This window comes from Chanodichthys erythropterus, chromosome 8 (assembly GCF_024489055.1).
Source record: "Chanodichthys erythropterus isolate Z2021 chromosome 8, ASM2448905v1, whole genome shotgun sequence".
NCBI lineage: Eukaryota > Metazoa > Chordata > Actinopteri > Cypriniformes > Xenocyprididae > Chanodichthys > Chanodichthys erythropterus.
Window position 1 is genome coordinate 10,383,209 of NC_090228.1, and position 121,896 is coordinate 10,505,104.

Sequence of the window (121,896 nt, forward strand, 5' to 3'; positions counted from 1 at the left end):
ATTGGTTGTGCTCTAGTTATAAGATGGAAAAAAAAACATTTAATTCTTTCAATACAATCCTGACAGTGTGAGGCTAGAGAGAGAGAGAGAGAGAGAGAATCTGTATTTCAAGGAGGAAACATTAATCTAGCTTTCATAAGAAAGTCCGGGCATCACGCCAGCCATGGACTGCAGTATAATTCATTGTCCACTGGCACATAATGCGCATGCTAAATCAACGTTTCCTTAATGTTATGTTATGAGAGGGCAAAGTCCTTCATTGTGGACCTTATCCAATGAGACATGAAATATGAGTAAAACCATAACAAACACTGGCAAATTTTGGTATTATTTACAGACTGAATTTTTTTACACACAAAATAAAAAAAAGAAAAATGCACTGGCTGTTTCCAAGATTCAGTTGTAATTGTATTTCTAGCTCTAAAAAGAGTCTGAGATTATGTCATTGTTTGATATGGCCATTAATAAAACTGTTTGAACAAACCAAACCCATTCTTGACCCCACTACCTACTGACCTCCACAGATTTAAGACATAAAATCCACACTAGAAAATGTGCTAGGCACAATCCAAACAAGTGGTCAAAACCAAAGTGATTCATTTTATGGTGTCTCACTCAGTAGCCACCCATATTGAAATCTCATTGATCCAAATTATTTCTCCACACAACCATTAATAAACATCAAATTTAACATTGGCTGTGAAAGTTTCGCATTGCACAGTATTTTCTCTTTAGGTATGGATGGTAAATACATAGAAATAAATATAATATGTAAAAAATATATATAAAAATCAGTTTCACCAAGATCATGCACATTCCCTCAAACATACAGACAAGTAAAGTACAGATACATTGTAGATGCACTGTTCCTAAGTCAGCCTTTTCAGAGGGATTGCCTGGCATACAAAGCCAAAGCCTGGAGTCATACTATACCAGAAACACTTGATAAAACCACACGCACACACTCATGTGTTTGCTCAGCCCCGCCATTGGCCACTAAAGCAGTGATGTAATTTTGTCTTGTCACTTTCTCACAGCTCAAGTAGGAGAGGTCAATTAAGTTCCTTCAAAATTACTCAACTCCACATCGCAAAACATGTTTTCTCAAATCTTCCCGGGGGCATGATTTGTCTGCACAGCGGAGCGCACACACATTCACCGCTGTTTGCCCAGGAGCACATGGAAGACAAGGCGTGACACTCTGGCACTTACGTCAGAGATATGGCTTCATCTTTTTCGTTGACACTTTATTTTTTCTCTCTTTTTTTTTAGTTTTATTCACCTTCATGTTAGGCCTGGCTTGCTGTTAAACTTCCACTGTTCCTGCTGTCACACACAAAAGTGTACAGCAAGAACAGGTATTCTCTCTACGTCAATGCACTGAAGACGTGGCACTGCAGCGGAATGGCTCACAGCTGCCCAGATTGAGTTACCTTCCTTTTGACGTACTTTCAGCTCTCAGTTTCTGTTTGTGTGTCTCTCTCACAAGCATACACACATTTTGTGGTTCTTATGTCCAACACCTAATAGTTCCAGAACCTACTGAGCTGCCTAGTAAAACAAATTTTTTATCATAGAGTCATGCTCAAAACCCAACTCGTGGAAAATTAAAGACAGCATCACTAGTCTACTTTGAAAATAAGGAAATCCCAGAATGCAATTCAGCATTCTATCAAAAAAAAAAAAAAAAAATCCCAAGATGGCAGGATAAGTAAAATATTGCTTCATTCAATAACAAAACAGTTCAACCTAATTTAAAACAGACTGTTTGTCTGTATTTTTATGTGCTGTTAGCTTAGCAACATGCTAACGTCAAACTCGCATGCTTATATGCTTCACATGAAAAGTGCTATTATGGCTAGTTGAGTTGATGCAAAGGTTTTCATTCAATTAGGATGCTGTCTTGGAAATCATCTGCGTAAGTAGCTCACTATGTTTTGGGACAGAGCTCTTGACATTTCTCCCACACTCACACAAACTCAATTGTTGCTACATCCACAAATACACGTCATGGTTTCTAGCAGCAATACCTGTCATTTTAGGATTACATCTTACCTTAAATCGGATGATATGCTCTAGGCAGCGCTCATTTGCGACGGTGGCCACTTTCACTGGTCTTTCTGCATTTAACGACATACAGGCGTCCTTCCAAAGCTCCGACTGCCCCTTGATCCATAAAGCACCTGCCATGGGACCACCAATACAGTTGCACTGGACAAGAGGGAGAGAGAAATCACATGAAGATCGGTCTCTATAACAGAGGGTGTGTCCCTGTAAACCCTCCCAATCACACACAGATGCGCACACACACACAGACACACAAAAATGAAAAAGGAAGCACACACCCTTGAGAAAGAAAATTTGAAACCTGGCAATCCAAAAAAGGGAGAGAAACTCTAGCTCTCGTCCACTTGCTAGCACTGGTGGTGGTTTCTTCAAAACACAAGCCATCATGTAAAATCCAAGAGTTCATGAGGTCAACATTACTATGAAACATGCAGCTAAGATTCAGGCTGTGGTTTCTGTGGTAATTGTGGGATACTGGCTATACATATGGGCAAGTGAAACTCACACTGCTCATAATTGTCACATTAGCTATGACAAAACGCATATTTTAGATGCCAAAAAGTAAAAGAAAAATCTCTTAAATAACTTATATTTAAGATAACTTATACATATAGAGCAGAAACTTAATGGCTAAAAGGGATTCCGTTGGACATTCTATTTTGAACGTTAAAGGGTTCTAAATCATCAGTGGACATTTCATTGTATGGACAAAATCCCTGAGACATTCATCATCTTATCTTTGTGAAAACTATCACTTTAAATCGGATTTTTTTCTAAAGTCTGAATTATCAGAGCTGTTCTATCCACAATCATTTTATAGCATTATAATTGTAATGTATGGCAACAATTCATTCATTTGTGTCTATTTTTATCTCTCTAAGTAATTTAAGGAGCAAAATGACTTTAAACAAAACAGACTTTGAGTCTCCTGAGCAACAAAAGAGCAATCTCCGAACAATAAAATTGTTCTTTGGATTCATCCAATGCACACACATTCACAAATATTTTTTCATCCGCCTCTTTACTCATTCTCATTCAGCTTTGAATGTTAAGAAACATGGCAGAGTTTAAATGTCGACCCGGTCACACACTCCACTGACGCTCAAGCACTGAGTAACTGTAGCAGTGGCACTCAAGCCTGTTACCGTGGAGACTGGGGAGGAGAGGGAGTCTGCTTCACTCCTGAATCCCTTGTGACCCTTTTTGTTTCAACTGCGCACGACACATCCATCCATATCCAACTCCTTTTTAAACACTCATACAATTCGTAGAATGGAAAAACCACTGACCCGCAACGTTTTTTTCATCCTGATCTTGCAACATTAAAACTATCATTGATTAAACTTGGGCCTGACCTAGAATATTTCAGGGGCTGTGACATCACCTGTCTGCGTCAGCACAAGTCTCATTGGAGTCTGCGGTGATTAAGGCGCCTAGTAGCGCTGAAATATGAGTTAACGTGGCACTAATAAGTGTGAACTTTTCAAATGCTCCTACCATGAATCAGCACAGCTGACAGAATAAGGCCTTCAAGAATGCAAACGCGGACAAAGCTACTGTATGCAAATATCCAAATACTCTTGCAACAATACAGTGTGATAAACACACTTCCAATGAACAGCACTGTACTGTGACATATGTTTAGTTGTGGAGCAACCTAGTCAACCTAGTGTACACAGACATAAAATACTCTACCAGTCAAAAGTTTGAACACACTTGACTAAATTTCCTTCCCATAACTTTAAAGGGACAGTTCACACAAAAATGAAACCCACATGTTGTTCCTAACCTGTAGGACTTTATTTCTTTTCTTCTGTGTGACACAAAAGAAAATATTCAGAAAAATTACTTTGAACCTCACAGACTTCCATTGTATGGGCATCCTTCAAAATATATATTTTGTGTTCCACATAAGAAAGAAGGTACAGGTTTGGAATGACACAAGGTTGAGTAAATAATGACGCAAATAAAATTTTTTGGGATAATTTTCCCTTTAAAGCCATTATGGCTAAATGGCAAAAGGGCTGAACTACCATTTTGTAGACAAATGTGTTAATTACTTTACAAAAAGTTCTTCATTGCTTTTTTAAAATGTATAAAGCATCCTGGAATGCACCTCATCGATTTTAAAGAAGTTGAATATAAGATGATTTTTATTTGGCTAGCATTTTTGGTCACAACATAATTCTATTTCAGTTTTAAGGACTTATCATTTTAAAGCGTTATTGGTACCATGAAGGAATGAGCAGGTGTTCAAACTATTGACAGGTAGTGTCTACGTGGGTGGTGATAAAGAAGGTAATAAAGCTGATAACAATTTTAGGTGGGCAGGTGGACGTCATGGTTCAAGGTGCGTCTTGGCCACACCTACAGCTGCATTCACTAACAGCCATTGATGAACCAAAGCGTGGGCAGATGCCACAAGATGAACCAATATAATGAATAAAAGCCATTTATGTCCATGACAGAAAAGGAAATCGACAAAAACCTGATAGTGATTCAAAGTCTTAGTGGAATCATTCCAAGCAGGAAACTGTTTTAAAATACCATACATTGTTTGAAACTGAGAATGTACATTCACATTTCTTAAAATAGACTTTGATTGAGGTTTAAAGCTGAATTCCCCATAGAATAAAATAACATTTAAATTGAAAATGTTTAGTAAGTTCACATTCTGTAGAACATATGTACATTCTTGTTTCAGTTTCTGTTAGTGTAATGCGACTGATGCAAGCAATGCTAAAATCATGAGTCGGATACTCATACTTATATACAAAGTGACTCACAAAGGTTTATCTTTATAATATTAGCATCTACTAAATGAAACTGGTTAGAAATGTTCTGCTTATCTAGTAGTTAAACGCCAGCAAGCTACTTACTTACTCGAATGCCAGTACACCTGTACGCTGAAGCCTTTGGGTCCAAGAAACACACTGCGCTGACACCAGCCAGGGAGACACAAGCACACTCAACATATCTCAGTAAAAGCTTTAACATCACCGATTAATGATTTACAGATTTTGAAAGTAACACTCACTGTCACGCAGACATCTCCTGACTGCGTTCACCATCCCACAAACTCCTGAGACAGAATCCAATAAGTTCCTGCGAAGGAACCTTGCTGCTCTACTTTCCACAACAGAGTGATCTAAAGCAGCCTCTCCTGTTACTTTCACTCACTGCGTCTGTGTGTGTGCGTGTTTTGCACAGTCATATACAACACATCCAGTCAAAGCGATTCCTGCCAAGTGAGTCCGCAGGCAAGCCAATCTCACTTTCTCTCACTTCCTCCTCCCTCCCATTTTCTCTCTCAGCCTCTCTCTCAGTAAATGCTTCATGTGTCATCTATCAAGCACTAATTCATTTGTAGCTGCAATACTTATGTGGCCACTGAGGTGTGCTGTTTCACAAGGTTCCTTCAAAAACAAGTTGCCTCTGGAGCGGTGGTTACGCAGGAACGTTGTTTTGAGGTTGAGGACACATCGCTTTGAGGTTGTTGAGAGGAAAAGGGAGGGCTGATGGAAATGGATAAGCTCAATCAAAAACAACTTGTCACCGCAACAGATGTTTTGAAGAAAAATGTCTCTCTTTCCAACGTTTGCAGCTTGTAATCATCTGGAAAGCTTGAGGGAATTTTTTTGCCCAAACTAGTTGTAGAATAAACACTACTGCTTCAGTAAAAACTAATGAGCTGTAGTTTAGAAGGTACCACAAAAATAGTTTGGGATACACAATTCGCTTACAATTACACGTCAAGCATAACACTCATAACACGCGAACTAACCTAGATAATTTGTCCACGCCGAATGTGAAAATCATACATGACACTGCACAATCGCAGCCAATCAGAACATTGTTTGATATACACTTACGTGGAGCACAATTTTGGACCAGTGACATTTGACAGTGGGTGGAGCTACCTAATTCGAACCCAAATGATCGACAAAACATCCTGTTGCTTCATGCATTTGCGGCTACTTTTGTTGCGTAACTGCTGGTTTGGAGTTAGTGTATCATTTAGGCCACAAAATTGCAGAGAAACTGCAAAAACGCAACTTAAAATATGCTTTATTAGTTAACTAAAAATGAAAGGCAGATGATTGAACACAAATGTCCCAGCAGAGCAAATTCTGAGAGTGAAAATGAAAGTTTAATAACTGTAAAGGGCAATAAAGTCCATCCCGCTCTCTTTCTGTCTGACTCTTTTGTTACTCAGGGGGAATTCCACAAGTGCACATGCTCATCGCCACCACAGAACGGATCCTGTAACAGGAGATTGTCCACTGCTGCAGGTGCCTCTTCCACTCACGGCATAGGAATCCGGTGGCAGACCTCACACAAGGGCGGACGGAGTCTACAGTGGCGCCGCACTGCGACGAGATCACAGGCTTGGTCAATCGACTCATACTACGGTCATTTCCCTCAACTCACAAGAATGTGAGAATAAGAGTGTATGTGTGTGTGTCATGTACACTCTTCTACTTTTGCTTCTCTGACCCTTCACCCAGTCCTGCATCCCATCCGCCTTCACAAACGAGTGAGTCACTTAATCCTTCACTCTCACTCACCCTAATTTGTCAATCACTACCCACAACCCTCTAGCAACTCTCTCTGTAGGAATCTGCTAAAATTGGCCACTTCCACCTTGTCCTCCTGCTGCTTAACAAACCCTCATCCATTGACACTCTGTTATCCCAGACCCTCCAACATCACAACAAGACCTCCCACGGGAATTCACCATCAGTTTTAGTGTAATTATCACTCCTATCTGGACATTAAAAGGACATTTCCTCCATATACCTCTAAAATAACTCTTAAAAATATGAAATATTTGAATAAGATTTTATTTTGACAAGAAAACAGGTGTAATGTAATGCAAGGGAACTGTTTGTATTTAAATTGCATAGTCAAAATTTCACCAAATCTCATTGACTCATAATAAATTATTCGCGGTGTCTTTGTCGTGGCAGATAGTGATCAGTGTGAAAGTCTCGTCAGAGTTCTGTTCCCTGAAATTTTGATTGGTGGAGAGGGTCATGTGTTATAGTTTGAATACTTATCTCGGCATCAGCTACCATAAGCACATAAAAAGTTTTGAGATCAGTTTGCCTCTCCTTTTTACCCACTTCAGCCATCAACTGCTGCTTTTCAAAAGTAAAGGTGTGGTATGGGATCAGGCCAGAATGCCATTACGGCCAGGTTTCACAACGTGTACCATCACGCACACACTCGCCTACACATCCACAAACACACACACACACACACACACACACACATTCCTGGCGTTCCCCAGGCCAGGTAAACAAAGGAGCCATTACACACACACACACACACACACACATGTAATAGGGGGCATTTATCATTCCTGTTGGCAGAGGCAAACTACATAGTGACCCCTAAAACCATAGCTTGCACTGAGATCAACCATGACACACCACTCAAGTTTGCTAAGACTAGTACCACTACACTGCAATGTCCTGGCAACCGGCCAAACATGCTTTCCTTATCCAACTAACCTTGACCAGACATAGCAAAATTATGATACACACACATGAATCTCCACAAATACCATTTTCACAGTGCAAAAACTCTCTCATTTGAAAGTCAATAATTATATATTTTCCTGTGTGAGAGATCAAGAACATCTATTATCTAGCACATTATGTAACTTTGTCAGATAACAGACCTTCTAGCTCTTCATTTGTTGAATAATTGAGGCCCCGGGATGTTTAATCATCTGTAACCATAGAGATAAAGACATTCAATTATACATTATTTAAAATGACACAAGTATGAGATATACAGTGGGTACGGAAAGTATTCAGACCCCCTTACATTTTTCACTCTTTGTTATATTGCAGCCATTTGCTAAAATCATTTAAGTTCATTTTTTTCCTCATTAATGTACACACAGCACCCCATGTTGACGGAAAAAAAAACAGAATTGTTGACATTTTTGCAGATTTATTAAAAAAGAAAAACTGAAATATTTGCATGGTCCTAAGTATTCAGACCCTTTGCGCAGTATTTAGTAGAAGCACCCTTTTGATCTAATACAGCCATGAGTCTTTTTGGGAAAGATGCAACAAGTTTTTCACACCTGGATTTGGGGATCCTCTGCCATTCCTCCTTGCAGATCCTCTCCAGTCCTGTCAGGTTGGATGGTAAACGTTGGTGGACAGCCATTTTTAGGTCTCTCCAGAGATGCTCAATTGGGTTCAAGTCAGGGCTCTGGCTGGGCCATTCAAGAACAGTCAAGGAGTTGTTGTGAAGCCACTCCTTTGTTATTTTAGCTGTGTGCTTATGGTCATTGTCTTGTTGGAAGGTAAACCTTCAGCCCAGTCTGAGGTCCTGAGCACTCTGGAGAAGGTTTTCGTCCAGGATATCCCTGTACTTGGCCACATTCATCTTTCCCTCGATTGCAACCAGTCGTCCTGTCCCTGCAGCTGAAAAACACCCCCACAGCATGATGCTGCCACCACCATGCTTCACTGTTGGGACTGTATTGGACAGGTGATGAACAGTGCCTGGTTTTCTCCACACATACCGCTTAGAATTAAGGCCAAAAAGTTCTATCATGGTCTCATCAGACCAGAGGATCTTATTTCTCACCATCTTGGAGTCCTTCAGGTGTTTTTTAGCAAACTCCATGCAGGCTTTCATGTGTCTTGCACTGAGGAGAGGCTTCCGTCGGGCCACTCTACCATAAAGCCCTGACTGGTGGAGGGCTGCAGTGATGGTTGACTTTCTACAACTTTCTCCCATCTCCCGACTGCATCTCTGGAGCACAGCCACAGTGATCTTTGGGTTCTTCTCTCACCAAGGCTCTTCTCCCTCGATAGCTCAGTTTGGCCGGACAGCCAGCTCTAGGAAGGGTTCTGGTCATCCCAAATGTCTTCCATTTAAGGATTATGGAGGCCACTGTGCTCTTAGGAACCTTAAGTGCAGCAGAATTTTTTTTGTTACCTTGGCCAGATCTGTGCCTTCTGTGCCTTACAAATCTGTCTCTGAGCTCTTCGGGCAGTTCTTTTGACCTCATGATTCTCATTTGCTCTGACATGCACTGTGAGCTGTAAGGTCTTATATAGACAGGTGTGTGGCTTTCCTAATCAAGTCCAATCAGTATAATCAAACACAGCTGGACTCAAATGAAGGTGTAGAACCATCTCAAGGATGATCAAAAGAAATGGACAGCACCCGAGTTAAATATATGAGTGTCAAAGCAAAGGGTCTGAATACTTAGGACCATGTGATATTTCAGTTTTGCAAAAATGTCAACAATTCTGTGTTTTTCTGTCAATATGGGGTGCTGTGTGTACATTGAGGAAAAAATGAACTTAAATGATTTTAGCAAATGGCTGCAATATAACAAAGAGTGAAAAATTTAAGGGGGTCTGAATACTTTTCGTACCCACTGTATATCTGAGTCATAATTCCTAATATTTAGGCTTAAGTAAATACAATAGCAAAAAAATCTTCATGTAGCAATGGAGCAGTCACCTGTCCTTTATGATATTCACGTTTTTAAATGGTGTGTCCCAATGGAAAACTTGCTGCCATGAAGCTAGAGTGTTGAAGGTGGTTGCTAGGGTGTTGCTAGGGTGTTCTGGGTGGTTGCTAGGAGATTGATTACTTGCCCAAGTCAAAAGTGTCCTATGATATTCTGGTCCATCCTTAAAGATAAATCTATGGGATTTTTCGCTTGTTTGGATTTTGTTATGCTGAAATTGTTAGTTACTATTCACAGTTTAATACTTGGGATGTTCAAACCTTTAAGCCTAAGTGTGAAAAATAGCAATAGCTATGCTTGTCTTAGCAAGCAAAACTGCAATTATGTTTTGTGAAAGAACATACAAACACATAATATACCCCTCTTTCAAGAAAGCAGTCACTGTCTAAGGTGTGTAATTTTATCCCTCCGCCGACATTTATAAGCATCCATGCTGCATAATCAGAGAGGATATTAAAATGTCAGTCATACTTTCATTAAAAACAACACACCTTACAGATCCTTTAGCATCCACACAAGTGAAATGAAAAACACAGACATATTCATGCACTTGACATAATCTGAAGTGCTATTCTCCTATGAGATCAAGTCTTTCCGTAACGCTCTGAGTCCCATAAAACTGATGAGTCAGTCTCTCATCACCACGGTGATCTGTCACCATTTAAGAGCGTTAACATAATGGCAATCCCACGGTGCACGGCTCTCCCTTCACATCATCATCTTTCAGTATCGCTCACTCGGAAGTCACCACTGGGCCACTCAGTCAAGACATTGCTTTCTGAGGACACTAAGTCAATACTAGAATAGAGGATATGACTAAATATGGATCGACTGAAGTGAACAGTATTCATCTCTGTAAATGTGAAACTCCCAGAGACTCATAATAACGTCACAATATTAATGAGTTAAAGGCATAAGGTGAAATTTATGAGATTTTCTATATATTTATGAACAATCACCACTCAAGACCGATCCACATGGTAACACTTTACAATAAGGTCTCAGGTCTCATTTAAGTACTAAGTTCTAACTATGAACTAAGAAATATATATGAGAAATATATTTATTTTTCCACATTTAATAAACTTTGTCAATGTTTAAATTGTTTATGTTAGTGCATAATGTATTAACTCTGGTGTTTAAAAAAAGTATTAATGATGAAATTAACATTAAAGGCACAATGTGCAATTATTCACCACTAGAGGTCGCTTATTCAAAACAAAGGCGTAGCTTGATGACGACTTGATTTTGCAGAATCAAGGGAGGTGTTGTCTTCATGTCTGTAGCTGTAGAATCCGGTGGGGCTTGGACAGAAATCATATTCATAGATGAGCTAATGTATTAATTTATTAACATTATTAACATTCTAGTGTGTTTTTTTTCTCTTATATAATCTTTCATATTCTGCCTTTAACTAAGACTAATAAATGTTGTATATTTATTCATTGTTCATTCTCAGGTTAACTAATGTTAACAACTGAAACCTTACTGTAATGTTTTACTTCTAACACTTCATATGAAATTGCACTAGTTTGAAAGCTGTATTAATACAGCTGAAGCCTATGTTCCTACATGCCACTGTAGGCGGTAGATGACTTTCACGGACTGATTGGTTTCTTGAAAGGAGCGGTACAGTATAAACCTCTATTCAGTGAGCTGAACACAGAACGTTCTCTTGGACTGTGGAAGCTCTGAAAGCTCAGAGGAATTCAAGAGAAGTGCCATGCAACATAAATGCTGAAGAGCTTATATATTTCTGATAAGCCAATAAAACCCAGCAAGGCCAAACACACATTAAGCGAACAAAGATATGCACTTTGATTTTGCTGACGGACAGCCCAAGAGCAGTTAACTGAATGGTCCAGCCCAAGCCTGATGATTGTAAAACAACATTTTTGGCGTACCGAGCAATTACCACACCAGCCACAGGAGAACGCCCATCCTGTTTCTGTGTGTACACGTATGCTGACGAGATGCCAGTTAGCACCAAACCAACCTATCCTCGCCAGCCCCGTGTGTCTGCCGAAAGTAGCCTCTCCCCAGGGTGTGCTGTGTCCGCTGTGCCACTAATGATGCCTGGTCTTTGCAGTTCTCTTAATAGGCTCATTAAAAGACCTGTCACTGCTGAGCGGTCCCTCAGCTATGGCTAATGACACTGCGGCAGTGGATCTCACACGCACACATGCACACCTTCATGTTTTCGTCATAATAGAGTGTGCTCTAATTCTCATTTTAGTCTTTTAGAAAGTGTCTGAACTTTCAGTTATGGACATTGCAAATGATAACAGGATTAAGATAACTGGGATAGAGTGGCCTGTGGGACCTAAATCAATGATAGTGACTCACCAGAATTTGTTTAAAGAGCATTACAGCACAGCGTTAAGTGATTCCTTTTAGGAAACAAGGTTGACAGAGTGTTGACACTACCATCTTGTGGTCAGTAAAAAAACTGCCTGACAGATTAAAATTAGGGCTTGGTTTCACATACAGGGTTTAGATTAAGCCAGGATTAGGCCTTAGTTAAATTAGGACATTTAAGTAGTAAAATTTTTTAAGAAAAAGTAAACATTACTGATGTGCAACTTGAGACAAAACAATGGCACAGACATATTTGAAGATATATTTTATTAAGTTGCTTTCAGTTATAACAGTTAAAACACATGCATTTTAGTCCTAAGCCTTGTCTGTGAAACCGGGGGTAGGTGTTTACATTTACTGAAAAACATATGACAGGTGCTTGCAAGTGAAAAACCACCATGATGGTTGTCATAGTTCGTTGGCAGGGTGTCGCTATGCGGTTGCTAAGGTGATCTGAGTGTTGCTATGCGACTATTTTCTCATCCGCAAGGCAAAAACCTTAAGAAATGACCCAAGCCAGCTTCACTTTTTACTATTTTTAATACAATTTATAACACTTTAATTTACAACACTTCAAAAATCATATTATCATATAGTCATATTATATAAATCATATATGTGTGTGTGTATGTATATTGAAGATTGATACTGTAGATTAGGGGAAAAAATCACGCTGGTCAGCCTAGGAATCAGTACAGGCTTATATTGCATGACAGTCCACGGCCTGATAATTGTTGTTATAAAGCAAAAACAGAATAAATCAGGCACAAAATAATAGGGTGGAACAGGAAATTGATTTGGCTTTTGTTTAAACAGAGAAATAGTTTTGTTCACTTTTTTTCTTTTTTTTTTTCTTTCAGGGGACCACTGTGACATTTTCTGGACACACGTGATTCTTGTTTATCATTGCGGTGCCTCTTGGCAAACAGAGAGCTGAACATTGTGTTCTTGAGTGTCTTTTTACAACAACCATCAGCCGGCCAAAGAATGTTCTTTTTTGGCGTCACCTTCGCCCCTGCCTCAACAGGACTCCAGGTTTCTTTGCTTCTCCTCACTTTCTTATCTTTTATCCTTTCTCTATTTCTGTTATTTTCTGCTGCTTTTCCATTACAAACATCAAAACTATCTTTTTACATGTTCTTAAAGTGACAGTTCACCCAAAAATGAAAATTCAGAGCTTTAATGATGACAGAATTTTCATTTTTGAGTGAACTGTCCCTTTAAGAAAAATGTTGCGCTCTCATTGGTGTAATGCTTTGAAACGCGTATATAGGCCTACTGTATGATTTGTGGTATCACTCATGTCTGTAACACAACTTCATATCCATATTCCCTCTCCACATTGTCTTCACCTTGTTTGCATACATATTTCTGTGCACCTCTTCTTTGCAACTGCTTTGCAGGAGTGTTCATTTAACTTTCAAAACTCAATTCAAAACCTTCAGTCGAGTGATAAAACATCACTCTCTGACTAAACGTGTCACAAACTTTGATCTGGCTTTGAACACGGGACGTTTTCAGATTCAAAAGAGTTTCTTTCGCACAAATGTAGTGAGGCCTCAGTGCCCCGGAAACCCCAGACAGCACATTGCTTTCCTAAGAAAGCGGTAAAATCCCCGCAGGAGGTCTGGCATTCAGCCAGGGACGCACCATCCAACCACAAACAAAATATGTTGACAGACACATCATTCAGCCAATCACATCGCTCAGTCATCCTGGAGCCGACCTATTGTGACAGATTAATTTCAGTAATGTTCGTCACAGCCCTTCCTCTGCCGTTCTGACTGTGCGTGTTATCCTAACCACACACTCGCATCGTGGTGAACTTATTGACTCCACTACAAACTTTTTGTAGTGCTCTTTCATAGTTTGAGAAACTATTGAATTATGCTTTATTTAAATATCAACGTTGTCTCAGATGTTTCTCCTAATAAATTTAGGAAAAAAATGAGGCATTTGTTGACTGCAAGAGTATTGTGCAATAAAATAAATAATTTGGTATTGGAATAAACAGATGAGAAATGTTTGAGTTCATACTGAACTTTGAAGACTGAGCACAGTTGTTTAGATCTCTTCTGAAACTCTGAAATAGACACATGTGAGATTACTAGGGTCTCTTTCTCTTAAATCTTAATCTTCATTTTAATGCTGCGTACACTCTTAAGAATAAAGGTTCTTTATTGGCATTGATGGTTCTATGAAGTCCATGGAACCTTTCCAAAAAAGGTTCTTTAGAATGTTCTTTAACTGAAAGGTTCTTTGGGGAACCCAGAATGGCTCTTCTATGGCATTGCTGCGAAAACCCTCTTTTGAAACCTTTTTTTTTGTAGGAGAAACAATTGAGATATTAAGAGTTGTCATTTTGTAGAAAACTTTGACGTAAGACATAACTAGGAATACAATGGCCATATTGTCTTTCACAAACTCAGAAGTCCAGGGAAATTTTGTTTTAGTACAATTTAATCCCCTTTTACATAATGCGAAAATATTAGCAAAACTAAACATGTCGCAAACCTCACAGGTTTTCTTTTTTTTTTTTTTAATTCCAAAATATCTTGAGCAGTTTGTATTTGCAAATCTATTGAAGTACTACAATTCAGTTTATGTCAAAGGATAAATTCCCTAAAGGAAGTCAGGAGTGTCAGCCCATGTGAGTGTGAATGTTCCAGACATATAAACACTCCAGTGCAAGCCAACAGTGGAGGGAAAAAAGAAAAAACAGACCAAAACAATGTGTGCGGACGATGTGTACTCACCTCCGGCTCTCTCTCCTCTCTGTCTGCCTGTCTCTCTCTTTCTCCCTCAATCCATCCGGCCACGTTGACGATCAGGTGCTAGAAAGAGAAAAAACAGAACAGACAAGTGTTCACTGCTATTTCCCTTCTTCAAATGAGCGCTCTCATCACCCTCTGTCGTCTTTTCATTCTCTGTTTCAGTTGTGCTGCATCTATTCCTCTCGGTAATGAAACTTTTGACACGCGCGCGCACACACACACACCCCCACATTGTCACAGGTACAGCTGTGCAACCTCTCCTGTGGTCTCCAAAGTCCAGTGTCTTGTATAATGCTCCTTTGAATAACTATTTTTATGACCTGTTGCCCAATGATTCATACTGGTTGCACAACCAGGCAAAGCGCACACATCTGGATATATACACACATACACACACAACGGTGAGCATGGCCAGTAATCAGCAAACTCCCACACAGAGAAAAGGAGAGATGGAGCCGATAATATACAGCTCAGGCTTAAGTTTACCTGCTATCGACTTGATCTAGTCTGTATGTTGAGACTTGTACACGTGTGTGCCATGAGAGAATCGGTTGCGATGCATGTGAGTTTAGGGAGTAATTTGATTCTCATTCATATTGGCCAATTTGAATTGCGCTGATGCAATTCAATGTCATGTTTAAACAACAACAACAACAACCATCACCACCACAGGGAGAAAACAAGTTTTGAGACTGGTAGGTCACTGAACTGTGCTCTAAGAAAGGTTTTGAGAAGCATTATTATCTTGACAATGGAGTGGTTTCAAGTTAGAATAACGATTTACTTTCTCCAAAGTGTTGAAGGAATAAACAATTACAACAATACAATGTAAAGCTCTATTAACAACATAACACAGAAAACTGATCACAGTCTCATCCCTCAAACACTAATGCACTTACAGTGGAAGTCTATAAGGCAAGACATTGCTAAAAATAAATGTTTTGAACATTACATCTGTTAACATGAAATAAAATTGCTGCCAAAACCATATACATCCGCTAATCAAAGCTACTTTCATGTGATGTGCACAAGAATAACAAAAAGCTGATTTTACAAAAATATAGTCTTTACAAGTATACTTTAAACCAGTGGTTTTTAAACATGTCCTGGATGCACCCCAGCCCTGCACATTTTGTATGTTTCCCTTATCAGACACACCCAATTTAGTTCTTACAGTCTTTACTAACAAGCTGATGAGATGAATCAGGTGTGATAAATGAGGGAGACACACAAAATGTGCAGGGCTGGGGTGCCTCCAGGACAGCAATGCTTTAAACCCTTAAAGTGTATGCCCTTTATTGCTCACATGGTCAGTTGATTACTTTAAACCTTTTTTTTTTTTCTATTACTAAGCGATAAGTGAAATTTTACTTTGTGATAATCAACAGCATGACACAAAGGATGACAGAGATATGAGTAACGTTCCTTTAAGAAATATGATGATTCAGATTTGCCTTCAAGGTACTAAGATACTATCAAATGTAAAAAATCCAAATACTTAATCTCATATACAATATATAAATCACCACAAGAGTTTCATGAGTATTTTTTTTTTTTATATATATATATATATATATATATATATATATATATATATATATATATATATATATAACAGTTTATTACAGAACTTTATTTTAAATTTTTTATTTTACAGTATGTGCACTTATTTATTTATTTAAGAAAAGGGGGAACAATGCATATTAATGAACATTAAGACAAATGTAAATATGCCAAATTACAGCCTTAGGCTAATTTCCATCTGCAGACCCCCTGGCAGGTAGATGTTACACATAAAAAGAAAGAAAGAAAGAAAAAACTATATACAACACAATTAGACAAAGACAAACGCGCTAATACAACAGTCGATATTAAAATATACAATAGAACAGCGACAAGTTAATAATAGGAAGAGAAAAAAAAATATATATAATTTACAGTCTAAAGAGAGAAAGAAAAGTAATAATAAAATATGGATATTGCACAGGCCCATCTTACAAACTTGACTAATTAGAAAGCAGTTCACATATGATTGCATATTTGGGTCTCTCTCAACCACCGTTTCAATTGTGTTTTAAAAGTAAGAAGTTGTACATTCCTTCACTGAATGTGGGATACTGCTCCAAAACCTTGAAATGATAGAACATTTTGAGAAAAGGATGGGGGCTCACACAGTCACCTCTAATGGTGGCTCGCGTTACTCATAAACCAGAGCCACTAAGAGATTTCTGTTTATGTGTACTTACAGTAGGGTGACCAGATTTCTCATGGTGGAATACGGGACGAGTGCGCAATATGACCATGATATAAGAAATTTTATTTCACTATATATATATATATATATATATATATATATATATATATATATATATATATATATATATATAATATATATATATATATATATATATATATATATATATACACTGCCCTCCAAGAGTTTGAAAACACCCCTGGAAAAGTCTGGTTTTGGACGATATCAGCATAAATCCTTTTTTGGTGCAAATACATTACAGTAACTTGACATTATCCAGCAATAATAATTTTCATGTGTTCATTTCATTTCATTACATAATAATGGCAGTATATACATGTCAAAGTCAGACATGCCCCTTTGCCAGCTGTGATGCCTGGTTCCTGGTTTAAACTTGGCCCAGGTTTGTAAAAGATTTTTGGGTCAGCACACCTTAATAGCTTCAACAATTGATTGCCAATTAAGTTTAGAATACAATGAAATAATTAGAACCCAGTTTAGGTCAGATAGCTGCTAATGCTGGATATTTTGATGAATCAAAAATTTAAGTTTTTTTCTATGTATAAACTATTTATGTAATAAAATGTGTTTTTATAATTTGTGTTGTCCCTTACCAGTGCAAAATTATCACAAATTAAAAAGGATTCATGCCAATATTGTCCAAAACCCCACTTTTCTAGGGCGTTTCCAAACTTTTGGAGGGCAGTGTAGATATAAATATTTGTTATATATTGTTATATAAAAAGAAATTTACAAACAAGTTACAAACAATACAACAAATACGACAGAGATTAAACTTGTTTTTTCACATTTGAATATACTGACAAATATTTAATTAGGCTACTGTCCCTTTAAGAACGAATCCATGGATCTAATATAGGCTACTGACACATTTCCTGTTTTTACCCACCTGTTTACGTCCACTTAACCGACTATATTTACGTGAGATACTCCACACGATGGACATATTGAAAAACTATGTGTGCATTTGACCATTCAGGCGCGAGGAGAACTGATCGCGCGAAAGAGAGAGAGAGAGTGCGTGAGAGAGAGGCTTCTGGTCTGTGTTATTCAGCGTGATTCCGCCTATCCCGCCTTCACTAATCGATAACGAATTGTGATTGAATGGTAACTTTGCTCTATGACGAATTGATTAGGCTGTTCTTGTGTGACAGAACTCCATCACCCAGTTGAAAGATGAAATACGGGACAAAACATTATTTTTTTCTTAATAAGTCGGGACACTAAAAATAGAGCTGAAATACGGGACTGTCCCGGAAAAAACGGGACGTCTGGTCACCCTAACTTACAGGGTCCTAACTGGGTAATTTATGGTAACTACTAAATTATTTTCATGATTTGTTATCACAGCATTTATTCTTTTGTCAAATCTACTTAGATAATTAATGTGGTTCAGATAACATAATATTTAGAGTTTCTGTTGATTAAACCAATCACCTTCATTGTATTAACTCAAATTTTTTTATTTAAATGAACTCAAATTTTTAAGGCAACCAGGTAACTTAGTTTTTTAAGTTACTGTAAACCAACAATTATTTTTTACAGTACACATGGTGTTACAGATCCCTTGTTTCCCTGGACTCCATTTCCCAGAATCCTCCTGTTCTCCACACCTGCACTCACTTCCCTCGTCAGTTCCTCATCATCACTCATCACCTGCACCTGGACTCTATTGTTAGCACTCCCTTTATATTGCACTCACTCCCTTCACTCCTCGTCCGTTCTCTGTTTTGTTAAGGTGTCTGTCTGTTGTTCATTGCCATTGTTTGAAGTAAAGTCTCTATTATCGTGGAAATCCGTATCTGCCTCATCTCTCTACCAGCCACCCGTAACAGAAGAACGGACCCAAACCGACCGGATTTTCCACGAAAAAAAAAGAATGGAAACTTTCCCCAGCTCCCTGGATCCAGCTCCTCCATCGCCTCTCACCCTAACAGCCAGCGAACGCATTATCGGGCTCCTGCAGGTAGGACGTTCGCTGGAGAGGTATGTGGAGGAGTTCGTTGAGCTTGCTTACTTGTCTAACTGGCCCGACGCTCAGTTGATCTCCCTGTTTTTGGATGGGTTGGATGACGACACTATCCGTTTTGATGAACCTGTTTTTTGTTTCTCCTTAAGCGACACTATCAATTTAATTTTGTGGTTGAATGGCTCCAAATTCTTAGTGAAAGAGGTTCAGGATCAGTGTTGTCGTCCGGTCCATCCAGAAACACGGTTGGCCGGGCCAGTTAGTCAACCTCCGGCTTCCTCCGCACACCGCTCCAGCGAACTCCCTGCCTGCCCCAGGCTGGACCCATATTCCGCTACTGGGCCCAGTAAGCGGAGGAGGAGGAAAGAAAGCGGCCCCAATGTCCCCAGAGCCCGCTCCAGTATCTCCAGAGCCCGCTCCAGTATCTCCAGAGCCCGCTCCAGTATCTCCAGAGCCCGCTCCAGTATCTCCAGAGCCCGCTCCAGTATCTCCAGAGCCCGCTCCAGTATCTCCAGAGCCCGCTCCAGTATCTCCAGAGCCCGCTCCAGTATCTCCAGAGCCCGCTCCAGTGTCTCCAGAGCCCGCTCCAGTGTCTCCAGAGCCCGCTCCAGTGTCTCCAGAGCCCGCTCCAGTGTCTCCAGAGCCCGCTCCAGTGTCTCCAGAGCCCGCTCCAGTGTCTCCAGAGCCCGCTCCAGTGTCTCCAGAGCCCGCTCCAGTGTCTCCAGAGCCCGCTCCAGTATCTCCAGAGCCCGCTCCAGTATCTCCAGAGCCCGCTCCAGTATCTCCAGAGCCAGCTCCAGTATCTCCAGAGCCAGCTCCAGTCCCCACAGAGCCAGCTCCAGTGCCTGTGGGGATTTTAATTGTATTTGAGGGGATGAAATGGCCCTCAACCCCAGTCTCCGCCGAGCCAAGTTCTCCAGTCTCCTCCGAGCCAAGTTCTCCAGTCTCCTCCGAGCCAAGTTCTCCAGTCTCCTCCGAGCCAAGTTCTCCAGTCTCCGCCGCCGAGCCAAGTTCTCCAGTCTCCGCCGCCGAGCAAAGTTCTCCAGTCTCCGCCGCCGAGCAAAGTTCTCCAGTCTCCGCCGCCGAGCAAAGTTCTCCAGTCTCCGCCGCCGAGCAAAGTTCTCCAGTCTCCGCCGCCGAGCAAAGTTCTCCAGTCTCCGCCGCCGAGCAAAGTTCTCCAGTCTCCGCCGCCCGAGCAAAGTTCTCCAGTCTCCGCCGCCGAGCAAAGTTCTCCAGTCTCCGCCGCCGAGCAAAGTTCTCCAGTCTCCGCCGCCGAGCAAAGTTCTCCAGTCTCCGCCGCCGAGCAAAGTTCTCCAGTCTCCGCCGCCGAGCAAAGTTCTCCAGTCTCCGCCGCCGAGCAAAGTTCTCCAGTCTCCGCCGCCGAGCAAAGTTCTCCAGTCTCCGCCGCCGAGCAAAGATCTCCACTCTCCGCCGCCGAGCACAGTTCACCAGTCTCCGCCGCCCGAGCAAAGTTCTCCAGTCTCCGCCGCCCGAGCAAAGTTCTCCAGTCTCCGCCGCCGAGCAAAGTTCTCCAGTCTCCGCCGCCGAGCAAACATCTCCAGTCTCCGCCGCCGAGCAAAGTTCTCCAGTCTCCGCCGCCGAGCAAAGTTCTCCAGTCTCCGCCGCCGAGCAAAGTTCTCCAGTCTCCGACGCCTACGAGCCCTCAGCTCCAGCCGCCGCCGCCGAGCCCTCAGCTCCAGCCGCCGCCGCCGAGCCTGCCGCTCCTAGTATGGTCTCTGTGATTGAACTCTCCAGCCCAAGGACTGTTTTCCCTCCCTGCCTCCCTCTCCCGCCTCCTCCAAGTCATGTCTATACTGCACCTCCACCTCAAGCCCCCTCGCCCAGATCTCCACCTCGGACCTCTGGGCGATTACCTTCACCCCGGCTCCAACCTCCCTCTGCTCCACCGTTGCCCATCAGTCCTCCAGCTTCACCAGTCTCCATCCTGCCTCCACTCACACCTTGGTCATTCATCAGCCTGCCCTCCCCTCTGGACTTCACTCCTCCGTCTCCGCTCCGTCACTCCGTCCCTCGGATTCAGTTGGCCTCCTCACTCCCCCCGGTGTTCGTTTTGTTGGCTGTCCTTCTGCTTGCACTGCGGCCTTCTGGAGCCCCGGCTGCGCTTCGGTCGGCGGAGCCTTCGGTTCCGCCATCACCCGCCAGTCCTTCAGCGACGCCTGGGCTCAACGCCTCGAAGGCTTCGGCTCCTGACCCGCCATGGCTGCCCGCTGCACCTGACCCGCCATGGCTGCCCGCTGCACCTGACCCGCCATGTATGCCCGCTGCATGTCTGCCCGCTGCACCTGACCCGCCATGGCTGCCCGCTGCACCTGACCCGCCATGGCTGCCTTCGGCTCCTGACCCGCCATGGCTGCCCACGGCTCCTGACCCGCCATGGCTGCCCACGGCTCCTGACCCGCCAAGGCTGCCTTCAACCCCTGACCCGCCATGGCTGCCCACGGCTCCTGACCCGCCATGGTTTTTGGACCTGCCCTGGAGACCTCCACTCCAGTTTACTCCTTCCCCCTGCTCCGGTTTGAGGTCTCCAGGGCGCCCGCCCCCTCCCGGTTGTTACATCTACGGCGCGAGGACGCGCCTACCGGGAGGGGGAGGTACTGTTACAGATCCCTTGTTTCCCTGGACTCCATTTCCCAGAATCCTCCTGTTCTCCACACCTGCACTCACTTCCCTCGTCAGTTCCTCATCATCACTCATCACCTGCACCTGGACTCTATTGTTAGCACTCCCTTTATATTGCACTCACTCCCTTCACTCCTCGTCCGTTCTCTGTTTTGTTAAGGTGTCTGTCTGTTGTTCATTGCCATTGTTTGAAGTAAAGTCTCTATTATCGTGGAAATCCGTATCTGCCTCATCTCTCTACCAGCCACCCGTAACACATGGGTTAAGGTTAGTTTTAGGGGTAGGTTCAGGGTTAGTACCAGTTACTACCCAGTAATTGTACAGGAACTGTATTGTGGAACAGGACTGTAAAATAAAGTGCTAATGTAAAAACAGTAATATTGTGAAATATTATTACAATTGAAAATAACTGTTTTCTATTTTTATATATTTCAGAATGTAATTTATTCCTCTGATGGTAAAGCTGAAATTTCAGCATCATTACTCCAGTCTTTAGTGTCACATGATCCTTCAGAATTCATTCTAATTTGCTGATTTGGTGCTCAAGGAACTTTTCTTGTCAAAAAATGATATTTGTGGAAACCAAAATTTTTTTTTTTTCAAGATTCTTTGATGAGAACAATTTATTTGAAATGTGTTTCTTTTGATCAATTTATATTTGTACATTTGTCATCATTTGTTACTTTTGATCAATTTAAAGTGCAGTAAGTAGATTTTGATGTCAGGCTGTCATATGTATTTTGTATCAGTATTAATGGGGCGTAGCTATAACGGTCGAGGAGACAGAAAGAGCAAGAGGGAGAAAAGCTTTCCAAAGCTTTCCAGCTAAGTGGGAAGGCCTGAAAACAGATGCGGGGGCTGCTTTGATTCAGCTTCAAATGTGAGTAACACTGGGTTTTGATTGTCTGGAGTTGCTGTGCTGTTTGCTAACAACGGAAACATTGTATTTACTCTTGTGTACTGTGAGTTCATTTTTTGTGACGTTCATTCATCATCTGTGCTTTATTATTCGTGACGCATTTTGTTGCGCGTCAGCTGTGATAAACAGACATCCACTTTCACATTGCGTGTGTAATAGTGGCCAGCTAGTAGGAGTTGTGCAGGTAAACCACTGCGCACTGACGATCACTAGAGAATGCCGTGTTTAGCGTCACTGATAGTGCGCTCGACTCGCATGCCAGCAGCGATCGGGCCGGGGTTTAAGACCAACTCAGTGAAGAGAGGGGTGGGTTTGTTTGGGTTCATTTCAAATATCAACAATGTCCAACAGCGTTTTTCAAAATCAACCTTCCGCACCTTTAATGCATCCTTGCTGAATAAAAGTACTAATTTCTTTGTGCCATTAAAGGTGCCCTAGAACTTTTTTTTTAAAAGATGTAATATAAGTCTAATGTGTCCCCATAGATTTTTTTTTTATTAATTTTTTTAACTGCCTATTTTGGGGCATAATTACAAATGAGACGATTCAGGGTGTGTGGCCCTTTAAATCTCGTGCTCCACGCCCCAAGAGCTCGCGCTTGCTTTAAACAACATAAAAAAAGTTAATATACAGCTAATATAACCCTCAAAATGGATCTTTACAAAGTGTTCATCATGCAGCATGTCTAATCACTGAGCACAGTGTTTATTTTGATGTTTACATTGATTCTGAATGAGTATGAGGCTGTGCTCCGTGGCTAACGGCTAATGCTACACTGTTGGAGAGATTTATAAAGAATGAAGTTGTGTTTATGAATTATACAGACTGCAAGTGTTTAAAAATTAAAATATCGACGGCTCTTGTCTCTGTGAATACAGTAAGAAACGATGGTAACTTTAACCACATTTAACAGTACATTAGCTAACGAAACATTTAGAAAGACAATTTACAAATATCACTAAAAATATCACGTTATCATGAATCATGTCAGTTATTATTGCTCCATCTGACATTTTTCCCTATTGTCCTTGCTTGCTTACCTAGTCTGATGATTCAGCTGTGCACAGATCCAGACGTTACTGGCTGCCCTTGTCTAATGCCTTTCATAATGTTGGGAACATGGGCTGGCATATGCAAATATTGGGGGCGTACACCCCGACTGTTACGTAACAGTCTGTGTTATGTTGAGATTCGCCTGTTCTTCGGAGGTCTTTTAAACAAATGAGATTTATATAAGGAGGAGGAAACAATGGAGTTTGAGACTCACTGTATGTCTTTTCCATGTACTGAACTCTTGTTATTTAACTATGCTGAGGTAAATTCAATTTTTGAATCTAGGGCACCTTTAATATCTAATAAGATAAATGTATTATTTTAATAATATTTTTTTTTTCTCATCTTCATCTCTTTATATCTCTCTTCCTCTGTCTTTATCTCTATGCAACACTACTCTGTACCACATCTAATGTTCAAATAAACACAGATTTTGTACATCCCACTGGGCATAAGTTAACACACCATGTACAAATACTTCCCCCACAACTTTATCAGTTACACACTTCTAAACATGAGCAACCACTTTTACACTTGAGATATGACTGGCTTTGTAAAAACCCTGAACATTCAATTCTTACAGTCCACACTGCAAACTTCACACACATTAATTAACACTAAACCAGCTAAACCGGGTTCTGGATATGAGTAGGTGACGTTCCTATTCAGTCATACTGTTAGGTGAATCGAGGTCTGTTTTTGGTCACGTGTGTGTCAATTTGTTATTTCTTCCTTACTTCTACTCTGCTCAAAATAAAAAGTACATTTTCTAAAAAAAATATGTGAGCCTATACAAAAACCTGCCGAGAGTTAGCATGCTGTGGGTGGTTGCTAGGGTGTTGCTATGTGGTTTCTAAGGTATTTTGTGGCATTGCTTTGCGGTTGCTATAGCTAGGTGGTTTCTTTAGGGTGATTACTAATGTATTCAAAATAAAAAAAGCCCACCCACGATATATGATATCTGGTCTCAAGATCTGACTTTTGTCCCTCTTTCGGAGTAAGTCTCTGGGGTTTTTTCACTAGTTTTGTCTTTCGCAAGGATACAAACGTAAATCTGATTGCTTTTGAAATGTAACAGCAAACATTTCCTCAAAAAAAAAAAAACACATGATTTCAGGTATCATTCAGGTCTGTAGGATTTATTCTAAACCCTAAGTGTGAACCTTAGTAAGCATTAATAAATCTTGTCAAACTCTTTAAATGGCAAAAATGGGTCAGCAGTCACATGCTGAGAAATAAAAAAATTTTTTTTATGTAACCAGAAAAAACGTCTCAAAGCCACATTGATACGACAGTTGATGTCTTGGTTTGAATCTGATGACTGGACCAGTTTCTGATTGAGTCTTTCTACAAAATGTTTGGCGGTTAACGGCAGACTGCATTTATTCAATAGTGTCAGCAGGGTATTCCTCTAAAATTATATCCACTTTACCTTTTATGGTGCATTATCTGACGGTGTAAACACACACACACACACACACACACACACACACACCAATGCCGATCACTGCATCTTTACATATTCACTTCATCTCCATGGCGACCCATTCTCACAGTGTTTATCAGAGATATAGCCTATTATGGAGAAAGAAAACAAACAGAAAAATGGAGGAAGAACAAAAAGCAGTGCCTATTTAGATCATGCAAACGAGCACAGACCACCTTGATCAAACTCCGGAAACGGTTACGGCTTTTAAAATAGAAACGGCCTCTAAACTGAAAAACTATAGCACGCTCCAGAAGTGTGTCTGCTATCATCCACGACACAAAATTAATGAGCTCTGCTGTACAGTGTTTAGAGGCTGAGTTAATGATTTGTAATCGAATCTTGCTGTAGGAAATCCCCCAGTCGGTTAATTAAACAATCAAGTTGTTTTTATTCCAAGAAGGACAATGACTCTTAGTTAAATATAATAACATAAAGATAAAGAGAGAACGAGAAAAGTACCAGAAGGTGATAGAATAACTGTACTATATATATATATATATATATATATATATATATATATATATATATATATATATATATATATATATATATATATATGTACTGTGGTAAATGGGTGTTGACCAATTGTGAGTCACATTACACGGTCACTTCCCTCATCCGCTGTCACGACTCATTTTCATACGCAGCTAATGTACAGCAGTGTTTGGAGGATTCTGGAGAAACAGTGAAGCATCGCTGCATCTTCAGAAGCCAGAAGGCATTGTCATGAAAAACAGCTGAGCAAATTATGTTATCCATTGCAAAACGAGCTAAGAGACGTGTCATTGCTGATAGCTGCGCATTATACATGAAACGAGACACGTTCTGATCTCTGTGGGAAAGCTAGAATTGCTCATCTGTGGTCTAGCATAGGATTACTTAAAGAAGACATGCATGCTTTTTCAATATTGTGCAGCTTTTCCAGAAACAAGCTAAGTTTAAAAAAAAAATGTACACAGCCTCACAAACAGAGCAAGTGATCAAACACTCTTCTGGAATGTTCCTCTAGTGTTGAGAGGCCATTTCAGTGGTTCGATTTAGTTTAGATGGTTTGTTTTAGCAAATTTGTTCTGACAATGAACTGCTTAAAAAATAGATTCGCAGATTCATATGAGTCAAATAGTGTTTCACTCACAAAATCCCCTGCACATCATTTACTTTTTCTTTTTTTTAATCAAAATAAATATTAAGATTAGTTTTCTAAAGGTTATTTATGAACGTATTAGTTGTAATTAGTGCTGTGTTAGTTTAAAATTATTTACAGACTTTTATTGATATTTCAACATTTTTACATTTTCAATTTTCATATTAATTTTAGTTTAAATTTTTGTAATTTTATGTGCATGTCATGTACATTAGTTTTTTTCTATTTAGCTTTATTTTTTAATAATTTTATTACTTCAACCCTATACAAGAACTGAAATAAGTTTTTCATTTAATATTTGTTTTAATTTTATTTCAGATTTATTTCAATTACCAAAATTATTTTTAATAATTTTAGTTTTAGTTAAAGGGTTAGTTCACCCAAAAATGAAAATTCTGTCATTATTTACTCACCCTCATGTCTTTCTAAACCCGCTAAGACTTTCGTTCGTCTGAGAGCTTTCTGTCCCTCCATAGACAACTACACAACTTACACTTTGATGCTTCAAAGGGTTCATAAAGAGCTCGTAAAACTAATTCATATGAATTGAGCGGTTTAGTCCAAATTTTCTGAAGAGACTCGATTGCTTTATATGATGAACAGATTGAATTTAAGCTTTTATTCACATATAAACGTTGATCAGCGAACATAAACAAAAGCTCAAACAAAACTGCTTGACGTTCAAGAACAAACCCCTTGCAGAAGCTCAAACGTGCTGTGTAACACACAAGAATGAATCTCATTGGTTCTCGCACGTCAGGTAAACATGCTTGAGCTTCCGTTTACCACAACTGATGTTTGAGTTGACGAATGTTTATATGTGAATAAAAGCCTAAATTCAGCCTGTTCATCATATAAAGCGATCAAGTTTCTTCAAAAAATTTGGAATAAACCACTCAGTTCATATGGATTAGTTTTACAATCTCTTTATGAACTATTTGAAGCATCAAAGTGGTAGTTGCGTAGACTGTCAATGAAGGGGCAGAAATCTTTCAGATTTCATCAAAAAGATCTTCATTTGTTTTCTAAAGATGAACAAAAGTACAGGTTTGGAACAACACGAAGGTGAGTGAGTAATGACAGAATTTTCATTTTTGGGTGAACTAACCCTTTAACCATAAACAACACTAATTTTGTGTATGATTTCACCCTAACTGAGATCCTCATTGGTTTTCAGAAAAAAGACATTGCCTCCTTAAGTAGTTTCTAAGGAGCCCCAGACATGACATGCAGGAAAAAATAGCAGGTTAAATCGTGCGCACGATTTACTGATTCGTTCCCTCAATTTATAAATCATGCGCATTGCTTCAATGGGGTTCTATATACAGGGTTCTTGACTCAATTTTAAAGAACCCTTTATGCCTAAAAGGTTCTATATTTGGAGAAATGTCTTAAATCATCGCATAAAATGGGTTATTAAAATATTTTTTAAGGGTAAAGTATGTTTACGAGCTGCTCAATTCATAAAATTTAATTAAAATTAAAAATGAATTAAAACAAAATGAGTTAAAACTAAATCCATTAAATGATCCCATGATAGAGCCCCTAAAAGGTTCTATATATGAAGCGCCTGCATGGAACCCTTTAAGCTTCTATATACAACCTTTTTTTTTCTAAGAGTTTTGTACTCTGAGCTGTTCAGGTGCTTGGATTCAGAAATGATTTGTTTCTAACGTGTAACTATGATATACATTCTGACATGATGCACCAAAAGTTTCAAAGTAGCTTATCCAACACAGTTGTCTTCTGACAGCTTTGTATTTTTATCATCTATGTTTCCTCAAGATATGAAAAAGGATTTAAAGTTAACTCTAAAGGTAACTACATGTATTAAAAAATTATTCTTTTGGTTTTTACTTTAGAATCAGTCATTGTCTTCCACTTATTCCCCTCTCCCTTTCCATTACTAACCATGTTTACAATTGCTTAGTGGTTACAAGAATATACAATAAAGGATGTTTTATTAAAAATGACTCATGCATGCCTTCCCAGAGTCTGACCTCCATGGGGTTGCTATGGAGATGCTACACTATGGAGATGGCCTCATTCAGACTAACTCAAATGACCCCCAGCACTCCTGATCAGCCAATCAGAGGTGACTTGATACATCACACAATTTCAGCCAATCACAAAGAACTCCAGTTATTGAGGCAAAGACTGCATCCACTGACTCAACTGATTAGAATGGAGCCACACAAATATGATCCTTTTAGCAAATCATGTCAAAATGACATCAAGTTTGGCAAATCACAAAACAGCATTCAAATTCCATTTAAAGCTTCCCTAAGGATACATTGTCTGTCTGATGAAACACACAGAACAGGGCTGAGCAACTTGTAATAGTCACCATGACTAAGGACTTTCACAATGACATAGCTTTTTTTTCTTTTCTTCAAAGTTAACTAGTGGTATAGACGAGATTTTTCAAGGAAGTAGGAAATGTGTGAGTGTATCTGACAGAAGTGGTATCAGAATGATGATCAGAACTGTGTATATGCGTGAGCATTTTATTGGCAGAGAATCCAAGTGAGTCATTGTGATAAGGGAAGAATTGTATAAACCAGAACAGTGCCAGGGCAGAGAGGTTGGGAATGAATATTGCAACCAAAAGAAACAATATTCAGTTCCTTACACACCCACATGGTTGTCTATTGATAATGAACCCAATTAAATACTCTTTCTTGGATGAAAATTGTTCAGATAAATAAAAAATGTGAGAAAACTGATGCTGGATGATTGCTGATGACTAACAGGCTTATAAAACAATCGGGTCAAATATGCTAGCGCAAATGTACAGTCCATCACTATGCAACGTCTACAATAATTACTACAAAGTTATCTTGCTATAGCTCAAGCCTCAACTGGTACAGCATGGCACTAGCAACGGCAAGGTCATCAGTTCATTTGCAGAGAAAATACATATTAATAAAATATTGTACCTTGAATGCTCTATGAATCGCTTCGGGTGAAACTGAATCCTAAATGCATAATTGTACATAAATTTGGTTCAAAATGAATTCGAGTCAGAGTCAGTGGTGCTTATGCAGTACAGTGTACATGTTCTGACATGTTAAGTGGGTGACAAGTTCAAGTCTGCCTTTCAAGTTCAAGTCTAATATTTAAAAAGAACACATTTAAGCAAGGATTGTCAATTTAATTCATTTAACATATATATATATATATATATATATATATATATATATATATATATATATATATATATATATATATATATATATATATATATATATATATATATATATATATATATATATAAAAAATATATATATATATATATATTAGTTAAATTCAGCATAAATTGGGAAAACTTACCATTGGTGGTTGTGTTTGTGCACATGATAATGTGAGCTGGAGCTATGTCATTAGCAGCAGAGTCGCATATCTCCTCCTGCTGGTAAGTCACATCATTAATTGCTCCTTCTTAAAAACTAAGTTTGGATTGTTTTCAAGCCCAAGTTTGAACTTGTGTTCTCTCTCTCCTTATTTAATTTATACAAAATATGTAAAATGATGGTAACTTGAGGTTATAGTTTCTCTGTATTAATGTGAATTGATAAGAAATGAGAACTGAGAAAGTGTATATTTTTTTAATGTATGTTTTATTTAAATTTTTTCCCACTATTTATTCATGATCCCTTTGTAAAAATGTGTAAGCAGCAGAGTCGCATATCTTGTCCTGCTGACATTGATGCACTATATACTAATCAGCCTTTTGGTCGTGTTTGTCACAGTTTTGTCTGACAGACCCTGATCTCAGGGCAAATATATATATATATATATATATATATATAATGTAATTGCACATTGCAATTATCATTCCCTAATTTAAAGGCACTGTATGTAGTTTTTGGGCGCTAGAGGTCGCCTATTCAAAGACGTAGCTTGATGACTCTGAGATTGAGCGCGGAATCACGGGAGATGTCATCTTCACCTCACAGCCAGGGGAAAAGAATCCAACGGGACTCGGGCAGAAATCATGTTCATGGATGCTATTATTAACGTTACTATAGTATGAAGCAGAGCAGGACTGAGTGTTGTGGGAGTGGAACAAGGCCGCTGGAGCGATTGCTAATGAGAGACGAGCGTGACACGTCTCAAGAGCAGCGAAACCTTTATTATGCCACAGTCGCCGCTTCTGCTTCTTCCGGTCAAGCATATGTCAACGCAGTGCTGTTTTATCATATTAGATACATTTAAGTGTGTTCGCTTGGCGGCTGCTGTGAGACACTTGCACACTGCAGTAAGCTAGATTGATTTTAGAATATCATATTAATATAATCAAGAAAGCGAGATTCAGACAATAAGACTAAACGTGTTGAGTTATATAACAATTAGTTTTCTGTCTATAAATGTATCCAAACAGTTATTCCCTTGTCTAATAAAACATATAATATATTAAAGCATCTTTGGTGCTTCCATTGTTTCTACAAAATAAAACCGGAAAATCGAGGGTAACGCAGATATGTCATTGATAGGCGACGCATGGTCCGTGTCTTGGTTAAAATTGCTTATTTCTCTGGATTTAAACATTCTTGGAAACATCTGGGAAAATACAAATACACAAGTCAACAAAATATATAACACTGTTCTAGTGGTTTTTGGATATTTTAATCCAAAAATCTTATATATTGTGCCTTTAAGCTTAGCCAAATTAAGAAACCGAGACCCACCCTTTTAGCGTGGTCCAGGTTAACACTGCTAGAGTGGGAAATTTGCCTGTAATTATGTGTATAAGTGTGTGTATTGCTCCACTTACTGCAATATTCACAATGCAGTTGGGAACAAGACATGTGCTTCCTGAAAGACCTCGAACCGTTGGAGACATTGACGTGCGCATTTGTCAATACTTGATCAAAGAGCATATACGGACTTTCACGCATGTGGGAGGGTGTGTGGTGGGACTACATGCAATGAAAATGACTAATAGGTCATTCAGTGTGAGGTTGCCAATGGTCATTGGAGCGGGGAGGGGGTGGGAGCCTGGGAAATGGGGCACAAATTAATGTGTTGTGGTGTGTTGTATGCCATGTGCCAGATTTGTGTGCTGTGTGCCAAGGTGTCCGTGTACTTGCAAGTGTCACTGCCTTGTATATTACAGTGTCTGCACACACTGTCATCTTTTCAGCGAATGAGTGATTGTGAGTGCTTTTTTGTGAGTGTTGTGTTGGTGTGTGTGTGTAAGTGAAATTCACACAACGACTGTGTATGTGTGAATACACCAATAAAAGCATAATGAAGGCTGTGTGTTTGGCTCAAGCACATCTCAAAACAATTACTGTATCTTGAACAAGGCTCGTTTGTGTTTGTTTATTATTAGATGTGGTTTTAAAAGTGGTGTATATGTGTGTGTTTGTGTCAAGAGCTAATTTTAGTAAATGATATAACAATGTGGGGTCACATGGTCAGACCACAATCCTAGCAGCCAATAAACAGCTGACACTGATAAACAACATTCTACACATTCTCCAGCAATTGTGACACACACCTCCCCTCTAACAGCCATTACTATATCATGCTTCAGTGCACTACGGCCCTCTAGTGGAAGCAAAGTACACTACATGATAAAACCAAACATTGAGGTTACATTACGCACATATTTCAGCAACATTCCTGCGCAATCTGATTTACATTTTTATTCTGAAAACTCACTTTAACCGGAGTGATTGGAGTCCCTGAACTGCACTGCCTTCGGAAAAACAACCTCCATAGTGTGTGATGCTAAAGCTATGAGACGGATGGTTATGTAACGCACATATAGCCTACACACCCGCATGTCCAGCAGAACAGAGACAGAAGAGCCTATAGGCTGAGACGTTTGCTCATCATTAGCACCTCATTAGATGGACAATATCATATGATCTCTCCTTACCAATCCGTTCATATTATCAAAACCAATCTATCCCAGTTCAATGGTTTCTTCCTCCATGTTTCATTATCCATCACTCCCTTTGTATGTTTGCCTGAGGCGGCAGCTGGAAAGAGTGCGAAAGAGCCACCGGACCGTGTCAACACCAGAACACACTCACAAATAACTTTCTTCATCTGAACAGTGAACACACACACATAAACCACAACATAGGGTATTAACTGCAATAGATGAAAAGAACAGAATAACGGAAAAAAAAGGCTCTGAAGAAACAGGCTGCCACAATGAGTTGCTATGCAGTGGCTAACATGTTCTGATCGTTTTAGCGAGTTATGTCATTTCTAGGGTGTTCTGGGCAGTTGCCATGGTGTTGCTAATATATTCTAATTGGTTGTTAAAAAGTTTTGTTGCTAGGGTGTTGCTAATATGTTCTGGGCTGCATTCCCAAAAGCATAGTTGGCATATACAGATTGTAGAGACCATTTGTGCCTTTTCAGAAACGCATCCCTGATTTGTTGTTTGCAAGTTGCTATGCTGTTGTTATGGGTGGTTGGTACAGAATTGGTCCAATTCAAAAGAGCTCTGACATTCCAGTCAGACTTTAGATATTACCAAAGATTTTATATACAGAAAGATGGTCCACTCTTATTACTATGAAAGGGAGAAAGTGCAACACGCAATATGGCGGAATAAGTCCCGACTTTTAAATAAAGGAGCCAATCGCCGATTGGTAAAGCCATCGCATCATTGCAGCAGTCGTTTGAAGCTACGCTTACAATAGACCCCTTAATTGCCTACGTCACAGTGACGTCACCGCTCTAGCTGGAGGCAAAACATAAGGAAGAACTCATAGCAGGCGCACTAAAATTTTGAGGTTTTGACTTTAAAATGTTGTCTTGTTGTGTTTTTTGCTGCCAGAATAGAAGGAACAGCACTTTTGGTTCAAAACTAAAGTTTTACCGGGATCCCGGCAGACATTCCTTACAGAAATCAAGAAGACAATTGTGGTTGAATGCAATACGGCGTACAGACTGGACGGAGACGATCATAAATAATGCTCGTGTTTGCAGTGCACACTTCATATCAGGTAAAACAATAATAATAATAATAAAAATAATAATAAAATAATCTATGCATATGTACTTGTGTGTTTGTTTTATATAGTACAAATCAGCAAGTTTCTGTTTATTGGTGAAAAGCCGCCAACCTTCAGCGCACTAGCTAGCTTAATTGTTAAACAAACATACAGCGATAGATGTGTGTGCCATCCTTTGAATGTTCTCTTAAAATAATCCACATTGCTAATCATAGTTAGCCCAGCGAAGGTTACATTAGACAATAAGCTGTATAAGATCTGTACGTAAATTGTTGTATTGTAATGTCTGAACGTGACCATTAATAACATAGTTGTAGGCATCCAGGGATTTATATACCCGTAGCTTTTCTCGGCTATAAACACTTGGTGACTCGATGAGGTAAGTGTAGATGTCCGGTCACTCCACCCTTGGCAGCCCCGTCAAGTCTTCATGCCACTCCCGTGGCCGTATGGCATACGGGTCAGGCAGCCTGCTTCCATCCGCGAGAGTTAATTTACAAAAATAGCTGTCACGGTCCCGCAGAGTCATTGACTGTACATATTCAGACAGTTCCGAACCTTCCTCTGCATCCATGTTTAAAAAATCCCTCCTAAAACGTGCTAGCTTACGCTTGTCAACAATGCGTCCAGCGCCTCTTTTTGCCTCCAGCTAAGCCCCGCCCACCAGGAAAAGTTGCAATGTTTACAAACTTGTAAGGGGTCTATAGAAACAGTCAGTGTTCTGAGATGCGCGATTAGGACTGCGCGTGCGCGTTAGCTTGGTCCAGCATTAAAAATGCAGTTTTTATTTATGACACCGTTATTGACAGATTTCATTGGTGATTTCAAGTATAAAATTTAATCGTAAACTTAGCAAACAGTTTTGGAGAATTTCATGTTTTCCCATTTAAAGAGATAGGAGCTGCACTTGTATGCCCAAGAGGCATTTCAAAGATGGCCGGCAAGTGAAATGGCTTGTCTTAAAGGGACTTTGATATTACTCAGCTTTTTTTCCAACCCATTTTAATGTATGCTAGACAAAAATCATGAGTCTAAAGGCCTGTTCACACCAAGAACGAGAACTATAAAGATAACAATATTCACTTCCACACTAGTGGATGTTATAGTTCTGTTTATTCTAAGCGCGTTCTTGTCTGTCACTTTAAATGCTCAAGCTCGTTACAGCAGGATGGATTCTGATTGGCTGTCAATGTTTTATCATTCATCATCTGGATAAAATCATTGTGGAAAAAAAAGAAACAAAAAAAAATCGTTGTGAAAGTGATTCCAACGATATAGTTTCTTTATGCCGTTATCGTTGACTCTGCTATTCTTTAATATTGAGAACGATTTTTAGAACTATATCTTTATCGTTATCTTTATAGTTATAGTCCTTGGTGTGAACTGGTTGAAACTGTTGTTGCTAGGGTGTTCTGGGTGGTTGCTATGGGGTTGCTAACATGTTCTGGGATGAGCTTCCCAAAAGCAGTCTAAGTAGATGATAATTACCATTGGTGCCAGTGGTTTCTATGATCTTGGTTTACAATGCTTTTTTGAAAACACACCCCTGATTGTTTGTTAGCAAGTTGCTATGCCATTGCTAGGGTGTTATGTGTGGTTGCTATGGTGTTGCTTACTGGTTCAAGTCAAAATAGCTATATGATATTTCAGTTGAACCTTAGATATTGCTCGGGTGCAATAGTAGCACACTAAAACAAATAATTTTAACAATAATTCAGTGAGAATAGGGAAGTCCACAGCATAGCTAAATATAATCACTTTCAGAATGCTTGCTTTTTTCCAGCTGATGAATGATAAAAACATTGACAATGAATCAGCAATTAAAGCAGCAGACGACACTGCAGGCACACCCTTATAATAAACAGAATGCTATTGTCCATTGGTGTGGACATTAATATACTCAATATTACAGTTATATAGAGAAGCAGTAGTAACATTGATGTTTGCCAAGCACTGCTAATATTAATAATGAAAAAAAAAGATTCAAATGAGAAACACATACAGTTATAAGGAAAAGTTAGACCACATTATAGTGGCTTCACTGTGTAGCCATATTTGTGAGCAGTCTGCATGTGGGTGTTTGTCTTCTTTTGCTTGGTCGGTGCGTGGGCGCTTGTGTGTACGCTCTCGCTGTTTGTGGAGGGAAATGTTTGCATTTGTTATGTGTTTGCGTGGGAGTATGTTTGACACACTGTGCATGTATGTATTTGCAGGTGTACTGTATGTGTATGTAAAGTGACGTGGCACTGGCATATTGAGCACTTCCTGGCATGTGTGCCAAGCATCTGCCTACGTGTCTGGTGAGGTGTCTAAGGCCTTCTACCCACTCTAAAGAAAGATCTGGAAGCCTAGCAGTTTGACGGGAGGCCACGGCCTCTTCGTTGGCCCTGATTCAACTTCCTTTATGCTTATGAGAACTGATCCCTGACCAGAATTCTTTCTGCTTATCCTTATCTAAGAATGTAAAGCCTGATCTAGGGTCAGTGGTCACAATTATGTGATTTAGAATGCATTGAAAAGTAGCCACTAGGTGGAGGCAGCTGTAATGGAGTAATAGAGCCTGTGCTGATACTGCTTGGTCATGATGAACTACCCTTTGGCCGATGATGCCCTGAGATTTCTTTCTTTTAGCTGATGTTACAGCACCAGATGGATAGATACTAGATGATCTGGACTGTGGTTACAATTTCAAGCTGAAATGGTGAAAACGTCAGAGAACCGCAGAACAGCAGATAACAATCAGAGATGCATAAGGTTTGTTTGACAAAAGCAAGCCAAAGCAATGCTAATGAAAAAGAGGAAATTTATACTGGGAAAAAAATTGTGATAACATCTTTGAGAGCAGAGTAACTGTTTATAGTTTGCTGCTTTATTGACCTCACAAGATTACAGCTGTTATTTTCCTGTAAGATTAGCTCAGACTATCAATACATCCTACATTTTCTGGCTATTAACAGAAAAACTGCATTTGGCCGACCTCAGTTCTCCTTTCTGTTTTTCTTCAGCAATTCATAAGGGGAAATCAGTGATCTGGCTAAATATGGCAGCCATGCTAAGTCCATTTTTATCGCATATAGGCCATTCAAGCGCACAAGAAAAGAAAGAAAGAGGAACAGAATTGAACACACGGACCCAGAGGTCAGCAATCATTCAGATGAAATTGATGATTGTGCATAAGGTGAATCTCATGAAACATTTGAAGAACTGATACTGTACAGCCTTTAATCATTTTTACAATAATAAGAATCTTCACTGAGAAATAATAAACAGATGCAAAAGTAAAACACTTTGTTACACAGGAATGTGAGAGCAAAATGTTTGTCACAACACCAAAATACTATTCATCAAAAAAGTTTGTGCGAAATACAATTCAATGTATAACTTTTTAATTGATTTTGAGGTGAAATGTGACCTGAAACTATAGCACTCTACCTTTTGCATCCATCCACTCCTTTTAAAAACAAGCCATCGACAGAACCACAGTCTTCATGTGTAATATTTAATTATGCAAGCACTTAACACATAAAAAAATCACACTTTACCAAATGTTGCATAAGCATTCAACAACAGATGTACTGACAAAGCTGAGTTGTTTTCATTTGTTTTAGATACCCAGATTTGGAATTAAAGACACATAATCTTTGCAAACAATATAATGTTATACTGTATATGCACATAAATTTAATTTACTCAATGTATCAAACTATTAGCCCTATAAATAAAAACCAACAGACCGAATATACAGGTTTGTAATCCTAAAAAGTTAAAATTATGTGACTGCCTAGCAAACATTTGGACGTTTAATGAAAAAGTTGAAAAGCGTCCCGTCATGGTTGAAAATAGTTCCAAAATGAAATTTGAACATACATCTTTGATGTTATCTTATTAATTAATAAATAAATTTATTATTTATTTTTAGGAAATGTTCTGTGTTACATATTTTTACCGATTTATGCCGTCCAACCGCTCCTTTTTTTTGGCTAGGGACGCGATTTTGCGGTCGGCAATGTACGCTAGGTGACTCCATCCAATCACATTTGCTATATCTTAATATAAACTCTCACAGCCACAAAATAAATTGAGTGATTAAATATATATATATTATATTTTATATATATATATAAAATGAGCTATTATATATATATATATATATATATATATATATATATATATATATATATAATATTATATAAACTAGCTGAGCTGCTCATTAGTACATTTCCTTTCCCAACAGGCTCAAGCAGCACTCAGCAAACCTGCTCAGAAATGCAACTGCCTAAAAATTCTGTTAGCTTATGGCATGAGTCAGCAGTTTATGCTATTTAGCCTGACTGAAAGCATTTTTACTGGTTACAGAAAGACATCCCAATGAAAGAAATGCAAGCGCTAACGGTAATGAGAAGGAAAAACTCTAGCTTTTTTAAAATGAGCTCTGCTAGAGGGGAAAAAATAATAGCTATGGACAACAAGCTTAATTGATTTGTTTGTATGGTTTCACTCCTTTGGCTTGTTTACTTTGCATCGGAGCATACAGATGACAAAAAGAGGAGGAAGAAAGAGAGAGAGGATGGTTTTTAAATGTGGGATGAGGATAGCTTTCCTCTGGCTGGATTGACCCAGTGGAATTGACCTGATTTTCACTGAAGGCCCCAAAAGGCCTTGGTTCTAACTAGACAAACACCCTGTCTGAGTCCTTTTATTAGTCGGAAATCAAGTCAATACTGTACCGCCAAGGAAGTTTCTACAACAATAATCTCCACTCACCACTGGACTGTATGTAACAAGGGACAAGGGACTGTATGTAACAGAACAATTATTTTCAGAATTTACCGGAATCATTTCAGTTCTGTCCAAAAGAAACAGTACAGTGAAAATGACTCATTATTATGCATTACAAGTCTCAATAAAAATGTTGGCTAAATGGTTAAAGGAAGTCATTTGACTTGAAATCACTCGCTCACATTGTTTCTTTCATTGACGAAATGGCTAAATCAAGAAAATAAGCTGTCCTCGGTGGACTGTGGTGTGGGTTTTTTTTATGCAAATATGCTTAAAATTGCGCTAATGTGGCAGTTTGGCCTTCTTGCCTGTAGCGTTTTACATTTCCTGTGAAAGTTTAATGCGTTACGTTCACCGAACCACTTCCTCTGCTAAGGGATCCGCATAAGGAACGCGTTGTGCTCTCCGGTGCGGCAGAATCAAAGCGTTTTTGCCGACCACTGCCAAGTCGAGCTTGTGTCATTACTCTGTGAAAATGTATCCTCTTTATGCTGGTCACTTTGAAAGCCAAGCCACAGTAGCTCTCCAACTCTCTTGCACACAAACACACTCAGACCTCACTCTTGATAGATGAGGTTTAGAGTAGGGTGGAACACAGTGCCCGTGGAGAGTTGCTCTTTGTCAATGGCATCCCGAGTGAGATATGAGGCAGCAGAGGGCTCGGGCAGGGGCCGTGCCAGCTTTGCTTGCCCGGCCGCATTCCTCTCCCATTCAGCACTTTGGGAACCGGGAACTTGGGACACAAATATCGGCCATCGCCGCACTCTCCCTGCCAACCTGAGAAGCCCTGGGAAGAGAGGAAGGATCTCTCACAAAGCCAAGGTTTGAATAAAGGCTTTTAAACCATAAGTACCAGAGTTTTTCTTGAACACAAAGGGGTATTTAGTGCTTTGAATTTCATAAATGGCTGTGGGTTACAAGGAAGGCTTTGCTTGTTTGAAACCAGCCAGGAAAGATGAAAGAGAATGATTTGTTGGCTACTAGGTGATCAAGTTTGAGAGATACAAACTAGAGATGAACTTCAAAGTCAACATGAAACGGCCTTCAAAACATGCTTTATTTTCACTGTGTCATGTATTTTCCAAGTAAAACAGCTTAAAAATGTTTTGATATTCCTTGGAAATGATTGGATCCATTGAGTTTAGCTCCAATCCTAATTAAACATACTTGACCCAGATAATCAAGAGGTGCATTCCATTTGACCAAAAGTGCCCTGCGAAGTGGCTTCATAGGGTATTCTGTCATCTTAAGTAAGATTCCAGAGTGAGCAGATTTCTGTCCCTCTATTGACATTCCATGCAAATACCACTTTAGTTGCTTCAAAAAGGTCATAAAGAGATTGTAAAACTAATCCATATGAATCAAGCAGTTTTGTCCAAATTTTCTGAAGAGACTGGATTGCTTTAGCTATGTGATGAACAGATTGAATTCAGGCTTTTCCCATATAAACATTGATCAGTGAACATAAACAGAAGTTCAACCGTACTTGAGCAAACCTCATTGGTTCTTCGGGGAAGCTCAAACGTGCTGCGTAACAAACAAGAATGAACCTCATTGGGTCTCACACATCAAGCATGCTTGATCTTCCCTATAACTTGTGTGTTGATATGTAAAAATATGCCTAAATTAAATCTGTTCATCATATAAAGTGATAGTGTTGCTTTGGAAAACTTAAACTCAATTCATATGGATTAGTTTTACTATCTCCTTAAGAACTTTATGAAGCATCAAATTGGTAGTTGTGTGGACTGTCAATGAAGAGAAAGAAATCTCTCAGATTTTATTAAAATATCTTTATTAGTGTTTAAAGATGAAAGAAAGTCTTAAAGCCAAAGTATACTTCACTTTTTACGCTCACACGAGGGTCAGCGTACAGTGCGTGACGCAAATTTCATTATCAGAATAGTGCGTGTGTACTGAACACTCACCACCAAATTTTTGTAACCAGAAAAAAAAATTGCACCAAATTTTTCACACATGCACATTTGAATTTTTTTGCTGTAAATACTTTATCCACAAGGTGGCAACTGTGCCCTGGGGGCATTTATTCACAAGGTAGTTGAAGAAAAACTGCATAAAAAGAACAGATCGGAAAGCATACAAGCTACAGCAACAATAGAGGCCTACACAGATGAGAGATTGCGCGAAGTACCCTCATTTGTACAACTCTAGCATGAAAGAATACAAAGATGTTTATATGGGTTGTAACTCGTAGAGGTATTGCAATTTGTCGCAATGTGCATGTGTATGAGTCAAGTGAAGTATACTTTGCAAGGCTGTGCACTGGACTGTGCAAAAAAAAAAAAAAACGAATATACTTTCTGCTTTATGGGTTTGGAACGACATGAGGGTGAGTAAATTACGAATACATGTATAAACATATATATTACACAAACATATGGTAATTTATATTATATTTATTTATAGAAGTACATTGGGTCACCCTCCTCTAATATGCATGACACGTGTCGTCTGTGTTTGATTACATTCCAGGGTGTTCTGAATGAACACATTTTGTCAAGTGAAGTGCACTTCAACAGATATCCCGTGCCCAGAGAATAGGGAGCACTGAGTAGGGACCCTGTAAATCAGAATGCAGCATCTTCAGGATTAGTAAAAACTTCCAGGCAAGTGTGTTGGGGCAGTTTGGAACTAAACTCTGCAGAACGTTGGATCTCCAGGAGGAGGATTGGCTAATCCTGTCTAATGGTAACTCTTCATTTTACGGGTCAGTACAATTAAATTTAGATTTCAGGTTTGTTTTACCCTTCCCTCTATTTTCTCTGTTGTCCCATATTTTTCACCTCTCTTGCTTCCTCTACAACTCTACTACCATATATCCTCTCTGAAGTCTTGTCTCTTTTTCTTCACACAATCTATCCTTTTTTTTTTGCTCAGGGAAATGGCGGCAGCCTCTGCTTCTGTACTGCTGCTCCTGCGTCATCGCTCACTTCCCCTCCCGTCCATCGTCGGATGTAAACACACGCAGTCACATGGGAGCAGTACATCATGACCACACACACACACACACCCCACAGCGGAAACACAGGTTTCACAGCTGAGCATGAATCACACACACACTCATACGCACCGAACAAACCCCTAATCACGCACTCGCGCACCTTTGAACATCATCACAACGTGCTAATTTAAAATTTAACGTCCTGATGTAAGCAGATGCCTCAAATAAAACACACATTAACACTTGGAAAAAACACACCGCAAACACGCATTTAAATAGTACCATTTTCATCAGGAAATGAAACACACATGCTGTTGTTTCTGAGCTGTTCTCTAGAAGAGTACATTTAATCTTGGGTTTCCAGTAAAATGTTTGCATTAGCTGGTGTGCCGTAGTTGACTCATCAAAAGAGGAAGCTGTTAAACGTCAGGCTGTCTGGGCATAAAAATGATTTTATCTGAGCTGAAACCACATGATCATGTTGCTTGGAAGTTTCGCCAACACATTTTGGATGAGGGATGTAAGGTAAGAGACCAAATGTAATTCTAGATAAGTCCAGAAAAGCTTTTTTTCATTTCTGGAGCTCTTGTGGTCTGCATTTCTATCAATAAGCCTGATACGTCGTGGCTGATGACGCACTTCATGATGTGTGTTTGTTTACACCGAGCGGGAACACACATTAATGTGAACACACAAACATCCACACCAACCCTCTCCCATGCGTCAGCAGCTCCTGGTTCGATTTACATGCAATGTTAATCTTATTGTTTTCCTCCATGCAGTGGTGAGTAAATGTGCCTCGTTAATTCACCCCAGAGTGGAAATAACTCCTTACAGCACACTGATCCACTTAACTCTCCCCAGAACAACATGACCTCGAGTCGGTTTTTTCCCATTCACAAAGACCAGCCACTCTCATAAATGCCGTCCTTTTCTGGGAATGTTTACAAGGTACAAAATAATCAGGAAAGCCCTAAAAATTCTGTCACTCATTGCTCAAGTGACTTGCAATTCAAGGGACATCAAGTCAAGTGACTTGACACACAGCCAGCAAGTTTCCAAGCCAACAAAAGTTAGAACGGAAGCCAGCCATTTGGCTTACTCTGCTATTTAAAGGACACGCAAGGCACAGATGGAGTTTCGGTAAAAAAGTAAATATGTTCACATTTCAGCTGTTACACTCACTGATTTATGTATCCCCAACTGGATGACACTGCAGAAAAGGAAAGCTGTTTCATTGCCACTGCAAAATGATTTGCCAATGCTTTCATACAAGAACATCTTTCAGTTTGAAATGCATGGTTGCCATAACAATATCTCCTCACACCTGCTGCTGATCACTGCCATCCTCTCTGTACAAGCACATTATCAAGTTAGAAAATGGCCAAACAAACATGCATTTTCAACAAGCTGAAAGAATACTATACAGTAGTTCACACAACACGTAAAAAAGTAAGGTGTTTTGCCGTCACTATATGTTCATTGTACGCTGCCCACAGAGGATTGTTCCAGCACTCGTTATTATGTGGAGTCACATTTGATGGTTTTGGGTTCCAATGTTGTGGTTATTTTAATTCACATATAAAGGTCAAAAATCTCTCTCTCTCTCTCTCTCTCTCTCTCTCTCTCTATATATATATATATATATATATATATATATATAATATAATTTGCAATTGTTTATGTGGCAATTTTTGGGAAAATAAATAAAATAGGAGAAAAGTTCACTGACAGCAGTTAAAAAATGTGTGTATTCTAGGGGGGCGGGGAAGGGCGGGTCTTTTGCATATTTAAATAGCAAATATTTAATTCAAGTAAAGCAGACATTTCACCAGTGATTCCTTTTTTGGGGTCTCTTTGGATGGTCACAGCTCACTGTAGTTAAAGGTTTGGGACTAAGCATGTGCATTGTGGTGCCAATCAGCCAATAAGAATTGTCATTACATCATTTTCCTCAGAAGTCATTAGTTGCATTGCCTTTTCAGCTCAGGTTATTGACATCAGAATGAGTGTTCATAACCAAAAATGGCATATTCTATACGGTGCCAGCTGAGTATGTGCCATTGAGATAAACAGTTCTAGAGGTATTCTATATATGAACCTCTTTGGATGACACACATACACACACTATCCACAACCTAAAAACATAGGATGTATCAACATGTTCTCTAGTAAACATCCACCCCTCCCTCTATGTGTCCTGGTTGGAGGCTTAAAAAAATCTAGCCATCCTTCTTAAATCGCCAAAGTTCATAAATAAGCCTTACATAACCCAAACAAGCTATGACCAAAAATAGAATACTTTAAAAGTAGCCTATTATTTATAGTACATTACCACTCTATGAGTTATAAATTGAGATGAGTAATCGTAATTTGCGGAACCGTCAATGTCAACGTCAATCCTCGCCCTTTACCTGCGTGGTTGCTTAGCGACCTACTTTATGACAACCCGTTTACGTCACTAACAATAAATCAAAACCATTGCTGAGTTCGAAACCGCATACTAGCTATTAGCCAACTATTTCTGCCATAGAAAGATATGATAAAGGTAGGCTACTAGTATGCGGTTCCGAATTCAGTGCATATTTCATGCACGTTCCCGGTCTCTGGTTTGCAGGCGCTTCTCTGTCCGACGCACGCCACCGGCTCAACCTACATGTTGCGCGTTCTCGTTTTGGCAGCGCGCACGCTCAGGTTGTTGTCAGGTGCTCGGGTTGTTTTTCGTTCCTACACGACAACAAGGTAGTGGCGTCGCACGTTATCGCGGATAAATAGCTTATCTGAGGAAGTCTAATTGTTTCAAACATGGATCCACACAGCTGTCGTCTGTTTATATTCGCGCGTCATGATCAGAAATCGCTCTACGTATCTAGAAAATAAGTGCGAGCTTTTGGACCTGCGCACTGCCCGAACTCTCCTTAATTGGTTCACCACTTCGCTCACTTATAGTTTTTAAACATCAAACAAACTAGTTTCATAGCCATGCCTACTTATTTTTGCGCTATATGTCAGAAGCACAACAAAACTTAATGTGTGTTTATTCCTTTACATATGTAGGCTACGCGGCAAACCCATGTTGTTACCAAAGCAAGATATTATCAGTAAATACCTATAGGCCTATATAAGAAATACATACGTAAACATATTAAATAACATTCCAATGAATTAAAAATCCCCAAAGTCTTACGTGTTTATGAGAAGCATCGAGCCGGCTCTTGTTTTCTGCGAAGTTTTCCTTCATATCGCCTGTTCCGCTTCTTGTGTAATGATGATGATGACGATGGTACTGAAATAACAGCGCAACTTCTGAAAGTGCGGGAGCCTTGACTCATTTGGATCCCTCTCGCGTTTCTGGAAGCTTAACACCTCAATATATTCAGTTAATTGTCAATATTAAAGGCTGAAGTCGGCTGTATGCGCAGATATATTCGGTTGCTGACATCCTGCGTCAACTGCGCACTTACAGGGGGCGTGATGTTGTTCTTTAACAGAAGTGCTCAGCTTAGAGGTTTTAGATAAGACACCATCCCCATACATACTAAAATGTAAATTTCCCCATGTTCGCCCACAACTTTGGATTTTAATCTGCGCAACAGAGACCGGAATGCGGACGTTGGCAAGAGATGGTAGAGTGAAAGAGCATTACATGTGGCACATCATCAAAATATCTCCTCTTAACAACGGGAGACCCGTTGCTTTTTCCTGAGCATGCACATACATTTCCATTAGCCAAAGGAATTAAATACACACTTACTTTATGAGCTGTTGTTCATAACAATCCACACATATCAGCAGTTGTCATCTGCGCGCGAGGAGTTTGCGGTAACTGTGGCATTCATCATATGAAGAAGCCGCAAATAACTTCGTGCGAACGCGAGGACTCTCGTGCCTCCTCTAGCAGCATTTCTATAAAGTGCGTATTTTGCGTGGCGGCAGGTGCAGTCCGGTCCGCACTACGAAACCATCACTGGGTGATGTTTGAAATACTGCAGCTCCAGTTGCTCCAACTCTGGAAATGGGGCGTTTACTGGACGACTGCGTTGCTTTACATTCTTATTTTGTAGTCATGGACACACACACACACTTAGCTTTTCTGTTCGCTGTTTCATTATATCATGTCCATCATGTGACATAGTGCGGCCTCCCTCAATGGAAACTTAAAGGGACCTCCTACCGGACTGATGCTGGATCGTATTCGCAGCCCGTCCCGACTGGGACACTCTCTCTTGGTAATTTAACTCAGTTTGTTTGGGACAAGCTGTTTGTTAATGTTTGTTGACAGGGTGACAGGTACTTTAAATATTTATCAAGTAGGCCATATAACAGATTCACAATTTTATGAAAATTAATTATACTTAGCCTACACTCTAAAAATGCTGGGTTAAAAAACAACCCCAGTTGGGTTGAAAATGGACAAACCCAGCGGTTGGGTTAAATGTTTTATTTAACCCAACTATTTGGTTAGTTTAAAATTTGCTGTATGGCTGGCTTAAAATGGAGATTAAAAATCATAGAAATAATTACTAGAGGCAACAGTAATAATCAAAAGGTGATTATTTATTAAGCAATTTAATAAATGTTAATTGTTTAATTATTATTCATTAAACTTATTAATAAATGTTCATTTATTAAACATTAATAAATGTTAATTTCCAACATACTTTGGGTTCATTTTAAGCAAGCAATACAGCAAGTTTTAAACAATAGTTAAATAAAAACATTTAACCCAACCACTGGGTTAAAACATCCAATTCGCTGGGTTAAAACAACCCAATCGCAGGGTTAAAACACCCAACTACTGAGTTAAAACAATCCAGTCACTGGGTTAAGACAACCCAGTCGCTGAGTTTAAACAACCCAACTGCTGGGTTAAAACAATCCATTCTCTGGGTATAACACAACCCAATCGCGGGGTTAAAACAACCCATTCGCTGGGTTAAAACAACCCAATTTGGGGGTTAAAAACGACCCAATCGCTGGGTTAAAACAACCCAATCGTGGGGTTAAAACATCCCATTCGCTGGGTTAAAACAACCCAATCGTGGGGTTAAAACAACCCATTCGCTGGGTTAAAACAACCTAATCGCGGGGTTAAAACAACCCATTCGCAGTTAAAACAACCCAATCGCAGGGTTAAAACAACCCATTCGCTGGGTTAAAACAACCCAATTTGGGGGTTAAAAACGACCCAATCGCTGGGTTAAAACAACCCAATCGTGGGGTTAAAACATCCCATTCGCTGGGTTAAAACAACCCAATCGTGGGGTTAAAACAACCCATTCGCTGGGTTAAAACAACCTAATCGTGGGGTTAAAACAACCCATTCGCAGTTAAAACAACCCAATCGTGCGATTAAAACGACCCATTCGCTAAGTTAAAACAACCAATTCGCTGGGTTAAAACAACCCAATCACGGGGTTAAAACAACCCATTCGCTGAGATAAAACAACCCAATCGTGGGGTTAAAACAACCCATTCGCTGGGTTAAAACAACCCAATCGTGGGATTAAAACAACCCATTCGCTGAGTTAAAACAAACCCAATCGCGGGGTTTAAAACAACCCAGTCGCAGGGTTAAAACAACCCATTCGCTGAGTTAAAACAACCCATTCGCTGGGTTAAAACAACCCAATCGTGGGGTTAAAACAACCCATTCGCTGAGTTAAAACAACCCATTCGCTGGGTTAAAACAATCCATTCGCTGGGTTTGTCCATTTTCAACCCAACTTGGGTTGTTTTTAAACCAGCATTTAAATGATTTAAATGATTTAAATCATTTTGAGTGTATAATAATCCTTTAATTTCTTTTTAAATATTAAAATAATAAAATAATTTAGTATTTGCAAGAATTATTTAATAAATATCATAAAGGAAATGTATTTCCATATAATATTTATTCTACATTTGAATATATTGAAAATATATTAGGCTAATATATTAAATAATTGATAATATACATTTCGATGCCTGATTCATCCACAACTTTAAAGTTATTTTATGATTTAAATTTCATGGTCTTTTTCATTATTATTTTAATCTGTAATGATTTTAGGCTACTCATGGTGAAGAGGTTTGTCCCGTGAATAATATTAGTATTTGTAATGATTAATTATAAAAGCTAAAAGACTCTGGAGAACTGATTACTTTGGAAGATGTAAAATAGCTGTATCCCTTCCCATCATCCTTCTAAAAATGTCCAACAATTGTACCTTTGTATAACAGCAATACCCCCAATGGGACACCTTTTTTTTTGCACATTTTTACTGATAGTGGTTTTGTTGTTGTTTTTTTGTCTTTACCTAATTGTGCACAGGTATAAATAATTGCAACACACAAACGGTGACCATCCATTGAACGGATGGTAAATTAAACAAGCTCTTGCCAAGTTCTGTCCGTGCACTTAGCTGAAATGACATTATCTCCCATTCCTTACATCAGCTTGTTTCCGGTAAAGGACAGCATCAGCGTGCTATGATAAACTGAAGGCAGAATGCATTTATCTTGAAGGTCATTGTGTTCTTCAGTAATCTTGAATAATTAGCCTCACCGATAAGACATTTTGACAGGCACATACACACTGATACATCATTTGAATAGTCTTTTAGGCTATTTGTATTGTACAGAATGCTTTGTTAAAAACACTAATTTAAAGTTTACATTTATCTATCTAGCTATACTTTCCAACTTAAAGATCAAGTAAGTATAACTGTATTTCCTCTTTGTCATCCATATCAGATTATACAGCCGATAAAAGACCCTCAATGCATGGATTACAGTTCACTCAAACAATAGAGTGCCTCCTCCTCCTCATCCCTTGCTTTGCTCCTTGGCTATGATATGAGGATGGGATCGCCCCCAGGGCAATCAGGCTGCATAGCCCGTTTTCTTGGAGAGTAGCCATTAGTTCATTTGCTTGTGTCAAGAATAGCCTACTTTCAGGCTTAGCTGCAGTAAATTTGCTCTGAGCCTTGTTGTAATGATTTATAATAGTTCAGCCACTGCTGGATGATTCATTTAAAGTATTAGTGTAATCTAGGTCCTATGAAAATGTTTAGGTAAAGAAGAAGAGGGAAAAGTTTTCTTTTAGCTTACAACATGTTTTTGAAGTCACCATAAAATATTTCAATATTTATAATAAATTATTTATCTGTGCACATCATTATTTTTTAAATAAATTTCATGTGTCTTCTTAATGTTTAATCAAAATAACTTTCCCTCCCTCTTGCATTGACATCTGATACTTTCACTCACATGAGGTTGCAGCAATAGCAAACGACAATGATTCCAACGAGACAATCAATTGCCGATGAACAAAACCAAGTCCCATCCTTCATTTGTTCTTGTTGAGAAACCATTTCTCTCAGATTTACATCACAATAAGGAAGAAATGACTATTATTGCAACTGTTTCATGCAGACTTTAAGCCCTTTAGGATTCCTTCACAGTTTTACAAACGTAAAATAATTCTTATTTACTAATTTTCTTAATATTCACGCACAATAGCTCTACTTTGTCACTGTAGCCCTCATTAAATTTGGAAATGCACAATTTCACATCAGTTGAGTTAGCAGAGATATTTGACATGGTTTCACAACATAACCAAAATACATTGCTTAAGTTTTAATACTAAAAACTATTATCAGATGAAAATGAATAAATTCCCTTATCGTCCTTCACATAATGTTTACTGTTCCACTTTAAGACTGCGTGCCTCCTCCCTCTGTGTGTGTGTGTGTGTGTGTGTGTGTTAGTGTGAATATGTATGTGGGTCAATATATAATTGAGGGAGTTTTCATGTCCATGAGATTTATCTCGCAAACATGATTATTAAAATAAAATTTTAAAAGTCTTCAGTGTTCTTCATGATCTTGTCTTTACAAATTTCATAGTTAATTATTATGGAAATAATCATATATTTATAAAAATTTACTAGATATCCCTAAAATGTCAACTAAATAACCGTCCGAAATGAATTACAACCACAATCTCATTACCTAAAAAAACATTTAAAAAAACATTTAAAAACAGTTTTAATTATATTATTTACATTAAGTTGAAGTAATTGTGAACAATGTGTCTTTTTGGGCAATATGTCACATTTTCAATAGAAATTGACAAATTGAATATATGTCCGAGAAGTCGCTGTCATCTAAGTTACCCATAGCAAATACACCCCTCAAGGAAGAGTGTGTTTTCCAAATCACATGACCTGCTCCACATGATGTCATTTCCTCCTGAAAAGAAAACTAGCAAGACTCCAAGGTATGTTCTCCCTCCACATTTTCAGTTATTTCACCTAAAGTAGTGCTTAGGGCAAATGTGTACTTATCATATGTCAACAATGTTACTACAATGAATTCATAAATAACTTTGAATTTCAATTCAACTCAGTTGTACATATACTATTTAGAAGAACCTCTCCGTAAAATGCCATGTGGTGTCTGGTGCTAGGCAACCATTTTGATTTTATCCCTAAAAACAACAAAAATGTCAACTAGGTTACCAGTCACCTATGTTACTCTGCAAAGGTAACTTAGTTGACCAAGAGTAACATAGTTGACATTCATGACATGTTCTTATAGTTTTCAGGAGTTCATTTAATATTCTAATTGTACAGTAACTATAAAATACTTTGCAATAAATATTATAAAAGTAAACTTGTTTTCAGGCAAATGCCACGATTATCTGCTGCAGAAAAGATGTGCTCAGGTTGATTCCTGCCCCACAGCACGTGACAGCATGTCATGTTGAAATAAAAAGAGATGTGTGGGAAGATATTGCCAAATCATATCTTACAGTTTTTCTCCATTGGTTTGGCTCATTTCTTGAAACAGAAATTACATTCTCAAAACTACATGGACAAACCTCTAAACCACTTGGCAATTGTTCACAACAGAATTGAATTTCTCATTCATTTTGCAAATTGCAAATGTCTAAGTACATGTCTCAATGTCTCACTACATCTTTGCAAATGATTAAGTACAGGTAGCCTACATTTAGCACAATTTCCAAGTGAATAGATCTTGTTGATCTAAACTGATTGTCGATTCTCAGTCTAATGGTTGTTTGCTCCAAAACGTGTCAGCGTCATTTCATTGTATAAGTCATCACACGCACAATAGTTTGTTCAATTGTCAAAATTAGTCAAGAACATAATACCATGAATACCATATATGAATCCTTGGAACATTTGATAAATTATTACAGCAATTGACAGTCAGGTGAAACTAGAACTTGACTAAAATGTAACATGTAAGTCAGTTACTGGTTGTCCATCATTATAACTTTTTTACAATTAAGCAGTTGTTCCCAAACTTGTTTGGCTTCAGTACCCACTTTACCTCACTTGTGTATCCAGGTAATCCAGGTATGAAAGTATTTGACTTATCTGACTTCAACATTTTGCCTAAAAACTGCAGCTTACTGTATGATGCAATTATCATTATAATCCTTATTTTGAAGAATATAACATACAATAAGAAAAAGGGTCAAAGAGCTGCAATTAGTGCCTCCCATGTAAATGTAATACTGTGGGTTTTACTGTAACATTTCAGTAAGTCTAGTCATTGATGATTTTCCCCCTCCCCTTTCTGTCAAATACCCCCTGTAGTACCTCTGCATAGGGCTACATGTACCCCAGGTTTGGAACCACTGGAGTAGTGGCCAGTAGTATAATGAAGTTGTGGAGAACATAGAACATTCCTATGTAATTGTCTGTAATGTAGTGTATGACTCTTCTGTATGACTGATTTGATGTTTTCTTTTTTTACGCTATTGTAGAGAATAATGGCATTGGAAGGAAACGAGCGACCAGTGAAGAACTGTTAGTTGTGAAACTCCAGCTTTATTTACAGCACTATAGGCTGCATATAATTTTCATTATTTTTTGTTTGTGTGTTTATATTACAGTATATTATGCTGTATACATTTTCCTTTTACTCTGATGTATGGAAGTTACTTTATGTGTGTGAATGATAATGGTTACAATTTCCTTGGCAGTATGAGTGCAATATATGATGTCAAACCTTGGAGGCTACTCTTACCCTAAAATCCTGTCTTTTTTCAGTTTTACACACAATTGTATTCCGTTAGCTAGACAAAAACTGTACAGTAACCATTGTCAGTGAAGGACTGGACTAAGACTGAAAGGTGGACATGAGGGATATTTGCCATAGTGACAAAACATCTAAACATTTTGACTTGCAGTGCTTACACAATGCCAAAGGAACTAAGCATTTTGGGGGCACTGACTGTTTAAATGAGAAGGAAATTTAGTTTTGACACAAACAGTTTAAACTGATGTGCGTCTGTATTTCTCCTTTATGTCATGAAATATTCAACAGGTCTTGATTAAATGCAATAAAAGATTAGCTAACATATAATAATTGATATAGTTTAGGATTGTGTTTGTTAAATACATCATCCTACTTTGTCATGTCCAGTCAACTATGTTACTTTTGTCAACTATGATACTGGGCTGTCAATTAAGTTACCATTATGTTTTTTAAAAAAATATATGTATTTCAATGGTTCCCTAATCTCCAAGTAAATATTTAGAAACTGAGTAGCTGTCAAATATATACCTCAGCATAATTTAATCAAGAAAATTATCATGAATCAAGCAGTTTGGAAACAAAATATACAGACTGGTTACTTCAGTACTTGAAATTTGGGGTTTCAATTGAACAAAATGTGTATTTTCTTAATTAATTGGGTATTTTAATTGAAAAGGTAGGTAAATAGACACATATTCTTCCAAGAGTAATGATTTTTTTAAATGTCTGCCATTTACATAAAGTTAAAACTTATAGGTTTTGTCCGTAACATAGTTGACCAAATAATGAGTAAACTTCTTGTTTTTAAAACTAAATATCTGAAATCAATTATGCCTGAGCTTGGCAATTACTAAAAACAAAATATTTCAGGGATAATTTATCAGGGAAGATAATAATATTTTGTAAATAAATATATTTTTTCCCAGAATTATTCAAACTCAAAATCTCCCACAATTATATATTGACCCATGTATATGCGCGTGTGTGTATGTGTGTGTCGTTCGTGCATCAAGATGGCGGTGGCTCCTGACAGCAGAGTGCTCTCCTACAGTGTTTATAAATGGAGCTCGTACTCCTCTACATATTTACCCGAGTGAGTAACGCACATTAAATACTCACGTTGACACTCTATATATGCTCTTAAATATACAAACACAGTTCATAACTCTGTAATTTTAACCAAATTCATTGCTTAATCTAACAAACGGGCCGGGCTCCAGCAGACGGGTAACGTTACATATACATAAAACAGCAGCAAATGTATAAACTGCAAACAACACAACAAACGAATTCTCTAAATGTACATATTAATGTGCATTTAGTTGTGCACAAGTGCGGAAACGGCTCTAAATGTATAGAAATGTGCAGATTTGACAGTCATGTTAGCATGCTAGGCTAGGCTAGTATGAAGCAGCTCAAATGATACAAAAAAAAACGCCTTAAAGACACCTAATGTGTTTTATTGTACATGTCTTTATACAGGTTGTGATGCTCTTTTAAGAACCTGACAGGTGTCTTACTGCATAGTATTTGTGATTTATCTTTAAAATATTATCAGAACTGCACTATGTAGCTGGTTAGCTACATGGCTAGTTTACTAGTGTAACGTTTTATAGAAGTAAACAAACTGCAAATCGCTGGAAGCAGTTTTAATTGTCTCTTTTTTGTATTTAAAAATATCAGGTCGAAATGAAATTCTGCTTAATTAGAATGTATAAAGATGCTTTGGTGGTTAATGCTAAATTGTGGGAATATGACACTGAGAGTCACAGACTATTTTTATCCCCTCTTTTAATCTTCTTCTGTTACTCTTAATCAACAAATTATGTAACAATACTTAAAAGGCAAACTATATTTAATAGAGGGGCATTTGTACTGAATATGCTGTTGTTTCTTGTTATCTATAAAGTGGCAGAGTTTCGAAACCAATAAAGCTGCCAATCTAGACAAGTCTATGAAACGCGGTCTTGCGTTTTGAATCAGCCAATGAGTTTGTTGTTTATTGCGGTCTAAGACATAATATGCATGCAATTTGTGTTATGTGGATCAAATATTACTAAGTTACATCTCTTCTTTGTTATCTTTGTGTTAGACATGATAGCTAGAGGCAAATGTGCTGTAGACTGGCATAAACTTGCATTCATGCATTAGTCAGTGGCGAAGCATATCTTGTTAAGATACCTGTGAACCCTTAACAGTTTGGTTTGCTTTATGAATTTTATCCAGCAAGCAGAAATGTGTTGGACTTGCAGTGTCTAAAGTGGTCTTTTTGGTGGTGTCAGACATACACAGTCATCCATCCACACGCAAAGTGCAAAAAAAACCCATTTCTAATATTAACTAGTCTCATCTTGTTTATTCGTGAAATAAAAAATAATCAGGACAGGTCATAAAACATATGTGTTTTTTTTTTTATTTTAAATTTTATATTTAAAAATCTGTCAATTTAAATGTAAAAGACACAAAGTGACTGATTTGAACCACATAGTAACACATTACATAGAAAAAGTGGCAGGTCTATTATTTTTCATTTACACTCCAAGACTTAATGTGTTGCTTTCCAATGTTTGCTTGCAGGAATATTTTAGTGGACAAACCTAACGATCAGTCTTCCAGGTGGTCATCTGAGAGCAACTACCCTCCACAGGTAAATTCTGCTCATCTTTTTTTAGTGTTAACCTGAGCTGGATAATAGTTCTTCTGTTCACTTTCAGGTTCTGTGAAATGCTCTGCAGATATTAATGAGTATTGGTATTTGGCTTCAGAGGCGTGTGTTTTTGGAAAGAGGAAGCCTCCTCATTTTGCTGGCCTTGTGGCACAGACCATGCAGTGCAGACAGACTTGTGGTTAAGCAATAAGGAAATCGAAAGTGCGTGTTGGCGGTACAGTAGCACGCGCCCTCAACTTTTAACCTCAAAGTCTTGTTTTCTTTGTGTCCCTCCACTCTCGTCCTTTCACTTAAGTACAGTCACCCTTCGCAGAGTTCAGAACTTTGAAATCACAGTTCCTGTCATTATCCTTCTTTTTTTGTTTCAGAAATAACGCTGCACTTGACCACTCTACATGTTGTATATCATTGCAGACAATTCAATCAATGTTTCCTCTGTGGGTTAAATGGTCTGAATGTTGTAAAACCATTTTTTGCCAAGCTCTTAGTGCAGTCGGCCATCAGTGGTGGTGGATGGAATATCTCAGTCAATCTGTGTGAAATATATGTCTCGCCGTTCCCATCTTCAATGACAGTAGCCCATTAATTTTTAGGGTCTCTATGCAAGGTGTGTTTGTTCTGAGCAATACTTTACAAGCCATGTTTGCGGGCCATTCTGTCAAGTATGTCTACATTTTATTGAATTGTTTACTTGAGGGCAACATGAATAATGGAGCCCCTCTTGTCCACCTGCATCTGAAGAGCGTGTTGTCAATCGCAGTCCTTGGCCATTAAGTGTCTTTGTATAAGCAACAAGAACAGAACTTCATGTTCTGTAATCTCTTCAGATACCATAATGTATTAAAGTTGTTATAAAAGGAAAGTTGGGATAGTCTTTTCTTCCCTATTATGACGTATATGTGAGTGAAACAGCTGCTCAAACAAGAAAAAATGCAGGGTGGAATTTGATTTTGTTCATTGGGAATTGATTAGATTGGTTAAATTGTTGTGGTTTGCTATTGCTGTGATCTCATGTGAGTGACAGGAGTTCCCACCCTCACGGTGAGAAACACATCATCAGAAATGAGACGCTGCAAGAGGTAGAGCTAGATATTTTGATTAAAGATTGTGAGGGCACGGATAAATAATTTTATAATAAGTACAGCAATATTCCATAAGACAACAAGAATTGTCGACATTGTTAAGAACATGAGGTAAACATCTGCAAGGTATTAGTAGTTAGTTATTTCTTCTGTGGAACACAAAGAAGATGTTTTGAAGAATGTCCTGAAGAATAGAATAGAATGTTTGAGCTTGACAGTATATATGACTTTCCCTTTTGGGTGAAAAAAATTCCATTACATAGAAACCAACTGAGAAGTCTGGTTTCTATGTAATGGATTTTTTTTTTCACCCAAAAGGTAAAGTCATATATACTGTCAAGCTCAAACATTCTATTCTATTCTTCAGGACATTCTTCAAAACATCTTCTTTGTGTTCCATTCTATTGTATTCTATTCTATTCTAAACAGAAATATTTTGTAATGTTATAAATGTGTTATTTACTTTCACTTTTGATTGAGTCTTTGCTGAATACATTTATTTATTTATTTATTTATTTATTTAAAAAATTTTGTATTGACCCCATACGTTTGAATGGTAATGTTATGATAGTTTTGAGGGGCAGCTGACTAGAATTTGAGTTATTATTCCCTAAAAATTTTCACCCTGTGATCGCATTGTGTTTGCTTTCATTACAAAACATCCTTGATGTCAAATCTGGTGCAACTGTTAGAACATGGACAAGTGTGAATGATACTAGAAATAGGTCTAGATTTGCTGTTGTTAAAGGTAACGTTTTTAAATAATTATGTATACAGTTCTTGATGTTACAAATGACTGTTTCTGAGGTGTTTTAGCTTTGGTTTGGAATTGCTATTGGTATAACAATTTATTTTTCTGCTACTCAGTACTTGATCTTGAAACTGGAGAGACCAGCTATTGTTCTGAGCATCACCTATGGCAAATATGAGAAAACCCACGTGTGCAACCTGAAGAAATTCAAGGTGTTTGGAGGTATGAGTGAAGAAAACATGACGGAACTCTTGTCTAGGTGAGTCCAGTTGGAAAATGTTAGTTTGTGATTACAATCTACTTATTGTCTTTGTCAGATAAGCTTTACAGACTCATAGATATTAGACCATCTTTAGAGTGGGTGACCAGAAACACAAACATTTCATAAAATGGCCTATAGTGTCTTTTGAGATGCAAGTAATGTTTGGGAAAATAGCTTCTTGTAATCTGATGAGATCATTCACTGTCTTTCTCGTCTAATCCTAGTGGCCTTAAGAATGACTTCAACAAGGAGACATTCACGCTAAAGCACAAGATCGATGAGCAGATGTTTCCCTGCAGGTTTATTAAAATAGGTGAGTGTTTACAGCAAAAGCAAGCTCAAGACCCGGTGAACTCATTGCTGACACATTTAGGGGAAAGATTAGTCATCACATGATTTCAGAGGAAGACAATGAGTTGAATGAGGGATTGAATGACTCTGCAAGTCTTTGACTGAACAAACAAGTGCTTGTATGAACTCTTTAGACAAGAATTTTTGTCTCTTGTAATGTCGCATGGTGTCTGTTTCAAACGTTGAAATCTCGAAGATTTGTTTGAGAATAATGAAATTTGAAATCTAGGACCCCCCCCCCCTCCTTTTTTTTTTTTTGAAGCAATGTACCTGCTGTAAACCTGCAGTTTGTCAGCATGTCTGAATGTCCTCTCTTCCGTATGTTTTTATCTCTGTATGTGTTTGGTTGCGTACAGTGCCTCTGATGTCATGGGGGCCCAGCTTTAACTTCAGCATCTGGTATATTGAGTTACACGGCATTGAGGATCCAGACGTTGTCCAACCCTGCCTTAACTGGTACAGTAAGGTGAGTTGTGTCCAAACATCCACCTGAACCACAACTGCTCTGTCAGGGTGCATCTCACAAAGAAATGTTAGGGTCATATTTCACCACAAAAAACTACAATACTGCTTTGAAGTATAAATGCATGGCAGATACCTTAATTTCTTTTTGATGTTATCTTTATTTTTTAGGGTAATGAAATTGGGCGAGGTACAACATTTCGCTTAGTGAAAAAGAGGTGTCAATTTTTATTCAATAAATGTAATTTTTTTTTCTAATGATTGGGTGGAAATATGATTCAGGTTTTCTTGACAGGGTTCATGAGATGACCATTGAATTACAAAAATATGTGCCGTTATTAACGACCTAACGGTTAAACGTGCCCCATATAATTTTTTTTGGTTCAAAATTAACATAATTTAAATAATGAGTCAGTACATCATCAATTCTTCTTCCAGAACGTGATTTTGTCTTACCATGGTTCACTATAGTAAGCCTATTTTAAGTGTTTATAATTTAGACTGGGTGGGATGGTTTTTGCGGGAATATACATGCAAGAAAGGTCGACATGAGCAGCTAAATCTCAAACCTACGGGGAATCGCCAGTAAAAAAAGAACAGAGGACAATCTTCTGGCAAAAAGAGAACGTGGCAGAGCTCGTAAGTCGTAATAAAATGAGAATTAACACCGGCTTGGCTTTTCGGAGATGGCGAGAACTGAGGAATTTAAAATGTTGTAAAAGCGATGCAGATATGGTGTTTTTATGACTCAACAGGTGAGTAAGGTATTTTATTGAACAGATAAAATGCCATATGTGGCTCTATAACAGAGTTCATTATCTAGGGTCATTTCATTATTGTGTTGTAGCTCTGTGCTGGAATTTTTTTAAGGAAGTACCATGTCTATTAATGGGTATAGCTATAGTAACGTCATCAGCTTGAGATCCTTTCTATCTAAAGTGGTTATATATCTTAAGCCTAGTAGTGAATGTTTTATGAGCAGTAGGATAACCATATTCATCCACATATTCATTCTGCACATTGCTGAAGCACAACCAAAACCGTGTTCTTCTGCAAAATGCATGCAGTTTTGTTTTATAACATCTAGAGGTTTAACCATTAAAAATTACATAATGTACCTTTAAAGATAATCACATGCAAGTCTCAAAGCATGTGAATTGAAGTATTAAATGTTTAATAGTTAATTGTTAAATAGTTTTTTTTAAGCTTTATTTCATTAAACTGCATCATTGTCTTTTTATGCCATAATCCTTAATGTTTTTTAAATTGCCAAGCTGTTCCAGTAAGGAAGACAATCATGGTTTTTATAACTCTTTCACATCATTTGCATATTTTCACGCAATATTAAACATGGATTGAAGGCATGTTACATTTTTTTTTTTTTTTTTTTTTTTTTTTTTTTCTCTCGTACAGTACCGTGAACAGGAGGCCATCCGCCTGTGCCTGAAACACTTCCGGCAACACAACTACACAGAAGCCTTTGAGTCTCTGCAGAAGAAAACACGGATCGCTCTGGAGCACCCCATGCTCACGCACCTTCATGAGCGGCTGGTCCTCAGAGGAGACTTTGATGCCTGTGAGGAGCTCATAGACAAAGCTGTGAGAGGTACCTCACCCAGTGTTTCATCATATGGATAGGTGCCACTTTCATTAAGTAGGGAATGTGGGCATGTTGGTTCACTGTAGGGAACAGAATGGTTCTGGATTATAATCGTGTTACATGGCAAGCCAAATGTTTTACATCAGAAAAGATGATCTGCACTCAAAGAGTCTGTTATAAGTTATATTTCTAATATGCCATGCTCTCAATTTTAGAGACGTTATGATGTTGAAAAAAATTTAAGAAATTAATTTTAACTGTCTCAAAGCTTTACTTCCTTGTACTCTCACTATTTGAATAACGTATTGTTTTTCACATGCTCCCACTTAAACAAATATTTGCCTGTTGTATTGACTGAAGGGTGCAGTAATTAGCTAGATGTTTTAACATTTCTATACAGTTTAAATTACATTTCTTTAGCTCAAACAGTAGAGCATGACACTCAATCATGGGTTTGATTTCCAGGAAATAATGATAAAATGTATAACTTAAATGCAGTGTAAGTCGTTTTGGATAAAAGCATCTGCCAAATGCATACATGTAAATGTACAAAACACAATGAGTCATAATGACCAACTTTCTGCTTTTTGACAGAAACCTGTGGGTGGTTTTCACACAAACATAGTTGAGAGCTGTAGTTCCCATAACAGTGGTGGTCATATGACAGTAATGTGCAACTTAAATGTTCACCTGGCTGGCTATGATATGATTTGAAGAATGTGTGTCTGCAGAAAACCTTTCATGCAAGCATTTAGCAAGATATCTGAATATATGTTGTTTAAATTTAAGGTAACATTTGAATATTTTGCCTGATGTGTGGTACTCGTTGACAGTGATCTAAATGGTTCACTGGTATTATATTGAATGTGATAAAGTGCAACACTCTACATGGCCACTTTAGCAAAGGAAGTGCCACCTTCTAAAAAGGCCATCATGACTTCTCTATCATCATGACTTATGATATCATCAGCCCTGAAAGGGGACCTATTATGCAAAATTCACTTTTATAAGGTGTTTGAACACAGATGTTTGTCCACAGTGTGTGTGTGAAAAACCATTCTATAATGGTAAAAATCCACCCACTCCTTTTTTTATAATCCCCATAAATCATAAACAGTCTCTCCAAATGTGCTGTTCCAGATTTTCCCAACTCTTACGTAAGAGTAGGGAGAAGCCCCGTCCCTGTTTGCATAGATATCGCCCTGAGTGAACCACAGCAGTCCACTCGCATTAGCAGCTGGAGATTTACAATGTCTGCACCAAAAACATTACAAATGTTGTTATTGGATGTACTAACGAACATAAGATTCTCCATTGACTCTCTGCAGAGTCACTATGGACAATGTAGTTAAATTTCATTTATGAAGGAAATTTGCCAAAGAAAGTGTTATACATGTTATATAGTATTATATCATTTTACGCTGAACTGCTTCTCAAACAAGGGTCAGTTCAACGCTGGATTTGCACAAAAGATTAACATGACGGCACATGCTAGTCGATGAGTTGAATCAACTCCACAGCAACTACATAAATTTATCCAATAACCATTCAGAAACATCCATTTGCATTCTAAAACTTCTTCCTGAGTGTCTTGTCAGTGTCCGACTTTGTACATTGTAAGACTGAACACCACTACTGACAATCCTCATTTTGGCTGCGTGAGATTCTCCAGCTTTGTTGTTGTTGAGTATCCGAAGCGCGAGCCGTTAAAGCTCCACCCTTTTCTGGAAAAGGGGTCGGGAGCAGCAGCTCATTTGCTGCTCGCACCCAAATAGGGGCAAATTTGACAAGCTATAATAAATGATCTGTGGGGTGTTTTGAGCTGAAACTTGACACATTCTGGGGACACCAGAGACTTACATTACATCTTGTGTAAAGGGGCATAGTAGGTCCCCTTTAATGACTGTTCTTTTTACGTTTTTCCTTTGCGCAGTAGGGTTAGGGTTATTTTTATTTTATTTTTTGAAAAATTTGAGCTTAAAGGGATAGTTCACCCAAAAATGAAAATTTTATTTTTATCTGCTTACCCCCAGTGCATCCAAGATGTAGGTGACTTTTTTTCTTCAGTTGAACGCAAATTATGATTTTTAACTGCAACCGCTGCCCTCTGTCAGTCAAATAATAGCAGTGGATGGGAACTTCAACTATAACAGTAAATAAAACTTGCTTAGACAAATCAAAATTAAAACCTGCGGCTCGTGACGACACATTAATGTCCTACGAAACGATTGGTTTGTGCGAGAAACCGAACATTATTTATATAATTTTTACCTCTAATACACCACTATGTCCAACTTCGTTCAGCTTCCTGTTAGTGAGGTCAAAAAACGTGTTCTGGTGACGGAAGTGATGTCTCACCCATATACTTCAATGAGCGCGAGACATCACTTCCGTTGTCAGAGCGCGATCAGACCTCACTAGCCGGAAGCTGAACGAAGTTGGACATAGTGGTGTATTAGAGGTAAAAAATTATATAAATACTGTTCGGTTTCTCGCACAAACCGATCGTTTCGTGTCTTAGGACATCAATGTGCCGTCACGAGCCGCAGGGTTTAATTTGGATTTGTCTATGGAAGTTTTTTCGACTCTTATTGTTCAAGTTCCCAATCACTGCTATTATTTGACTGACAGACGGCAGCGGTTGCAGTTAAAAATCATAATTTGCATTCGACTGAAGAAAAAAAGTAATCTACATCTTGGATGCCCTGGGGGTAAGCAGATAAACATAAAATTTTCATTTTTGGGTGAACTATCCCTTTAAGAATCAAGGTTCATGACTGTTACTGTCAGGTTTAATTGTTGGTCTAAACAATTCTTGTATGACTGAAATCGCCACCGAGTAAACTGACTTATTACCGACTTGAAGTCGGCATAAAGTTGCTTTGCTGCAAATCATTGCGAACACCCGGTGACATGTTACGAATGTTTAAATCCACTCTACAAACCCTCCTCAAGTTTGAGTCATTGGTTGATCCAATGTTGCTGTGCGTGTGTGTTTTTTTTTTTTAAATTGCACAATTATAAATTTTTTTTTTTTTTTTTGAGGAATCAACATATTAGGATGGGATAGGATAAAATATTTCACACACGTCACCTTTAAAGTTGTTCACAATAGCGTTTTGTGTTATTACACATTCTTTTTGGAGGTCACAATATAAATTGGAGTAATTAGAATCTAATGTACGCTTGTTTCCTTCTCAGGGAGCATACATTAGCAAATTAAAGTGCGCTTTATCTGTTCTTTTCCAGATGGTTTGTTTAATCAGTACATCAGCCAGCAGGATTATAAGCCCCGCTGGAGTCAGATCATCCCCAAATGTAACAAAGGTATGACAGCAGGCTACTGAACACACAAGTGGCGGCCTCTTGCTCCGAATCTGAACGCTGGACTCCAGGGAATCCATGTCTGCTGTATTAAATGACTTAAGGGGTGTATTGATATTCAATATATCTTTCATGTTCTTGATCTTTTCCTGTGTCCTGTTCCTGACACGCACCTCTCCATTCACATTCATTCGTTCTTGTTCTCTCTGATTAGGTGATGGTGATGATAACAGGCCAGGCATGAGAGGAGGTCATCAGATGGTCATTGATGTTCAGACAGGTACATCTTACGTCACTTGGTTGATTTGCAAAGTTTCCATTTTGGGTGGTTATTGCAGTGCTATTTAGCTTGTTCTGTCTTGCTTGTAATGGAATGCTTGCTAAGACTGCTTTTGTTCCTGTAGTTGCGAGTTAAGGGCTGTTTTTATATGTGCGTGAATCTGTGAGCTTGTTGTTAGAGGAACAATCGATCCCACAGCCCTCATGTGGCCCCGTACGTTCAGACTGCCCTCGAGTAACCCGCTCTACAGCTCGGCTGATGCTCAATAGCTCAAACAACTGTCTCTGCTTATCACCATGGCGACATCAGCCTTTCAACCTCAGCTCACAGCTGCTTCTCAAGAATATTATGATTTATAACAGCTTAAAAAATACCTTAATAGTTTTATCCTTCAGGTTCATATTGAATTTCTTACAAAGGTGTAAAAGCATCACCCACTCACCGATGCTTTGTTTTTAATTTGTATTCGCCTCTTTGTCTGACAGAAACAGTGTATCTGTTTGGTGGCTGGGATGGAACGCAGGACTTGGCTGATTTCTGGGCATACAGTGTGAAGGAGAACCAATGGGCCTGCATATCCAGGGATACAGAGAAAGAGGTAAGAAAGAAAGTGAAAGAGGATTTTTTTATTTTTTATTATGACTGCTGAATGGCACAAAAATCCCCTAGAATTTTTCATCATGTCATTTAAGTTTCACATACTTTCTTTTTCTGTGCAATGTGCATTGATGGATGCGTACTCTTTCATCTGTAGGTTACTTAGATGGGGATTTTTGACTCATAGTTGGAATAGTTTGTGGATGAGACAGAGAATTAAATGATTGTAATGAAAAATATGTATAGCGATGGCCGCAATGCTGATAGAGGTTATAATGGAGTAGGGCTGGACGATTAATCGAAAAGTAAGTGAAACCGAAATTCAGAACCTCTAACCGAGGTAATTTTCCCATGTCGGTTATTTTGTTTTTTTAATCCTCTTAAATTCTCCCTTAAAAACACACTACTGCGTGTGACGCCACGTGACTCTGCCCCGTCGGAAGGCGGAGGTGAACGCTGAGTCAACACACAGAGATGGTGCACGAGCGGTGAGCTTCACAAAACTTTGTAAGTTGTACGTGTTTCACGGTTTGGACATTCAAGCGATTAGACGATCAGATGTGTATTATTATATCGAGCTACCATGCTCACGCAGCTGCATTATGGCATGAACACACATACAAACAGAAGCTGCACAAAATGTGAAACTCAGAAGTTATTATAGAATATATTTTTCTACTTTTGAAGTAACTATTTACAACCCACAGCTTCACAATTAATAGAGAGACGGTGTGGCTAATTCACACACGCAATCGCTCTCATTAGGTACTGTGCTAATTTATCTTTATCTGATTTACAACGAGCAGAAATCTGTAAGAAATGTTAGGAACCATAGATACAATAACTGCTTAAAGTGAGCTGTTATGTCAGATCACTCTTTCAAAAGGAAAAAATATCCCACCTTTTAATAATAATGCATATTTACAGTACAAACCTTGTAAGTGAACAATGAGGGCAAAAACAAAACAAAATAATCACTCAAAATGTTCAATTAATCAAGGTTTTGATTTTAGGTCATAATCGTCCAGCCCTATAATGTAGATGGTCTCTTTGACTATATGCATATGCTATAAGTCTAGAATGCTCTCCCACTTATGACCAAGAACCACCCGTTAGCACAGGAAGGGTCTTCCTGTCCAGTATGTGACACAGCCAGCTGCAGATTGCCTTCAGGGGTGGGTACACCTAAAATAAATGATCTCACAAAAGTATATGACAATGAGAAATACCAAAGAAATTTTTGGACATGTGTGTAGATTTTTCATCAGAATTTACATCCATCCAAAAACAGTCTGTTTTATTTTATTTTATTTTTCACGTAACTACAATCCTAGAATTTAATGTAGAATTTAGTTGGTATCTAGTTGACGTGCTATTAAGGACCCAAAGATTTGATTACTTGGACCTTGCACATTTCAGATAATCCAGTGACTAGATATTTCTCAGAAACTGCCATTATTGTATACTGGTACCTTTATAAAAACAACTATGTTCCCTGATAAGGGGCTTTTGCACCGGGTAATTATAGGAACTAAGTTATAAGAACTAGCCACCAAGGCAGTCCCCTGAGAACTAAATGTTCCTGGTTGCATTCGCACTGCCAGTTGGAACTTTGAAGTGACGTAAGCTGCCACTTGCGTCCTGCCACTCTGGTTGTTGTGCAGGACTTTGTTATATTGATGGTGCTAAGAACACAGTGCTCCCATTCTCTGTTTTCATTAGTTTATAATTTGTTTAACAGTCCTATACATTATTAGATACAGTAAACAAAGTAAATGGTTTACGTAAAAATATTATAGCGTTTGCTGTGTGTGGTTGATGCCCAATGTTGCTATCTGAGCAGAAATACATTATCATGTTTCGCTTGGTCCCTTCAAAGTCTTGTTGGATTTCCTCCTTAGTGTTAATGGTTGAGAAGAGCCTGGACTTCGGTGTTGGTCCATCTATCACTGTTTTCCATGTTCGTGGAGTAAGTATATAGGCGTTAAACTGTGTGTTTTTAAAAAAAAAAATGCCGGATGCCAGTGTTTCGCATGCGTTCGGCCAAACAGCGTACACTTACGTCACTGGTAGTTCTAGTTGTGCTGGGTTAGACCCTACTCTGAAGTAGGAGCTAATTTAGTTCCCCCAAATTCCCAGTTCCTGTGGTGCAAACATGCCAAAAAGCGTCTACTTCCGCCATTAATTATAGGAACAATGAAAAGGTTTCTCCAGTGCTATCTGGCTTAAGCCTAGTCCCAGACTAAAAAGCATGTTTGAGCTGTTTTAACTGAAAGCAACTTGCACTGACATATCTTAAAATATGGCATTGTTTTGTCTCAAGATGCACACCAGTAATGTTTTTTTTTCTAAGGCACATTTATAAAAGGCACTTAAATGCCCTAATACAACTAAGGCCTAATGTCTGTCTGTGAAACCGGGCCGAAATAGTGTAACAAACAGATTGCGATTTTGAAAGAACTCCATTTTTGTGTGGAGTATGCACCATGGTCTATAGTGTGTGGCGTAAGAGGTGAAAACTATAAAGTTGTGATGTATTTTTTTAGAACGGTCCCAGTGCACGCTCGTGCCACAAGATGTGCATTGACTCTCAACGGAGACAGATCTATACGCTGGGCCGTTATCTGGACTCCTCCGTCAGAAACAGCAAGTCCCTGAAAAGTGATTTCTACTGCTATGACATTGATGCCAACACGTGGACCCTCCTCAGCGAGGACACGTCCGCTGACGGAGGACCCAAACTTGTGTTTGACCACCAGGTACCGAATTTTAAATTACACAAAATGATTCAGGATTTATGCCCATATACCACCAGGAGTCTCCCTTTTACAGATTTATGATGAATAGTTCAGTGTCTCTCAGAAAGTTGAACAAAGTTGTCTTTCTCTCTCTCTCAGATGTGCATGGACTCGGAGAAGCACATGATCTACACTTTTGGTGGTCGGATTCTGACGTGTAATGGCAGCGTGGATGACGGCAGGACGTCAGAACCTCAGTTCAGCGGACTTTATGCTTATCACTGTCAAGCTGGCAGCTGGAGTCTACTCAGAGAAGACTCGTGTAATGCAGGGCCAGAGGACATCCAGTCCCGCATTGGACACTGCATGCTCTTCCACACGGTTCGTCTCCTTAGTAACGACCCATAAATTTCTCTGAGCTGCAACTCCAATATTTTACACGTTGACCTCAAAATTTTTGATTGATGCATTTGTGGATTGGGTAACAAAATATATAATATAAAAAGTAAAACTGTGTTTTTTATATATATATATATGTATGTGTGTGTTGAAGATTTTTAAGTTTTTTTTTTTTTTTTTTTTATGTATTTGTTTAAATTACCAAAAAAAAAAAAAAAAAAAAAAAAAAAAAAAAGGTGGTTTTGACAACAAATTTAATGTGACATTTTGTTTCTCTCTCCCGCAGAGAAATCGTTGCCTGTACGTTTTTGGAGGTCAGAGGTCCAAAACTTACTTGAATGATTTCTTCAGTTACGACGTTGATGGTGATCATGTGGAGATCATCTCAGATGGCACAAAGAAGGACTCAGGCATGGGTATGATGTTATCAGCAAACTGTAAATTAAAAAAAAATAAAAAACTGGCCGGGATTTATAAATCTTAGTTACACAATTTATTTTTTGGTCGTATTGTAAGATTGACTCAAAGAAACTCCTTAAAAGGACAGTGTAGGAATCTTGAGCATGAAGGTGACATCATGTTCAGAAATAGAGTTGAATCAGGTGGGGATTATGTCACTGCAGCGGCCTGTTACGCGCAGCTGAAGCTAGCATGTGATCTATTGCGGTCCTATTGTTCAACAGCTAAATCAACTTGACATCATCTGTCTTCCTGATACTGATAGACACAGATCTGCAGGTCTACATGATGGTGATGAATGTTTCTCTTGAGGACTGTCATGATTATTGTTGAATATTGCAGCAAATTCTTAAGCAGAGAGACGAGGTTTTTGAGGTTACAACATGCTGCTCTACAAAGAACACATGTTCTGCCACGTATCAAGATATTCACCTCTGAAGACTGCATAAAATACACATTTTAATATTTAAAGCCTTCTTTAGTAGACTAGATATTTGAGGCCCTAGATGACTCTAGTTACATAAGAAAAAAATCTGTGGTTTTGGCCATGCCAATCTTGCACACACAATCCTAGGGTTTTGAAGGTTGTTAACTAGTGTGTTTCTAGGTGGTTACTACAGTAATTTGGGTAGTTGTTAGGTGGTTAATTACCTAGCCAAATCTCTATGATATTCTGGTCCCTGTATAGGGCACAGATTCCTCCCTTCTTGAATATAAGAACTTTTCTGCATGTTTAAGTAATGTCTTAAAGGGTTAGTTAACCCAAAAATGAAAATTCTGTCAGTAATTACTCACCCTCATATCGTTCCAAACCCGTAAGACTTTCGTTCATCCTTGGGACATCCTTATTAATGTAATCTGAGCGCTTTCTGTCCCTCCATTGACAGTCTGAATTTGGGGTATCTTATGGGTGTTTTTGCAAAAACACAGAATTGTTGTTATTGTTAACTGAAACTAAAACTACAAAAATTCTTTGTGATTTTTAAATAAAACTGAGATAGAATAAATATTAGATGGAAAAACAAATGATAAATGTTGCCTTGGCAATTAATTGAAATGTTTAGGTTAAAGTACTAGAATGATTAAAACTAAAAAAAAAAAAATTAAAGCCTAATAGAAACAAAAACCCCTAATAAAAATGACAAAAGCATATAACAAAATGACTAAAAAAATAAAATGAAATGAAAACTGAAAATATTAAAATAAAAGCTTATTTAAAAATATTAAATACTATAATAGTATCTAAATAATACTAAAATATCTGAAACATATGTGAAAGCAGGTCTTCTCAGCATCCGCCCTCTGTCGGCACAAATCAATATTTAGCAATATCAATTTGATGTTCTCAGAACTTCGATTGACTTCTGGAGAACTGAGTTCTTAGAAAATTCTTCAAGCCTACGCACTTGCGGTGATTAACTCACCTCACACACACTAACGTCAGCTACACAGACATACAAATGGTGCTTGCAGACACAATCAAGTCTTCTAACAAAGCAGACATTGTAAAACATCTCTGATCATCACAGAGAAGAATTTGATGAAATGACGGGTCATAAAGTCTGCACACCCACATAATGTCCCCCAAATTTTCTTCACTTTCTCTATAATCAGTAATTATTGCATGATATTGTGTCAAGCTCAGAGGGAAATACCAAATCGAACAGCCAGTTCATAGAGAAGAGAGACACAGAAGGTGGAAGAGTGTGAGAGCTCTGTGAAGCCTGAGAGAGATTGTGCAGACACAGGCCTGTGACACACTTCCTGTTCCCATAAACAGATTGTGTAAAATCTCAATGGGCGACTTGACGCAGTGAGAGAGTATAAAAAGACCTCTGTGTTCTCTCTGTTATCGCGTTAGAGAGAGAGAGAGATGTGTGTGCGACGAGGACAGGGGGTGACAGAAAGAGAACAAGAGCTAGAAGGCAGCAGAGACAGACAAAAATAAGACTGAACAGAGCAGTTTACCAGGAAGGAAACAGTGAGCCCAAATAGTATGCTAACAACCACACCTTAAAATAATAGTTAACTCAAAAAAATAATTTATCATGTAGTTCCAAACAGGGGTGATGTTTTCTTATGAGCATAAAAAAGTGAATAAATTAGAATCGCATGCCATTTCAGAGATTCAAAAGGTCTAAAGCTTTGCTGTGACATTATCCTGCGTATTTCACAACTTCTTGTGAATAAGTAAGTAAATAAATAATGGGCACGACATTGATTTGGTTTGAATTATAAGAAAAATGTAAGAGAATAGAGACTGTGTGTTGATACAAGATATGTGAAACTAACTTTGATGAAAATCAGTTCATTTGGCATCTGTGAATTATACAGTTTAACAATCATTACACAAAAATATTTGCCAGAATGGCATGATTGGCCAATCAGAATTAAGTATTGTAGAGAGCTGTGTAATATTTTCATTTAATATAATTTGTTAACAATATAAATTTTATTTCCCAAGTTTTATAAAATTAATATAATTTTATATATTATTTATTTATTTGTATTAACTTTAAACTATTATGCTTAAAAATATTTCATAAATATAATATTAATATTAAAATGAATGTAATAGAGAAATAATGCAAAATATAACTTCATTGTTGTTTTTAAAAACAATATAAATATAAAACATTGGCAAATTTGGTCATTTCAACTCGCAAATGCAATATTATTTATAGAAATATAAAATTATAAATATTTTCCTTAATACTTTCATATTAATATAATGTTTTTAAACATTAATGCTTAAATATTTTATTAATATTATATTGATAAGAATGTCATAAGTAATACAAAACGTAACTTCATGGCTGATTTACAATAAATAAACAAAGAAAATAAAATACAACATAAAAAATACATATAAAAAAAGCATTAAATTAAAATAAAAGTTTTGTTAATTTGCTCACCATTGCCTGGTGGGACAATGAAGTTAATTTTGTACTCTTAATAGATTATTTATCAAGTTTGGCTGAAACCGTAGAGAAAAAAACATGATTTACAAGTGATTTACAAACGATTACACCAAGCTGTGTAGACACTTTATACCATCTCTTAATGGTCTAAGTTTAAGTCCATCTGTGCATGTGTTTGTGTTGCAGTACCAATGACGGGATTCACTCAGCGTGCCACCATCGACCCGGAGCTCAATGAGATCCACGTTCTATCAGGACTCAGCAAAGACAAAGACAAACGTGAGGAGAATGTGCGCAACTCCTTCTGGATCTACGACATCGCACGCAACAACTGGTGCGTGAGTTCTCGGACACGCTCTTCATCTGTACAGCATCGCACATTGAATGTTAACGAGTATACTAGACCTGTGTTTGTACAATGTTGCCCAGTGGACTGCATGCATCGGTAATCCACAGCGTGCCTTCAGGCGCTTCATTCCTGAGGTTTTAGATTGCCATACACTGCTGGAAAGGAAGAAAATCTTCAGTTATGATGAGAAAACATGTTCTCTTCTTCCTGAATTCTTTTCTTTTTAGTGTATTGAACAGGCAGCAGTGAATGATGAGCATATAATGCCTGTAAATGTATCATACAAATACCCCTTATATAAATGGTTCTCCGCTTGTACGTGCATTCACTTATATTGAATAAAGCCAGAGCGAAAGTATAATTTCAAAGGCCCAGCTGACCTTCAGAAAGGGAGTTGGTGACCATCAAACAGGAACAGAATGTTCTCTGCTTGTGTGGGGCTGGCCGCTTGCGCGCGCGCGTGTGTGTGTGTGTGTGTGTGTGTGTTTGTGTATTAAATGTACTTTGCACTTAAACGGGGGAGAAAAACCCTTTGTTCTGTACACTAATTGAAACAGTTGGCTTACGACTTGTGAAAAATTAGTCTGTCAGTGTTAGTCCAGCACACCAGATCCTTTGGCTGGTTTCTGTCGTTTTGTTTATTTGACTTGATTTGGGTGGGTGTGTGTCTGTACACTTTGCAAGGACAGTATGCACAGTTTAGTATGAAAGACTAACTCTGTGTGTTTGTGTGCAGGTCGTGTGTTTATAAGAATGACCAGGCGGTGAAAGAAAACCCCACTAAGGCCCTACAGGAAGAAGAACCTTGTCCTCGTTTTGCTCATCAGCTAGTCTATGACGAGTTGCATAAGGTAACGTAGATCATTTCCCTTCCACACCCAGGGTAAATATGAAATTAACATTTATAAACCGTGTGGTGGTGTGGTTTAGGATTGGCTGGTTAAAGATCTGACCTGATTATAACCCAAAGTTTATAGGTTTCAACCTCAGCTAGCCTGAAGGAAGTCAGCATTGCAAACACTGTTTGTTTTATGTAAATTCAATTCCAGGTTTCTTCAGTAAAAATGTTTATATATAATATAATATAATATAATATAATATAATATAATATAATATAATATAATATAATATAATATAATTTAATATAATATAATATAATATAATATAATATAATATAATATAATATAATATAATATAATATAATATAATATAATATAATATAATATAATATAATATAAAATATAATATCTATTATATAACATTTTTATTTCATTTTGTAATATAATTTAACAATATATATTATCATTTTTATAGTAATATATTTATATTAGTGTTACATTAGTGCTTTAGTATTATATTAATGTAATATTAAAGGTTGTTGAACGCTTATTAATAAAATATTAATAACAGACTCATAATGATTTATTATTGCAGTACCAAGGACATGTGTATGTTTGTGTGATTTTTTTTTTTTTTATATAATATAATATAATATAATATAAAAATACAGTGCTCAGTGTAAATGAGTACTCCCCCCTTTGAAAAAGTAACATTTTAAACAATATCTCAATGAACACAAAAACAATTTCCAAAATGTTGACAAGACTAAGTTTAATATAACATCTGTTTAACTTATAACATGAAAGTAAGGTTAATAATATAACTTAGATTACATATATTTCAGTTTTACTCAAATTTGCTATCCCAATAGTTTCGGGATTCTGCCTTTTATACTTTCTTTTAAATTAATAATTTTATTATAATTAATAATTAATCATTAAATAATTATTAATTTAATATATTTAGAAAAATGAATATTAACACACATTAACTAATATATACACACACTATTTACTACTACTGATAAAATACTGATTTCCTTAATTGCTGTACTGATTAATCAACACAGGTGCATTACCTTTTTGGTGGAAACCCGGGGAAGTCCAGCTCTCCTAAAATGCGATTGGATGATTTCTGGTCCTTAAAGCTGTGCCGCCCTTCCAAAGAATATCTGCTTCGACACTGCAAATACCTCATTCGCAAATACAGGTACTAACATACTTTTATCTGAGTTCAAGAGTGTGTTTCAGCTGTTAAAAACTGCTTCTCACTGGCTCTTAAGAGATATTCATTATTCTGACCTCACAGTTCTTGATTAGAAATTGTGCTTAAGAATAATATTTACTGAATTAGGTAGTCTGGTCTCTCTGTTTATAGTCAAAGAAAACTGTCAGATACACTTAGTTTCCAAATGGCTCTAGGAAAGTGTTTGGATATCTGTTCCATGTTAAATAGTTTGTGTCGAATGTTAATATGCAGTACATGCACTTGCTCTGATCCTGCTGTGATCTGTCTGATCTGAATGTAAACCATTAGGACCAAGCTGTATTATGTAATAGCAGTGTCATGCAGCACTGCAGTTAGTGATTAAGTTACAGTAGTATTTTTCCATCGGTGCATGTGTTTTCTGCTCTCTTAGTGCCCTCTTGTGGTTAGTTAATGGAATAATAACATACTTTATCACATTTGAGGTTGCAGAATTCTTAAGGCATTTTTAAAACACGTTATGCTTACATTCTGCTTGTGTGTTTGCAGGTTTGAGGAGAAGGCTCAGACCGAGCCCTTGAATGCACTTAAATATCTACAGAATGATTTGTCTCTTACCGTGGACCACACTGATCCCGATGAGACAAAAGAGGTCAGGACCACTGTAAAAATGATTATATTTAGTGCTTGAACACCAGTTCACACCAAGAACGCTAATCATATTAGCATCCACACCAGTGGAAGATATCGTTCTGTTTATTATAAGAGCAGTTTTGTCGTCTGCTCGAGCTCTGAAAGCAAGATGATTCTGATTGGCTCTCAATGTTTTTATCGTTCACCAGCTGGAAAAAAATTATTCTGAAAGTGATCGTTATTGTTATAGTTGTGGTGTGAACTCTGCTATTCTTTTATATTTTAAAACTATATCGTCCTTTTAGTGTCAACTGGCCTTTATCGTTTAATTAACAAACAATAAACTTCTGCTATTGATTCAACATGCATTTTAAAAGTTGATTTCAGTTACACTAAATGAAAGTATCATGTAAAAGTCTGATTAAAATTGTACCGGGACAATGAGTACGTATCATAAATAATGTGCTTTTTGTGTGTTTGTTTCCTGTAGTTCCAACTCTTGCCCTCTGCTCTGTTCAAATCCAGCTCAGACTTCATTCCTCTAGGTGAGCGCTTTTAGATTCATCTCATGATCACGATTGTCCTCCACTCATGTTTTTTTTTTTTTTTACTACAACTGTGCAAATCAGTTCACAAGTTGCTCAAATATATTTATTAATCTTAATCTTTTTTCTTTTCTTCGTCACAGGCTTTTCAGATGTGGATCAGACGTACGCCCAGCGCACGCAGCTGTTCGACACGCTTGTCAATTTCTTCCCTGACAATATGACCCCACCCAAGGGTAACCTTGTCGACCTCATCACCCTGTAGCCACGCCCCACACATTAGGCCACACCCTCTATAGACCTCTCAGACTCCTCCCACCAAAAACAGAAGTTATTTTTCTACATTTTCCACCCGAGGTGTGCCATGCCCACCGACTGTGTTTCCTCTTACAGATGTAATGCCACTTAAACGTCACTGAGACTTATTTAAAATGCAGAAATATAATTTTCTACTCTGGAGTGCCAGGGTTGGGTTGTTTTTGTTTTTTAATTTTTGATTTTAAAAAGGTGTCAGAATTAGGTTCAAATTTGCATATCTGCCAAATCGTGAACGGATTTGATTTTTTTTTGTTTTATTTAAACAAACTTCTGCTTGGTCCATTTCAGTTTTATCATCTAAATATTCTCATACAGCTTGAAAAAATAGGTGAGTTAAAAATTCAAGCAGTTTACATCATAAAAGGGTGGATTTGATTTATGAACTGTGTGATCATCATGGGTTCCTTTCTGCCTTGCTATTTTAATTCACATTTTTATGGACAAACGCGATGAGCCAGTGAAGCCCGGAGGCAAAGATCAGAGCGCCCTCTAGAGTCGGTTCTGATTTCATTACACCTTCAGATGAATTCTGAACACTTAATACTGGATTTGAATACTATCTTCCATCTAAACCTACTGCTGCTGCTGCTGCTATTAGATGCTGCCATTACATTAGTGCTTTCTTTGAGTCTTTAATAGATTCCATAACTATAAATTGTCATCCACAATGCTTTGAGGTGTAATGCACACATTTAGATACACATGAAATGTTTCCCAATCTGTGTGTGTGTAGGAACGCAAATATTAGTAGCACATTCATTTATGGTAACAACTTGTACTTTATAACAAGTCGTTACACTTGTATCCGTTAGCAAATGGATTTGCGAAACACTTTGCTGCAATTAGACAAACCGAAGACATGGATGAATTTTTGAAGTGTAGATTGCTGTTTACTTAAGGTTGTGGCTGCTTTTGTCCAAACTCAATGTAGTCCAGTTCATACTGGTGTGTTACATAGACTGTTCAGCGGACTGGTACCAACACAAAGGAGCCTTATCGGGACCACTGAAGACAGAAGAGCCCCCCTCACTATTTATTATTATTATTTCTTGATGAACTTGAGCCCTGAATGTCATGTCTTATGTTCTGTCTCTATATTATGTCCATAGAGATGTTTGTATGTGCCCTTCATTCCGTATGAGCTTCCGGATTGTTTAAAATCCTGGACAGATGAAAGTGCGTTGGATGATAGTCTTCCAGTGAGTGTGTCCATCCGTACATCTGGATAACTTGGTCTCCATTTGTGCAGTGTTAGTTTAACAGCAGTTGTTTTTAGGATTGTTTGTTTCCCTGTGCACGAGTAGGAAGTGTTTGCCCTGCAAAAAAAATTCCTGTAATTGGATCACTCTTAAATTTGCTGTACTTTTGGCTTCACCCACGCAGAAACCAAAGGCTCAAAGAACCATGGGACAGCACGTTATGCTTCACCCTGCTGATTGTGTCCTCCCAAGTGTCATCTCAATTCCCTGAACTCAGTATTAGCTGTAGTTTGGCCCCTCGGAAGTGAGGCATGCGTCTTTTGGAGATTGGAAGTGTGTGGAAGTTTGACTTCTCTGTGATTGGCCCATTTGTGAAATTTTTTTTTTTTTTTTCCCTTGTTTCTTTTCCGGTGTGAAAGCAATTTGGTTTATGATTTATGATTTGTAATCCAGGGCTTTCTTTGCCTTTTGTAGCTAGCATTGTCTTTGTGCCAGGAAGAAAGTAAAAAAGAAAAAAAAAAAAAGAAAAAATGAAATCATGGATACACGAGAGGATCGACACTTACAACCGGAGACTTTTTTGTCGCACTCAATGCCAAATACATTTTCTTGCTTTTGGTGTACATTTCTGCAGTGTCAGAGATGAAATGACTATTTTCTTTTTCTCTCTCCTGGAAATCCTCATCTCGAAGAGCCTCCCTCTGCTCTTGAGCGAGGGCGCTTTGAGATGTCAGCACTACACTGTGGCTCTCATGAATGTGTAGAACCTATTAAAGAACTGCATTGTATGTAATGTACATAAAGAATAAAGATTGTATTTTGTTCAAGTTTTCTTAAAAATCGTCTTGGTCGTCCTTTAACATAGACCTATACATGTTTAAAGCGTTGACTCATGATTTGAGGTTTTTATTTTATTAGTTTTTATTATTTGTAAAGCTTTTTTTAAAAAAAAATGTTTTATTTGTGAATGTATATTTACATTACTGTTCAAAAGTTTAGGGTCAGTAAGTTATTTTAAGGTCTTTTCAGAAAGAAATGAACTTTTATTCAGTAAGGATGCATTAAATGCTTCAAATGCTGTTATTTTGAAATTTCTATTCATCAAAGAATCCTGAAAAAAATTCAGTTTCCACAAAAAAACATAAATTTTTAACATTGATAACAACAAATATTTCTTGAGCTGCAAATCAGCATATTGGAATGATTTCTAATCATGTGACACTGAAGACTGGAGAAATGATGCTGAAAATTATACTTGGTCACCACATGATTACAACAGATAACTTATTTTGAATTGTAATAATATTTTACAATATTACTGTTTTACTTTTATTACCCTTATTTTTGTTCAAATAAATGAACCTCTGTTGAACATAAAAGACTTATTTAAAAAATAAAAAATAAATTATATATATATATAATTATAAAAATCTTACTGACCCCAAACATTTGAGCAGTACTGTATAAATGTTGTTATTGTTTAAGATGAAGTAACTGCCCTATTGCACTTTTCAAGAGAAAATTTGAATTTTTTTTATTTATTTTTTATTAGAAATCATGGCTGTCCCTGTCCAATCTGACAGAGATGCAGCTTCCAGTGTATCAGACCCCTGTCGTTCGCACAGCAGCAAACTGACTTCAAATACATAATACAGCAATAAATTCAACCTTAATACTTTGGTGGAAGTAGATCGGCTAAACTGAGGCAGCAGTGAATCTCTTAATAAAAATCGGTGTAGTACATGCAAATACAACAAAAAAATTGTAAAAATGTTTTGGTGAAATCAACATCAAAACAATTAAATAAAACATCGCCAAACAAAAAGGTGATCAATTTACTAAACTGAAAATTCTAATTAAAGTAGTTGGCTTATGAATATTTAATACCTGTAAATAAACTTGAGTGAGTTAGTGCAGAGGGACGTTATCTTGAGCCATAGTCTAATTTACCAGGATGAATTATCCATTGGTCACAGTGTAATGTTGTGCCTATATGAGTGTTAATCTTCCCTAAACAGAAAACAAACATAATGAAAAAAAAAAGCATAAAAATAAGCATTATATACAAGCGTAACAATTGCATTCATCTCAAGAACGAATACAGGGTTCCCACAGTCCTGGATTAATGTGATTTCCTAAAAGTAATGGAAATTTCTTAAAGTAATGAAAAGTTACTTTGTGACTGCTGTCTCCATAATGTGATTTTTAAAATCACATTATTGGAAAACTCATGGAAAAATCATGGACATTTACTGATCAAAAACTGTGTGAACCCTGAATCTTGAATATATAGTTTTAGAGAAAAACAGAGCAATTTGCACACAAAACTTAAACTTGACTGTGCTTAAAGGCATTTTAAGGCATCATGAGCAGTGTTGTCAAATCTGCGGTTTTCCCACGGAATTGTGCTTCTTTTAAGTTGTTGCCGCAGGTAAAAAAAAAAAAAAAAATTCTTGCGGGTTGATTTCCACCCCTGTATGTACGATTTTGGCACTCCAATACACCCCTCGGATGTACAAATTCAGTGGTGAATTTGGCCATTGGGCTAATTTTGTTGCACAGACCTGGCAATCCTGATCATAAGGCATGCCTCCGATGCGGAGGCAGTGAACTTGCTGCATTTTAAGATGCCTCATTTTGAACAAACTCTAAGGCAGAATCACATTTAGAAGGCAGTCAAATGCACTGCAGTGGGAAAAAACTTCTAAGATGGTGAGCGAAAAATCACAAAAAATACAAATACTCAATACTGAAAATTATTATCTGTTTTAAATTAGAAACAGGCCAGATTGTTAGCCAAGCAATATGCTAAAATTAAAATAAATGTGATGAAGTAAAGTTAAGGCACAAAGATTGTGCATTGACAGTCCATATACACAACTCAGACTTTTCCCTTTCCGATAGACTGAAACACACAAAAGCTATTTCTAGCACTTACTTGATATCTAACTACTTAATTACAGCATATACATCCCGGCACCAAATGAAACCATTGTCGTTTGATAGTCTTTACATCAATCTCTGCTTTTCCTACATTCTGTCTGGTCACAATCTACCGTTATGAGAGCAGCAGGTTTCCCGCTCCTGACGGCTCATCCGGTGCCATTACAAGTGGGTGTCTTCTTCATCAGGTATGTCTTCTTTCAGTAGGTTGTCTATGGGGACGATCCAGCTGTCGTTGAACTCCCCGTTCAATGTCAGTTTCTTCTCTTGCATTTCAGGCTGTATCTCCATCACCTCCAGTGTGGGATTGTCATGATAACCGTTCTCCACTGTCTGCAGCTCTTCTGTCAGGTGTTGCTACCCAGGTAAAAGTACATGTTGGGATGTTAAACGGCGTAACATTTTGGGATTCAGGGTGTACTTTGACATTTAATTGGCTTGAATCATTCAGAAAATGGCCATTTGCTGTATTTATTGAAAGTAGAGCCTGACTCAAGCAATGCAAGTATGTCTAATTCATTTTTGTGTTAGGAATTGAATATTACCTGGTTCTTCCTGTAGGATCTGCGATGATAAGTGCAGTATGCAGCAAAGCAGCACAAAATGAGCACCAAAGCGCCACACGAAGCCAAGATGGCAATCAACGTGTCTGGTATCAGCTCCTTGTCTGTTATAACGTCCTCTTTCTGCCAAGAAAAGGTGTGTTAGAAAAAAAACAAACTTCCTGAGAGAGTCACAGTATTATTGTCTGTCAATCGCCTGACCTGAGGTTTGTAGCTCTCTGTCGGTATCATTTGGTCGGCTGTAAATGGAAAAGGAAGGGAATTACTATAATATAATTTCCTGTACTTTTGTTATTAAAGATGACTGATCATAAAATGGCAAGATCTGAATCCAGGGATTCCTCCAGATGAAGCTGTAATGTGTTTGGAAACCATAACATTTCCCTCACCGTTTATTGTAAATGTTCCAATTAATTTATTGCCTTGAATTTCCACGGTGACCGAGCAATTTCCTTTCAGATTCTGACCCAGCTGCTTACAGGTTTCATGCACGACGTTCCCCTGTGTAAACAGAGCAAATCGCACTTCATGTTTAGCTGCATGTTTCGATCAGTTTTAAAAGAATCTAGGTTGATTTTGTGAAGGGTAGTCAGTCAATTTGCTTACTGCTGTTGTCCAAGAAATGTTCTCTGGCTGCATTTCATATTTTGTTCTGAAATTGATTTTACCATAATTTAGACGTGTCTAAAACATTTAGTTTATAGATCAAACAGCTCCCTTGTGGTATTTTTCCATAGAGGTTCTTGATATTGAATTATAAGATGGAGCTCTCTGTGACCAGTACTGTTTTGTTTGGAATATGGGAAAGGAGGAAGAGCAGGGAGAGGGCATTTTCCACCTGATGAGAACATATACTTTTTTTAAAAGGGATTACACAGTATTTCCTGTCATCTCAGTGGAAAATGGATGAACCTTTGGGGAGCAATGACTGAAATCTTTGTCCAAAAAAAAGAGAATGAAGTTATAGGACATGCTGTTATTTACATCCATGTAAACACTCACCTTACTGCTGTGACTCAGATCAAAGACATCCTGCAGAAGAGAAATAAAGAACATGATCATGTGCAATATCTGGGTGAAGAATGTAAACAATATTTAAGAAAAAAACACAAATGTTAGTTTTTTACATGTGTGAAATTTTCTGAAGTAGGGATTTTATTATCTGCGTTGACAGGTCTTGTTGTGACCGGAAGTGTGGTTGATGTGATCGGAGCAGAAGTTGTTTGTGTTTCCAGTTTCGTAAAACCTTGAGAAACAGTCGATGCTGGTGCTGCTGTGGTGTGGACAGGAAAAGTAAATGCTTTTTATTAGTTCAAACTAAAATTCTGTCAAAAAAAAAAAAAAGTGCCATAAATTTCCATAAACGAAAAGGGCTCATATCACAATTGCAATTGTATGTTTTGTAACTTTGTAACCAGTGTTGGGGGTAACACATTACAAGTAACTAGAGTAACGGAATCAGATTACATTTAAAGTAACTAGTAATGCAGTTACTTTTTCAAACAAGCAACGTAAGTTATTTTGTTTTCCCATGTATTAACTGACATCTCTCCTGTCCCCATGTTGAGAGAAATCATAAGTGCAGAGGCGTTAAACATGATGGTTATTGTAGTTCTAGACTAAATGTGAGCATTTACTCAACTCAGTCAGTATTCAAAATGAATAAAACTGTGAAATGCAATAATTAAATATACTTTGTTCTTAATCTCACTTTATTAACCAATGTCTTTGCTGCTGACTTTCGATTATCCAATTCAACCAGCAAAAATGACTTTAGATAAACATCACATTTGTGATTTGTGAGCTTATTCATTCCACTTTTGGTGTGAAAGGGCATTTATATTTGCCAAAAATATCATTTTTGTTGTTGTTGTTATTACTTTCCATAAAAAGTAACTAAGTAACGCAATTAGTTACTTTTTAGGGAGTAACGCAATATTGTAATGCATTACTTTCCCCGGCACAATGTAACACAATGCTTATAAAAATTATAACCAAATCTGTTCATTAATTAGAAGTGGGCTATTTTACCTAACATTGTTGTGTTGCGTTTTTTATGCTTATCAGATTGTTAGCCAAGAAACATGATAACATCAAACTATTGGTTTTGAAACAGATTATCAAAGTGTGTTGAAGAGGGCCTAAAGAGAGGCCATAGATTGTGCAGTGACATTCCATGTACAGAACTTAAAAATTTTCCCTTTTCCACAGATAGGGACGCACAAAACTATTTGAAATTTAACTACTATATTACAGAAGACTCAATGCTTTTTCCAATACAACAGGTAACCAAAAGCTGTCAAGCTAAAAAACTGAACTGAAATTACAGTCATCATTTATTAAAGTCTTACAAGAATCACAATTGAGATTTGATAAATGCATGTTTTCTTTCTAACACAGTGCTGCTTCCATTGAGTGAAAAAGAACAGCAGGAACGTTATTTAAAAGTGCTGATTTTGTGTTCCATGGAAGAAAGAAAGGCATACGCTTTAGGACAAGAGGGTGAGTAAACAATCACAGAATTACCATCGTTAGGTGTTCAAGTTGTGCAGTCATAAAGGCTGTACTGTTGTGATTAATGTGACTCACAATTTGTGGTACCAGCTGATGGGTCTGCCTGGTTGTTTGGGGAAGTTCCACTTCTTTTATTGGTGGTGGTTGCAGGTTCATTTGAGCTGGTGGTATCTTGGCTGAATGTTGTGGAACTTTTAGTACTGTAGGACTGTTGAACTTTGGAGTCTGTAGGACTAGCAGTGGTTGTGGTGGGTTGAATTGTTGTGATTTGGGTTGTAACTTGGGGTGAATCAGACCTACTGGGTTGCTGGGTTGGCTCTTTAGTAGCCAAAGATGCCAAAGGAGTGGAGTGGGGTGACAAAGATGATGTGGGATGCTTTAAAGTAGTGGGGCTCAGTTTGGTGGGTGTAGTGTTGGATGCAGTGAGGTTTTGTGTAGGGATGGGTGCAGTGATGCTCTGTTTGGTGGGTGTAGTGGGGTTTACTGTAGTGGGGTTCAGTTTGGTGGATGTTTCCAGATTCTTTGTGGTGGGTATAATGGGGTTAGATGAGGTGGGTGAAGTGGTGTCCACTGAGGTGGGTTTAATGGTGTCCACTGAGGTGGAATTAGTGGTGTCCACTGAGGTGGAATTAGTGGTGTCCACTGAGGTGGAATTAGTGGTGTCCAATGAGGTGGATGTATTGTTTTGCGTTGAGGCATCATGCAGGAGAGCACCTATGAGGAACAACAACAAAAAATAAAACTGTACGTGTAAGAATATATTGCTCTGCAAACTCAGCGTTTCTTATTGGTTCTGTGCGATTGCTATAACACAGAATTATACAGTAGGTACACAGCAGCAGTGCAGTAAAGTGCAGTAAAGCTGCTTTTGTGCATGCTAACAAGTAGCTGATGAGTTAATGCACACTTGATCATGCTGTAACAATGATTTGAATCGAACTATTAGTGCTCTATCAATTGACTAAAGTAACAACTGAATTTTGCTACTTTTCAAAGAGTATTTTTGCTGTGTTTGTCAGGTAAGCATAAGCATAGTTATTTAAACAGTCAGTCTTCATCTGGATCCTTTTTCGAATGTGAATGTGGCTTTGTTCTTCAGAGTGAAATGTCCTCAGTTATCATCAGTGAAATTTAATTGGCAGTGATTTTAATTGTATGCTTAAAAATGGCATTAGGATTATATAATTTAAACTGATCGTCTTGTATTTATTTTAATTCCATGCAATTTATTTCCTTCTTGAGGTATCAGACCGCCATCAAAAACAGTACATTTTCATTACTTAGTTTCTGATTTTAATTTTTTCTTCTTTTTATTTATATACCTCATATTGCTATTATTATGTCTTGATGTCACATTGTAATGAGACTTTATCTCTGTTTTAGTGAGCTGGACAGGACACTCCATACAATAACTTAGGAAGTGACACACCTACTCTTATGGGCAGAACCACAGATGCCAAAACAATGGTGTCCAAATTTGTTTCATGTCTCTTGAGACTTAAAACAATTGCTTTTCCTTAACTTGCGGCTCTCAAGTTCATAATATATTTGCTGTTCATTATATGTGCTGTTTGTGTAACTTAAAATAATGTGAGTCATTACCCTAGTGAAAAATAAATGTACTAAAATGTATTTAAAATGCATTTATTTTATGTTAACTATACTACAAATACATTACAAAATACAGTAAGAAATCATTTTATTTTAAATACATTTTGATATAGATTTTTTTTCACTAGGGTATTCATGACAGTAAGCAGATATCTCTGTCAAAACATCACTGGCTGATTCCAGACACCATGACGACTGTTTATATCAGTCAGTCCAAGACTTTATGCAATAAGTGACTTAAACTCCTACATTTTATGCAATTAATTTCTATTTCTGGTGTAGTTCCTAATGCTTTTCCCCCCAGAACTGTTCAGTGGCCACCCAGGATGATCTTGTAAATCTTGACCTAATGGGATGTCAGGACAATCAGCAGTGGTTGTTGTAGAAACAGTGCATTGTTGCTGTCGGGATGGGGGGTAGTGATGAGAGGCTGTTTATTTTGGTTGGTGAACCAGTGTTGTCTTTCATTTAGCCCTCTGTCTAATCACCATCTTATCACGCAGCCTTGCGTATCCAAAAATATGGCCACCGCTAATCAGCAAGGCTGCCTATCACAGCTCCAGACCTAACTTCACTGCACTCCATTGGTCCTTGCTTTTAAGAACCCAATTAATTACCATGAAACTCTTTGAATGCATTTATTTGAGTAATGGAAAGTGTGAGGTTGGTGTTTTTACTCTTATCTTCCTTCATCACCCTGTGGTTTCCAATAGTTCCATCATTACGATTGACCCTCGTTGACCCTGCTGTCAGTTGCAGTCTGTTTATTACCCACTGACAGGGCTGCCGGTCCTAACACTATCAATGTAGATAAGATGCAGATATTTCACCTGCATACATACTCCATACTCATGTGTGACCCCTTACATTGGCATACAATTCACTCTTATATCTGTCCTACAGACTCCCTCCCACACTCTCACTTGGATTCTGGAGGTACCGTTCCAGTAATCCCAGAAACTTTTGGAATAAAATTTTTTTGTGTGGGGAGGTGGGATGTTATTGGATTAGTGATATTTTTATTATAGGAATTAAATTATTACTCTTCCCTCTACCCATCAATGGATATTACTGTTTTTTGCTGAACATTTCTATTGAAAAACAGTTGTCAAATATTAAATATTTAGCTAGTTACATCTTACAATGCACGCTTTCACTGCTAAAACTAAAGCGTTGCATTGGAATTTATTCTCATCTTCTGTGAACAGTAAGTTTGCCTTCTTTCATTTGATTGACCATCTTAATAATTTTTTACATTAACAAGCACTGTTAAATTGCTGATGGTATACAGCCTAAAAATGTAACATTTAAAACTTTTTGTCATCCTAACACCGCGTCAAAAGATAATAGAACCAATTACAATCAGTGATATTACTGGATATTACTACACTGGATGTGGTGCGACGCGACACAACAAATTCCCATCAGTAAACAGATTCCCCGTTCTATTTCTGACGTAGTCTAAGTGCTTTGCAATAATCGGTTTGTTAAGTTCAGTGTAGACAGAATAAAGTCGCGTCTGGTGTAGACACGGTGTAACAACAAACATAGCAGTGTGTAATGGAGTACAGCAGAGCAGCATCAAAAGAATATCAAATTTTGGGGGGACAAGTTGGCCATTTCTATTTATGGGGGGTCTATGGTGTCTATGGTGGTTATGGCCATGCCTTAAGGCAAAAAAGCAAAAAGGTACATCTTTGTACCTTATTTACCCCTAAATGTAGTACCTTAAAGGGACATATTAGTAGCTTTTAGTTTTGTACCTTGAGGTACTGCCCCAGTGACAGTATTGTACTTTTTAGGGGACTAATAAAGTAATAATTTTTTCCTAAATTGCAGTTGTATTATATTGTACTAATTGATTTGAATACACACACACACCCCAACCCAAAAAAAAAAAAAAGCTGTGTGCAAGACCTTCTTGGGCCCCAAGCCCCCTCTCCCCCATGATAGTGTGCTATTCAGAGGTAATTGAACTGGCCCAGTGGGAGGGGGAGGGGTAAGATGGGGTTGGGGGGCTCCTTTATGGAGCTGAGTCACTAACCCCCACTATTGAGGTGATGAGAGGGACTGTGAATATAAAAATGTGCGCAGTGAATGAAAGACAGACAGAAGAAAGAGAGAAAGAGTCTGAGAGGGCTGGACAGAGGCCGAACAAGGTCAGTGGGCATTTGTGTGCCTGACTCAAACACATTCCTCATGACACACACTATCAAACATCATTATGTGTACTAATAGAACTGCATCAAGCTTTATGAGAACTGCATACTCAGAGTGTGAGGTATCAAAGCTAAAGTGCCACATTTCATTCATTTAAAGATAAAGGGATTTTGAATAATTGCAAACACTCAATAATGCTGAGCTGATATATGAGCTCATCTGTTGGAGAGTGCCTTTTTTTTTTTTTTGCTAAGAAATACTAGCTGCTATAAGGTGCAAAGTATCCGTGTGATGAAATGAAGGATTTGTGGGTGGAGAGGGGAGGCCGGGTTAGAGGTTGGATTAGAGAAGGGAGTTGAAGACCGTGGTGGTGCCAGTTGCAGACGTTATACATAATAAGCAAAGGGGGAGAATGACAGAGGGGCCATCTTTGCAGTCTCAAGATACACAAGCCAGTCTCTCACTCTCTCTTTACCTTACTCAGCTCCCTTATGAAGCATTCCGACACTCTCACGTTAAGCAGGGGATTACGCTACTTCTTGGTGCCATACTAAGAAGAGTTTTGTGGCTTTTCGTCAATGAATAGTTCCTAATAGTTCAAGGAAATTTATGCCAGTCTGTCAATATAAGGTTTTAGCTGATAAATATACCTTTGGTATCTATCTTTTTTCTGTAAATGGGCAGAACATATTGATGACTCATCTTGCACTTATGGGTGTTTCTGAGTATTTAGTCCCTCCACTTAAAACCATCTGCAAATGACCAGCACACAAATCATGGTTCATGCTAAGGCTGGATGGTTGACATATGTCAGCATGTGGAGATTTATACCATTTACACCGTTCAAAAGTTTGGGGTCAGTAGAAATAAATAATTTTATTCAGCAAAGATGCATTAAATTGACAATAAAGACACTTATAATGTTATAAAAGAGTTCCATTTCAAATAAATGCTGTTCTTCTGAACTTCCTATTCATCAAAGATTAATGTGAGAATCACTGAAAAAATTTATCACCGTTTCCACAAAAATATTAAGCTGTAACTGTTGTCAACATTGATAATAACAGGAAGTATTTTTTAGCGCCAAATTGACGTCATTTCCATTATTTCCAAAGGATCCTGTTACACTGAAGACTGGAGGAACTTGCATCACGGGAAATATTTAAAAATATATATTAAAATAGAAGTAAATAAAATTGCACAGTATATAAAATTGCAAAAATACAGTGCGCACGATTTACTAATTTGTTCCCTCGATTTACTAAATTGTGCACACGATTTACTATTTCGTTCCCTCGATTTATAAATCATGTGAATTATAAATCGAGGGAACGAAATAGTAAATCGTGTGCACATTTTAGTAAGTCAAGGGAACGAAACAGTAATTCGTGCGCACATTTTACTAAATCAAGTGAACGAAACAGTAAATCGTGTGCACGTTATACTAAATCAAGGGAACGAAACAGTAATTTGTGCGCACGTTTTAGTAAATCGTGGGAACGAAACAGTAAATCGTACGCACGTTTTACTAAATCACGGGAATGAAACAGTAATCCGTGCGCACGTTTTACTAAATCAAGGGAACAAAACAGTAAATCGTGTGCACGTTATACTAAATCAAGGGAACGAAACAGTAATTTGTGCGCACGTTTTAGTAAATCAAGGGAACGAAACAGTAATTTGTTCGCACGTTTTACTAAATCAAGGGAACGAAACAGTAATTCGTGTGCACGTTTTACTAAATCACGGGAACGAAACAGTAATTTGTGGGCACGTTTTAGTAAATCAAGGGAACAAAACTAATTCGTGTGCACGTTTTACTAAATCACGGGAACGAAACAGTAATTTGTGCGCACGTTTTAGTAAATCGAGGGAACGAAACAGTAAATCATGCGCACGTTTTAGTAAATCAAGGGAACGAAAGAGTAAATCGTGTGCACGTTTTAGTAAATTGGGGGAACGAATTAGTAAATTTAGCATACTATTTTTTTTTCCTGCATGTCATGTCTGGGGCTCCGTATCTTAAAAAACTTGTATGTATAAGATATTAATAATAATTAAAAAAAAATCTATTTAAAGGGTTAGTTTACCCAAAAATGAAATTTCTGTCATTAATTACTCACCTTCATGTCATCCCAAACCCGTAAGACTTTCGTTCATCTTCTGAACACAAATTAAGATATTTTGATGAAATCTGAAAGGTTTTTTTATCCTTCATTGAAAGCAACGAAATTACCACATTCATGGTCCAGAAAAGTAGTAAAGCCATTGTTAAAATATTTAGCACGACTACAGTGGTTACTTACATGTTATGAAGCGACGAGAATACTTTATGTGCGCAAAAACAAAACAAAAATAACGATAATATTCAACAAATTCATCTCTCCCCTGTGCTTCCAGGTTTTACGTCCGAATCTAGAACGACGCTGTTTACGTGAGCAGCACGAGGCATGCGTGTGATGCGTGTGAGCCGGCCAATAATGAGCAGACGTTCGGACATAAACACGGAAACGCAGCACAGCGCCAACTACGTAAAAGACTGACATAGAAGAGGAAAAATTGTTGAATAAAGTCGTTATTTTTGTTTTGTTTTTGCGCACAAAAATTATTCTTAACACTTCATAACATTAAGATTGAACTACTGTAGTCACACTGACGTATGACTGTTTTTACTACTTTTATGGACATTGAATGTGGTAATTTCGTTGCTTTCATAAAAATATCTTAATTTGTGTAACGAAGATGAACGAAGGTCTTTGAACAACATGAGGGTGAGTAATTAATGAAATTTCATTTTTGTGTGAACTAACCCTTTAAATCTTATTCAACTATGTTTTTTTTATTTTGATATACAATTATACCGTGATACACTTTGAGTTCATGGTTGCAAACTAATGGTTATTGGCTACTTAAAAAGGGACAAGCCCTTCACTATGCCCCACCCAAACTTCCTGTTTCAGTAGCAAATGCATCAATACAAGATAGAAAACCATCAATAACAAGGCTTTTCATGGGGTCTTTAAAAAGCATCGTAAAACTCCACCATCATCTACTTTTGCTTCATAGAAATTCCTCCATCTTTCATTCCTTGAATAACCTCAGAGATGTTGTTTATCAGAAATAGTTGGATCATTTGGCTGTGATTATATAGTAAGATCAGGCATGAGCAGAGGAGAGAGGAAATAAGTGCCACACCTTTCTCTCTGGGAACGGGGATGTTGACAGAACACTTTCCTACCCATTGTTCTGCACTTTCCCAAGCCTAGTGTGAGACGGCCAGCCAGGACCCATCCAGACCAGAGCACTGCCAAATGATACTTTGTTGCAATCAGTTTAGTTTGGCTGATTTAAAAGTTGAGGGGTTATTTTGACAGTAGAGTAGAGGATGGAGGAAACATTACACAACACAAGGAAGCCTTCAAACCCACGTTTATCAACACATAGGGAAACTTTTATAAATACTCTAGGGAACATCGATAAAGGCTTAACCTTGAAAAGCAGCGATTACAACATCCTCACTTCTTGTACTTAATCCTACAAGCCTTGCAAGAATGCAATTTCAAACAATTAATCAGACCTCTTAGAAAAGGCTGACTGAGACAGAGTATAGGCAGAAATGCTTATGATGCTTTTAGGTCAGCTTAACAAAACAAAACATGACCTTCTTTTATAGACTGTCAGTGTGATGTGGACGGGCAGGTGCACCACACTGATAATTAAAGAATAACAGTCCTCCCTTACATCCCTCTGGAGTCTGAGACGCACTTTATCTGTAATTGTGTCCCTGTTTGTAATTTCAGCAAAGTGGCTGACAGAAATGTTGAGTGGCACAGATGCTGCACTTCCCAGAGCCACTATAACAAATCTCTCCCTACAATGCGGTCAGGTCTTTTTTGATTAGCAGCCATCAGCAAAATATATTTTTTTAATAATTATCTTTAAATCATAAACAGTTGATGTACATTAATTATAAATGTTTATGAGAACGTGTTAGTCAAAATTTTGTGAGATTTCCCATGTAATTTATGTCAGAAAAGGGTCAGACATTAACCAGGACTCAGGGCAAAAATGCCAGACAAAAAGACAAGCGTTTAAATGTTTGACATTTTTATATCATTTTAAAAACAGTAAGACCTTCAGAAATTAAAAGTGGCAAATGTTTCTGACACAATAATGTTTATTTTTGGCTCATTAATTAAAGTTACTAAAGAATTTCCACTTAAACGTTTGAACTAAATGTCATCGTCGGACTTGCTGCTTGAAGAAACTGACTAAAGACGTTTAAATCATGATGACCTTATTTGGGAATTGTTGAATGAATTTAAAAACGTACTAAAAACACGAACAGTTTATATTCAAATGAGGTGTTTGAATAATCAACCGTTAATGAACTAAATTATATAAGATTAAATCATTTTAGTTAATGTTAATATTAAATATATGATCAATATTTAAGTTTAATTAATATACAAACACCATCCTTAACTTTAATGAACGTAAACTCACCTAATACAATGATTGTCCATGTGATTGCCATTTTCAGTCCGTCAGTTTGATGCTCGCCGCTCCGCGTTCACTGACTTCACAAAAAGTTTTGCATGGAAATGTGGAGACGCCGATCGGTTCCGCTTGTCGTTTTGAGTTTGTATCTAAACTTTTTTGCAGCTGGTATTTTTTTTTATCTTAAAGCCAAGAGGAGTGCTTTTGTTTGCGTTGCTGCTTCTCTGCGGCGCTACCCCACCCTGAGGGTCCGGGGATTTGGGGGGCAAAGTTTTGGTGGGTTTCCTTGGCTGCGCGGATTGTGATGTATTGAATGCGCGGAGTCGTCTGGAGTGACGTGCTGTGCTCTGCTCGCGCTGCTGCTGCTGTCACGCGTGCACAGAGGATCTGTATGAGATGTATCAGCTCATGCGGGGGGACCCAATAGAGAGGGCTGGGTTGGACTCTGATGGGCAGACGCAAGACTAGCCCATGAATAACACTGTCCACACTAATGATGAATCAAACATTCCACTGTTTTAAGTGCAGATGTGCAACATCCTAAGATTTTCTGTATATATATATATATATATATATATATATATATATATATATATATATATATATATATATATAATTGCATATATTACTAATATCACATTACTAATAATATATAATATTACTATTAATTGTATATTTAATAGTATATAATTATAAAATACTAATAATAAAATATTTTGTTCATTGGCTAGACACCAGACTAATAATAATAATAGATTATTATTATAATATAATTTATTAATTTTACAATATATTTCTACCTATTGCATAGTATATTAATAATATAATATTACTAATATTTCTAATAATTAGTATATATATATATATATATATATATATATATATATATTGCATTCATTACTAATTACTATTAAAGGTGCCCTCGAATGAAAAATTGAATTTATCTTGGCATAGTAAAATAACAAGAGTTCAGTACATGGAAATGAAATACAGTGAGTCTCAAACTCCATTGTTTCCTCCTTCTTACATAAATCTCATTTGTTTAAAAGACCTCCGAAGAACAGGCGAATCTCAACATAACACCGACTGTTACGTAACAGTCGGGGTGTACGCCCCCAATATTTGCATATGCCAGCCCATGTTCCCAACATTATAAGGTATTACACAAGGGCAGGCAGTATTAACATCTGGATCTGCACAGCTGAATCATCAGACTAGGTAAGCAAGCAAGAACAATAGCGAAAAATGGCAGATGGAGCAATAATAACTGACATGATTCATGATATTTTTAGTGATATTTGTAAATTGTCTTTCTAAATGTTTCGTTAACATGTTGCTAATGTACTGTTAAATGTGGTTAAAGTTACCATCGTTTCTTACTGTATTCACGGAGACAAGAGCTGTCGCTATTTTCATTTTTTAAACACTTGCAGTCTGTATAATTCATAAACACAACTTCATTCTTTATAAATCTCTCCAACAGTGTAGCATTAGCCGTTAGCCACAGAGCATAGCCTCAAATTCATTCAGAATCAAATGTAAACAATATAACAGTATACAATACTCACATAATCCGACGCATGCATGACGAACACTTTGTAAAGATCCATTTGAGGGTTATATTAGCTGTGTAAGCTTTGTTTATGCACTGTTCAAAGCAAGCGCGAGCTCTGTGGGCGTGGAGCATGAGAATTAAAGGGCCAGTAGCCCTGAATCGGCTCATTTATAATGATGCCCCAAAATAGGCAGTTAAAAAAATGAATTAAAAGAAATCTATGGGGTATGTTGAGCTGAAACTTCACAGACACATTTAAAAAAAAAAAAAAAAAAAAAAAAAAAATATATATATATATATATATATATATATATATATATACACACACACACACACACACTAATTGTATATTGCATATTTTACTAATATAATATTATTAATAATATATAATATTACAATTAATTATATAATTTTTAAATAAAATAATAAAATATTTTGTTCATGGTCCAGACACAAGACTAATCATCATAATAATAATAATAATAACAACAGTATTTATTTAAAATATTAGTAATATTATATTACTAATATTACTATTAATTACATAATTTGATATAAAATATTATTTAAAAAAAAAGAATTTTTATATAACAATACAATAATAAATAACTAAATCATTTAATTTAATTTATTGTAATAATTTGGGACATTAATAAGGTAATCACAATATGCATAATTTTACTGTTTTGCTTTTCACTTACAGACTTTGTAATGTCATGTTTGTTTTTTCAGTATATTAGTCTGGGAATTTGACTTGGATATCAACAGGTGCAGTATTTGGTAAAGTTCAGAAAACGAAAGGGTTAATTTGTCTGAGAAAGCTATGTGTAAGCGCAGCTGCTGTGGCGCTTGCTGTGTGGATTGTGGCCTGTGAAGGCCAGATCTGACGCTGCCAGCACACACCACAGTCACCAAGCCAATAACCATGACAACCAGACTTCAAAAGTTCCTGTTTTAGTCTGGAAAATTCATGTTTACTTTTAAGTGCCATAAAAGACAATACCTCCATTCAATTTTAGTTTCATGAACTGTGACCTTTTGTGACCTCCACTCATGGGCATCTACTTATGCTCCATTAATTTTAGCATTAACTCAGTGTGTGCCCAGAGAAGCCCCTCTGTTACAACCAGTCAATAGGAAACGTTAGATCAGAGCAGTGACAATGCTCCCGTCATGTCATGTGTGATTGTTATGAATGGTGGAGGGGAAATGTTTAGGGTGCTGTACAAAGGGAGATAAACACATGGGTGTTGGTCGTACTTCCTGGGCGTCTCTGTCTGTCCTGAAATAGTTGCTATGATAGACTGTTTGCCCTCTTAACACTTTAAGTTCGAAACTTTTGGAGACTGAATCCATTGTTAGGTGGAGAAGTAAATTGGTTTAAAAATTTCAGCCACTTCTGTTCTTTATCTTACGCTTTAACTGAGCCGTGGGTGTGTTGTCAAGTGTAAATGCTTCACGATTCTCACAATTGTGTCGTAATACCAGCAGCTGAGCAAAGGAATGTGGTGTTTATCCTGGTATTCGGCTGGACGTCCAGACGTTTTTTATTTTATGTTTTTTTTTCTTTTCTGATTTTACCACTCATTGCCCTCATACCTCTGGAAAGAACCAGCTTGTGTGAGATTTCATCATTCACCATTTTGTATACATAATGTCCACAAATAAATGTTGTATGTCCATTGATTTATTTCATTTTATGCATGTTTTTGCCACTACTTTTATATACCTTTCTGCATAGATGAACTTAAAATAAAAGTAATGGGTTTTTTATTTGATTTTATACTTGTTTTAATTTTTTATTAAACAGGACATTGGAAAAAGGACCATTAAGTTTATATATATATATTTGTCTTGGTTTCTACAGGCCATTGGAGCCGTACACAATTTTTTTTTTTTTTTTTTATAAACCTTCTACATACATGAATTCCACAAATGAATGTAGTATGTCTATTATAATATTTTGTTTATTTTTATTTATTTATTTGACTTGGAAGTGTATCTTTTATGTTATTCATGTTTTTATTTATTTATTTCTTCTTCTTATTTTTTTTTTGCAGTTGGGGCCATACACTCAATTGGAAAAAATAAAAAAAATTGTTAGGTAAACCCCAATACAGTGGGCAGCATGGTTTGCTAAATCTGTTTCATTTTATCTAGAGTTTTCCAATGATTTTACTATTCAGTTTTAATGGTTCAGTTCAACTTCAGATCATTTAGGCAGGAAAAGTTAACCTTACAGAAGAATATTAGAACTCCATTCACACATCCATCTCCATCTTGTAATATAAAGCATTTGTAGAACTAGAGAACATTAATGGGTTAGATTTTCGAGGGTGCCCTTCTGACACTCTTCGCAGAGCGGCAAGTGACAGAACGCATGTTAAACAGCTCGGGGGTCGCAAGGCTGGAGGTTGGTGCTCTCACGTCTGGCTTCACGCCTCCCATCCATCATTAGCTGTGTCGCGCGAGGGGTTTGTCACAGGGAGAGTGCGCGCTCACCCTGCCTCATTAAAGAGCCACAATGGTAAGAGCATTCCAAGAATGCGGGCTCTCATTCACTCTCCCTCTTTAGATGTGCTGAGACTACGTGCCAAGCACTGACACGGCAGGGCGATGCCTCCCCCATGATGAATACCTTTTCTAAAGCTTTTTTATTGAATTTATCTTGAGATTTATGGCATGCGTTCTTCAGATATGTGGAAAGTGCGTACTGTGTGTGCATTGTAGATGTCCAGCGTTCACATTCCATGTTCCAGTTATATGTTTTGTGACTTCAGATGGTTGAGTATTTCTGAATGATTCATCCCCTGCAAAGAAAACACAGGGGACTGGTGTTTTCTTTGAAGACGCCCCCTTCAGCGACGTCTTCTGCCCGCAACGCGCCTCCAAGCTTCCTCCACACCGGCCATGGGACTGCGCCATCGATCTGCTGCCGGGTGAACCAGTGCCCAGGGGACGCATATACCCCCTGTCCATACCGGAGGAGAAGGCCATGGAGGAATACATCAAGGAGGCACTCGAACAAGGTTACATCCGCCCGTCTACTTCCCCTGCTGCTTCAAGCTTCTTCTTCGTGGCAAAGAAGGACGGAGGCTTGAGGCCATGCATCGATTACCGTGCACTCAACAAGATCACCATCAAGTTCCGATATCCACTTCCCCTCGTCCCAGCGGCCCTGGAACATCTCCGCGGTGCCACTGTGTTCACCAAGTTGGACCTCCGCAGCGCGTATAACCTCATCCGGATACGTGAGGGGGACGAGTGGAAGACCGCCTTCGTCACGCCCACTGGACACTACGAGTACCTCGTGATGCCGTATGGCCTGGTCAACGCCCCCTCCGTATTCCAGGATTTCATCCACGAGGTGCTCCGGGAGTTTCTCCATAAGTCCGTTCTGGTTTATATAGATGACATCCTCATCTACTCCCGGAGCTTGGCCGAACATCGCCACCACGTTGCGGAGGTCCTCCAGCGCTTACGGCAGTTCCATCTCTTCCTCAAGGCTGAAAAATGCTCATTCCACCAACCCTCCGTCCAGTTCGTACGTGATTGATCACAGTGGCATCCGGATGGACGAGGGGAAGGTCTCCGCCATACAGTCCTGGCCCACTCCTACCACCATCAAAGAACTCCAAAGATTCCTAGGTTTCTCCAATTTCTACCGCCGGTTCATCAAAAACTACAGCACAATCGTCAGTCCACTCACCAACCTCCTCCGTCACCAGCCCAAGTCTCTGTCCTGGTCTCCATTAGCCACCGACGCCTTTGAGACCCTGAAGAAGGCCTTCACCACCGCTCCCCTCCTCGTCCACCCTAACCCGGACCTCCCGTTCATAGTAGAGGTGGACGCATCTACCACCGGAGTGGGAGCGGTCCTTTCACAGCAGCAGGGGACACCAAGTAGACTCCATCCATGCGCCTTCTTCTCCCGCAAGCTCAACCCGGCGGAGGTCAACTACGACATCGGTGACCGCGAACTCCTGGCCGTCAAGCTTGCCCTTGAGGAGTGGAGGTATTGGTTGGAGGGAGCTACTCACCCATTCCAAGTCCTCACTGATCACAAGAACCTCGAATATCTGAAGGCCGCAAAGAGACTCAACCCTCGCCAAGCTCGCTGGGCTATGTTCTTCTCTAGATTCAACTTCTCCATCTCCTACCGTCCTGGTTCTAAGAATACGAAGGCTGACGCCTTATCTCGCCTCTATGCTCCTGAGGAAAAGCCCGAAAAACCTGATACTATTCTGCCGGAGTCCATCTTCGTGAGCCCCATCCAGTGGTCCGAAGAAACCATTCCCTCCGCCAATGCCTCCACACGCACTCCGCCGGGTTGCCCACCGGGCTTGCAGTACATCACACGGACACGTCGCACTCCACTCCTGCACAACGTTCACTCTTCACTTGGCACTGGTCACCCGGGGGTCAAGGAGACCCTCTCGTTGCTCAAACAACGCTTCTGGTGGCCCAACATGGCCAACGACGTCAGGAGGTACGTGCAGGGCTGCAGGGAGTGTGCCATCTCCAAGAGCCCACGCCATCTTCCCACCGGCAAGCTCTTTCCTCTGCCCGTTCCTGAGAGACCCTGGTCACACCTGGGAGTGGACTTCGTCACCGATCTCCCCGAGTCTGACGGTCACACATGCATCCTGGTGGTGGTGGACCGCTTCTCAAAGTCCTGCCGTCTGATACCCCTGGAGGGTCTACCTACCGCCATGGCCACCGCAGAACTAATGTTTAATCATGTTTTTCGCTATTATGGATTACCTGAAGACATCGTCTCCGACAGAGGACCCCAGTTTGTCTCACACGTCTGGAAAGCCTTCTTCTCCCTCCTGGGTGTGACCGTCAGCCTATCGTCTGGATACCATCCTCAGTCGAACGGGCAGACGGAACGGAAGATCCAGGAGATCGGCCGCTTCCTGCGTACCTTCTGTCACGGCCACCAGAACTCCTGGAACCAGTACCTGGGTTGGGCCGAGTACGCACAAAACTCTCTCCGCCAAGCCTCAATGGGACTAACACCCTTCCAGTGCGTACTCGGCTACCAACCCCCGATGTTCCCCTGGGACGGGGAACCCTCCAACGTTCCGGCAGTCGACTACTGGTTCCGGGAGAGCGAGAGGGTGTGGGACTCAGCTCACCACCAGCTGCAGAGGGCCCTGCGCAGACGCAAGATGGCAGCCGACCTTCGACGCTCCGAGGCTCCTGTCTACCAGCCGGGGCAGAAGGTCTGGCTGTCCACCCGGGACATCAGGATGCGTCTGCCCTGCAAAAAGCTGAGTCCCCGCTTCATTGGCCCGTTCACCATCCTTCGGCAGATCAACCCCGTCACCTATCGTCTCCAACTCCCGGCACAGTATAGTAGAATCCATCCTACATTTCACGTGTCCCTACTCAAACCTCACCACCCTTCTGTTGTTCCCTCCACAGAGCCTGACGTGGCAGCCGCCGAGCCCCCCCTTCCACTTCTCCTAGAGGACGGCACAGCCTACGTGGTCCACGAGATCTTGGATTCCCGGCGCCGTGGTGGTAAACTCGAGTACCTCGTGGACTGGGAGGACTATGGTCCCGAAGAACGCTCATGGGTTCCCAGGAATGATATCCTTGATCCTCTTATGTTACAGAACTTCCATACCAACCATCCAGACAGACCTGCCCCGCGACCCAGGGGAAGACCACCACGACGTCGGGGTCTGCGGCCCTCAGGAGCGGGCCGTGGGAGGGGGGGTACTGTCACAGACACGCCAGGCTCCACCTCACCACAGTACCCACGCACTCAATCACCAGCTTATTAATCACCGCCACCTGCACCTCATTCACTCTGCAATCACCAGCACTACAAAGCCACCACTCTCACACACACTCACTGTCCGGTCTCGTTTGCACTACGCCATGTATATGCTTACCTTAAGGACTCCCCTTCAACTTACTTACCTGCTCCAGCGATCTCCTTCATCTCCTTCGTCTCCTGGTCCCTTCGTGTGCTTACCCTTCTGTGTGTGTGAGTGTCTCCAACGTCTCCCTCCATCTCAGCTCAACTCCTGGATCCACAAACCACACAAGGACAGTATTACTTTATATTCATCTCTCAAGAACCTGATAACCGCCATTATCACTCTGTGTTCCACATATTGTTCCAATAAACTCACCTGGATTGCTTTTATCTCTGCCTCCGTGTCTATATCATAACAACTGGGTGTTGGTGACATTTTTTTGTTTTTAAAAGAATAGTTAAATTCATTTTAAATTGAAATTTAATTTTAATTAAAATTCTGTCATCATTTACCCACCCTCTTGTACGGAAGAGGATTAGGGCCAAGCAATAATAAAAAAATAAAACCATCTCGAGATTAAAGTTGTTAAATTTAGAGAAAAAAGTCAAAATAAAATGATGAGAATAAACTCATTAAATACGAGAAAAAACTCGTTAAATTTCAAGAAAAATTCAAGATGAAATGTTGGGAATAAAGTCATTAAATTACGAGAAAAAAATTGTAAAATTTCGAGAACAAATTCGTTAAATTATAAGAAAAATGTTGTTAAATTTCAAGAAAAAAGTCGAGATAAAATGTTGAGAATAAACTCATTAAATTATGAGAAAAAAGTCGTTAAATTACGAATTTGTTCTCATAATTGAATGACTTTTTCTCATAATTTAACAACTTTTTTCTCATAATTTAATGAGTTTATTCTCAACATTTTATCTCAACTTTTTTTCTCGAAATTGAATGACTTTTTTCCTCATAATTTAACAAATTTGTTCTCATAATCTAATGACTTTTTTCTTGTAATTTAATGACTTTATTCTCAACATTTCATCGAGTTTTTTCTCATAATTTAACGACTTTTTTCTCATAATTTAATGAGTTTATTCTCAACATTTTATCTTGACTTTTTTTCTTGAAATTTAACGAATTTGTTCTCATAATCTAAAAACTTTTTTCTCGTAATTTAACAAGTTTTTTCTCAAAATTTAACAACTTTAATCTCGAGATGGCTTTATTTTTTTATTATTGCTTGGCCCTAATCCTCTTCTGTACTCTTATCATTTGAAATGAAGACATCTCTACTTTTTTTGTATAAAATGTGCAAAATTGTTTTTTTATTTAATAATACATTATTTTATTTTGCATGGGTTTTTTTTGACTTGGCAATTTACAGAGGTCCTGCCATATAGGCTTAGAAAATCAAGACAATTTCAAAAAAAAAAAAAAAGAAACGAAAGTTTTGAGTTGTTTTTGAGAGTTGAAGAGGTGCAAAACCTGTGTATTTTAACTTTGTGAACCGTGGAGCCTAGAGAAATTACAATTTTATTTATTGTGCTTACTAAATTAAATTGCCAACCATTTATAAAACTTTTTTTTTTTTTTATCTTTATCATACAGCAAGTCATACTCCCACATGGGAACTCTTTAGCAGAGTTTTCCAGGAGGGATGATTTGTGGTTTGTCAGTGAGTATAGATAGTTATGGTAGAATGATAAATGGACAGACTCAACACTCTCTCAGAGATACAGGTGGTCGATGTGTGTGTCTATGCATTAAAACTCAAAGTTTAAAGGGACAGAGGAGTACAGGCAGCAAGAATGTAGCAGATTCAAAACATTCGTTGATATGTTAGACATTCTGCATGGTGTCTCTGAATGATCAAAGTAGCATTTGCATAATCTTGCCTGTGTTGCTTGAACTCTCTCTTTTACTGTGAGATAAATGCATGTGTGTGTGTGTGTGTGTGTGTGTGTGTGTGTGTGTGTGTGAGAGAGAGAGTATCCTTGAAAGTGTGTGATTTAGGAGTTGACATAACACAGAACACTCTGCACCTCCTTATCAGAAGCCTGGTACCAACCGGAGTCAATCCCCGGGAGAAAAACAGCAGTTTGTGTGTGTGAGAACGCGTTTGAATGAGCAACTCCTCCGATGGTATGATATAGATTATTTTTCTCATCTCCTGCTGACAGTACCACTCTCCACAAATCCTTTGTTTATTTCTACCTCTTTTTCCACTCTAAAGCACATGTTCGACATATTTAAAACCTTTTCATTTCAAACAGACAGGCAGACAGCCTTTACATTAATCTGTACTGCAGGAGCAAGCCTTATTATATTGTGTGAAGAAATGTCTTTTAGGTCCTCCAGGTTTACTGTTGAAAAAGGCATAACTTTTATTTATTGGTATATGGTAACTTTCTGATTATTGTGGAACTGTGGAAAAAAAAAAGCTTGCCTGGTGAAACTTCAGAAGAAAATGTTTGCTCTTCAAAAGTTGCTGCTAGGGTGTTGTAGGTTATTGCTAGGTGGTTTCTAATTGGTCCAAGTGAAAAGGGCCCACCCCAAAGTTTCTGTGATATTCTAGTAGTCCATAGATATGCCTCCTTCACTGTAAGTCTGTGGGTTTTTTTCACCTTTATCATCTGCCTGGAAAAGGTCATAATTTGATTTGTTTAAATCCCTAATATGAGCAATATTAATAATGATATGTACCTGAGAAAGATTATGAATGAAGCCCTTTGTATGGAGGACTATGACTGGCATTAAAAATAACTTTTATATTGTTATATCATTTCTATTGCATTTTTATAAAGCATTCATAAATTACTTTTCTTTATCTGTTTGAGTTCATAATGTATTATTTTATTGTTATATTTGACTAAACTGATGTCTATATACTGTATGTCAACTTGAAGGTTGATTTAATAATGATTTTTATTGTAAGGTTACGTTTATCTATATATATTTTAAATAAATGTAAGAAGTGGCTTATTCATTTACATTTTTATTTTTTAATTAAAAAAAGTAATTATTTTTTAAGTGGCAAGTCATCCACAGCATTGAGAACTAAAAAGACTATTTAATGCAAATGTTCTCAAGTACATTTATATGTAAATGTATCTTGCATTATGTAACTAACAAAAGATTATTGATGGGATTTTCCCATTTCATTTCATCAGGAGATGAGGTGACTATTCCAAGATCTAGGCTGGGAACATTTACCAAGAACAGTGGTGGAACAGACTCTTAACTTCTCCAAGTAAACAATCAGCGTGTAGGTGTTTAGATATGACCTTTGACCTGTAGAAGGATGATCTATCTGCCTCTGGCCTGATACCCAAAGCCTGTAGATTATCTCAGAATGCTACTGTAGAGCCTCATGCTGAGGCGATGGAGCCAGGACAGGAGATCTGCACCAGCCCTCTTCATGACAATGTGGCTCCCTTGTTGGGTTGGGTCACTTTTGATGGGTCCCTGTCCTGGTTTGGGTATGTCTGAAAAGAAGGATGCAGTAGGGCTGTTATTATTAGAATGTCCCTGACTTTCAGAGATCGTTGTGACCCAAAAGGAATGTTTAGCATACATTCAAGACTTCAAGTGTTGAATAACTAAAGGAGGTCACAGGAGGAAGGAAAGAGCAGGAAGAAGCGGAAAAAGATTTTTTGTAGGGGTGGAGGCGGGGGCGGGGGGGATTCTTCAGACAGTCATTACTCAAGATTCAGAAACGTTGTGTTTATTCACAGATTGGGAGTGGCACAGGAAGCTGCCAACAGGAGCTTCCCCAGAAACAGTTGTTGGGCGATCTCTTCGTTTCTATAGGAGGAAATGGGAAGTGTGGGCGTGGGCCTGCCAGAGGCCACTTCCAGTCTACTGCTTTGAGGTAATGCACACAGTCAAAGAGGAACTCACGTAAGACACATCCATCTAAAGAATGACTGCAGTCTACACTGCTCAGGGAATTGATCGATCATTCCACAGACTTCAAAGAATGTTCCTGGTACAATACAAATCAGCATCAGAATTTACAAATCAAATCAGTTGCAAAAGATGTATATATGTCACATAAATGCTACCCTTTTGTACATCAAAGAACCTGAAGAAAATTTTCCCAGTTTGCACAAAAAAATATTAAGCAGCACAACTGTTTTCAACATTTCAACATATCCTCCTGAGAAGCAGAAAAAAAAGTTTTGTGAATTTAGTATTTTTTCATGTCATTACGCTGTTTACAGCATGAGAAACAAAATTGAAAAATAATATTGTTGATAAATCATATTTTATTCATGTTATGGTATGTCCTCTTTAGAGGACACCAGGACTCATTTTTTTTTTTTTTTTTTTTAAATAAAAAGACATAAATAGGCAAAAACAATGGGATTTCTTTTAAAATCACCATTCGATTTTTAGGTTTCAAGATTTTTATACCAGACTTTGTATAAAGATATATGAAAGATATAACAGAATGAATTAATATACCATTTTGCTTTATGCAGTATGTGTGTAAAATGGCCATAAGTGGGTTTTCCCATTGTATACAATGCATCTATACATTGTATATCTAATTTGCATATTAATGTATTCTTGGAAAAATGTAATGGAAAAAAAGAAGTGTAATAATGGGAGTAATTGGTAAGATTTTCAAAATAATATTTAATATTTCATAGGGATATTGAAACATAATTTCTTTATATAATAGACATTAAATCTCTATATATAATAGACATTTTTTTTTGTGAAATGCATCCATAAATTATAATGAATTAATAATTGTTTATATCATAATTTTTGTATTTCAGAGATATGGAAAAGGCAGACAGGTGTGGCTTCCTGGTTCCCCTTGGGACAAAATTATGGAGCGGAAGGGAGGGTGATGCAGGGATGATAGAGAAATTGTTGGAATGATTGAGGTAAGCAGCTATTTATATAGTACCATTAGCTTTTCCGTTGCCATTTTATTTCCAATTTATGCACAAGAACCTCCTGAACTACTGTTAGGAAGTTCACTTTAATCCACTGTTGGTAGGTATAAAATGGGCATCAGATCACACACACAAGCACCCAGCTGGCACCGTTTATGCTCTGGATTTAAGCCACATAATCCCCGCCATGGAAATACTTCCCTGTACATTCCCTTTATCTCTCTGGTTGCATGTTTTACACATTCCCTCTCTGGGAAATCTCTGTCTCCCCAGTCAGTATCACTCTCTCAGAGTATCAGGATGCTCTGATTAGTTATCCTTATAATCTGTATAGAATGCCAGTCTTTTGAGATACCTTGTGTTTTTCTCATCTAAGGGACCCTTTGGCTTTGTATATCTTTATTTGAAGGGCAGCACATCCCCCACAGATGTCTCTCTCCCACTATGCCCTGACCCTGGGATCTATGTGTGGAATTCTCTCCTCATTTATCTGTGGGCCTCGTCCTCTCCCTGTATCCTTTTATTTTTTTCACATTCCTGATCCTGGTACTATTTACTTATAAATGACTTCAGTATAACTCTCAGACATGCACACAATTTATCTTTAATGAATAGTTCACCCAAAATGAAAATCATGTAATCTTTTTCTTCCATGAAACAACAGGAGATGTGAGTGAAAGCGAAAGAATGGATGGATGAACCCCTTGTTCTAATTGAAAATGGTGCCACCTGGACCAGCAAATCACACTGGGAAATAAGCTGCAGATCCAAGCGTTTATCTACCGATCCCAAGAGACAGACAGTGGTAGATTTGATAAGTTATCAAATTAAATGTCATTTAATGTGTCAGCAAAAATTACAGCTCAATCAAATAACTGTGTAACTCCTTTATGCTACAGACTGCACTCAATGTGTTAATGAAATTGTAATTAAAATGTTTTTGTTTTTTTTGACGTTGCTAATTGTAGTAACCATTTTTAATGGTTCTTCTGGCTAATGATAATGAATGTTCATAATGTTGTTTTGTGATGTCAAAACCAGCACTGTCCTCTTACCACTTTTTGAAAAAAGAAAATAATAATAAATTAATGAATTGAATGGCTTGTCTTTCCTCTTCATAACTTTTCATGCTAGTTTTATTTTTATTTGCCTAAAGAGATCAGTATTTTTAGTTCCAATGTGGAAACAGTGTTTATACTGATAACAAAGAGCAAATTCTGCATTAGAGAAGAAGGTAGTGGTTACATTGCTTTTAAAAATGTAGGCCCAATCCTGAGTGTCCACTCACAAAATGCTGCATGGGAGCTTTGGTGCAGTGGTCTGTGCTTATCCTCAATATATATGTTGGAGCTGCTGGGATGCAAGTTCAAAGCCAGTCATGTCTTGATTGTGCACCACTGCTTTCTCATCTGTGGTCTTCTGCAACATACATCAGATGTTCATTCATACAAACAAACACAGATCATTTGATAGAAATGATTGATGACACATTTTCTTCAACCTGCAAAAAATGTAAGGAACAAATTACTGCGCTAAAATGCTATAAAATGCAGTATGTGCTGTGAGGATAAACTCTTGTCTTTTGTCTTGGTTCAAATCACACACCATTTTTTACCAAACAAATCTCTTAATAAAACCCATCCAACAACACACTTCAACTCCTCAGATTCAGTGGCATAGGAGATAACACTTTGACTTTCAATCATGCAGGTTTGAGTAGTTTTAGTGTTAAATTGTAAATAATACTGTGGTTAAACTGAGAGTCTAAAATATTTTTCAAAAACACTCCTGCAATGGTCACAAAATCTGTGGCTCAGTGGATGATTGTTTGCCTCTCATACATGAAAGACTGCACTTGATTCATTGTCTCAAACAAAGTAACCTCTTCCAAAACGGCAGAATCAGTGGCTCAGCAGATAAAGCATTGAACATGAATCACGGAGTCACCCGAGTTCAAATCCTACTATTGCTTAGGTTAAACTGTTGTCATTATATCAAACAAAGTGGCCAAAAAGCCAGCTCTCAGCATGAAAGCCACACTGGCGCTAGTGGCTAAACACACGTTCTCTGCTGATAAGGGTGTGCTGGAGACATGGGTTCAAATCCCACCTCAGCATGATGTCTCATTTACATTACATTGTTATATTCAACAAAGTTCCCCAGACAGCAGCACTCAATTTGAAAGCCACAGTGGCGCAAATGGCTAAACGCACGTTCTCTGCTGATAAGGGTGCGCTGGAGACATGGGTTCAAACCCCGATCATGATGTTGCTTTGTTCTACTTTATTGTAGGGCACATACAGGTGAAATATAAGTTCCTTCACTTGGCTCAACAAGAGATCTGTGGCTCAGATGTCCATCATTACAGTGAATGTCTGTCCACACGTCCCAGAGCTCTGCTTCTGATGACTGTACACTCCATGTACACTCACATTTTAGACTTTCAGTTTAACCACAGTATTATTTACAATTTAACACTAACAATAATGAGATTTAAACTACTCAAACCTCCATGATTGAAAGTCAACCTGTAGAGGAAACACATAAAGCAATTACTTCTAAATATCAACATTTTAAAGTTAGTCTAAATAGTTGACAAATGTAAGAATGTTCTACTAAACATACATATTTTGCACACAACAACTCTACAAAACCAGGCAGGAACATACTTTATAATATGAACATCAGAGGGTGATGATTATTTCAAATCAACAATTAATTTGTTTTTCTAAAGCTCTGTCATTGAGTACAGCAACAGAGCAGAATGTAAACAAAGTCTGTGATAAAACTTTATAGAAGATGCAACTGCCTTCATACATGCTTAGAAGTCATTTAAGACTTTAAGACATTAAGACACCATCTGGATTACCTGGAAATCCATTTTTTTTTTTTTTTTAGTTCATGCGAATTTGTGTTTTAGTATTCGCGTGACAACGCGTTAAAAACAACACATTTAATTTGTCATAACATGAATAAGCGTCCTGCTATAGCATTTCACAATACAGAATGACGTATGACCTAATTACTTACTTAAAATTAAATAGCAAGTGCAAAGAATACGAATAATGCAAAAGAAATGCATTTTCTCTGTGTGTGTAGAGTTACTTACAGGTGAGTCGCGTGTCACTGGGCTGGGATATGTGTTGGTTAGTGACATTAAAATACTGTCACAAAGCTGTCAATGTCTTTATGGTATGTTTTTAAAGTGGTCTACTACACGTGTAGTTCCAACAAAACAAACATCATGTTGTCAAGCATCCGACGCTGTCAGACTGAACCTGTAGCCGCTTACGCCGGCACTTCACTTTCTACCACACGAGTCGTATTAAAATTATAAAGCCTGCAGTTTCAAAGTTGTGTCAGATTTGGTCAATGGCTATATTTCAAAAAGTCATACATGCTTTAATACAACTATTGTGTTAAATGTGTATAAGACAAATGACTCAAGGCTCCCTCTTGTGGTCAATAAAAGTTCAATATTCATTAATGAAATGGCAAACAAGGTGGCCAGTAGTAGGTGAGTGTGAGATTTAAATTTCATGTATTTTAGAACAAATTTATAGGTTTGTCAGGACTTCGACCAGCTGAGCAACATGGATCTACCAGTTCCAGTAAATGAACCGGATCAGCTCTCAACTGATGGGGTAAAATATGTTATTAATCTCAAAAGCACATGCTCAAAGGTAAACACATAAAATCCATGACACAAGATCTTCCAAGACTCTTTTAGTTGGGGAATGTGGATGTGAATTTGTTTTTGTTTACGTACATGGATGTGTATCGTGTTTGTTCAGAGTTAAACAATGAATTTCTGTTGTCTTTGTTTTCAGATTCAAGCAGCATTTATAGTAATGGAGCATCTGGATAGTGAGTGGATCTCAATCTATGTTCTGATCTGAGTCTCTATCTGAAGTTCTGGCATATGGACGGAGGAGGGCGACAGTGAGCAGGGGAATGTATTCACCACTCAGATGTTTGAGGGAACTGTTTACACATCTACAAACATGTTAAGACTTTTTTAAGGTTAAACCATGGCCTACTGTCTGGTCAGAGGGATTGATCACTCTTTATGCAATTATTGATTATTTAATTAACTAAATATACTTGAATAAAGCATGTATCAAAAAAAAGTTGAAATACATTTTATGTAATCTACAAACTAATCATTGCTATAACAACTAAAACTTTTTTTTATTGATTAATATAAGGGGCACAGGCATGAGATCAGATCAGTGTGCCACCTACCCCTTGTGGACAATAAGTGTAACATTTAACAATAGCAGCAGGTGCAAAGAGAAGCTGTTGTCTAATCCTGCTCCTGATGAGCCACTTTCCTGAGTTTAGCTCCAACCTGATTAAAAACACCTGAAGCTAATCAAGGTCTTCAGGGTAACTAGAAACCTCAGGCAGGTGTAATGGACTCTTTTTCTGAATTAAAAACTATTTGAATGTTATTTAGATGTTTGGTGTTTATCAGTTTGAAAAATTAATAAAGTTCGTAATGACAATTATGATAGTATGTTTGATTCAAACTGGTTTGATTTAACAAAGCAATGAATCTGTTTAATCTGTTTCCATTAGGAAGACATGTTAAAGCTTTTAAATGTGAATTTGAGATAAACTGAACATCTAAGAGACACAAAATCACACTACCAGTGGCTCAGTGAATTCATTAAAGCCTTGATTCAAATCCTACAATTATTAATTTTCCTCTTAAACAAAGCTATTAATAAAACCACATCCAAAACACCCTTCACACATTTTATAAATCAACTGACTCAGTGGCTCAGGAGGTAGTGTTGTGTTTTGATCTTGGAGATCGGAGTTTAAATCCCACTATTGCTCGTGTTAAATTGTAATTGATGCTGCAGCTAAACTAAACATCGCAGGCTCAGTGGATGATTACTGGTCTTCCATTTGTGAAGATCCAGGTTCAACTCCCACAAATGTTAGTGTTTTTTATTATTTAAAACAAATCTCTCAATAAAACCCCTTCCAACACTCCAGACAGCTCCATAGTCTCAGTGGCTCAGGAGATAAAGCGTTGTGTTTTCATCTTGGAGACCTGAGTTCAAATCCCACTATTACTTATGTCAAATTGATATTGATGCTGCAGCATCAAAACCAAAGAACAAACCATCAAAAGCTTGGTAGCTCAGTGGATGACAGCTTGTCTGTCACTCATGAAAGTCCAAGTTCAAACCCCACAGAGCTAAGTATTTTTCAGTATTTAAAACAAAGCTCTCAATAAAACCCCGTCCAAAATATCTATCAACTCCGCAGGCTCAGTTGCTCAACAGACAAAGCGTTGCATTTTATTCTTGGAGACTCAAGTTCAAATCTCACTATTGCTTATGTTAAATTGTTACTGATGCTGCAGCTAAATTAAACATCAGAAAACACCAATGCCAAAATCGCACAAGCACTGTGGCTCAGTGGATGATCCTTTGTCTGTTGTTTATGAAAGTCCAGGTTCAAACCCCACAAATGCTAGTGTTTTACATGAGCTAAAACAAAGCTTTCAATAAAACCCCATCCAAAACACCACACAAAACCACAAACACAGTGGCACAGCAGTTAATGCGTTATGTTTTCTTCTTGGAGACCCAAGTTCAAATCTCACTATTGCTTATATTAAATTGTTATTGATGCTGCAGCTAAATTAAAAATCAGAAAACACCAATGCCAAAACCGCACAAGCTCTGTGGCTCAGTGGATGATCCTTTGACTATCATTCATGACAGTGCAGGTTCAAACCCCACAAAAGTCTTTTTTTTTCATTATGTAAAACAAAGCTCTCAATAAAACCCACCTAAAACACCACAGAAAACCGCAAAATCAGTGGCGCAGCAGTTAAGGCGTTACGTTTTCATCTTGGAGACCCAAGTTCAAATCTCACTATTGCTTATGTTAAATTGTTATTGATGCTGCAGCTAAATTAAACATCAAAAAACACCAATGTCAAAACTGCACAAGCTCTGTGGCTCAGTGGGTGGTTACTTGACTATAATTCATAAAAGTCCAGGTTCAAACCCCACAAATGCTAGTTTTTTTCATTATTTAAAACAAAGCTCTCATTAAAACCCATCTAAAACACCACAGAAAACTGCAGACTCAGTGGCGCAGCAGTTAATGTATTGGGTTTTCATCTTGGAGGCACAAGTTCAAATCTCACTATCGCTTATATTAAATTGTTATTGATGCTGCAGCTAAATTAAAAATCAAAAAACACCAATGTGAAAACTGCACATGCTCTGTGGCTCAGTGGATGATCATTTGACTATCATTCGTGACAGTGCAGGTTCAAACCCCACAAATGCTAGTTTTTTTCATTATTTAAAACAAAGCTCTCAATAAAACCCCTTCCAAAACAACGGACATCTCCGCAAACTCAGTGGCGCAGCAGTTAATGCGTTACGTTTTCATCTTGGAGACCCAAGTTCAAATCTCACTATTGCTTATGTTAAATTGTTATTGATGCTGCAGCTAAATTAAACATCAGAAAACACCAATATCAAAACTGTACAAGCTGTGTGGCTCAGTGGATGATCATTTGACTATCGTTCATGAAAGTCCAGGTTCAAACCCCACAAATGCTAGTTTTTTTCATTATTTAAAAAAAAGCTCTCAATAAAACCCCTTCCAAAACAACAGACAACTCTGCAGACTCAGTGGCGCAGCAGTTAATGCATTAGATTTTCATCTTGGAGACCCAAGTTCAAATCTCACTATTGCTTATATTAAATTGTTATTGATGCTGCAGCTAAATTAAACATCAAAAAACACCAATGTGAAAACTGTACAAGCTGTGTGGCTCAGTGGATGATCATTTGACTATCATTCATAAAAGTGCAGGTTCAAATGCCAATGATTTACATGTTTGACATGAAAGTTCTCAAAAAAACACCAAACAACTCCACAGACTCAGTGGCGCAGCAGTTAATGCGTTGCACTTTCGTCTTGGAGACACGAGTTCAATTCCCACTATTGCTTATGCTAAATTGCTGTCATTAAATGAGACATAGGGGCCCAAACGGCACCTCTCCGTGTGAAAGCCACGATGGCGCTAGTGGCTAAACACATGTTGGTTGCGGACAAGGCTGCGATAGAGGCGTGGGTTCAAACCCCACCTCGGTGTGTGTGGGGATCACACCTAAGAAAGACAGAAAGCTGTGGCAACAGAAAAGTACTTGGGGTGGTACAACAAACAAGGCGCATGTGGCAAAGGGAGATACCTGAGGCTCTGAGGCTCTGGGGTGGTAAACAGACTCAAGAAAAACACAGCAAAGAGGGAAAAAGAACTTTAAAAAGCTTTTCCTTCTTTTTAAGTCTGAAGTGAAGCAGAAGTAGGATTTGAACCCAGGTCTCCTGAATCAGGATTAGGTCGCATACCATGAGCTCTAACCACTGGACCACCGCCAACTCACACTAATGTCAGTACTTTTGTTTTATTTAAGGAAAACTCATAGGCACACATTTAAAAAAAAAAAAAAAAAAAAAAAAAAAAAAAAAAAAAAAGGTAAAATTAATTATTAAAATCAGACCTTTAAAATATTAGAAAATATTATTCAAAAGTATCTAAAATTCTAAAATGTTTATTTAAATCAGAACTATAATTAATACAATCAATAAAAAGAAAACAATTTAAAATATAAATAATTCAAATCTGTTAAAAGCATCTAGAAAACATGAAAATATTATTGATTAAAATCAGAATTTAAAAACTTTGTGTCTAAATAAAATTAATAATGCAAAATGACATTACTGACAATGATATACAGCAGTAGAGCTAGCGGTGGTTAATTATTAATCATACAAACTACAATGTTAGTAATTCTTGGCAAAACAAACAAATAGCCTGCAGTGATGCAAAATCCTGAACTTGGGTAAAGTTGGTTTTATATTCGCACATTCGGACATCCGTATTCAATAGCCTTGTTAATCACACTACATTGGACATTCAGTGGACATTCACAAGTAAATATGCCATTAAAACAATACTTACCTATTTTGATCGACTGTGAAAAATGTTGTAAGTTGAAAATCGTTGGTTGTCACTATCATGTCACTGCTTAAAATTCGCAAACATTAATTTATTGCACATTTATTGGAAAGTCTGAATTTATCAGAAGTTTTATCAATAATTCAGTTCTGAAGGTTATAGAGTTCAAACTGTCTCTGTGTTTCAGCATTTGCTGCAGGATATTGGACAAAATCAAAACAAATGTTTGTTGGTCCAGTAGAATCCATTTAGAGTTTTAAAGCTAAAATGAGATTTTCCTACACAATAAACAACAGTAATCCTAAAAAGACAGGTTTCCTGCACATGGATTGATCCCAGTCTTAGACTGTATATGATGATTTTCATTAGAAGCAAAAGCACTGCAGCTCTACAAAACCATGAAGCAGCAGAACATCAAAGCTACACACGCCAACTGACTCTATTAATAAACATCAGTAAGACTAAAACAACAACAGAGACAAAAATCACGATTCCTTATTATTCTACTTTATAAGATTAATATCAGAGGCCGATTCGTTCAAATCTTATAAAGGTATCGCAACGACTACTGATTCACTGGTTCTTCTAAAGCTGTCAGTGAGTTCAGCAAGAGAGCAGCATGTAAACAGAGTCTGTGATGATAAACATCCACAGAAGATGCGACTGCCTTCATACATGCTTAGCTGTCAAACAACAACAACACTGTTGTTATAATAGTTTCTAGTGCACTGGCTATTTTACAAAGAGAAATACACTGAGTAAGGATAAAAAGGACACTTAACGTTGAGTGATATTCAGCTGTCATCTGCAGAATCTGTAGGCTACTTTAAACAGTCCGCACGTGTTTAATGTTGTCAAGCGTCTGAAGGTGCGTCAAACTGAACGTGAATCCGCTTACGCCACCTAGTGTAGCGGATGAAAAACTGCATCTCAGTTTCTAAATTACGGGTTACGGTGCCTAGACTTTTGCAAGTTATTTAAAGTTTGGTCACTGACTCAATTCCAAAACTTCTAGCCTAATTTCACACTTACATATTCAGGCAAAACACTGTATTTGCTGGGTTAAATAATGTCAAGTAAGAGATCGTCAGCTCCCTCTTGTGGCCGGTTAGTGTTTGTTGATCAAATGAAGAACTTGCGGAAGCCAGTCGAAGCTGAGAGGACTTAGATTTGATTTGAATTTAATACATTTGAAAAAACAAAATCTATGATTTATCGAGGTCTTGAGCAGCAAAACAACGTAAATTTAGCAGTTTCGGGTAACTTAAATGATCCAGATTAACCGATGCGGTAAACAGATCAAATGTGTTGAACTCAACGGCACGTGAGTGTAAACATACAATACGAGATCTTTTGTTGTTTTGGGTTATCTATGTGAGTCTAAGCTGATGTTTATTTGTCTTTAGTTATTTAATATGATTTAAATCACGATTGTTCGCTGTTAAACAATGCTTGCGTGTTGCTGTGTTGGTGTTTTAAGCAGATTTAAACATCATTTATAGTAGCTTTACTGGTGATTTGAAACAAAGGAGATTTATAACAATCATTATTAAAGTATCAAAATGACGACATATATAACCTAATGATTAATATTACTACTAAACTTATTGTGTCTAATTGTGTCTTTTTACTGGTCAATAAAACAGGCACAGGAGTGAGATCTGATCAGTGTCAGCTCCCTCTTGTGGACAATAAGTGTATATGCATTAATATATTAAAACAGCAGCAGAAGCAAAGAGGGTTTTTACCTGTAGATCTTAGAAGCTGTATGCCGCTTTCCTGTCGTGTAGAGAATTAAATTCAGTGTGAATGTACCTGAATTCCTTAAATCACCCCCCTAAGGTTGCAAATGCACTGAAATATATACATTTACACACAGTAGATATTATATAATAATGTAGTTAGTTCTTGAGATCTGAGAGTGCAGATATTCAGTCCAACAGCAATGGGACATTTCACTGTTTGTATCACTCTGTGTTTGAATGTTCCAGAAAGACTGCCAGTTTGTTGCTGGTAGGGATTGTACAGGTTACACCGATACGCAAGTAGGTGGCGATAAACGACCTTCATTCAATAACGAAACAAGTGAGCGATTCATTCAACTGATTCAAAACATCGATCTGATTGAGTGAAACGCTGTTGCAGGTCAAGGACTCAATAAGCAGATATTCAGATTAATTTAGATAGCACCAATCTTTTGGCATTTTAAAGGAATGATTTTAGAGAACATTTTAACACTAAAAACATGAAATATGAACTTCTATGAAGAATAATACTTCTGTCTGTCAGTACTGTTGTTTAGCCATGTAGACTGTGAACTTCAAGCAGGGCATAAACAAAAACTGTAGTGGTGGAATAATTAAAAAGCTAATGATAAATTATCTGTCCTACAATAATAGAGCATATACATTTGTTTTTACTTTTTTAATGCAACATTTGGTAAATAATGTTAAATTATTAAATTACCATTAAATTACTTCTGTTGGAATGGATCTACAGTGCTGCACATTTTGTCTCTCAATTGATCCAGTTCAGTTCACGCAGCTCTCTGAATATGTGTTGATGATCTGAATCAGATGAAGACGCCTATATTTGAGTTCAGCACTGCTCATTTTCTCATCATCACAGTGATGGGAGTTACCAGATCAGTGGGTAAGGCCATAACAGAGGGGCATTTTCGACCGCATTACCTGACTAGCTCACGTCACAGTGACAGTTGTGTTTAAGAGTGGGGTCAGGTAAGGGGTGTCATTTTCATTCATAGACCCCCACCAGTTTGAAAACACCATCAAGTTTAGAAACTCCTACTTTTGTTCTGCAGAGACTCGCTGGACAAGGATAAAGAAATACAGGAGAACTGAATCATGGGAGGAGGTCCCTGCACATGAGGATGAGTGTGTCATCTTCACTAAGTCCTCACTGATGAAGCCTTGTCTGTACTCATGCCTTCTCATCCTTCACCTTCTGATTGATTATTAATGTCTGGTTGAACTTGAGTAAGTCATCTAAACTAAGGTTGTTCGTGTGCCTAAATATAATCAGCAAAATCAAGATGTTCCTACCGTCTGGTGTCCTGTCGACGGTGTGCCACGTCTCAAAAGGATTGGCCATGACCTCTTCTAACTCAAGGTGTTGGAGAATGTCTGTTTTAAGACACAAACATTTGTGAGTGGGAAAAAAGCGCTCCACTTGACACATGCTGCAGACACCTGCTGGTCAAAATGTGTAAATGCAAGTAAGAAGAGTCCAAACATGACACCTCTTGCAAATGTGTTCAAGTGTTCAATCTATTACATATAATGTATTTAATGACTTTTAGATTACAAGTGTCTGTATAATCTGTCTTTAATTTGTAAGGCTCTCAATTTTTCCATTATACACACAAGTTTGTCATTAAAACCAAAGCTAAATTATAAAACTGATCTGAGATCAGTTAAAACCATATATTAGAATCTGGTTAGTGGTTCACCAGATCAACGCCACTTAGTGGCGAATCACTGAAATGTTTCAAAGCTTGTTGTAATGAAGCCCTATTTAGCTGAAATCACATGACTTAGCCAGCTTGATACACACTTTAAACCAGTGATTTAAACAAAATATCTATAAAAGCTTAATAAAGCAGTGTTTCAAAAGCACACACACACACACACACTACATACTGGCTCACCGGTTTGAATCCGGTCATGTCTTGATCACAATTCCTTACTTTCCCATCTGTGCTCTACTTTTCTAAAAATAGAGACAAAAAAAAAACATGAAGATATGTTTATATACTGTAGAAACAATTATTTAAAATGAACAGAATCTGCTAAAAATGATCAGGTGATTCAGGCTTCTTTTGTCATTTATCACTGAAGTGATCTTAAAACAATACAAACCTCGATACGGGGCTTCAATGGAAACTGCTGCATCACTGATAAACTGGCCCATGTCCTTAAAAAATAAAAAGAAACAAGTATTACAAACTCAGTGGCTCAGTGGATAAAGCATTGCGTTGTAATCATGGAGCTCCGAGTTCAAATCCCACTGTTACATACATTAAATCATTGTCATTAGAACCAACAAAGTGTCTCAAACACCAGTCTTCAGTGTGAAAGCCACAGTGGCGCAAGTGGCTAAACACATGTTCTCTGGTGATAAAACTGTGATAGAGGCATGGGTTCAAACCCCACTGTTGTTTACATTAAATTATTGTCATCATAGCCAACAAAGTGTCTCAAATACCAGTCTTCAGTGTGAAAGCCACAGTGGTGGAGTGGTTAAACACATGTTCTCTGGTGATAAAGCTGTGATCGAGACATGGGTTCAAACCCCACTGTTGTTTACATTAAATTGTTGTCATTATAACCAACAAAGTGTCCCAAATGCCAGCCTTCAGCATAAAAGCCACAGTGGTGGAGTGGCTAAACGCACGTTCTCTGGTGACGAGACTGCTTGGGTTCGAATCCCAACTCAACGAGATGACAACTAATAGAGACTCTGTCAAAATTTTAACTGGTTTATTGTAAAGTCAATAGTGAAATATAAGTTCCCGCACATGTTCAGACATGAGATCTGTGGCTCACAGGTTAAGAGCGCTGCCTCACTGGTTCAGAGGTTGCTGGTTCGATCCCAGCCAGATCTCAGCGATATGAAGGAATGGTGCGGGCGATATGAAGGAATGGTGCGGGCGAGAAGGCGCAGGAGATCACAGGGTTCCCCCTAAGCTCCAGCACGATGTCCAGCAGGGGTTATACTTCTGCCTGGAAAAATTTTGATTAGGGGAGAAAAAAAAAAAAAAAAAGAAAAGAAAAGAAAAGAAAAGAGAAGAGAAAAGAAAAAAGAAAAGAAAAGAAGAAGTCTTACCCATCCACGAGCAGAGGTCCATCATTACAGTGAATGTCCCTGGGTGTAACGCTCCAAACACATCTCTTCTTCTGTAGGGCAAAGACATAAACACATGTCTATTTTCTATAATTTAATTAATTTAGAAGTTAGTCTAAATAATGTTTAATAAATGTAAATTGACTACATAAATTAAATTCCTAAAGCTGAACAGTGTCGTATTAGTATGGAAGAGGATTAGGGCGAAGCAATAATAAAAAAATAAAACCATCTTGAGATTAAAGTTGTTAAATTTCGAGAAAAAGGTCAAGATAAAATTACGAAATTTTATCTCGACTTTTTTCTCGAAATTTAACACGTTTTTTCTCATAATTCAATGAGTTTATTCTCAACATTTTATTTTGACCTTTTTCTCGAAATTAAATGAGTTTTTTCTCGTTATTTACCGAGTTTATTCTCAACATTTTATTTCGACTTTTTTCTCAAAATTGAACAAGCTTTTTCTCGAAATTTAACAACTTTAATCTCGAGATGTTTTTTTATATTATTATTATTATTGCTTGGCCCTAAACCTCTTCCGTATATTAGAGTATATTATACTTCAGAAATATTTTTAGCACCAAACACACATTCACACATTATAAGCCTCACCTGTCCATCATTACAGTCAATGTCCGTCCACACGTCCCTGACTGTACGCGCCAAACACGTCCTTTTTTCTGTTGGGAAACACATATATTAGTATATGTATAAACACAAACATTACTTAATATAGTTTATGTAAGGTTTTAATAAAAGCAATTTACATTGAATAAATGTATATCATTTTGATGGAAAAAAAAATTAAGACAATATATATATGTTAAAGACTGACATCTGTGTATTTTAATGACATGACATTTATTGATATTTATATTCAGACAATAACTTGAATTATTGTTTGTATATGAACCTCTCTGAACTAAAAGTCATTTATATTTGTCCTGTGGTGCTTCAAGTAACAAATGTGTAGGTGGGAAAAAGCTGAAGGGTTGGTCATTTGACACAATATTTATACTTTTATATCTGTAATATTTTAAAAAGTTAGCAAACCAAATCAAAGTTTGTGTAACGTAATTAACGTGCAAGAAGCCAATTTGTTGTCAAGTGACAAGAAAACTATACAAGAGGATTTTAAAGCACATTATATGGTTCATCTAAATACAGGGATTTGTTGTGGCAAATTGTGCTTTTCTCTTATGTGCAAAAGACTCCAGATGCAAAAGCCTCTAAGTGCCTTCTGAAATTTTCTTCCAAAATAAGCATTTTTATCATGCTCGTATGTTTAGGTTCAGTAATTTCTCTTTTATGGCAACTAATAGGTCCTTTTCATTTCATTAAAGTTAATTAACTGAACATAGACATCCAAGTTTGATAAAAACGCTCAATTTGGAAGAAAATTTCAGATGGCACTTAGAGGCTTTTGCATCTGAAGTATTCAAATAAACATTACAAAACGGACAAGACAAATATCTGAAATCACTTTTGGATCAAATAAACACCTTCTGCACCAGAGAAACGTGCGCGCGGCCATCTTAGAATTTTTTCTTTTAACTTCCGTTTTCGTGGTACATTTGCTCTGTATATTTCTATGGCATCGCTGTCAAAGAATAATTATCTAGTGAAGTGGATTTACTTATTGTAGAGTTGACGAAAGTTATCATGAGCTTTGTAATGTTTTTCTTAAATGCCAGTAAACCGGGCAGATTTTAAGACGAACAGTTCATTCACAGATCTGCTGTGGAAAGACAAACCGGAAGTCAAAAGACAAAAGAAAGGTGCGAGGCTACATTAGGTCACGACCTGTTAAACGCGTTGCTATTGGTTAAAAGTTATGTCACGCCCTTTAACAAGCAAACAAACCAATCCGGAACGAGAGACATCACCGTTCTCGACTCTCATTGGTCAGATTTGCAATCTATCACATTGTTTGACAGCACGTAAACACACCCATCAACACCGGCGTTTCTTTGCTAGCGTGATTAAAGAATAAACATTCATCTGCATCATAAAGTAGATTAAAATATATAACTGTTTTTGCGTTTGTGCTCACTTCAGATCACTTTACATGTGCGCATTGACAAATGTTCTCTGTCTGCGGCCTCAAGTATATAAATTGATGTTTTCATATTGAATATGTTTAAAAAAATTCGTTTTTATAATTTCCTAAATTTTTGAGGCATAATTTCTTTCACTACGTGTTGATTTTGTTTACAAAAAGCCTTTATTCAACATTTCCTAGAGAGTCAAAGCGAGGAACTGCTGTAACTCGTGGCTCATAAACACAGTTTGGACTCTAACGAGGGTGAAACCACATTTTACTACCCGATTAACTGACACCGTAATGTCTTCAAAACATCACATTTTCGATAGACATGTGTTATATGAACGCCACAGACGCAAATGTAGTGTTTTCATGACTCACATGGACATGAACCGTGTGTGGCGCCTGAAGACTGAAGTCAATAAAGAAAGAATCCGAATTATCTGGTTAAAGTGATTGAAGTCACTCAAGCCAGCTTCTGCCGCCTGGTGGAGCGGATGATAAACTGCGCTCCATTTTCTACCACGAGTCGTATTATAATGCCAACAGACTCAAAGTTGCTTTAAATTACCTCATGGACTCAATCCCAAAACGACACAAACGTTAAAATGTTCAAACTCAAGCAAAAGTATTAATTATGTTAAACGTGTATAAGGCAAGTAACAAATATGTGTTCGTCAGCTCCCTCTTGTGGTCAATAACTTTATTATCTTCATTAAATGAAACAAGTTCAAGGTGGTCAGTCAGATGAGAGGACTGACATTTAAGTTCATATATCTGAAAACAAAAATGTGATTTTGTCAAGGTCTCGAGCAGCTAACAGCATAGTTTCAGTAAATGATCCAGATCAGCTCGCAACTGATGGGGTAAGACAAAATGTCTGATGTGTTCAACTCAAAGTCACATGCCCAAAGATTAAACTGGTACTTTTATTCCTTCTAAGCATTTTTAGAAAGAGAAGAGAGCAAAGTGTGAGAAGAGAGGGGAAACTGTCATGAAAGGAAAGGTCAAAACACATTAGTGTCATCCCAAATCATGTCTTGACCAAGATTTAAACAGACAATCTTTACACAATTCTTAAAACATATAGCTATTCTTACCTTCTTCTAAGGATTCTGGCTCAAATTCCAAAAGGCAATAGTTTTGATAATTTTTATTATTGTAATATGCATTTTTAAAAAGCTTTAAGTGTACAACTTTTGTCGAGAATGAACAAACTTTTCACATAGGCAAACACTTAAAGCATGCAAGTTCTTTAAAGGAACACTCCACTTTTTTTGAAAATATGCTCATTTTCCAACTCCCCTAGAGTTAAACAGTTGAGTTTTACCGTTTTCGAATCCATTCAGCCGATCTCCGGTTCTGGCGGTACCACTTTTAGCATAGCTTAGCATAGTTCACTGAATCTGATTAGACCGTTAGCATCGCGCTTAAAAATGACCAAAGAGTTTTGATATTTTTCCTATTTAAAACTTGACTCTTCTGTAGTTAAATCGTGTGCTAAGACCGACGGAAAATGAAAAGTTGCGATTTTCTAGGCTGATATGGCTAGGAACTATACTCTCATTCCGGCGTAATAATCAAGGAACTTTGCTGCCGTATCATGGCTGCAGCAGGAGCAATGATATTACGCAGCGTCTCTCACAAACGTCTCCATGGTTGCAAGGCACGTTCCCTGTGCAAGCAGGGGCTCACAGGCGCTGCGTAATATCATTGCACTGCTGTAGCCATGGAACGGCAGCAAAGTTCCTTGATTATTATGCCTGAATGAGAGTATAGTTCCTAGCCATATCAGCCTAGAAAATCACAACTTTTCATTTTCTGTCGGTCTTAGTACACGATTTAACTACAGAAGAGTCAAGTTTTAAATAGGAAAAATATCAAAACTCTTTGGTCATTTTTAAGCGCGATGCTAACGGTCTAATCAGATTCAATGAACTATGCTAAGCTATGCTAAAAGTGGTACCGCCAGAACCGGAGATCGGCTGAATGGATTCGAAAACGGTAAAACACAACTGTTTATCTCTAGGGGAGTTGGAAAATGAGCCTATTTTCAAAAAAAGTGGAGTGTTCCTTTAACATTTTACTTTAACAGAAAATGATTTTCAGGTGCATGTGCTTTAAGATGCTTTGGATAATTAAGCATGTGTCAAATGTGTAACAAAAATTTAATCCTAAAAGACTTATGCAAATAGTAAATAGACAGAACCTTCACACTTTTTCTTTTATTTCCCAAGTATTCTTTTTCCCCCCATTTCATTTGTGCTTTGAGCAGGACAGTTATTTAAAACATGTTGGACATTATTAATGCCTGCAGTACAACAGAATTAAGAGACTGCTGGTAAACAAGTTCAAAACATTTACACGTTCAGTTACTCTCTCATCCAAAAATAAACATGCATACACAACCTCAGTAGATTCAGATTGATTTCTCAGTCGACATTAGCTTTCCACTGTCCCATAACTGACGTGGAGTTCACAGTGTGCTCAGAGAGATCTGCACTAGAATGTCCGACTGCTTTGTTTCTGGAGATTTAAATAATTACATAGCATATGCTTGACTTTGTGATTTCAGCTGTCCTGGAGAAGGTCATGGATCCACTGGAAATCACCTGATGCTTGTCTTCACTCTTTTACAAAAGACAAAACAGATCCATTTTAATGAACATCACTTTGAACACATTTATTTGAGGAATGATTATAGTCTTGTAAGACATTATAAAAATTCCCAGCAATAATCATAAACTTACAGCCAGCTAACAATTTTTGGCTCCCGAAATGTTCTGGGAACGTTAGTTTCAACCCTAAAACATCCACTAGAGAACATTATGTATAGGTCCTCTTTAGGTTATTACAAAAATAAATAAATAAATAACCCTCTCTGCATGTTCTGGGAAGGTTATAGTTATAAAAATTACACCTAAAATAACCATTATAGAATGTTTTGTGTAGATTCTTTTTAAGATTTTACCAAAAACCCTGCCACATTCTAACATAGAGATTGTTTCCAGGACATTCTTAAATTGTCCTAAAACACGGGAACCATATGGGAATGTTAGATGAACGTTATGTGTTTGCTTCACTTACCTTTGAGTCAGTGACCGTCAGGTTCCGAGTCATATACAGGATTAGTGATGTTTGGGCTGGATTCTGATGGGTTCACATCTTCCCCTTCATCCTCCTAACATTATAATAATTATATATAAGCACATCACAGACAAAAAGGGCATGTATGTATAGGGCTGTCAATTTAATTGCAATTAGTCATTTCAGTAATTATCGGGTTTGGCAATTTGTGGATGATGTTTGATTTATAAATACATTAATGATAAATAATAAACTGTTTTATCCATAAATAGTGAACTTTAACAGCTCTAATATATAAATGACAACACAAACAAGATGCAAAGACAAGGATTACCTTAAAGTAGTGGAACTGGAATGGCTTTGTTTTATGTGTGTAGAAATTGTATCCCACAAATCCAGTTGCTACGATGAGGATGATGAGCCCCAGGATGCCGATGCCCATCCCAGCCTTATGACCTGGGTGGATGGATGGAGGTGGAGGTAGAGGGGGAGGTGCTTTCAATGGGCCTTGGAGAACATGGATGACCCCAGAGGTTACTCTTTCAGAAAAAAGGAAAATGTCCAAATAAAATCTATCAGTGTTATTTCATAATTACAAACTTGCCTTATTACCATTGGAATTAATCATAAAATAAATTATGAATATTTTCAGAGTTAACTGGGAGGCATTAGGACAGTGTCAATCTCATGGAAAATCCCATTGCTACTCTCCAGATCACCGAACACCACCTTGGCTTTGATTTTATATATATATATATATATATATATATATATATATATATATATATATATATATATATATATATATATATATATATATAGTATCCTGGAAACAAATAATGAGTTAAACACATATCTCATGCAGTCATCATACGCAGTGTGCATCAGGTTCACTGTACCTCTGAGTACGTAACGGTGAGGATGTCACCAGTAAGTGTGGTCAGGTTACGAGGCTGCATGAGATCTTCTGGCAGGAGGGCACGGCAGGCCACTATGTGATACCTCTGGATTTTGGCGTTTTCAGAACACGAGTCCTTGAACTAAATAAAAGCCGGACTAATCATTAACATTAAAGAAACCCACTATCACTATATCCTCTTACTATTCATGACCCTTATTAAGAGACAGATATCATGAAGATCAAAGGCCATTTAGGTGAATCACAGAAAACCTGTTGAGAACATGTCTAGATCATATTTTAGCTTAACATCTGAAGAATTCTTAAGACCATTGGGACATTTTTTAATGACAATTAATCATATTTTCCTTTTCTATTCTTGAGTTTGGTTCAGTGACAATCTCATTTTTCTGGATATTCTTTGCATGTTTTGTTTTTATTTTCTGACTTTCAAGAAACTCCAATCACGTGACACTTGATGTATAACCTTCCAGCCAGTCATGGCACAAGCTGATATGTTATCTACTTGTAATCTGTCAACCAATCTGCTTGCATCCTGTGCAAATGAGCTAATAGGCAATTAATTTGTCAGCCAATGACATTGCATGCGCCTTATACCACTAACATTTAAATAGCCAGCTTCAGTATTTGCTGTAAGATGGTTCACTGCAGTGTGTTAACAGTTTTCTTGCTCATGGACCTGCTTAAAGGGTCTTTTTTTCTTTTCTATTTTAAAATGTTGAATCCAATCAAGCTCTATTTTTTCATGGTATTGTTTTGTAGGAGGTAATTTTTCTTTCATCCCTTTCAGTTTGATATGTGATATCCTGCCTTTGCTAATGGTAAGCTTCGGCCTTCTTGATGTCAGACAGAAGTGTTTCTCACTAGGTAAGTCTCTGCCAAATTGGCTCAAAGACGCATTGCTGGTTCCAAAACTGTTGGATGTCCTTTTCTTTGTGGAACAAAAAACTGACATGTCTCAGCTTTCTTTATACATTGTAAGTCATTGGGTTCCAATGATGTTTGGTTCCCAAAGTTCTTAAATATATTGTGCTTTACAGAAGTCATACAGGTTTGGTGTGACATGATGGTAAGTGATTGAAACTTTTTTTTTTAATAGTGTGGGTAACTATTCCTTTGATTCAGTAAGCTCTATATTTAAGCCACTTGGTTGTCAAATTTACTTGAGTTATGCCATATAAGAATTTTTGTCTTATACGTACTTAGTCATCCAATCAAGCTCCTGACATTCACATGATCTCATTGGTCACACTTAAAGTGGCAAAAATAACCTGGGTTTCTGCATTGATACTCCTAAAAGGTGGTGTGATAATTTTAACTCAAAATCAGACAAGCGTAATCTGATTTATCTTAATGGCCATAGTCCTGCAGAGATCTGCTCCAACCTACCCCACACACTTGATCCTGAAGACCTTGATTATCTGGACCTGGTGTTTAATTAAAGTTGGAGCTAAACTTTGCAGGATTGAACACCCCTGATTTAGTGACATGTAAGTCTCAACCTAAGCTGCTACAAAAGAGAAAAAAAAAAAAAGCCTAAGATCCCCAAGTGTTTTGGTTATCAATATTTCTGGGTATTCTAAATGGCACAACACTCTTAAGGTTATGCCACATCTCAATTACTCAGGAAGACATTTCAAACATTTAGTTGATTTACTTGTGCTTTGGGTCATTGTCCTGTTGCATCACCAACCTCTGAACATCTAGAACTGGGCAAACTCTGTCCTGGAGGGCCACTGTCCTGCAGAGTTTAACTGCAACCCTGATAAAACTCACCTGTGTAATCCTGAAGACCTTGATTAGCTGGTTCAGGTGTGTTTGATTAGGGTTTAAGCAAAACTCTGCTGAGACAGTGGCCCTCCAGGATGGAGTTTGTCTACCCCTGATCTAGAGCTTCTGTGAAACCATTTGTGATCAATGTATAATTCTCACTAACCAATCTTTAAGAACAGATCTGTCAGTAACCAGGCTTTGTGTGCTTTTATTTAAAGGACTGGGTAACCCACATTTTCAATCTCATCTCCTTAATTCACTCCATTTAGCTTTTGGAGAAGCTGTAAGACTTTCCAGCCTGCCCTATCAATGTCCTCAAAATAGTGTACAACTGTTTGTTTAAGTGATTGAATAATCCAGGTATTCCCAAACACATTCCTGGAGCCTCCCCAACAGTGCACATTTTGCATGTTGTCTTTGACACCCATTTCAGGTGTTGGAGTCTCGACTAATGAGCTGCTGCTCTGGATCAGGTGTTTAAGGAGACATGGAAAAAACAAACCCTGCATCTCAATCAGCTCCCTGGGTCTTGAATCAGTATATCATGTAAATGAATGTGGCTGATTCCCTGATCAGTGCCCTGACTACTGAACTAGGGAGCTGATTGAGATGCAGCCACAGTGTTGGGGAGGCTCCAGGAATGGGTTTGGGAATCCCTGGAGTAATCAATGCAGAAGTCAGATTTTCAGAGGGTTCACAATTTCTTGCCATTGC

The 121,896-nt window shown here is 38.0% G+C and overlaps 2 protein-coding genes and 2 long non-coding RNA genes across 5 annotated transcripts; 2 read left to right on the forward strand and 2 right to left on the reverse strand.

The window, feature by feature from the left end:
• The first annotated feature begins 51,960 nt into the window (after positions 1–51,960).
• Positions 51,961–74,492, forward strand: mkln1 (muskelin 1, intracellular mediator containing kelch motifs). Its single transcript, XM_067391762.1, has 18 exons — positions 51,961–52,070; positions 53,555–53,624; positions 55,595–55,737; positions 55,965–56,053; positions 56,448–56,557; positions 57,967–58,159; positions 61,403–61,480; positions 61,692–61,757; positions 62,243–62,355; positions 64,901–65,113; positions 65,252–65,473; positions 65,778–65,907; positions 69,058–69,205; positions 69,957–70,071; positions 71,130–71,269; positions 71,816–71,918; positions 72,390–72,444; positions 72,588–74,492. The coding sequence occupies exons 1-18, from the start codon at positions 51,991–51,993 to the stop codon at positions 72,707–72,709; spliced, it is 2,190 nt and encodes a 729-aa protein (XP_067247863.1). The 5' UTR covers positions 51,961–51,990; the 3' UTR covers positions 72,710–74,492.
• Positions 65,825–71,262, reverse strand: LOC137024352 (uncharacterized). The gene is made up of 3 exons (XR_010895701.1): positions 71,139–71,262; positions 69,277–69,375; positions 65,825–65,926 (listed from the first exon to the last, which is right to left on the reverse strand). It is a non-coding gene; the product is annotated as an uncharacterized lncRNA (long non-coding RNA).
• A 1,203-nt stretch (positions 74,493–75,695) lies between the features above and the next one.
• On the reverse strand, positions 75,696–88,655 carry podxl (podocalyxin-like). 2 transcript variants are annotated; one of them, XM_067391764.1, is made up of 8 exons: positions 88,259–88,655; positions 80,057–80,695; positions 78,595–78,737; positions 78,470–78,499; positions 77,857–77,968; positions 77,669–77,706; positions 77,450–77,590; positions 75,696–77,261 (listed from the first exon to the last, which is right to left on the reverse strand). In XM_067391764.1, the coding sequence occupies exons 1-8, from the start codon at positions 88,287–88,289 to the stop codon at positions 77,067–77,069; spliced, it is 1,329 nt and encodes a 442-aa protein (XP_067247865.1). In that variant the 5' UTR covers positions 88,290–88,655; the 3' UTR covers positions 75,696–77,066. The 2 variants fall into 2 exon arrangements, with proteins under 2 accessions (XP_067247865.1, XP_067247864.1); XM_067391763.1 differs by having other exon boundaries at positions 78,595–78,740; positions 88,259–88,654.
• Positions 88,656–99,339: 10,684 nt separating this feature from the next.
• Positions 99,340–101,767, forward strand: LOC137024354 (uncharacterized). The gene is made up of 3 exons (XR_010895702.1): positions 99,340–99,455; positions 100,372–100,482; positions 101,159–101,767. It is a non-coding gene; the product is annotated as an uncharacterized lncRNA (long non-coding RNA).
• Positions 101,768–121,896: the final 20,129 nt, after the last annotated feature.

Bases quoted from the DNA above. Each gene is read 5' to 3' on its own strand.
- mkln1 (XM_067391762.1), top strand. From the start codon at position 51,991: ATGGCGGTGGCTCCTGACAGCAGAGTGCTCTCCTACAGTGTTTATAAA. The intron at 69,206-69,956 runs GTGCGTGAGTTC...GTTTGTGTGCAG, and splicing joins GACATCGCACGCAACAACTG to GTCGTGTGTTTATAAGAATG. The intron at 72,445-72,587 runs GTGAGCGCTTTT...TCTTCGTCACAG, and splicing joins CTCAGACTTCATTCCTCTAG to GCTTTTCAGATGTGGATCAG.
- podxl (XM_067391763.1), bottom strand. From the start codon at position 88,289: ATGGCAATCACATGGACAATCATTGTATTAG. The intron at 80,696-88,258 runs GTGAGTTTACGT...TGTTCCTCATAG, and splicing joins ATGGACAATCATTGTATTAG to GTGCTCTCCTGCATGATGCC. The intron at 78,500-78,594 runs GTAAAAAACTAA...TCTCTTCTGCAG, and splicing joins CTTCAGAAAATTTCACACAT to GATGTCTTTGATCTGAGTCA.